This window comes from Acanthopagrus latus, chromosome 19 (genome assembly GCF_904848185.1).
Source record: "Acanthopagrus latus isolate v.2019 chromosome 19, fAcaLat1.1, whole genome shotgun sequence".
Taxonomy (NCBI): Eukaryota; Metazoa; Chordata; class Actinopteri; order Spariformes; family Sparidae; genus Acanthopagrus; species Acanthopagrus latus.
In genome coordinates, this window is record NC_051057.1 from 16,184,758 (window position 1) to 16,327,571 (window position 142,814).

Sequence of the window (142,814 nt, forward strand, 5' to 3'; positions counted from 1 at the left end):
TTCAGCTCGTGCTAGTCAGCACATGTTAAATGAATTTATCATGGAGGGAGAGTCGACTTGTCAAGACTGGACAAGTTCCTAAGGAGGGAAAAATGGTGCAGAAGCATTTTAGTTATGCCACAGGGAAAATAAAGACAGAATGATGCATCACTTATTTCAGTTGTCATTTATGGAAACAGTCAGCAAAGTACAACTTGATAGAGGGCTTTATTTAAAAAGTTTATATTATAAAATGTAAAAATTCAGCTAAACCCGATCACATGGATTGTAAAGACTTATCCCTTAGAGCTTCCAAGGTGCTGCCACTACACATCCTTACATGACAGAAAAAAACATGACAACCTAAGAAGAGATTTTTCTTCTCATTAGAGATGTGTACATTTGGCAATACTGGAAGTTCACACCAAAAAAGTGGATAGTTATTGCTTTGGTTTGTTTAAAATTGGGTTTATAATGGAGAGTTGAGACATGCAGCACGGGGATCTAGCTGACGGAGGAGGGGAAGAGGGTGGAGAGGAGTATGCTGGCATGGCTCTTTAATCGTCCTTATCCTTGGCACCGTGCTTTAGGATGCGTGTGAACTCCACATAGTTGAAGTTGCTTTTCTTGTCGATGGGGGCCTCCCTGAAGAGCTCGTCCACCTCCTCATCTGTAAACCTGTCACCCATTGTTGTGAGCAGCTCTCTGAGGTAATCTTCCTGGATGAAACCTGAGGGGGGGGAATGGTCAAATCAGATAAGAGGGCTAAAACAGGCTGAATCCACATTAGAGGCATCTCGAGAAGAATGTGAGTGACACAATTACCATTTTAGGCAAGGAAACCGTTGTCAAATAGCTTTCAAAACACAGCTGCAATTTACACTGCTTTATATAAAAAGGTGAGGAAGAAAATGTGACTAAAACAAGATTAAAATGGGTTTTTATTCCATTTTATATCATCTTCACGTATGAGAGGAGAGCTACACTTTTTATGCATCAGAAGGTACAACAGTCAGAATTTACCTGTCCCCTCTTCATCAAAGCAAGCAAATGCATTTCTGATCACATCCTCTGGGTCTGTGCCATTGAGCTTCTCTCCAAACATGGTGAGGAACATGGTGAAGTTAATGGGTCCGGGAGCTTCCATCATCATGGCCTCCAGATACTCATCAGTTGGATTTTTCCCTAAATAAAATGACACAATTATGGTTTAATGAAATGGATCTGGATGGTTTCAATTTCAGGTGACATTTACAACTGCTGAACGTTTAAACATTTGCTTTTTGGGACTAGTTTTCTGATAACAAACAATGCAGGCACACAGCAAAATGAGCAAAGTGCAGACTGTCACTGCACTACGTGACATGTTGGTTCAGCTCATCTTGAAGCAAAAACTCTACTAACCCAGGGAGGCGAGCATGTCGTGGAGATCCTCCTTGTCCACAAACCCATCACGGTTCTGGTCGATCATGTTGAAGGCCTCTTTGAACTCCTGGATCTGAGACTGGTCAAACATGGCGAAGACATTGGAAGTGGCGCGCTGAGGGCGCTTCTTTGTGGTCTTTCCCTTGGCTCTTTTGCTCGACATTTTGACTGTTTTATACCTGTGGAAACAAATCAATATAGATCATGTTGAATACTGCAGCCAGGAAGAGCAAGATAAACAATGTGAAACAACAGTGTGAATTTTCAATGTCTTAAACAGTTCAGTAGTGGGGGGAAATGTACATCCTTCCTGTTGTTACTTAATGTTAAGACAGACCTATTTAACAAGAAGAACAGTAAGCTCAAAGCAGAAGAAAAAAAGAAAAGATATGGGCTTGATAAGAAAGACAAAGGAGGACTGACCCCTGACAAGCACAGAGTCAATCTGATCAAAAGGTAAAGTGGATCATCGTTACTCAAAATACAGTTTCGTAATCTGTGCCCGCAGTATTTGGCAGAGTATTTTTAATTCGCTGGCAGTGAATCCCCGGTGTGGTGTCCCTCGCTGAGCTATAAATGGAGATGTTCCTCATCTTTCTAGGTTGATCAGCTCACTGCCTGCTCTGCACTAAGGGCAGGAAAATTACTGATGTGAGCACAGATGCCCTTATGAGGCAATGTCTCGAATGTGGAGTCAAACCGGCCCTGCGTGCACAACTTTATGTTGACAGAAAGCTTATGTTTTCACCAGTGGGTGTTAAGAGAAAATGGACTCATATTTTGGGCAGCAAGTATAAAGACATTGTTAGGCATACATATTACCTAAGACAATGAAAATTAAAAAGACTATCGGGTTTTAGTGATAGAATTGTCAGTGACCTCTATTAAGGCTGAAACTAAGTGTCTTCATTTGATTATTCATTATTTTAGTACTCCATAATTCCTTGTATAAACTGTACAACACAAGTTCCCAAAAGCTCAAGGCAATTCAGAAGGAAAGAAAAGCAGCAAATAATAGATTACCTATAAAACTTAAGAAATAGTCCTCAGTTAAACCAAAATACTCCAAATTAACATGTCTTGAAAGTATGAAATCAGTCATGTTAAGGTTTCAAACGGGATATAGTCAAAACATTGATGGCTAACGTTATCTTGACATTTGCATTAGCTCCTGTGGCCAACTATCGAGACAGTCCAGGCAAGAGTTGCTTTATCTTGCCACAAAACCATCACTGTTTAACGCTACGTATTCATTTTTTTAAAGCTTACCACAAGTCCGAGTGCACTAAGAAGTGCGTACAGTCTTAATGGTTTGCGGCCTAGCTTGAACCATAACATATTATTAGAGCGGTTCAGACAGCTGTAAATGTTAGCGAGCTTCAAAACATCATGCAGCCGCGGAAGTTTCCCAGTTTCTTGGGTGAACTTTGAGTTTTTAAAGCTCGTATTTTCCTTAACACGTCTACGTGAAACATCCGCTTGTTAGCGACATAAAGTTAGCTATCGAATCATTAGCCGCGCAGCTAACGGATAGTCGTGTTTTCAAAGCAATCAAACGTACTCAAAATAGCACTATAGTCGGTTTTCATTGATACACGACTTAAATGTTGACAACATAACTGCGTTATCTTGTTAGCGAAACATCTGCAACGTAGCTAACTGTGGCAGACTGAGTAAAAACGTTAAAACAAGTCTTACCTGACAACTCAAGATACTTGTCAGCTAGCCCGGTGCTGCTCTTTTTCTCAACCACCGCCCTTCACTTCCTGATACTCATGTTGGGTTACGTTCATAACATTCAGAACAAACCATCTGAAGAAAATAGGGGGGGTCCGTCAAATGGGAAACCAGTTATACACGCTCTAAACACAATTCATACGTTGTTTCGGTATAAATACTTAAATAGAAACTGTATTTTATGAAAATTAATTACAAAACAGATTCTAAAACTTTATAAGTAGAAATAATAAAATACGAACTGTACCGTGCACCACCAATGGAGTAAATGTGACTTTCACAAACACTCCCTTGCCAGCGTTAACATTCCTGGATATGCCCTTTTAAGGGAAGAAAGCATACAATGTCCAATGTCCTTTGCATTGTGTACAGGGAAGATCATGCTGGTGGGAAAACGCGGGCGTTACCATCAACAGAGCAAACATATATGGAAAACTGATCTTAAAGAGTCACATGAAATGTTTGCCTTATTTTATAAATTATGCCATTCAGATTATATCAAATTATATCAAATTTTGATGATAGTGTTTGTCAGTGATGATAAGTCATCACTTTTACCTTATTAGGTCGTTTTGATGACTAATTCCCTCACATACACCTCATCTTGTTGTTATTCATACTCTTTTGTATCATGTAAGTGTGTTTGTGTAGTTTTGTATTTTATTTATTGGTAAAGACATTTTATTCTACCTTCTTTGCTATGTTTTCCTCTTGAAAAAAGAAAGATTCTAACCTCAATGAGACTTTCTCCTGGATAACTTAAGTGAAGGAAAAGACAAATAAATTGAAGTTCATACTAAGACCAAAACAATAGGGGGGAAAATGTTGATAGGATGGATAATTATAGATACTGACTGTCAAGCATGGGCAGACAACAGTTGGTATCCCCCGGTCATCGCTGTAAGGAGAGGCTTACCGCTGCAGGGCCCCAAAAGCAAAATGTGGAACTGTTGACTCACAGGTTAAAACAAGCCACATCTGTCTATTATGTCCAGTTGTCATATCACTTTCAAAGTTGATAGCAAGATGGCTGAACATGTGCTATGAGAGTCCCTTATGGTATGCTATGGCTTATCAAAACAGGGCACTGGTAGAGCGTTCATAACAACACAACTAGAGTTAATGAGCATTATAATAAGAGATGAATGCATGAAAATATTTATGGGCACAAACCAAAAACTGTCAATTACAATTTCATGTTAGTAAAAGACAAAAACTGATGTCACAGACAGCAATGAAAAACAAGTTTAATCTCAATAGTCTGTTGGGTTATAAGCTTAAATGGGCACTGCATGGTTTTGGAGAAAAAAAATTCAAACTCAGAATTTGAATATTTACAACGATAATCAGTTTTCAATCAATCAATTTTTACACAAGAGAAAAAGGAAAATAAGAGGAAAATAAGGTCCCAGAACACTGTAGAAGCTTGAAAGGTGGCAGGGTCCGCCAAATATAAACATAGAAAAACAGTATGAAACTGTGTTGTCCTTTAAGGTCAGTTTATTTATCAGGTTTATTCAGGCATAAACACAAAGCGAGTTCGTTTCTTTTTAGTTTGTTTAGGCATTTGAAAGAAACAGACATCGAACCAGTCATTCCTTTCTGATTCAAATGTCTTCCCCAAAACTACATACTGCACCTTTAAATCATATCTAGGTCTGAATAATTCAACTTTTGAAGTGGATCCTTTTTTCTTCTGCTAATTTAAACTTCAGTAGATCTGTCAGTATCTATTCACAAAATATCCTACTTAGGGAATTTTACACTAAATGAGTTAGTTTCATGATACATTGTTGTGCCACTTTGAACCACTAGAGAGTGCTAGCTTCTTTAACTTGCACAGTGGAAGTTATACACCACTTACTGAGGTCATTAACAGTTTGTCTGAGCATGTTACCCAATCCTGTGTGTGGGCCCATTTAATCTGTTCACGTCTGGAACTGTTAAGTTAAACATTCCCATAGGTCTTGAGTGTACAGGAGCCACACAGAACAGAATGTAAAAATAGTCCTGATACGTCCCATGAGATGTCCATATAGTTGGAATTTCCTGGACAGCTGAACATGGACACATGCTGCCGACATGAATATGATTCATTAGAACCGTTTTCCTCTTGAACATTCAAGCCACTCATGTTTGTAACTGGAGAGTCAATACAACAGTTGAAACAGTGATCTATATGATGCACGGCTAACCGAAGCAGCCGTTGAGTCAACAGCTGTCTGACAGTGTCAACAAACCTGAACATTACAGGCTTTACAGTTGCAGGGTGACTGTATTGAATTGCATTAGATGATATGGATGTACTCACTGCGATAAACCAATTATTGGGTATACGATTCACTATATCAGTTACGAGGTGATAAAATTCACTGTTGACAATGGTTATGTGGCGTGTGATGCTTAAATATCAGGGCACAAAGGGGTGAAGTCATTAGGTGACTGAGTTCCGAGAAGCACTTGAGTTTTACGTTGAACCGGAGAGTTTCAAGGAAGACACTTCTGTATGAGCTGTGACAGACAGCTGTTTGGTAATTGGGGCTTAAAGTCAAATTAGAGTAAAGCCCAAGAAGTTTATAACAAAAGCTATACAGAGACACTGTATGCTATTCTTTGACGTACAGTCATTCACCCACTAATCCTGAAGGCTACTTTACCTTGAGCCATCTAACAGGGTACTAATACATGGACTTTATGGTATAAATATTGGCCCCTATATATAATTTACTGTCATGTGAATATGATTGTTACACAATATAATGTGCAGGGGACAGTGTGTGACCATAAATAAACATTAGAACTGTATTTTGGAGGATTACATGAAAAGATTGATACCATTTTTTTGTCGCTATAATAAATAGGCCAGCAGCCTTTAGCTTAGCTTAGCATTACAATAAAAAACAGAGAAACAGCTAGTATGGCTCCGACTAAAATCCCCAAAAAACAGACATTAACTAAATACATGCTAACCCGTAATCCACTGATTCTTGGGTGAGCGATCCAATCAGAATGAATCTCTTCATCTGGCTGAGACGCACCACCAAGAAAACCATTGTTGTCCTGTGGCATACACTGTTTATGTGTTGTGTTCTTCTAGCAGTTTTTGCTAGCGTTTGCTTGTAATTATTGCTGATGATGATGATGATGATGATGACAACCTAGCTTTAGAGGTGCTTGTAAGTGAGTTTTGACCCTTGGACTGAGTCAGGGTAGCAGTTTCCCCTTGTTTCCACTCTTTATGCTAAGCTAAGCTAACCAGCTGGTACCTGCATATTCATAGCTACCTCTTTGAGTTGCAAAGTCATGACCTGCCCCTTTCTCCTTTTCCTTGTTGGTCTGGTTGGTTAAGTTAGGGGTGAGATTGGTTAGGGTTAGGGTATCATGACTTTGGCATGCTGGGGAAAGCGATCTCGCTAACCACATAGCCATGGGAACAGTATCAATGTTCTTATCTAACTTCCAGTAAGAAAGTGAATGAGCATAAATCTGCATCTACATGCACTTGAGTTACAGCACTTAAAGTCAACTGAGCACTTGAGCAACTGCACCAGGCTCCTCATGTCACTGCTGCTATTCCGATAATTAGAGAAGCGTCTTGCCTTTCAGTTAATCATTCAAAGCAGACATGTCTGTGAATATACTTGTAAAATTCTCCCATTTTCATTAGACAGCATGTAGTGCAGTGACCCTGCTTAACGTCTTGTATTGTTCTCCTCAGTGTTAATCTCTTTTAATAGGTTTACACCTCACATAACATTTTAGGTATGCTGGCGTGCTGATTGTTGTGTCATGAGGGATGGAGGTGGGCCAAAAAGGACAAAGGTTTGACACGAAGAGGTGCTCAGAGGTGGTCACTGACATGATATTTCTGCCATGGAAACTCACCAGGTGTTTGAGTTGCATGCAGTCAATTTCCAGAACGTGGTCCAAACATCTGTGGCAGCCCCATTAAATCTGTCTGCCAAGTGGCCCCTAACAAACGCTTCTCAAACAGGCAAGATTATTTTCAAGCTTTTCAAGTAAACTCAGGTTCATGAGTCATGCTGGCGTCAGGAGTGTGTTTTCATCAAGAGCATCTCTGCAAGGACTAAAGAAGGAATCAAAAACCTGGCACTGGATCCTGAGTCTTTGATTTATTTAACCATTTTTTTTAAATTTAGTAGCTGTTAATGACCCAAGAGGACAAAAGGGGACCTTTGTCTCCTTCCACAAATGAGAGCGAGAGTGACAAGGAGACAGTAAGTGGCATTTGCTGTATGTGAATCAAGTAACAATAGAATAGCTAAAGTTAGCAACAGCCACAGCTGAGACTGCTGTGGTAAAGAGTCAAGACAAAAGCTGCGGGAGATTAACCAGAAATGACATAATGTCGGCTCAGAGCCGGCAAGACCTTCACATCAATGTAATAGACTTTAAAAAGTTACATATAGAGATGCACCTATGTGCATTTTCACTCAGCTTCAATCCAGCTCCAGTTCTTGATTTTGGATGTTTGCCGATACAGACACTGATAGCAAAGCTCTTTTTTTCAAGTATTGTTGGTGTCGTGTGTGAGGCTACATGTAGCTTAAGCAAACCACACAGTGCTACTTGGTGAAGGAGCAAAAACTCGACAAAAAACATGAAATATACAGAGTGTGAAACCTGCTGCCAACGTCTCGCAATCAAATCAAAACAAAAGATATTGGTATACCGTGGAATCATGGGAGTTGTTGCCTTTACTGTTGAGCTACCATTGCCAGTGAATGTCCTGCTTGATCTTGGATGAGGAAATGTATAGATTTTTTCATGCTATTTTCTGGGTTTGAACATTTGGGACAAAGTAAGCAAACATACTTGACAAAATAAATAACAAAGATCTAGTCGTTTCTAGACAATTTAATGCAGAAATGTTACAAATTATATGTTTGATGTTTAACATATTCACAAGTGTACAGAGATTAATTATCAAGAAGTTAAAAGACCTTTATATATGAGTTCATATTAGGAGAATTTTAAAGAGTGCAATGGCAAAATGACAATCAGACTATGGAGTCTGGATCGATGATGTCAGTTTAATACATTATATCTCAGTAGCAGCAGTATCTGCACCTAATGTCCATATTGAATTAGATCGATTTTGAATTTTAGCTATAAATTTGTACAGTTAAGCGGTTACTTTTTTTTGTTTTTACTTCTAAAGAGTAACACAATAATGACCAAACAAGGAACAAAAACACATCCAAAAAATGTACATTCATTAACATAAATGGGACATACATTTCATACATGTGTAAGCTGGATAAAAGGAGGCAAAAAAAATCCTAAACAGTGCACATACAATTTGGACAAAAGCCCGTGTTTACCTGCATATCAGGCAGTAATGCTCATCGTCAGAGACCCGCACCCATAAATGTGTTGCACTACAGGAGCTGCCTGGCCCCCCGGCACTCTCCTCTCGGCTATATTTATCTCCACCCTCACCATAAAAGGCTGTGACTGCTGCTTGGACACTCTGGCGAGGGCCAACATTATTTTTGTTGTGTAGACCACAGCCCTGTATGCACCTACCTGTAGGTTTGCCGGGATACAAGCTTTAAGTTTGGAGTTTTGGACCATCTTTTCTTTTGAAGCTTGGAGTTTGGGGCTTTGTGTCCAGGGTAAGGTAACGGCAACCGTCGTGCAGCGATAGGATGTGATAACGCAGGTTGTAGCCGGTGCATATGTCTGTCTTAGCATGCCGAGAAAGTGCCTGATTGCCTGAATCTTTTATCATGTCTTGCTAGTTGATGTTGCAGGTTTGAATTTTGCAGATTTCATGATGGTTAAAAGAAGACCTTAACATGCTGTCTTTTCTTTTTGATCAAATAATTTATTTGCAGTTTTTGGTTAAATAAAAATATAAATTCTCTGTAATATAATTAATGTTTTATTACAGCTGATTTTTTTATTTTCTATTCTGATTTTCTAAATTAACAATCCATGTTCAAACTATAAAAGAACATGTTGGAGTAAATGGAAGCATGGCTAGCTTGTTAATGACACCTGTGATGTTTAAAATTCAGTGGAAGTCATGACGAATGTACAGTTAATCAACTTGCTCTTGGGACACTAACCAAACACACAGACAAACAAATAGGCAGCAAGAAACTCAGACACTCAGGGCTCGTACCGGCAGCGGCCTGCACCATGTCTGGATCTATACCCTTCTACCAGAAGCACCACCTGCACTATGACCGCGGCTACCGCAGCAAGGAGACGGAGTCTAAACTGAGCCAGTACCAGTCCAGCAGCAGATACACTGCTGGCAGCAGCACCTCCACCACCAGCAGGAGCAGGGGGTAAGGAGGAGGAAGAGGATCGTATCTTCATGATCAGCCTTTCACACAGGAAAAAACCCTCCAGCTCTCCCCTTAATGCCATCTCCCTGCCCGACTGATCAGTTCACCTCCTGCCGCAGCTTTGGGATCATCTTTCCTGCTAACCATCTTCCCCCCTCTGCTCTCCTTCACTTTGATAAACCCTCACACACACCTGAAGCTCATCACTCTTTCTGTTTTTAACAGCTTGAATCTCGTTGCATGTTGGCTCAGTTTGCTTTTATGCATGCTGATGAACTTTTACCTTTAACACACATTCCTGTCTAACTCAAATGATGGGAAACCATTCAGAGCAAAATCCCTTTGTTAGCTAAGCTGTGCGGAGATGCTCTCTCATGGAATGGTTGCGTTATTGTATATGGGGTAGACTGAAATAGACTCTTGACCTGTGCATACCATGTTGAAGAGAAAGTGCCAAGTGACAGAGTATGTGTTTATTTCCAATAGACATGAGGCGAGTTGCTGTTCATTGGTGGTCATTTCTGTTGCTCTACTTTGTGATCTTGCTGTTTGAGTAGAGAATATCCATAGGACAAATGAGTTGTTGTTGGTGTAGGTGTCTGTAGTTAAATGCACTGAATAGAAAAAAAAACTGATGATGCATCACTAGAAAGAGTGGGATAACAAAACACCCAGTAACAGCCGACCCTGTCTTTCTCAGTGCTTGGCAAAACTTTAAATACCCTGGCCTGGAGAGTGTGAACAGGTCAGAGGGGCTTAGGCTTTACTAACAACATCTGATCTTGGCCTTTACACTTGCTGCTGGGCAGCCCACCAGCTACCAAGTCTGTGCTGTGGTGAGGATGGGAGAATTATAATGTGGCGATGATTTAACAGTCAAGGTGGTTACGATATTGTTGAGACAAATACATTAATGAAGTCACAAACACTGGATTTGTTCTATGAGGTCATCTTTAATGGTTTTAAGTAATGGAACCAAAGCTCCCCATATTGTAATCAGTTTGAATGCGAGTTGTAGCCGTCCTGGGAGCCTCATTACAGAAACTTTTAAAGTCTGAATTTTAGATAAATGTGTTTCCTAACTACATTAAGAAATAAGCATATTTTAGTATAGAAATTTAGCTGTTACAGAACCGTCCTGCTGGAGAATTTCCCAAGTTAGGAATCTTAAGTTAGAACAGCTCATCACAAATTGAAAATCACTGCTACTAACTTTTAGCCTACTAGGTCTGTATGGCAATGACAATGAATATATGGAACAACATGAACACTCAAATATTAGGACTGAATGGCTGCTAAAACAGTTGGCATAACAGTTAGAGAAGCTAACACTAATGTTAGCCTGTAAAAGAATTGAACAGTGATGTTAGCCTGTTTGAGAGGCTATGACTGACATTAGTCTGTTGTGGAGGCTAACGAGGCTTCTTGTAAGCCTGTTGGAGATGCTAACATTGAAGTTTGCCTGTAAAAGAAATTAGCAGTGACATTAGCCTGTAAAAGAAGCTAATGATTATGTTAGGCTGTTTGAGATGCTATGGCTGATGTCAGCCTGTTGTAAGTGCAAACAGTGAGGTAACCCTGTAAACAAAGTTAACAATGATGTTAGCCCATCTGAGAGGCTATCGCTGAGATTAGGCTGTTGTAGCGGCTAACATTGATGTTAACCTGTTATAGATGCTAACACTGAGGTTAGACTCTTGGCTTAAATTTCCTGGAACATGTATTAATGAATATCTATCTTCTCCTCCACTGATAGGATTAGCTAGTGCTCAGACTTATCAAAGCTAAAATTAAACGCCCATCTTTTTCTTGACAATTAGCTGTAGCAAGCTAGTAATGATCCAGGAGAGTCAAGAGAATGTAAATGGTCAGAGCTAAAAGGGCACTGACCCAGATTGATATGGGAGAAATGAGGGCTGTTGCTCTGTCACCCTTCTTGCCCCGGCCTCCTTATCAGGTTCTTGTTATCTCATACCCCGAGCTCCCACCCCCATCTCTCAGAGTGCTGTGGATAGTGTTGCCGCAGACAAAGTGTATGGCGTCTGGACAAAAATCTAAAATTAAACGAAAGCAGATAGAGAGAGATAATTGTTGTGTGTAGTGTGTGAAGCATTGTTTTGGTTATAATAACAGGTGTATTCTCAGATGGTATGTGTTGCTGTAGTATCATGCTAGATAACAACATGAGTTGTGTGTTCGTTGAACCTCAGCAGCGTTCATATGGTCTTTTGTGTTGGATCTTCATGTTTTGGAGGTGTAAAAATGCAAAATATTCCAAACTAAATCATCTTCACTACTCTCCCTACTCAACATTCATCTATCATCCCTCACCTTGGCTTTATACCCACATGTTGATGTTATGTTGTTAGCTGCACTGTCTGGCTGGGTGCCAGGCTGATGGTATTCTATATGTCCCAGACTTAAAGTGTCTTCACATTCTGGGCTGGAGGCAAGCAGACTGAGCCCCGTACCAAAGAGAGCCAAGCCAACTTACTTGGCTGTGGATAAAGACAACCAAATCATCGGCTATGTAGTGCCTATCTTCAGGGGCAGGTAACAAACTCTTCTGGAACTCAAAGAATGTTTTTTCCAAAACGTGATTTCAGTTTTAACGATATGCCTTACTCCCCACGTCCACCCTTGCCTCTGCTCAACGAACTCCTAGTCAAGAGTATGCGGCAGGATTATCGGATACAGAGGAGGCGAGGGTGAGGGACACTGCTGCATACATGGCTCGGAGGGATTTGTTCACCAGTGGTCTGGAGATGGAGAGGTCAGAGCTGATCTCCAGGAGGGAGGCCATGCGTGGGTCGGCTGAACGTATCTCCCTGAACAAAAGGGTCAGTGGGGGAGTTATACATGCAGCTGTTTTAAGGTCATGCAGATTATTATTTTAACGTTGCAGGACATCAGTGACGTGATGTCAAACTGTGTCCAGTTTATTTTCATGACATCACAGGCTTAATCGCTACAACACAGCAGAGAATCTCAGTCATGACATCGCAGATTGGCTTATCCTGCTTGTGACGTCGCAGTCGACCATTCTGGTTCACGATAGCACAGATTAGATTTTGTTGCTTGTGACATCACAGTAGGTGACGTGAAGTCATGATGTCACAGATCACTTTTGTTTCTACATCACAGCAGGCAATCTCAGTCATGACATCACTAACTGTGACGTAATTATAGTATATTCTGTTCCATTATCTCACAGAGTAGCTTTAATCACTCATGACAGATTGGTTTTTATACATATATATATATATTGTTTTAACATTTTCGACCTCACGGGAGACCATTTTGTTTCATCACATCACAGAGTACCCATTGTTACTTGTGACATCATCATTGACCATCCTGCTTCAAGGCGTCTCAGATTGGATTTTGTTCAACGACATCACAGACTGCCTACTGCTACATGTTGCGTCAGAATAGACCATTCTAATAGCTGAACCACTACTTTGGATAAAACCACAGCAGACCACCCTTTGTACACCAGAATATAACAGAATTATATCATCTGCATATTTGCGTATGTAATTGCAGTACAGCTCATGAACACGAAGTGCCTGTGGCTAAGTGCTTACTACGACTCCTCACACAAGGGAGTTATTTATGTCCCTGGGTGATTATGTGAAGTAGTATCAGATCATTCATTAGGCATCATAAAAGCCACAGTGACCCCCCCCCCCCAAAAGTGTATTTATCTGTCTCCACTCTGCCAGACAGCCTTACTACTGAGTGACAAATTCCTTAGGAGATCATGTTTCTTGAGACACAGGGAAGCAATGTCCCACTGGTGTTGTCATATTATGGGCTGACTCACTGGATGCACAACTACACGGGGCCTCGAAACCCCTGGCTACTCATAGGACATAATGAACGACACACAGTCACATTTAAAGCTCATGTTGAAATGTGCATATATGTTGCATGTGCGATACAAAGATTTGGTTGGATGTTGCTGAATTTTTGTATGTCTTTGCTTCAACTGTGCATTTTGAATTCCGTAAACGTTTGGTTGGGTTTGGCACAGGTACAGTTGTCCTGAGTGATTCAAAGCTAAAGAACTGCTCTGTTTATAGATCCATGAACACGAGGAACATTTTAAGCGCATGAACGAAGACAGCCTGATGCATACCCCCGAGTTTGTGATTAAACCACGCTCCCACACCGTGTGGGAGAAGCAGTGTGTCCGTCTGCACTGCACTGTCAGCGGCTGGCCCGATCCACGGGTCGTCTGGTAGGTCACAGACAAACACCACCCATATCATATCCATACATCTGTCATTTCTGTCCCCTTCACATCCAGCTATTCCTTTGAGCTATATCTAAGTTTCCATTGGCTTTATTTTTTTTCCTCTTGATTCTGTTTCATCCTCCAAGTTTGTTTCTGTTTCCTCTGGTCTGTCTTCTTCATTCTTTCTGCCTCCCACTACAAGGTACAAAAACAATGTGGCAATTGACCCTCTTGCCAGCCCTGGCAAGTATAAACTTGAGAGCAGATACAACGTGCACTCACTGGAGATCAACAGGTAGGTCTAGCTTCTCCCGTCCAAATAAATTCTTCTCAAAGAGCCACTGAAATAACTTGTGCCAAAGTTTAATGACCGTAACATGTCACCACTCTGATGGGTTGAGGAAGTCCTGGAATTTGCCAACAGCTTCACTTGTGGATACTTTTTTTGTATCTATCCAAAGGATCAAAAATGTGCAACACTATACATGTTTATATACAACAAACCAACGGTAAACAGTATATACAATGCACGACTGTTGACTTCTGTTACGTGCTGCACACCGCAGATACTTTCATGTACAGGGACCCACACCACCTGGTGCAGATGACATCATCCGTGGTGTCTATTTATTGCCGGAGTATTCCTGGTCCAGAGTTATGGAGCGCTTTACAGTCGCGGGCTCACATAGTTGGTATTATTTACATGGTTGAGAGGGCGGAGGTTGATGTAGGGGAAGGGAACTGTACACAGAGATCCTTCAGGGAAAGAATGTGCGTATCATGGACATTGATCACCTGATGCTCTCTTCTTTCAGATGTGATTTTGATGACACAGCGCAGTATCGGGTCTCTGCTATGAACTCCAAGGGAGAGCTGTCTGCTTTTGCCTCCGTCGTTGTTAAGAGTAGGTCTCACAAAGTCTTAAAACCATCACCTTTCAGTGCTCTTGACAAGAGCAAAGTCACAAAGAAAACTTTCATGATCACATGATTATGTAAAATCACAAGACAATCACCATAAATCAGTACCATCACTGAGTAAAGTTTCCAGGTTTTCTGGGAAACGCCTTCTTGTTTTTTTGTAATTGGTCTCAAACGTAGAGCCAAGCTTAGTTTGAATTGTGTCTTAACAATTAGATGCCTGCTGTAGTTCATCACTATGTATGTAATAATAGCAACTGCTGCTTTTTCCAAAGGGTTCAAGGGTGAAATCGAGGAGGGCCTACCAGAACCCAGACGTAAGTGTGAATTTACACCATATTTGTTTTTTGCTATATTGAGAATTTAAAGCTGTGTTGATTAATTTATCTCCATTATTAACATATTTTCATCCAGTGGAGTTGTAAGATGCCAGCAAACAGTGATAATTTACTCATCCCGCAGAAGTCAGTTTTTTCTCGCCATATATTCATTCGCCGTATAACTCTTAGGGAAAATATCTACCTTTGATTCTCTTCATGAGCTAGTTGCTAACGTTGCCTGTCTGCTCTTTGGCACTGTGCATGTACTGTACAGCTGCTTTATCAGAGAGACTCTGCTCGCTGTGGTGGCCCTTAGAAATAAAACACAAAAACAGTTTTCTGAATCATGTTGTGTTTCGACCCTCAGGGCCGACATCGCCCTGCTTTTAACGAACACAATAAGAGGGGCCAGCATATTTTCTGGCTGTAAATCCAAAATAATGAGCTAAAAGAGAATTAAAAGCTCCGCAAAGCTACAAGTGACTAATTTCAAATTACACAAAGCCATTAATTTTGTGTTAATATGATGCAGCTTTTATGTTGCCATTATGCTTTTATTAGTCAAAAATATGATTTCATACATTAACATTACTCATGTTGGGTTGTCTGCTCATACATAACTGACCTGCAGTGATGAGTGGGATGGGGTTGGGTGCTGGAAAAGACTCTGTGCTTGCTACTGCACTAACAACTTCTTTATTTTCTTAATGCTGCTGCGACAATACAGGGGACAGTACTGAAGGTAAAAGGGTCACAGAAATCTGGTTTGAAAACATTTGGGTGAATTTGATGTTTCCACTGACCACATCGACTGTGTCCAAGCATGACCACGCTTCTCTGTCTAGAAACTAAAAGTTCACAGTATTTTCCTCTTAGTTTCACTTTGTATGCATCGACCATGTTTCGAGTATGCCGTCTGTCAGCTTACGTTCTCACGATGAAGAACGTGTGCAAGATGTTCAGCGGCTGTGCTGCCATAACATTTTTCCTCGGGTGCATCTGCATTAAACGACAGAACATTTTGTTGACATTTGATAGTGTCTATGCTGTCTAGTGTTTGTATTTTATTCAGTCTTTCTGTGCGTTTAAGTGTGTTTTTTTAATGAATTCAACAGGTGAAACACTGAACATCAAATATTTTCACGTGTCCATTGCGCTTCACTTTTGAATGCATGACACTGATCTGTCGTATTTCCTCTAGTTCTTGCTGTGAGCACTGTGCTGCAGTTTCAGAGTCACTGTTTCAGTCTGTATTTGTTTGCTGTCCTTTACTCTTCCACATGTCCTCTTCCACACCTTCCTCTGCCTGGATGAAACATGTCGCACTAGCTTACTGTCATTGTTTTTTGCTCTGTGGATATGATTATTGACGTGATCATATTCTGTATCTTTCACAGTGTCATTTGTCATTCCTCCACTTGAGTTGAATTAAGTCATTAAACTATTTTGCAGAATAATGCCGAGTTCTGAAGTTCTGCTGTGTCCTGCTTTGACTGTAGATGGCCCGGTGTCGGAGTACGGCATCACCTTCAAGACTCACATTGTTGATAAATTCGGTGTCTCATTCGGAAGAGAAGGTGAGACGATGAGTCTGGGATGTACAGTCATCATTTACCCTGCCCTGCACCGCTACCAGCCAGAGGTCCAGTGGTACAGAGACGGTAAGTAGACGGCTCCAAGATGTAGACTGCTGTACTAATTTGCATGTCCTTTTCTTGAGCATATCAGTCGTTCATGTTACTGAGCCATCCTCCATCTTTTCCCTAGATGTTCTGCTGTCTGCTTCTAAATGGTACCACATGCACTGGAGTGGAGATCGAGCCACACTGACGCTCACACACCTCAACAAAGAGGACGAGGGGCTTTACACCCTGCGTGTTACCACCAAGTCTGGATATGAAACCTACTCAGCCTATGTTTTTGTCCGAGGTGGGTGAACCTATACTGTGTTAAAAAGTTAGATGACACTATACCTTGTGTAAAGATGGCTGCTATAGGGGGTAAATATCTAATTTCAGAAATGTGCCACCTTTTGAATTAAGCTTCAACTTTGTAACTGGCAGAAGGGCCCAACCTGAGAATATAAACCTGTGAACTGGCTCGTATGCTGTTAACACGTTGGGCCAGATGTGATCAGTTAAATGTGCTTTTTTGAAAATTTTCCGAAACAACAAGAACAGGTCGATTGCTTGTGACTCCCAAAATGACATATATTATGACCAGCAACAGGTGTACAAGTACATAGTTTGTCACAGTTTGGTTAAGTTTTTCTTGGTTAAGGCAAGAAAACTACTTGGTGAGATTAAGGAAAAAAATTGTGGTTCAGCTTAAAACAACTATTTGATTATGTGACATACATGACGCAACTTAACTACATTTCCTGGGTGAAAGTCCTGTGCCTGTTTGACCCAACCATCCCTCCCAACCTCATCCTTTTTCGGACAGTTAATTTGGTTGTTGCTGTTTTTTTTTTTTTGTTTTTTTTTTTGATGGCCTGTCTAAATCGTGTTCCAATGCTGACTCCAAGATTGAGACTCTTTCAAAGGACTCTAATCTCTGGCTCTGACTGGTCCGTTCGTGAGGTCCCGAAGCCTTTAATTCTGTAAAATGTTACGTATCTAAAATATCCCCCCACAAACATTCCCGCTGCCGTTCTAGTCAACACATCTTTATTGCAACCTGATTCCCTCGGCTTTGTTTTTATCAAGTATGTCAGCAGATCAAGGTCGAAGTCACAGAGGCACGTCCCATGGCACCCGACGACAATACCACATTTAATAGTCAAAGTGTTTGACTATGAGTGAGCGGTTTTAAATAGGATATATCTAATAGAGACACCACTGAGTGTCAGCTCCCTGGCATCTGTTTGAATGCCATGGAAAAAAATGGTCGGTGAAGCTTATCTTTGCTGCCTTCAGAGACAATTCTGACCTTTGAATCTTCTGCGTCTCTTCATGTCAAGTATGAACATGACAGAAAATAGGCACTGTTGCTCCCAGTGTTACTGCTCAGGGTCGCCCAAGTAAAGAAAGCAGCCAGGTACAGTCTCCATAACAAAATGCTATATGATCCTGGCTGCACTCAGGCTATTCTCAGAGAGCTCTGCAATGGAATGAGTCTGGCTGTGAGCGCAGATAGATACTGTAAATATCTGCTTCAAGGAAAAACAATAGGCTGCCCAGTTTCCTTTCTGCCAAACACACTCTGGTTATAATTATTTCCACTTGTTTATATCCTTATCTTGCATGTGGTCATTCGACAAATAATCAGTGTCAAGAAAATCCCTCATTTGACACTTTCCTGAGCCGCAACTTTAAAAACTTTCATTGTGTTAGGATAACTTAAAAACAAAGTAAAATACGTAATTCAGAGATGGTAAAATACAGGCTACATAGGAACACATGCACTGGGGAATAATGATGCAACTGCTGTCTGTGGTGTGGTCATCACTACAGTAGGTGCCCTGGCTTTACCCTTATGTTTCTTTAAGAGTCACCTCTCTTATCCCCTTTCACTCTGGGGCGGGCTGCTGCTAATTCTGTCCTCCTGCGTCCTGAGTGCTCTCGGCTTGTGTTTGACTTGAGGACCTGAAACATTCCTGGCATGGAGCACAGTTCAGCACAGGGCACAGTAGAGTTAGCTGTGTAGAATCAGTTCATTACAGGCACGTTAAAAGGTGAATAAATATGAAAAACACAACAACCGATGGGACTTGTTCAAAAGTGTGCATCCATGTTGATAATGCTGACGGTGTGTCTGCTTGTGTTAGATGCTGACGCCGAGATTGAAGGAGCTCCCGGTGCCCCTCTGGACGTCCGCTGTCTGGATGCCAACAAGGATTACATCATCGTCACCTGGAAGCAGCCAGCTGTCGATGGTGGCAACTCCATCCTGGGCTACTTTGTGGACAGGTCGGTCATGTTGCTGCTATGTATTACACTTTGACTGGCAAGTGAGAAAATATCAGATCAATACTAATAGCACTGCTTATCATTAAAAGGTCCTCCTACACTTGAATAAAAACCTCAGCGTGTAAGATTTGTTTTGTAATATGTGTCCAGATGTGAGGTTGGAACCAACCACTGGATCCAGTGCAATGACACTCCGGTTAAGTTTGCCCGTTTCCCCGTCACTGGCCTGGTGGAAGGCCGATCCTACATCTTCCGTGTCCGTGCTGTCAACAAGAGCGGCATGAGCCACCCGTCCAGAGTCTCTGAGCCGGTGGCTGCCATGGACCCGGCTGACCGTGCCCGCATGAGAGGTACTGTACAGCAACCAGTGCGTCAAATTTAAGAGCTTTCATGGACACATTTTTCCCTTTTTGGTGGTTTAAACTAGTTAGAAACACTGTTAGGACTTGGAAATGGACCAAAATATGGAAATGTTAAAACCTACATAAACAATTCCCAGGCACCTCTGCTCCCTGGACCGGACAAATCATTGTGACAGAGGAGGAGCCAGCAGGTAGGAAATCTCATATTGAAACACCACCAGCAGCATCAAGGTCACGTTCGGCTGATGCGTTTGGGGACCTAATTGTTTATCTTTGACCATCAGAGGGCGTTGTTCCTGGCAGGCCTCTTGAGCTGCAGGTGACAGAAGCAACCAAGAACTATGTGGTGCTGAGCTGGAAGCCACCTGCAGGAAAAGGCCTTGAAGGTGTCATGTACTACGTGGAAAAGGTAAATTACAGACCAAGAGCAAAGAGCCCCTAACATAAGAACATAGTTGCAGTGAGCAGGGTGTCTGTATCTACAGACACCACCACAGTTTTACTGGGTCAGAATTGATGATTGAGTGGGATTAGCTTTGTATGAGTATATACTTTGTATTTCCTTGCAGAGTATACCTTTAACTGCAACTGCTGCATGTGTTTCTGTGAGAGATGACCTTGCGTCCTTGTTTGTCAGTGCGTCTCAGACACAGACAGCTGGCAGAGGGTGAACACAGAGATCCCAGTCAAGTCTCCTCGCTTTGCGCTGTTTGATCTCGCCGAGGGGAAATCCTACAGCTTCCGCGTCCGCTGCTGCAACTCTGCCGGTGTGGGCGAGCCGTCCGACCCAACCGAGGCCACCACTGTTGGCGACAAGCTTGGTTAGAAAAACACAAACATGCACACGTGCATCGTAACAGCAGTAACATTAGATTCTTGGATAATGACCCAAAAATGTTATGGTCCACAGATATCCCATCAGCCCCAAGCAAAGTCATCCCAACCAATAACACAGACACGTCAGTCGTTGTGTCCTGGGAAGCGTCCCGTGATGCCAAAGAGTTGGTGGGTTACTACATCGAGGCGAGTATGGTGGGAAGCAATGTGTGGGAGCCATGCAACAACAAGCCTGTGAATGGCACCAGGTAAAATGACTCCTCTTTCTTATTAACCAATGTCTTTAAAGGCCGGTGGTTGAATAGAAATGTATTGCTGGTAAATTTGCAGGTTCTTCTGCCACGGTCTGATAACTGGAGAGAAATACGTGTTCAGGGTGAGGGCTGTGAACGCAGCAGGACTCAGCCAGTTCTCCCCAGACTCTGAGCCTGTGGAGGTGAAGGCTGCTATTGGTGAGTAAAACTGAAGCTTCATAGCTCAATATGAGAAGCTAACGCAGACTGAGGATGATGAGAATGACTGTATTAACAAAGGAGTCAAATGTAGCTGTTAGTGATTATTGTTTTCATTGTCATTATTATTAGCAGTTACAGTGACCCTTAGAGGAATGAAAACAGAGGGGTTTCTAGGTTGAGCGAGCATTTTATCATTTCGCAAAATATTGTATGTAGAACAGTACTCTAATAGAGTTCAGTTTTTTAAAATAAAACTCATGTGCTAGGATTCATTTTCGTTAAAATGAAACTAATTTAGTTTAATTCAATGCTATATATGAGCAGTCTATGGTGCTAACTAAATTTAGCATTCCCACAGACTGAAATAAACAAAAAGCTACTTTTCTGACTATTTTACATGAAATTTTGAAAGTCATATAGAAAGAAATCATCTAGAAATCTGAATCAAATCATGTTGATGTTCCTTTCCTTGTGATGATGTTGTAGATTACTACAGTTTTTTTACCCCCACACTTTCTCCACCATGGTTCCACTCTATCACCCTATTCTGCACCGTTACGTGTCATACTTCCCTGTCCAGTCACATCCACCCTCCCTCCACCCTCCTCATCCCTGCACAGCCTGAGGCAGGGTCAGGACTTGTAGACTTCCTCTAATTTGGGTCAGTGCGACCCAATTCAGTGGGCGTTACAAACCAGTCCAATGACACACACCACCACTGTCACACCCCTTTTCCCTCTCCTATCCTGGACACAAGACGTGTCGGCAACCCCCCACACGGTGCTAAAGGTACCAACACACACGCCTCTCCCACCCCCACCGGTCCACCTAAACTGCTTGACTTTCTCTCTTTTTACAACTAACCTGGCTTTGGTATTGCTCTGTTCGATAATAACTTACACAAGTTATTTATGACATTTGAGTTTAGTTAAAAATGCACACAGAACATCATAGTCATACAGTTGTCAGATTGACCTACTTTTCATGCCATTGGGTGGATATAAATTGTGTTTGGCCAGCATGAGATAATTATTAATAATTAGGTCTATTTTTGTTCAATTTGGGTGGTTTTCTCCAACAAGACATGAAGATTTATTCCTAAGCCATGTAGTATGATTGAGAACGACAGGGCATGAGCTCACTCAGTTCAGACTCATGATATCATCTTTAATGCCTCATCAGTTATCACTGATGAATGAGCAAATCCAATCCAATTCCAACTCCTCGCAGTTGAGAATGTTTTCTTATTTGAAAATCTCCTCTGTGATGAAACATCTTTTCCACTGTTATCCTTTAGAAAAAAAACCTTTACACATATATATTTTTAAAAAGTGTATTATGTAAAGCAGTAACTGCATTTTCACATTACTGAGACATGATTCCACTGAAAGTTGATAGATTATTACATCAGTTCCCAATGTCCCAAACAGAGCAATCCAGCGGCTGTGATAATTAACAGATGCTCTTTTTGACCTCCTGCATGAGCTCCCTGAAGTCTCTCTGCATTTTAACTAATGTAACATAGCATAACATAACATAACATAACATAACATAACATAACATAACATAACATAGCCTCTAGATGTCACTCATTCACTGGCTGGCTTTGTGATGTTTTCCCTTATGAAAAACACTTGCCAATGGATTTTTTTGTCATGTAAGCAGTAATTCGGAAGGCTGATAAGGCGATTGTAAGCTTCTCTAACAGGCTAATATCACTGTTAGCATCTCCAATAGTCTTATATCAGTGTTACCTTATACAGCAGACTGTTAGCTTCACTAATAGGCCAACATAATCTGAACAATAAACACACAACAACAAAATAAATTATTAATCTTTTGAGTAGAAGTCTTGGAGGAGAATGAAATCCATTGGCATTGCTACGAAAGTGATTTTTTTCATTAAGGGTTGGTGCAAAGCCTGCACACCAACACTCACTGGCTGTTCTACTTCACTCACCTGCAAATTTAATAATCCCAAATGAAGCGCACTCACCCCCTCACACGGATGTCACTCGTTGGTCATCTTGTCTTCATTTCCTCTGCAGTCAGATGAGGACATTTTACTCTATATGCTGATGTACTGAATATTACTGTCTGTCTCTGTGTTTCTGCTCGACTTGTTTTTGCTCTCTAAATGATCTTGTGGATGTATGTTTTAAAAAAACAAAACAAAAAACAAACTCTTATGCTTTTCTCTGCTAACTCCTGTAGGGGGCGGCATTCCTCATGGTGTGTTGCCGGAGATGGGGCCGGGGGGTAACGTGGGCCAACTAACCGAGCACAGGCCACGCTGGACGGGCACGCATGAATCTGTCCAGTCCCCCCCTGACACTAAGCAAAAGCGCAGTAAAGCTCAGACTGACACTGAAGCCAGGGAGGGGGCCGGGGCTGCTAGCTCAGGCCTCGCTGAACCCACAGAGGGTAAAAGCAAGGGGGGCAAGAGAGGCAGCGTGTCCTGGGCCCCTGACCTGGCAAAAGACCTGATCTCAGAGTCTGTGTCAGACTCAGTTTCTGACTCACTTACTGACATAGCCGCACACTTAGATCCAGTCCCCGCTGAGGTTCAGGATCAGGCTGTTGAGACAGTCAAAAAGCCTGAGACCAAACAGGAACGTAAGTTCTCAGTAGGTGCGTCTGGTAATCGGGAGACAGCGAGGCCCAGGAGAGACTCGTCAGGTGAGCACCGGTCAGAGATGGAAAATCTAAAACAAACCACAAAATACTCCATCAGTTCCCTCCCACTTGTATTTTACCCTGACTTTACATGTAATTATCAGTTGTTGAAGTGCTCTACTGGTATTCTTCTCTTTAAGGTAAGTCACTGTACAACAACACCAAACGTTAACTCAACAAAGTCACGCTTGTCAGTAGTTATGCTGGTCACTACTTTCCCATAACCCTTCTCCTCTCTTGATGGCTTGGGCATCAGTCACCTGGCACCTCGGGACCTGCCATCACATCGAGTACCCAGCGCACTTTAACACACGAACACACAAAAGTATGTCATGGCAGGAGCCAGCTAATCACACCCTGTACTTGAAAAGTGGGTCATCCAACCAACACAAGAGCAGAACACTTGTGACCCGAGACCTTTCTGGTAGTGCACTACATGTGTACCTCTTCAGATGCCCAGCTCTCGGGCACTTTGACCAGCTTCTTCACCCCTAAATAGGGGCGGGTGTCATGTTCACCTGACTATTTGTGTACGACAGGTCAATTTATTATCACCATGTCACCTGATCCTGCTTTTCGAGAGACCTTCTGCTCACAGGCACACCTTCACCCAAGTCCCAGGAATCACTGTGGCCTTTGTTGACATTTTCTTACCATAAATCTTATGTAATATTAAACCATTTTACACATTTTAATCAATAGTATAAAGGAATGGTTTTATTTTTTGGGAAAACAAGCGTATCTGCTTTGTTGGCAAGAAATAGACAAGAAGATTGATACCACTCTTGTATAAGTGTGTTAGATACAAAGCTGCAGCTAGCAGTCCAGTCGGATAGCTTACCTTTGCTTAGCATAAAGACTGGAAACAGGGGGAAACAGTTAGCCTGGCTCAGTCTAAATGCAATAGAAAAAAAAATCACCTACCAGCACCTAACATCAGTGTTAGCCTCTACAACAGGCTAGCATTAGTGCTAGCTTCACCAACAGGCTACTATTGATATCAACCTCTCTAGCAGGCTAACATCAGTGTTAGCTTTTTTTTAACAGGCCTGGAGGCTTTGCTGGGTATCTGGTTTCTACTTGTTGGTCTCTTTCAAACGAGAAGCAACATGCCAATGATAGTGCTTTGGTAAGTTGCCTTTTGGACAGGGTCAGAATAAGCCAAACATTTGCCTGTTTCCAGTAATGTTAGCTAACCGTCTCATTAGCATACAAACATGAGAGTGGTATCGGTCTTGTCTTATTTCCCAAAATCTCAAACTATTCTTTAAGCAACAATACAAATGCTGATATAACAGGTTGAAGGTGCAGTTGTGTTGTTGGTCACAGCAGGTTTTCACTCACTATTGTCTTTAATTTACTTGTAATCCAGTATTGATGTAATCTTTGGCTGTAGAAGAAAGTAAACTGTTATACCTGCTGTAAAAAGAACAGCTCTCAGTAATGTGGCGCTGAAGCTCAACAGCATCTACAAACTCATAAATCCAACTTTATGAGTATTTCAAAGAACAAGGATTGATAAATTAAAGCAGCTGGCTTGAGATGCCAAAAAAAGTTTGGAAATTAAAAGTATCACCTCATTGTAGTGCTTCAGTTTCCCATTACTTCACCCTGTTCCTCCGCCGAGCCATCATGTTGTTAATTTGAGTTCTCTGTCATCGCAGCCTCTCCTGCTCCACCCTATGGCATCACTGTCCTGGAGTGTGTGCGCGACTCCATGGTGCTGGGCTGGAAACAGCCGAACTTCATCGGCGGTGCTGACATCACCGGCTACTTTGTGGATTACCGTGAGGTCATCGATGGCGTGCCTGGGAGGTGGCATGAGGCCAACATCAGGGCTGTCAGTGAGAGGGCCTACAGGGTGAGTTGATTTTGATTTCAACCCAAATATGGTTGTGTTCAGTTAATATTAAAGACCTACAGGCAAGTCTAAGCAAGGCTTTTTCTTCCTGTCTCTTTGTCTTTAGGTGTCTGACCTGAAGGAGAATAAGAAGTACCAGTTCCAGGTGAGGGCAGCCAACATGGCAGGTGTTGGCATCCCATCACTGCCCAGTGACACCTTCCTGTGTGAGGAGTGGACCATCGCTGTGCCAGGTTGGTTAGACCACCCATTTCATCTCCTCAGAGAATCAATGCCCTCAGACATGTTGTTTTTCACTTGTTTCAATGAAATCCCAAGTGAGATCAAATACACTATGTTTTATTTTTCCCAACATGGAAATCCATTTTCGAATAGGAACTTCACTTCCTCAATAAATTAACAAAACAAGGCAGCATAACGAATATCCAGTTATAATTCCCACTGTGACAAACACTATACAAAACAATGAATAAAATAATCAAGTCATGAACATACGTATGTTATGGTGACATTTGGAGGATGAATTCAAGAGTCTCACGGTCTGAAGAAAGAGAGCTGACTTTTTTAGCTTCTTAAGTGAAGAAGTCTAGTTGTATTTTGTTTCTTTTTTATCTTTGTGTCTAATAATGACCTCTAATTGACATTTATATCCCAACAGTTCATTGTTAATTGTCGATAAGACGTGTGTTCACAGCAGAGCCCTGCCCACACTGTTTTTTTTTTTTTTGGACCAATTCTACTACGATTTAAGGGAGCTCAGCCAATATTTTTTTTATATAAAAATACTGTAGACATACTTTTTTTTTTTTTTTACAATGATCTCTCTCTCAAATGTAAGATACTGTATATACTGGAGAATAAACTTTGTTGCCTAAAATAAGATCAGTGCACTCAAACAGTAAACTTAGTTGCACTTATCAGACAATGTATCTTCAATATATCTGTGAAGGGCCAATATGTGAACTGGGCTTAATATCACATCCTTCAACTTTACTTGAGGAAGACAGTATGTCATTAACATGTCAGGCATCCTCCGCTTTTCTGTGCACACAATTGGACCTGTGAGGTGTTTATGGACTGTAGTAAAACATCATCAGACTTACTGATCTACAGTGTTTTAGCCTTGTGTACTTCTGTTTGGGACCACAGGACCCCCTTACGACCTGCAGCTCAGAGAGGTGCGTAGCGACTCTCTGGTGCTACTGTGGAAACCACCGGTGTACCAGGGCCGCGATCCAGTCAACGGGTTCTACATCGACATCAAGGAGGCGGAGGCGCCAGAGGAGGCGTGGAGAGGAGTCAACACCAAGGCTACAGAGAAGACGTACATCAAGGTCGCCATCATCAGGCTGAGAGTCGTTTACACACATGTGACAGCAGCTGTAATCTGGTTTCCTTTTATTTTCCAGATTAAGAATCTGAAGGAGGCAGAGACGTATGTGTTCCGTGTGCGCGCTCAGAACAAGGCCGGTGTCGGAAAGACTTCAGATGTGACGGAGCCGGTCCCAGCTCTGACCAAACCAGGTGAGAAAAACAGTCATCTCCTGGTGAATTGGGAGGGAATTATTTCAAGCTCTAACAGTTCCTCGTCCGGGTTTCAGGCACTAAGGAGATAGTCGTGGACGTCGACGATGACGGTATCGTCTCCCTGAACTTTGAATGCTGTGACGTAACCCAAGACTCCAAATTTGTGTGGTCCAAGAACTACGAAGAGATGACAGACTCATCCCGCCTGACTGTAGAGACCAAGGGAAACAAGTGAGGCGACACTGAGACTCTCTGATCAACAACCCATCACTCGTATTAATTAGTTATGAACTGCTACACTGTGTTTCCCTGCAGGTCCAAAGCTGTTTTCAGTACACTCGGGGAGGAAGACATTGGCATTTACTCATGTCTTGTGACCCACACTGACGGTGCTTCATCCAGCTACACCCTCTCTGAGGAGGGTAGGTGTCGAAGTCCATAAGAGAATCACACGTTTTAAGAGCTGTTCTGTTTCTGAACCTCTTTCCCTCGTCTCTTTCAGAGTTGAAGAGGCTGCTGGTGATCAGTCACGACCACAAATTTCCCAGTGAGTGTTTTAAGCGTCACATGTCAACACCACTGCTGTTTTTAAATATGTCATGGACCAAACTGTTTTCTGTGAGCTGACTCTCTTTCTTCATTCTTCCTCTTCCAAACTAGTTATCCCCCTGAAGTCAGAGCTGGCTGTGGAGCTGCTGGAGAAGGGCAGAGTTCGCTTCTGGCTGCAGGCGGAGAAGATCTCCGCCAACGGCAAAGTCGATTACGTCTTCAATGATAATGTCCTCTCTCAGGGAGAGGTCAGTGAGCAAACAGGAAATGAACCCTCAGTATTTTGCAGTCATACTGTATCTATGAATTCTGTTTGAAATTCCTCTCTGATTTGCAGAAATACAAGATGAACTTTGACAAGAACACCGGCGTGATTGAGATGATCATGGAGTGTCTGACCCCGGCTGATGAGGGCACCTTCACCTTCCAGCTGACGGATGGGAAGGCCACCAACCAGTCCAGCTTGGTACTGATAGGAGACGGTGAGTTCGGTCAAACCCAAAGAATCCTAAAGTGGAGATAATAAGATTACTGATAGTTTCACATTTCTTTCCTTAAAAAAAGCTCCTAACCCGTAGTTCATGCACACCAATTAAAGTGGTGCAAAAAAAAAAAAAGTTAAGGTTAATGCAGAACTCTGCAGCTCTACTTTCTGGCCACTGGGGGGCAGTAAAAACATCTAAGAAAGCTCAGACAGCCAGCTTGAGCAGTTCCTGCCAACTAGCAGTCAGGCTTTATTGCAGTAGTGTCATAACAATCAGATGATAATGTGATAACATAATGACATGATACTGTAATAATATGCCTCATCTTTACATTTGCAGTGTTCAAGGAGCTGCAGAAGGAATCAGAGTTCCAGAAGAAAGAATGGCACAGAAAGCAAGGTACGACACACTCACTGTCCTGAAAAATGGACATCAGAGTTTCCCAGAGCCCGAGGTGATGTCTCTCAAATGTCTGTCGGGCTGTAAGATATAAAAAGCTGAAATTTCTCTTACTGGGGAAGTTGGAACCAGAAAATATAGCTAAAAAATGGTTCAAATGATAAACCAATGATCAGTATAGTTGCAGATTGATGTTCAGTTGACTGAGTGAATGTTTCACCTCTACTGGAACTGATCCACATTTTCATTGCTTGTTCTGATTTTCATTATTCTAACTCTCCTAGGTCCTCACTTTATCGAGTATTTGGGTTACGAGGTGACACCAGAGTGCTGCGTTGTGCTGAAATGCAAGGTGAGCCAGAACTTCAGAGACTTTAAAGAAAGACATCCTGCATTCTTTCAAAGAAACGCCGTCTCACAGAGTGTCGTCAATTTGTTGCGTCGCACTTCAGGTCGGCAACATGAAGAAGGATACGACAGCGCTGTGGTACAAAGACGGACGCGAGATCAAAGCTGACAACAACCTTGGCTTCACCGAGGGAGTCCTGAAACTGGAAATAGCGCAGGTGAAATATGAGGAAAAGAGCCCTGTGTGTCGTGTGGATTCATGTATATATGTATATTTCTGTACTGTAAAACTGTCCCTGAATTCATTTGCATATATGAATGTAAACACACAGCTCTGTTCAAGTCCAAAAATATATGGAGCCCTTCATATTTTCTAGAGTGTTTTTCCCCTCAGTGTCGGTCCAAAAGACGAGGTCTTTGAGTAAGTTGGAGTAATAAAACATTTTTTTAAAAAAGTGGAGTTGATAAAACATTAATTTTTTTACTAATTACAGCTGGAAACTCCTAAAAATGTCTGTTAAAAAATAACCTTCATGAAAATAAACTTAACTGAATATCATATTTTAAGACCTAACGATGCCATTCATTCACACAGATATCAATTTCTCCTCTAACTCTTCTGTCTCCATCTCTGTTTCCTCTCTAATTTCATCTAACCTTTTCTCCATTCTGCGTCCTCTAACTCATTACCATCTCACCGTGTCGTCTCTTCGCGTCTGTCCGAGTGGCGTTCACTGTCATGACCTCCTTCCAGGTAGCCTAACACGTATAAACATGATGTCACATGTGTCCTATTTCAGCGCGACTCCCCTGCAGACACAGCGGAGTATGCCGACACCCTAATCTGGAGAAGACTAAAAGTTGGGAACAGTTATCTGTTGTCGTCACGGCTCAGCGGCCGCTTCTGGTTTTGCCGTTCTGCCTGAGAATGCTTTTTCAGTTGACTGTCGTTAATTGATGTCTGTTCGTTTGTCCGTTGGCTTTTTTGCTTTTGTGTCATATCTATGTTTTCTGCAGCACCCTTAGCAGAAGAGAAAAAAAGCTTGCCTTTTCAGATGAATACAAATCATATTGGTGTTCAGCGCTGCTTTTTACGTCTGAATCTGACGCTCCTGTTCTCTCCGACAGATTTCCAAGAAGGATTCCGGGGTGTACGAGGTCGTCCTGAAGGATGACAGAGGAAAGGACACTTCCACGTTGAATTTGACAGATCAAGGTAACCCTGCAGTCACAGTCACACATTAAAGGGTAACTGTAAAGTTATTTATCAGACTACATAAAGGCTTTACGCTACTTCTTCCACATATGCAGTAGTTACCCTTCAAAATAACCAGTTACCTCCAGACTGTAGGAAGTATGTCACTGTATCTTTTCTTCTAGGTTTCAAAGACTTGATGAATGAAGTTTTCAGTTTTATCGGTAAGAATATAATCACGCTGTCACTTTACAATATGGTACCTGATTCTTTTTTTAAATTTGCATTTTACCCTGAATTCATTTCATTTAACTTGCAGCTAATTCCTCCACACCACTGAAGATCACAAGCACAGATCAGGGCATCCGACTCTACACCTTTGTCAGCTACTATAACGATTTGCTCCAAGTGACATGGCACTACAAGTAGGTTCTGCGTCTACATCTCTGTTTGTGCACATTTGGCATTTAAACAAATTAATTACAGACAATGTGATTACTAGTTACAGCTACAGTACAGTATTCTTGGCATTTGTGTGCCTTTTGTGATTCTGAGAATGTAGTGTGATTTCAATATATCATCATCTCTCCAACAGGGACTCAGCCATCGCCTTCTCTGACCGTATAAAGAGCGGTGTGGTGGGAGAGCAGCTGTGGCTGCAGATCTCGGAGCCCACGGAGAAAGACATGGGCAAGTACGCCATTGAGTTCAGTGACGGGAAAGGTGGCCTGAGGAGGACCGTGGAGCTGTCTGGTCAAGGTGAGACCACCAGTGTATCACAAACTTCTGTTGCAGCCATAATGATTGTTGTACTTCAGCTCCAAGTTGCTTGTGTCTTGTGGCTTTTAGATGTGGTTTTTTTTTGGCATTTGATGACCTCTGACAGAATTCTTATACTCTTTTCTTTATTGGGTTGTGAGCCGAATTTGAAACTCAACCTTTTTCTTCTTTTTTTTGCAGCATTTGATGACGCTTTTGCAGAATTCCAGAGACTCAAGTAAGCTACTAACTACAAGATAGCTAAAACATTATTAGCTTCATTTAGGCAGCATCACATCAGGCGTAAAAACACACACGCATCCTTGCTTGTAATTTTAACCTGTTGTTTTTCTGTTTCGAGGAAACACATGAGGAACTACGCATGCAGACAAAGCTTCAACTTTCACTTCTGTTTCTCAGCACCTCTGACCTAATTTTTGCTGTTCCTTCTTTTTCTTGTTTTAATTTCACCAGAGCTGCTGCTATTGCGGAGAGAAGTAAGTGATATTGTGTTCAAAGTGGCTTTTGGTTCTGGATGTGGTGGCTGTTAACCACCAAGAAGGCCCTTATATATTTTCAAGAGATACGATATCATGGAGTTTCAAATTATGAACTTGAATTTTAAATAGAACTACTCTTGTTCTTTCTCCTAATACATGTCCTATAAAGTCATCTTTACTTTCACTAATTATGTTCAAAGCAATACATGATGCAGACTTTATATCATATGAGGTATTAGTTCATGTCCTTGAATTTAAGTGTCATCTTCAGCTTGTAACTTTTGTTATCTGGAATAGGGTGATTCTCCTATTTTTAAACCTGTAACCTATTTTCCCATATTTTAGCGTCTAAATGACAAATAGGTATGAAAGGTCATGGATAGGCAATTATCCTTTAACTGCCAACATAATAGTTGCAATTTTGATTACTTACTTTCAAGATATTTCCTTTTCCTTCTCCCGTATTTGTTTTAATGCTGAACATTGTTCCTTTCAGATCGTGCCCGAGTAGCAGGCGGCCTGCCTGATGTGGTCACTATACAGGAGGGCAAGGTAAACTGTCTCAGTTTAGTCTGATATCACCTGAGACAGCACAATAACAGTGTCAAAGAGACATTATGTCATGTGTCGTGTTTAGTTGTCCTCAAGAGACACTGAAGTGACTCTAAATGTTATTGTTATTATTTAATAATATCATGTCTGTCCTCTTACCAGGCCCTCAATCTCACCTGCAACATCTCGGGCGACCCCGTGCCAGAGGTCACCTGGCTGAAGAACGACAGAGAGATCACGTCCGACGACCACTGCATCCTCAAGTTCGAGTCGGGCAAGTTCGCCAGCTTCACCATCACCGGCGTAAACACGTCGGACTCTGGCAAGTACAGCATCCTGGTGAAGAACAAGTACGGCACAGAGAGCGCGGACTTCACCGTAAGTGTGTTCATCCCTGACGAGGCGGGCAGCAAGAAAAAATAAACACGGTCCAAATCTTGTCGTAAATATGTATAAATGAAAAAAGCACTGGAAACAGTCACAGGAAGAAAACAAGGCCTGAGGGTGTGTGAGGTGTTTTGTGTAGAATATAAACTCTATAGGTGCTGAATCTGAAACAAAATGTCCAACAGTTCAGAGAGAAATCCAAGAGTGTGGTTATGATTTGTACCTTAAAATAATCATAAATAATGTACTCATTTGGTCCAATGCTAACAAATCTAACTGAACTTTTGTGACATCACGTCCACTCAAAAATGTTACTGTTGCAATTTTAGTGTTTGTTTGTGCAAAGCTGCAGAGAGGTTAACTCATATTACGTGACTTAACTTTAATGTTACTTGACAAAAGAAAGCCAAAGACGATAGTTTCAGACATGTTGTGTTGTTAAGTCATTGAAAGAAATTATGAAGTTAGTGTGGAATGTCTTCAAAATAAAGCTAAATGAATGTTCTTACGTTTCAACCCATTTGCTACAAATTATGTGTACTTTACCGCCAGCATTTTTCGATAATAAGACTTAGCATGTATTAAGTGTGTTCAAGTTGGTGCATTCGAGTGCTGTTGGGAATCTGCAACATCAGGGCTTTTTAGATTCTGATGCCCTCCATCATATATGCTGTTTAGATACCAGGTAACCTAACCTTCATGAAAATCAAGACATGGTGGTGTCGTTGAACAACTTACACATCTCTGCCAACTGTCCGCTAAGCCCCAAACCATTAGCTCCTGTGGCTACAATGGTCAAGCTGGTCAACAATAGTTTTAATATCTCAGATGTAGAAGACAAAAGGAAATTTATAATTTCAAGATTATTTTTGCTGGAGATCGTTAGCCAAGTAGGCTAACATTACCTCTGTGAGTCAGCTGAAATGAGACATCTCCGGTTGACTATTTATTAAAATGTTTGCTTCCTGTTTATATTTATGTTTTCACTTTTAACTTTTTGAGAGAAAAAAACTTTTAGGATGAGGTCTAGTGGATGTATTTGGCAACATAACGCTATCCCTTCTCCAAATCTACCAAAGAGCAGGACTGAGCTGCTGACATTAGCAAAATAAAGACTGGATAGCATCTAGGAGCTGTTTTAAGTGGTGAAATACTACAAAGTGGATATGCTAGTTGTAAACTGAGCTTTTAAAATATCAAAACCTCAACAACTAGACTGCCCTATACTCCTCAGCCTTCAGAGTAATGCTGGGCTAGCTAGTTAGCGGAACATGCTAACGTTAGAGAAGACCAGCACACGGTTTGTTTCATTCCTCACGTTAATGTTCTGGTTTTTGTTCTGGAAAAGCACCAAAAATTGACCTCCAGTCTTTGAATGTCAGAAAAATGTAGAGCGTAGAGGTACAAGCAGAAGTAGTACGCATAATTTGTTGCAAATGGGCTAAACCGTGATGATTTACTGTAATATGCCATTTCATCAGATTTCAACTTCAGTCCTGTTTTATTGTAATTCATGATCATTTGAATGTTGTCATCATGACATCACTTCCTTGTCTCCCTGTCAGTAGTGAACACTGTTTGTTTGCCCACTGTCATTATTGATATCCACCATTGTTACCCCCCCTTCACTGTCCTTCAATAATGATTATGATGCCTCCTTTATTGTGATTATGATGATAATGACACCGCTGTAATGAAGATTGTTACATCACCTAGTGATTATTGAATCACTTCCTACTCCCCTGTTTCTTGATGACACTAATAAAAGCGAGCATGTACTTCCCCACTTCCTCCTCCTCCTCTTCCTCTTTGTGGTGTCTCACTTTCCTCCACCCTCCACTCCGTTCACACTGTGCTTTCAGCTGACTCTCCCCTTCTTCACTCCCAGTCACGATTTCTTCTGTAGACCCTCGACTGCAAGAAGATCAACCACCAGCATGGAGACAAACCCCTCTCTCTACTGCAATAACCACGGTGTGCTTGATTTATGACGCTCTGGAAAATATAAACTAAAAAACTCACTGCTAGACGAGCACAAACAGAGAGAACAAAATCAAGCTCACCACAGTGTAAGTGAGAGAAAACTAATGCCGTTTCCCCTTTGTTGTTGTCTGGTCACCAGCATCCAATGGTACAGTCATACAGTAGAGGTACATCCAAAGATTATAAATAGTCTTTGTCCTCATTGGTTTTGTCAAGGTCTACCACTTTAGTAGATTTGAAGTCACTACACACAACCAAGTTGTAAGCAAATCCACCCCTAAATTAAAGTTTTACAGGGATCAAACCAACACCGCCCAAAGTGTTAAAAATAAAACAACATTTTTGTGAGGTTAAATACTCTTTTAACCAGTAGGATCCCTCTTTATTAAGAGGCCATTTTCCTCTGAAATCACAGTCAAGGTGGGAAAGTCAAATTGTCGTAGTCGTTTCAGGTTTCAAGTCTCATAAACGCAGATAATCCGCCATGTTGTTTTCATTTCACTGCATCCTGATTGATCAGCAGCTGAAATGGTGATGGATAGTCAGGGCTAACATTAGCACTCAGTTACTTCTTAGCTACATTATTGGAGCCGATCAACTGGGAAGTGGACGCTTTGTCAGTACTGTCGATTAGGGAACTTGGGATCCTCGTGCCATTTTGAATCTTAACAATACGATGCTGTAAACTTCTACTTTTGGCCAGTGGCTCACCAATGTGGGCATCCTGGGTTAAACAAACAAGACGTGTTATTCAGTGAACTTTAGAAGTGCTGATAGGCAGTTTTCTTTATCTTATATAATATATTAGATATCGATATCTCTTATATTAACAAGTAAAGTAGACTGTGAAATTTAAGTTGTACAAGATAAAAGTGTTTACTTCATTTTGAGGTCATTGGTCTCAGCAATTTTTTAAAAGTTAAGTCACTTTGTCCGATTTCACAGTGCAGTTTGACAAATATTAGAAAATGATTAAAATGACCCACTCAGTTACATATATTATATATGAACTGGCTGAATCTGACTGTGATGAGACAATAACACTTAATGAGAAGCAAGATGTTGTATTTCAGATAGAAATTAGATAAAAATATTGGATAAAATGCGACACAACAAATGGGTCATAAAATGTGTAATATCAGGAGAACACAGATTAGGGTAGATTGATTATATCGTAAAACTTTTCAGTGATTGTTGTCGAGTGTATCTGGAATATTTCATATCATATGGAATATATCATAGGTATTTTTTTGACCTCATTGAACTTCCTGGGTAAGTAGTGGACATCATTCTTTGGATGGTGTGGTAGATTATTACAGGCTTTTTATTACACGGTGACTTCTAACTCCAGTTCTCTCATCTCAGGTGGAGGTCATAGAGGGAACACCTGACTTGGGTATTACTTCATACTGGACTGATGCAGAGGGAAATGTGGTGTACAGCCCAAATACCCCAGAGGAGAAGATGAAAAGCCCAGTCACAGGGACGAAAACGCAGAAGAGAAAGGGTGAGAGGGCTGGAGAGAGACACTGCAGTATGACGTAATATTGTCACGAGTGTGCTGACGTGTTTACTAGTGATTGTTCTCTTGCAGACTCTGTAGCTAAGACACTTGCCATGGACAAGGTTGGAGACAAAAAGGAGACTCAAGTGCAGAAAGATGAGGAGAAAGTTGCAGTTGAAGAATCAAAATCTGAACAAAACAAAGACACAAAAGAGGAGATTGCTGAGCAGCTGGTGACATCTGACCAATCAGAAGGCCCAGAGCAGCCTGCCAACACAGCGAAGGAGACTGAACCACCGAGTGAATAAAAGTATTGAGTATACTCAGATAAACATACATATTATACAAGTTTGATGTGGACTTTTGTGCTTAATATGATTGACGTGTTTCCATGATCTTATATGTTGCATTTTCTCTTATCAAATGTTAATGATAATAATATTTCACATTTATGTAATAGAGTAAGTATCTAATGGCGCATTATATTTTGTTTTATATGATAATAAAACCTCACAGACCACCATTTTTACAGTTTACCTGCATTTGGTTCTGATATTTTGCATAATGTGTGCATGTTTTTCATCATATTTGCTTTAATAAAGGATATATTGACACATTTGCTGATTCAAATGGTCACCTGTAATTATATTGTGTCAGAAGATTTAGGGGTATACAGAGTGACAGAACAAGAACAAGGCAAACATGAGAAATTCTTGGAGTGAAACAGTTTTCACACTTACAACATTTAGTCAAAATAATCAATAATCTTTAAGGGTGTTTATATTTTAGGGACATAGCAAGCAAAAACATATAGATTCAACTTCACAGACGCTTCAACTAAATACAAAAGATGATTTTATGCCATGTGCCTTAAACAAGCCAGTCATAGTCTGACTCAGCTTGTGTTTAATGGGGAATTGAAACTTTCTGCTTCCCCTACAGATTAAGTTTGGTGACACACTTTCCTTTCACCATGCTGTTAAATATCTGCCCTGCTGAACCTTCCTGGAGCAAATCCTTGACAATCCCATACCACCCGCAGGGCTGCAGTGCGCAAACTCCTTTACTGAATGTGACCTCTCTGACCTCCACATGGAGAGTGGCAAATGAATGTTCTCGTTGTGACATTGACTTGCCACACTTCTTTTTAGTCATTCTAGTTGGGAAAAATGGGTTGCATCCATTTTGGGTCAAATCTTAACAGTAACAACCGGTTACATATTTTCTTGTTGAATGGCAATTTGATAATGATATCTTTGCATCAGTCAGAGCGTCTGTTTTTGCAAATCATTCCAGTGATTAATCATTTGAATACAATCAAACATGTGTTCTTGTTTCTTTTCAAGCGCTCTTATCCATTTGTAGCGAGGAAGTGAATCTTGAATTGAACATCCTAAATTGAAATATGTGATTTATGGGTAGTTTCATCACATGAAATCAATAAAGTCACTCTCTGTAATGCAGGAAGGAACTAAAGAATAACAAATGAATGATCTGTGATTGGGAGTCCACAAGTACGTACAGTAAAATACATAAACAAAATTAGATCTTGGGGAAAATTTGATCTTGTGACTTGCCTACCAACAGTATTTAATTACTCTGTTCCAAGTAAAAGTCCTGTGTCCAAAGTATTACATCAGAATACACTTAAAGTAGCTGACCGAATGTGAAATAACGGGAGCTTGAAGCATTGGTGGATTGTTGACAGGGATTATCCATGTAAACATATATGCAACATTATAGCTATATTCTTAAATTCTGTAGATGATTTCCTTTAATTCTCACATACTGCACCTTTAAGTGATAATAATATATCATGATTATATCTTTTTTTTATGTGTTTTATTCAATTATTCATCTGGACTTACCAAGGAGACTATGTAGTGACACAAAGTATTAAATAAATATTGTAAACATCTCATGAGACTTTTTATTGTCGTTCATGTCTGTCTGTCTTTAAGAGAGTGATGCTGGTGGAAAAACCCTGGCTCCCCTAATAAATCTGTAATAATTAACCTCAATAATTAACCTCATCATGTGTCCTCCCGCGTTCATCACGTGCAGCCTGGGCGCTGCGGGGTCACGTGGTGCTGTCGGCTTCAGAGTCGACGAGCTGCCGGCGGAGGAAGCCGACAGAAGGTGGGACTGCCCGCGGGTCAGCCTCTACTCCGGCAGGTAGGATGGTTTCCTCAGCTATTCTCCTCCGTATCCTCATTAAACCCCTGTAGGTAAATAATTTATTTATTTATTTTTTTTAAATAGACGGGGATGTGTGTCACTTGCTGGTTAATGTCGCTCTTCTGTGCCGTGAACACACCGGCAGGGGAGTCGTTAAAAACCTTCCGGAGGAGACGTTGAAGTTAGCGGCTTGTTTTGTAACTCGTGTTTATCGCCTCTGACGTGTTGAAATATAAATATATGTTGTTGTATATAAGCCTCGCATTAACTGCTGGAGCCTAGTACAGGTTGTTGCTTCATAAAATTAAAGTTTCGCCCATAAATGTCTTGTCACTATGTCACGTTAAACCCCCCTCCATGGGTCCCTAAACGCCTCATAGGTTTAATAGCGAAACCGCTTTGCTGTACCTGAAGACTTCACATCGCTTACAGGTGCATTTGAACAGATTTGAATTCATTTTTTGGCCATATCACGAACTGTGTGAGGTGGATGGATTTGTTTTCATCATATTTTTGACAATCGATGATCGACAACTGTTTGCAGGATTTGTCATTTAATTGTGTTAAACCACATCCTGTCAAACAGATAAGGAAACCTATTGTGAGACAGACCGGTGTACTGTGTTGTATATCAATGTTTCTGAGATTTAAGCTATTGTAACTCTGTATTTCTTGCTCTTTTTTCCTTCTTAAAGTCTGCTATATAGCTGATTGACTTGTAAATCTGGAGAATTTGATGTCATAATATATTTGTTTCCTCAGAGATAACAACACCCACACATACTAGGTTTATTTAAAGAACCAAAATATTGTTCTATTAATGCTAAAAGGCTTGATTAATTGAATTGTGAATGAATTGTAATTTTTCAAGATAAAATGTCAAACACACCTGATTTGAGCTCCTCAAATAGGAATAATGTTGTGTTTTATAACAGTAACAGTAAATAACTGTGAAGTACACCATGCAGTTTGCAGAGTCATAAACATTATCGTATTGTATTTGTCAGAAATACAATCTGTGGCTGTTGAAGTAAAAACCTGCAGACTCAGTGACGTAACGGTGGTCCAAACAACAACTAGCTGATGCAGGATCACGTTGGACAGTTGGACGTAATGAGCAGGACAAACGTGCCGAGACAGGGAAAGCTAGATTTGTACTAAGCTTGTAAACAGGATTAACACCTCTTAAGGTCCCCTCAGTGTGTCGCGGATGAGACCTGGCTGTGCTGGAGTTGTGTCATCAAGTATTGGGGCATTTTGTAATGTAGGACAAACGGGACCTAGAAAATAAAGCTTTAGGAGGTTGGACAGCTTGACCGCAGTTGCACTGTGAGATGCATAGATTGTTTTCTTAATATGAGGCTGTGAAGCCTCTAAGTTACAGTCTTTTGGAATGAAGTAGAAGCAAAACTACATATCCATTTTGAAGTATACTTTCAGTTTTCAAATATCTTTCTTTCTTTCGCTTTGTCTTGACCTTGGAGACAATAGTTGACTGGTCTACATCAGCTGGAGTTTGCTTTAGCTGCCTTTTAAACTAGAGCTGAAACAATGAATCAGTTAGTCAGTTGTGGGACTATTGTGATAATTACATTATTGACTTATTGTACATATCTAATCGACTTATCAATATATGTATATAAGCTTGATCTTTTTGCTGACCTCAATATTGCCCATTGTTTTACATGCAGTTTTTGTTGACAAGGCTTGAAAGTCCATTTTATTTATTGTTTTGGTTGTGTGGTTTTATTTTGTTGTGTGTTTTATTATTGTTATTATTATTATATCATATCATATTATTAAATATTTTTATACTGTATTACATAGTGAGGGCATATTGAACGACATTGGGAATCCAGATTGGCAGCATAGCTTTTACTCTGAAGTTGGAGGTATGTCCCTTTTAAAAAAAAAAAAAAAAAAATGTGTACTTAAGTACAGAACTTAAGTAAATGTACCTTGTTAGTTTCCACCTCTGTTGTATACATGAACACTAGTCTTGATCAGGGAGAAAAACTAACTTTAGTTTCAGTTTATTTCAAGCCCACACACAGAGACAAACTGTGCAGAACATCGGACCACTACATCTTTATTCAAGTGCTCTGATCTATATGAAGTGCTGTGGGAGTCGAGGCTCTTGCTAAATTTGGTGTGGTGTGTAGTTCATGTAGACAGAGTGTAGTCAGCTCACTGGAGAGTTCTGGTTATGCAGCGTTGCCATCGGGCCCGATGACTCTCATCTAGACACTTCTGCTTTGTCCATTAAATGAGCAGCGCAGTTTCACTCTACAATGTGGTTCAGTTGGGGGGGGGCACAGTGCATTGTAGGAACACAGTGTGATACTATTATCAACTGGTGCTCAGCAGACTGGAATAATGTTTGTTACTTGGTTAGTTTAACTAGTTATCAGTCAGTTACAGCTAAGACTCAATCACTTAATAGCAATGTGGCTGTAGGGATGTCAGCGTTGGTCTCAGTCCACTACTTCGGTCCAGATTGAAATATCTGGACAGCTATTGAATGGATTGTCATTACGTTAAGACATTTGTGGACTCCAGCAGATGAAGCCAGAAGGATGAAGTGATCCCATATCTCTTTCTCTCGCACTACCAGCAAGCCAAACATTTCACTGACTGTATCTAGTAAAATATCCCAACCATGTTAGCAGCTCTGCTAACTGTTAACATGGCTGCAGCCTCTCAGAGTTTGGTAGATGCATTCATGATTTCCAGAGGATGAATCCTAATGACTGACTTTTTATGTCGCTCCACCAACTGTGGACATTTATTTGAATTCCTGACTGATTCCTGTTAGCTTCAGATGCACCTCAGCTGAGATTAATGTTAACGCACTATAGCATTCTCAAATATAATAGCATGTCAGAATGATGGGTTGTACCCTTAACATACTAAAATGCAGCTTTTGTGTGCCTTTGTCATTGTTTTTCAAGTTTGAGAGTAAATTATTTATGTGGCCTAGTCAAACAAATAATTGATAGATTAAAATTTCCCCTCAAGCTGTTTCTCAAAAGACTTTTTGAGCGCAGGTTGGCGGTGACAGGGGGCCGGTGCTCAGGGAGCTTATGTAAGCGTTTTATGGTTCAGGCTTGGGGTAATTTTCCTCCAGTCGTGTTAGACGGGTCTCAGAAGCTGTGGTGCATGGCACAGAGCAGGAGCAGGTTGGCTGAGCAGGCCTTCGCTCAGCTCAGTCCTGTTGGGGTGACATGGAGGAGCTCTTACAGAGGTTTCCTGGAGAGCAGCGGCAGGACCGGCAGCTGCACCAGAAGTCCCCCTGGACTCTGGTGAGTTGGAGTCCTGGTTAGACTTTAATTTGGATATGCAGAATAAATTAGTTTTCTTTATTGTGGCTGTCATTAATCTCTAATGACCTGTAATGATGGACTTTATTTGGATAGTCTTACTGACCTCGACTCTGGTAATCATGACTTCATCCAAACCACAGTTTTAACTGTTATCTTAACCCAGTTTTTTAACCCAGTCTTCTTCTAACCACCTTCTTATTAGAGATATTCGACAATAGATACAGTGATCGAGTGGATAATCAGAAGAATAAATCACAGTATATATAATTTTATTTTGTGACAGAATTATGCTTTTCACAATACTTAGGTTATTGACCAACAGATACAAGTCACTGACTTGATACCGCCTGTTTACATGTAACTTTTGTTATTAGAGCCCAAAAGTCCAATGAATTAATTATATTTTTCTTTGTAAAGCAAATAAGTTCAGTCGAATATTACCAAAAAGCAGTCAACTGGGCCACCAATGCATCCAACCAAAATACACGGAAGGCAATGAAACTTGACATAAACAGAATGACAAAATGTCTGTTTAAGTTAATGTGTAAACAAATCTAAATCATCTCGTGATTTTTATCATCATATTGCTCAATGTATTTTATATTGTCAGTAGAGTGTTAGTGCCACACTGTTCGTCACCTTTTTTATCAGCGATATACTGTATGTGTGTCAGGTCATGTTGTTGTTTTGTTCCTGGTATGCTGAATGTATCAATCACAGCGATATTATTGAAGTGATTCCCATCAGATAGTTATATTTAGACTGTGTTTCCTTTTGCCATCAGTTAAGTGTATTAAGAGGTCAGTTGGTGCAGAGGCTGCCAGTCTGAGAGCCTGAATGGTTTCAAAGTCCATCCAGCTTTTATTCAGCTCTGATTCAGTCAGTGTAAAACTTTGTCCTGAATACTGAAACAAGCAGTTGATTGTTTTTATCAGTGATCGCAGTAGCAGTATGTATAAAACGTTATTGCCGTTTTCTATATGACACAAGGGTGAAAAGATGTTGTTTAATCACGCTGCACCTTTGTACTTCCAACAGATAGGGGCTGCATATCAGCAGAATCACTGCTAATTGTTTTGTTTTTATACATCAAGCCTGTAGCTGCTGTTGGCTTGTTAGCTCAGTTAGCCGTGCAGTTAGCCAGACAACTGGGGGGGGTGTTGGTGTTTGCACTCACAGCACAGGAGCTTTGGACCTCTGGGAGAAAGAGGTTTTCACAGCTTGGGCTAGCTGTGTAGCATGCTAACACCAGTAGATATCTCATCAAAGCAGTATCAAGATGTCTGCCATACATCAAAATGGTTATTTCCTTACATTCACCTTATTACTGCCACAAATGCATTATAAGTTGTACAGAACGATGTATATATGACACTCAGAGATCCAAAAGACATACTTGTTTTCAACGATCACTAAGAAAGAAGTGACCTAAACTTAAAAGCGTTTTGAGTAGCTGGTGCTGTATTGAACAGAACTGGGTCAGTTTGAGAGTGTGTTCCTTGTGGGGACAGAAACACACTCTGTCCGCTCTGCTCAACATGGTTGCTGCCTTCGAGGGCCTGATTAAGTCTCCGTCAGCTCAGGACTCTTTTGAGGAAAATGGGACAGAGCCGCTGCGTTTAGGGACCAGCATGCATTTCCTTTGCATACTATTCTGAACAACAGGAGCCGTGCTATTGGGACACTGGCCTAGTAAAAGAAAGTAGATGCTGGTTTTCATTCTGCTGGTATTACAGGTGTTGAACTTGTTCAAAGTGCAGAATATTGTTCTCACATTTACGCTTATTAATGAAGAGAGTTTTTGCCGACAGGTGGACACCATGAACTACGTGGGGCAGCTGGCGGGCCAGGTGCTGGTGACAGTGAAGGAGTTATACAAAGGGATCAATCAGGCCACTCTGTCAGGCTGCATCGATGTGATCGTGGTCCGACAGCCTGATGGGACGTTCCAGTGCTCCCCTTTCCACGTCCGCTTCGGAAAACTGGGAGTTCTGCGCTCCAGGGAAAAAGTGGTGAGATTGCACATTACTAAAAGGAGAAAGATTATCACATTTTTGAAAAAGAATGTGAGAAATTGCTGACATTTTTCATACAAATTTAACATGTAAAACTGACCAGTGATGAGAGATGAAGCCAGATTATCTGTGCAACTAAAATGATTTGTATCTCAAAATCTAAAGCAAAAGTCAGTGGCAGCATATCAAGTTTCACTCCTCCTGCTTTCAAAGCTCTGGCGTTGATGCTTTAACAACATGCAGTAAAATGTGGGATGAGCAGGCAGATTGAAGCAGCTCATTTCAGTGTGTTGTGATGGAGTGACAGATTTCTCTGCTCTCCCTCTGAAGCTCTCTCAACACTTCCATCCGCTCTCTGCTTCTCAGCAGAGCAGATCGCCCTTCCTGTCTATTTTTAGACACTGTAGTTGTCAGCTGACTGCTAAGGTGGGCTACACAGACTAAAGCTCAATTTAGCTTCTTATTCCCAGCTCGGTAAGATTCATCCCTTAAAAAAAAAAAAAAAAAGTGTCTCATAGAAAAGCCTTTCTCTTTACAGACTTACACGAGAGCCTGGCAGTACAGGAAACAGTCTGTACTTTCACTTTCAGTCAAGATGTGAATCATCAAAATCAGGAAAAAACAGAATAAAACCAGGTTGTGACCTCTCAACCTCTCATTAGACATCAGCCTCTTGCAGACAATTTGGTTCACTGCTGATAACTCTTACATCCTGTGAGGTTACTTGTGTTGTTGACCTTTTGAACAACCTAATTCCACTCAAGCAGCACAGTTCTGAAAATACCCTGACTGTTTAATACAAGGATAGAAACTTCTGCTGTATTGCAAAAACTGCAAGCTTTCGAACAATCTGTTCTCTATTTTTCTCCGACTTAAGCCTAATTCTTCAGGTAAATCTGCGGCACAGTTTTCTTTTCATCAATGAGCTGCGTTGTAGAAAATGCAAATGCAGCTTTTTTTGGTGTAAACAAACCTCATTAATGCCCACTAAAACCGGCAGCCATCTGAGGAGAACGCAGTGAACTCTGCAGTAATTCTAACAGAAATGTGTTTGTTTGTTTGACTCTGCAGATTGACATAGAAATCAATGGGGAGCCTGTGGAGCTGCACATGAAGCTCGGAGACAATGGAGAGGCCTTTTTTGTCCAGGAGACAGAGAAGCACAATGTGAGCTTGATGTTGAAAATGCAGAATATTTTAGTGTTTATTTCGGCTGAATTTATTTACTAATAGCACTCAGTTACCAAATATAACAACATCCAACATTTCTTGGACGTGTCCTTCTTGGTCGTGCTGGCAGGAGTGCCGCTGTCGGTCTGTTAGTGTCTCAGAAATTATTGGATGGATTGAAATAAAAATGTGTGTAGTTGGTTAAAAGTCTGTTATGTGTCCTCGATGAAATAAGCAAACCAAACCAAATATGAATAAATATATATATGTATTTTTTTTGTTATCTCAACACAGGAGATAGTCCCAGCCCACCTGGTGACCTCGCCCATCCCCACAGAAGAGGCTTTGTTCAGGAGCAGAGAGCCCAGATGTGTGGGACCAGCGGCGGACAACAGTCAGCCTCTGAGTCAAGACGACCCGTCCTCTGGAAACCTGCAGACCTGCTCCAACACTGCCGGCAAGAAGAGGAAGAGACGCAGGAGGAAGCACAAAGCCGAGCCACGCAAGGAGGAGCAAACCACATCTGCAGGCGGGGAGGTGGAGCTGTGTGAGCTCAGTTCAGACGAGGAGCAGAACACGCAACATGGACGGTCAGTTAATATGTTCAGATTAAAAGCTGCGTTTTTATGCATTGATTGTTGTAAAAGTTGTTGATTTAATTGTTTGCTGTCTTCAGAACATCTTCATTCTCCTTGATGAAGGACAACATGGACCACAAGCAGCACTCCCCCCTCACCACCCTCGAATGGGACAGCTACCCTTTCTCCGATGGAGACTGGTCCCCTTGCACTACGTACGGCCGCCCCACTCTGTCCTCTCAAATATTTACACAAACGCAGAGAAACGATGAGACACAATTTCCATCCAATTCATCAAAACAGAGTAAAAGAGTAAAACAAATCACTCCCACAAGTTTTTACAGCTGACTCAGTGGAAACGTGTTTGTTTACAGCAGGGAGATGTCCGAGCCCATGTCGCCCAAGAGTGACTCCGAGCTGATGGTGAAGCCTGCAGAGAGCATGCTCAGGGCCGAGTCCCACATGCAGTGGACCTGGGGAGAGTTTCCAGAGTCCACCAGGGTGAGGCTGCTAGAATCTGATCTAAACTTCGGTCTTTGCAACAATGGAGATATGTGGGAATATTTTCCAAGCCTGTCTTGTTCTGTTCTTTCTTGTATCCAGGTCAACAAAAAGGACAAATCAGAGCCAAAGACGTTGACCATCACTCCCTCTGAGAACACACATTTCAGGGTTATCTTGAGCACAGAAGCCATGGAGGAAGAGTCGAGGGAAGGACAGAAAACCACAGATCCTGTTTGCAGTATTATTAAACCAGAACCTCGGACCATCAAAGTTGATCAGCACAGTCACAAACCACAGGCCCCGGAAGTGTCTTCAAACAATACAGACATTATCAAGCTTGAGCCAGAACTTTCAAATTTAATATCCAGGAGCTTTACCTCTGAACCACATCCCTCGAATTCTGAGCCGGTTGCAAAAATGGTGCACAAGGCTAGGTGGACGTCTTCGCCTCCCAGTCGCAGGGACAGCAGCTCCGCTACCAGTGGAGGAGGTAACGAGACTGGAGACTCTGCGGGAGTTAAAGGCAGCGACTCCCCCATCAAGAGGAGAAGTAACATGACTTTCTTTATAACTCTGAAAATGTGTTTTTATAGTTTCTGTATATTGTGTTCATCACTGAAGGAAATTACAGTATTTGTTATGCCTCTGCCCCAGTGATAGCCATAGCAAACGTCTAAGAGGATAAAATGACAAAATGAGGACATTTTCTATCCAAAATGTCCAAAACTTAACTGTGACATCATGATGTTCTGAAAAAGTTGTTCTGGCGACGATCGAGCGCCATAGCTGATGACAGTGAACTTTAAAACTTTTGGTTGTGGACAAAACAAGACATTTGAGGAACGCCAATATCTCATGTTAACATATTTATGACAAGTGTCAGAAGGTGGAACAGAACCACTTCCAGAGCTGCTATATAAGCATACAGTCACTGAATGAGTACACTGAATCTCACAAGGAAACATTTTAGACTACCGTCCCTTAAAGAAAATAGAAAAATAGATTCAAGTGACTTTCAAATAGACATAAAACTTGAATCTGCTTATTTGACATGAAAACTGTACAGAAACCTGTAATGATTTTTTTTTAGCTCCATCAGTCTGAGCTTGGGAAAGAAAACTCCAGATTCTTTGATAGTAAACTCAGCTCGACGTAAGTGATGTGAACAGGAAGGATGTGGTTCCTATTCGGGCCTGAGTTCAGTGTCTGCTTTCACATGCATCGGTTTAAAGGAAGTGAGAAGATTTCGGAGTAAACTCTTACAGTCATCTCCTCTGCTGCTTTCACAAAGGTGTGAGGAAGAGGAGCCAACATCAGGGCCCTGAAGATATTTACCTGGACGACCTGAATGCACTTGAACCAGACGTTGTTGCTCGGTACTTCCCAAAAAGGTACAAAGCCCAGCAGATGGAGTCATGTCACCTCATTTAAGATTATTTAACTATGTATGAGTACATGTTCAGGGGGTGACAAAACATTCATTGACAACTTTTGAATGGGGCCACAATATTGAGTTTTGATTCCCCCGGAAACATGTGCAAATGAAGTGAAAATGGCTGCAGCTGTTGTCACGACTCTGTGAAACTGGACTGTCTGTCTGTGTGTCTCCAGTGAGTCTGAGCAGGTTCCTAAACACTGGGTGGAGATGGGGAGGCGCTCTGGATCTCAGTCTCCTCAGTCTGTGGGCAGCGCAGCAGCAGACAGCGGCACTGAGTGTCTGTCCGACTCTGCTGGCGACCTCCCTGACGTCACCCTGTCGCTGTGTGGAGGTGTTGGAGAGAACTCAGAGATCTCTAAAGGTACTCAGAAATCTCTGTTAGCTACTGCAACACTGACAAAACAGATTTCCCCATAGGATTGTGACACATTTTTACCTCTATTTACAAATTTCTGTCTTTTTCATCCCAGATAAATTCATGGAGCACATCATCACCTACAATGAATTTGCAGAGAATCCAGCAATCATCGACAATCCCAATTTGGTGGTTAGAATTTCGAACAGGTGAGTCGTCTTACCTTCTAATCTAGTCAGTAAATGGGTGGACGCTCATCACACATCACATCTTAAAACAAAGCTTTTTTCCACCAGGTATTACAACTGGACGCTGGCAGCTCCGTTGATACTGTGCATGCAGGCTTTCCAGAAGAACTTACCGAAGGTATGCTCTCAGTCTAATGTGTCTCACAGCTTACTGTCTGATTTCACATCCTATCTGTTCACATCTGAATAATTTATGGAAATGACAGGCTACAGAGGAGGCCTGGGTGAAGGAGAAGATGCCTAAAAAGTCTGGACGCTGGTGGTTCTGGAGAAAGAGCAGCGTAAAGCAGGTAAGCCAAAGGTTTTTAGGGAAAGTCACAGCTTCATCTGTGTGTTTACAGTGGGAATCCTAAGCTGTTTGAGGAGCTTTGCATTGTAAATGCGTTTAAACAAATGAGGAACAGGTTGCTCAAATGCATCAGAAAGCATTAGGACCATGTTTTGCATTATTATGTAAAGAATTTTAAGCTTGTGAAAGAGACTTTTATCACAAATTTAACTCTTTATTGGTTTTAAACTCTGGTTGTTTGTCTCTTACAAGGTTGATAATGTCTCTTCCTCTCCTCAGTTATCATCAGAGACCAAGTTAGAGAGGCAGGAGTCTCTGACCAGAGACAGCCCTGCCCTTCACCCGGCCCCAGAAACACAGTGAGTCAGCAACAAAGCTCCGGCGTCCTCACAACTGTACAGTCACAGTGTTGGGTAAACATGTCCCACAGAGGCTGGATTAGCATGTTAGTCAGCGAGCAGTGCGGATGATTTATGACTCAGAGACTCATCATCAAAAAACGAGGAGGAAGATGCTGTAAACCACGCTGATTCCAGTTCTAGTTGGAAATTATTAAAGATGCATCCAGTTTTTGTATGAAGTAAGAAACAAAGACATGCTGCATATCTGAACAGTTACTGTACAGACAGATGAGGTCTGCTGCCCTCTGGTGGCTCTATATGATTCTGCAGTTGTGCCTTAATCACATTATCTACTATAAATCTGTATTTACGTCAGTGCCTTGTCTTATTATTGTACATATTTAAACACAACGCACTTCTCTGTCTTCATCACAGGCCAAGTTTGCTCTCGTCTACTCATCTAGACAATTGTTTTCCCCTCCAACAGGCAGAAAACAGCCGAGTGGTCCAGCGACGATGAGACTAAAGAGCTGAACACTGTGGCACCTGCTCTGACCCCTACTGAGCACGTGCAGACAGAAGGCCCGGCCCCGGCGCCGTGTCACTCCTACAAGAAGTCCCTCCGCCTGTCGTCTGACCAGATAGTAAGATCACTGACACTGCCAGTGAGACTAAATTTAGGCAAAGACAGAAGCTGTTTTTCTGATTATGTGTGCTGAAGCCCAGTGAAGAAGGTTGGCCTAAGATACTAGAGGAAAGCTTTTGTTCATTTTGATTAAATATTTGTGTACTAAGATTGCATCTCTTACTCCCTGTGGCTCTTAAAAGTAACCGTATATGTCTCTTTTATGCCAGTAGTAGTCGATGCTATCTAGACGAATTACATGAAGATGAGACACAAACACATTAACATACACAAGTGACAAAAAAAGTTATACGCACTTGTCGGTATCAACAATTATAGGTTCTTGTTGGATAGCTATACATGTAGACATGTATTCTCAACTATACTTAATTGTCAAACAATCAGAAAGTATTTATTTTCACATGGTCACGTTAGACCTTAAAACAAACTGACACATTGTACGACTGCACATGTGAAAACATCGATTAAATTTGCCGCAAAAGAGAAAGCAAAGCAAGTTTTGTGACGCCCCTTGACGTTGAGAAATGAAAACATCTGAGGATATGACGTTAGAAAGAAGTGGCGATTCTTTTAACCTGCTCTCATTTCCTCTCCTTCAGGCCAGCCTGAAGCTGAGAGAGGGGCCTAATGATGTCACCTTCAGCATAACCACCCAGTATCAGGGGACGTGTCGCTGCGAGGGCACCATCTACCTGTGGAACTGGGACGACAAGGTCATCATCTCTGACATCGACGGCACCATCACCAAGTATGAAAACCTCTCAAATATCCACCTGCTTATGATTATGTTGTCTTTATTCTCAGACAGCAACAAAAGTCAAATCTTTCAATCTCAGCCACAATATTTGAAATGAGAAGTCTGATAATGAATTTTTCCTCCCACAGGTCTGACGTGTTTGGTCAGATTCTGCCTCAGCTCGGGAAAGACTGGACTCACCAGGGAATCGCTAAACTTTACCACTCAGTGCACGAGTAAGACACAGACGACGTGTTTCCTACTGTCAGAGTACAAATGTCAGACAGTGAGGTGGAAGATTTTAATCTATGAATAAATATCTGCTTACTTCAGGAATGGTTACAAGTTCCTGTACTGTTCGGCCCGAGCCATCGGCATGGCCGACATGACCCGAGGATATCTGCACTGGGTGAACGACAGAGGGACTCTGCTGCCTCAGGGACCCCTCATGCTGTCTCCCAGCAGCCTCTTCTCTGCCTTCCACAGGTGAGAAATCATCTGTATAGTTGATCTCTGGCATCAATGTTACTGCTTTTGGGTCCTCATTTATAAAGAGACTAATGATTAGCTTTGATCTTAAGTAAGAGTGAAGCAGTAAACCATGTGTAAAAAGTCATTTATAGAGGTTACTGGCTGGGAATGACTGGGAAATTACCTGTTTCTTAGCAAAGAATAGACTTGACTGAAGTGATTTTCCTATCGATCATGTAGCTGCCTGACTTTGATCCTCAGCTGCAATCACTGTGATTTATTCCAATAAATCCTGATTTGTGCCTCATTATATGAGAGGAAACTGCAGCAGGTGCCATCAGTTTAAATTGATTTGAGATTCATTGATCACAGATGTGTAAGTCACAAATAATATTCTGAGAAGCCGCTCAAGCTACGTTTTTTTATACTCAGCGTCTTTTAATCATTGAATGTGAGCACAATGTTGGAAAAGATCTTAGGTCTGAATTGAAGCATGAATCTAAGAATATTTTTGATGGATGAGAGCCCTGCTCACCAGATCAGCGGCGACACGTCTATTATCAGATTCTGCTTTGATGTTTGTTTTTGCAGGAACTGAAATATATAAATAATGGCTGACTCATTTTCCTTTGGGTGACTTGTTTCAGTTCTGTACATTTTCATATGATTTGTGTGTAAAAATCTTAAATGGCACAATATTTTCCTCTATATTTGGAGTGGAAGTAGAAAGTGGCATATGAAGCAAATCCTCAAATAAAGTACCTTAAATTTGTACCTAACTGCAGTACTTCAGAAAATGTACTTAGCTACTCTTGGCCACTAAGTATTTGTCACATAATCCTGCACTGTCGAGCGACTAAAGACTGATTTTGTCTTTTCTCTTTGTATATTTACTGATTGGTGAATTTAGTAATTCACTGACTCTCTAAATAGTTATAAATGATACATTTTCTGTGACCTGTACTGTACATCATATACAAACTGCTAACTACAGACATGGTGTGTCAGGTAAATGCGACAGCTTGTTGAGAGGCCGAAGCCGGGCAGTAACAACCACATCTACATTTCAGAGTACTGTCCAGAGTGGAAACACAAGCCAGATCTGGCGTTTAGATGCAGTCACCTCGGGTAACGTAGTGTTTGAAGGGTACTATGCTGAAAGTACTGTGGTGGAAACACATCTTAATTTCATTAGAGTAGGAAAGCAGCTCCAGCAGCAGCAGAAGAAGGTCAGAGATTGAGTCTGTAATCTTTTCTTTCTCTTGTCAGAGAGATCATTGAGAAGAAGCCTGAGAAGTTCAAGATCGAATGTCTCACAGACATCAAGAACCTGTTTTTCCCCAACACAAATCCTTTCTACGCAGCGTTTGGAAACAGAGCAAGCGTAAGTGTTTAGTAAATCGTTTTTGTTTATGTATCACTTTAAGTTTACACAACAGATCATGTTTTTATGAAAATCTGGGATTTACTTACAACAGTTGTATAATGTTCAGTCACACTGTTGTTGAGCCTCCATTACACTGATATGATCCTCCCTGTCTTCTGTTTCAGGACGTGTTTGCCTACAAGCAAGTGGGAGTGCCTGTGTGCCGGATATTTACAGTGAATCCCAAAGGAGAGCTAATCCTCGAGCAGGCCAAAGGCAATAAAACATCGTGAGTACCGAACCATCACTGGAGTCATTGTTTTGGTCGCTCTGACAAACGTTTATTGTTTCCCGTCATGGCTGGTTTTTATTTGACAGATACAGCCGGCTGAGCGAGCTGGTGGAGCATGTTTTCCCGTTGCGGAGTTCACAACACAACGCCACCTTCAGCTGCCCCGAGTTCAGCTCCTTCTGTTACTGGAGACAGCCCATCGCTGAGGTGTGCTTTGAGGAGCTGCTTTAACTCGTATTAATGGTTCATTACTTGAAATCAGCAGAACTAACTGTATGCACTGACTTCATTCTGAGAAGTCTTTGTAAAATCTGTGTGAGCCACTGGAGTAGTTTGATATCGTCTTAGACACATTCCTCTTTAGTGGAAAAGTCTGTATTCCATGTCTTTCACAGTTCAGACTCATTCCCTTCATGCAGTTGCAGACTAGTTTTGGTGTTATTAAGAGGCGTGTTCGAAGGCTCTGTCAGCTTTTGGCACGAAGGAAAGCCAAACGTGTGACATATCAGTTGTTCTTCTTGCCGTCTGTTAAGAGAAGATTTTGCCTGAGCACTTATTCAGGGAGTGGATTCGCTATAACTGAGCTTAAACTGGCCACCGACAGCAGCTGTGTGCAGAATCACACACTAACAAACTGACACTAACATAATCATCAGTATGCAACTTTATTCCCACTGCAAAATAGTACTTGAGTAAAAGTATCCGATATGTGTCTGATCTGACATTCAGCATTTTTCCCGTCATCAGAATCAGTGTTTTTTTTTGTTTTTTTTAATCTGATTGCTGATAAATTAAATAAATATATTTAAATAAATGTATTTATACACATTGACTCCAATAATATTTGCCTCAAAAATGTAGTGGAGAGGAAAAGTGTGTGACACAATGGACACAGCTGCCATTTGACCTCAAAGAAAAGATGCAATGCATTTTGGGACGTTGTGTGTGTCCGGTAAGCTGACGTGCACAGATGTTGTTGCTAATCTTGTCCACATCTTCTTCTTGTGTCGTACGTTAGGATGCGATTCTGAACACAGCCTTCTCTCCCTGCCTTGAGAGCCATTGTGAAAATTACAAGTTAATATTTATAGCAGCTTTGTTTTCATCCTTTTAAGGCCTTATTCATACTTAAACGGTCTTATTTCAGCTGTAGAAATCTGACATCTTTATGTCTTTGCTCTGAAGCTTCAGGAATTTGCACTATTGCAGTATGCTTGAAAAAAGAAAACTGATTTGGCTTATAGTTGATTAAAAAAAGGACTTTTAGAGCTGCAGATGATGCTCATACTTGGTAATAAGTATTTTTCCAAAAGAAAAATGTAGTTGGACAAACAGTTGAAACTATTTTTGATGACTTTTGAATCATCATTGCTGATGTTTCCGCCAGACTTCTGTCATCGTGACAACTGCAGTATATTAACGTTAAGTCTGTTTTTGTTTTTATTCTGCTCAGTGACGACTGACAGAGAAATGTAATTCTTTCTATGAAAGTGATAAACTCTGTGTGAAGTAAACACACAACACTTCTGTAGTTCTGCTGCTTCAGGTTCTTCCTGTAGACTGTTGTTACATCGTGATGTAACAACGTTTGCACAAAGTACGTTCTGGATGATGTGTTTGATAAATACATTCAGCTGTTTGATCGGCTTTCTGTCTGTTAATGTGAGAGTTGAGCTCTGAAGACATGAATTATTTAAAGTCATTTTCTAGTGTGTTAAAGCTGTAGAAACCTACTGTACATAAACTGTGTGTTTACTGAATGTATTGTAGTGATGAACTGTTAAATCAAATGTTGGATGATGCTTTAATAATAATAATAAAAAACATTTCAGAGAACAGTCAAAGCTCATTTTCAGTATTATTGACAATTTTAGCACCAACAAGAGGAGTGTGAGTGTATGAAAACTGCTATGAACTGTAGGATGTGAGAAAAACAAACACTAACTGATTTCGGCTATCGGCCGATCCAATCAGATCAACTTGAAATCAGATTTTGGCACAAACGGTTCATTAACATAAGTACAAAAAGAAATACTGGGTGGTGTCCGTACAGGGTAGTATGTGCATTTAAATACTCGGATGCTCAGATAAACAATAAACAATTAAATGTCAGAGCAACATACTGTTTGTAAGATCTAGGTCAAAGACAAAACTCCACATGAGGAAATATGAAAACGTTGCAATAAAAACACACTATATATATTAGTACTTATAGTAGAATCTCACATAGAATTTGGAGACTGTATTGTGTATTCTCAATACTGAACACTGTGCTCCACTTCTAGAAAAGTGTCTTTTAAAAATGACATCCACTTCTGCCTTATATATGCTGTCGAGTGTCTTTAAAAGTGTCGGGGCTACCGTTTGGATGGGCTGGGGTAGAGCAGCACGGCGCTGAAAGACGACAGGACCTCAGAGGAGGCAGAGGCGGCGAGCTTCCCGGCCGTCTGGACGAGTCCGACTCGATCTCCTCTGCTCAGAGGCAGAACCAGACTCAGCGACGTCGAGCTGCTGCAGTTACACTGACCATGTGACGGCGGTGCTGCTGCTCCCGACAGGAAACCTGCGGAGTCCAACTTCTGGACGCTGCGATCGGACACGGAGAGGACCGCCTCGACCTTCTCGCCACGCTGGGCCGTGAGCACAGCCGTCAGCAGGTAGCGTCCGTCGGTGGGAGCTGTGAAGATACCTGAAGACACAGAGATCTCTTAATACACACAAGGACCACCACTTTAATCGAGAATAAATATCTCAATTCCCATCAATGATCCACAGACTAACTCTATCTGATCTTCTCAGTTAAATATCTTGTTCTATGGCTGGATCACTTGGCCAGGTTTCCAGTCAATCATGTTGCAAATTTTCCTACATTTTACAGCCTAAACAACTTCAGTCACCTGTGTGAGCGTCATAGTGTCCTCCATCATTGACCAGCACCTTGTTGAACCGAATGATTCCCATCTCTCCCAGGGACGGCGGCAGAGTCAGACCAGCTGAGAACGACATCTTCTCACCTGAACACAGGACTGAAAAAATCACGCACCAACAAAGATTAGGTTAACAGAGGCAGGAAACTGTACGATGAATAAACTCTTAACCTGAGGCCTGGTCGAGTTTGTGTGGTGATGGTCTGTGAGGCAGGTTCACATCTGTTGGCCAGAAGGACAGTTAGTTTGATCCTCCGTTGACAGACTCGGCTGGGATGCAGCAGAATGATTCTATAGGAGTATTTACCTGAGGTGAGGGGCGTGCTGGACTTTGGTGTGTCAGTAAACTTGGCGTTGGGGGACGCTGTGAGGTAAAACAAGAGGATGAGACACGAGAAACAATAGTGGGGAAGAGGAGAGTGCAGGTACGTGTCGGTCTCACCTGGAGCTCCAGCGAAACCCTGAACGGGCTTCATGCTGCCGTCCGTCCCCTTGGGCAGCTTGGACGCGATCATCCTGCCGGGGGGTCCCGCCTCTCCGGTCTCTAACACAGGCGGCTGCGGGAGGGGGGAATCAACCGGGCCCATCGGCACTGGAAGGGTCTTGGTTGAACCCTGAGGAAGTCCTGCGTCCTCCACAGGAACCTGAACACCTGCAGACGACAAGATAAGGCGGTGAGTGATGGGGCTGAGGCAGCAGGTCAGCGAGACACCAGATGTCCTGAGGTCAGATGTGTTAACAGAGCAGCTGGTTTACACCGTGACTCTGAAATCTCCTGGCGCCAGCTGAGTGTAGCACTGTGATTCTCAAACCGGGGTCAAGGCCGTTACAGGGGGTCGAACAAGGACCAGCAGGGGAGAAAGAGTGGAGGGCAAGTCAAGTGAAAAGAATCATGTTAATGAAGGAACAACGGGTTGATCTGATGATTTCAGGGAAGTAAAGATTCAGGTTTACGGGATTTATTCTGACCGTCTGACTCATTGAGCGACTATGTCAGTGTTACGAGAGGTACGATGAAGCAGTTTGACCTCACTGTCAGCATCACAGGAGAGATGTGTGTCCCGCTAATTTGAAGCAGCTTATGTTGTATTTTTGATTTGCACATTAAAAGGCAGAATATGTAACATTTCTGTATTTAAAAAGTCTAAACAGAACTAGACCGTCTTTTCATATTTTGTCAAGTTGTGGACTTATGAACAACTAAGACGACTCTGACTGTATTCAAGGTGTTGTGTGCGTTTCATTTGGTCGCCCGAGGCTCCAGCTCCTGGGTAAACATCCGATGATTCATCAGAGAACAAGGAAGGAAGCTGGCAAATGTGACATTCACTTCATCTGTGAACTGAGTCGCATCAGTTCTCATCCTCATGGTGGTTTTTCAGACAACAACTCCCATGATTCCACACTGCCTGACGTCATGCTCAGGGTGGGAAGCGCAGATGTGGCACTGAGTAAATATAAATGTCAGAACTGTGACACATTTATATATTTCCTTCTCAACTGATCAGCAACTAAAAAGACGACGATAAGTGAACATCCAGAAGGCTGTATTTAAAGGTATAACAACATATTTGGTAACAGATATGTTGTTCTACCTTGACATATAGATTGATGTCCCTCTGGATTTTCACTATTCCATTGTATTCTCAACTGCTGATCAATCTGGAAGTGGTGAAAAGATAAGAATCTGGAACTTAAAAGTGAGACATCAGCAGTGACGGTAAGTAATTCGATTACATCCCACAGAGTCTCAACCCAACATTTCAGCACGCTTCACTTTTGAAATGGCTGACAACAAAAACAAACCTCGGATGAATAACATCCAGTCTGCATCCTGTGTTGTATTTCCACTTCTTCACTTTGATTTCCACCAACAGAAACACAATGTCGTGTTTGTGTTTATATTGTGCTACTGCTGACTCTCATCAGCAGCTAACGTGCGATCACCTGAACCCGTCATTAAGCACATAAACAGAGACAATGACGCATCTGCCATCACAAGGACGATCGGCTCTGACTCCATGTACAGCTGCTGCATTCCTGAGAACCGCCGCTGACTTTATCAACAGATCAGTCCCCCTGGCCGAGGGGCGCGTAGTCGCTGTTACCCTCTGCTGTCCTGAAAAGGAGCACCAGCACATAAAAGGCATACCAGCAGCATACCGAGGCACGGCCACATGCTCAATCACCAGACAGCTTGTCACCTCACCCTGGGGAAAAAGGGTAATTTACTATAGAGGGCCGGAGAGAGAAAAAGTCTGCCTGTTAAAAGTCAACATGTGGAGGGGAGACGGTGTGTGACCGTTAAACAGCACAGGGGGTGAAACAAAAAAGTCTGCGTATGTGCACATGTGCTCGACTGGTCGCTGCTCATATAAAGTCAGGTATGTGCTCCGGTGGGTCGACTTTGATTTGGGAGGCAAACGCAGGATGTGTGCACGTGTACGCCAGAGTGTTTGTCGCGATGAACGAGGTGAGCCGCCGACAAATGGATCCGCTGTCGACCACCAGATTTGCAGCATGGGAAAACCCTCGCTTTTTGTTGTTAGTCACAGGATGCAACAGCTCCGCTTGGGTCACAAGAAAAGGCCACTTCCAGCATTACGTACCACATCATAACGACTGCATCTCAGTGTGGTGCACGTTGACTTAATGAGTCACCATCAGCCCAAAACACTCGGGCCTCTGAATGCATCTGGGAGTCAACACGGCCAGCCTCTTGCCTCAGATAATCTAGCACCTACTCTGTCAGGAGCCGCCGGACGCTGCAGGCTTCATTGTTCTCGAGGGCGTTCTGTCGGGTTCCGTCTTGTTTTCGGTTCACGAGGGTTATCACCGAGTTCGACCACTGAGCAGACCGCGTCACCTTACAAATTGCCTTATCTCTCGCAGAAGCAGGAAAGTATGTTTCTTATCTCGGAGCATCCTCATCACAGAGCTCTTTAAAGCTGTTTTAAGTTGGAGAAGGCCACTTTGTCAAACACAAGGAGGAGGATGTGCTTTAAAACACGTAGAGAGGGATTAGGAAACACATACAAGTTATATATACACACCGAGGAGAGCATTTTGGCCTTTGGGATGTTGTATCTCAATTGGAATATTCCTGGTTAAAATAATCTTTCTGTCCTTCTAATCCTTGTCTTCCTCATTTTCTCAAGTTTGAGCAGCTGTAACGTTGGAAAAATGTGTCCCGCTGTTGATTGAAGAAATTGGTTTTTAAAGCAAATTCTTGGCGGTTTAGGTATTTCTTTCACTTTTGTGTCAACAAGCTGTAACCCGTCAAAGCGAGAACGTCATGATCAGTGTGCGGCGAAAGCAACAAAAAATCACTCAAAGACTGACAAATTGCATCTTTCTCCGTCTCTTCCCTGACCCTCTTATTTAAGGTTCACAACCGGCGTGACATCATGGTAAACACGCTGACAAATGGCCCCGCAGGACTGAGTGCAGCTCTGTTTATTTCAACAGGAGAGGAGCTCAGCCGTGAACATTTAAAAAAAAAAAAAAAAAAGTGAGAAAAAACTGCAGATGGGACTGAACAGGGTGTGAGGAAACAAAGATACGAACGTCGATCCAGTAGCACCTAATCTAAACGCACCGAGGAGCTGGGCTCTGAAATAAAGACGCCCTCGAGCGGGTCACTGATAAGCTTTGTGCAGAAATCTCTCCGTGATGAACTGCTTTTTCCAGTCTCTTCAGATAAGCGTGCAGGGAGAGAATAAGACGAGGCAGCTGCCAGGGCAAAGACAAACAGAGAGCCACAGAGCGACTTGTCATTACGGTCCCTGGTAACATCACTGAGCGCGAGTGGAAATCATGAATAATCACGCTCCCTCTCGCAAAGCCTCCGAGTGACAGCATGATGAATTAACCTCCACGTTATGACAACAGTCGGGGGTGGAGTGGCAACATTTCCCAGCCATCTCTGATTCAGACTTTGGCAAAAAAAAAAAAAAAAAAAAGAGAGAAAACTGGCATCTCAGAACTACCGATGAATCAGAAAACAAACCTCTGGTCCTGACTTGGACTGGAACCAGGACTATTTTATTCCAGCTCACCTCCCATGAGATTCAGGACTGGATCATGTGCTGCCGAATCACCTGCCCCATAAACCCGCGACTGAAAAACTAGCCGGTCCCAGAGGAAGAGACTCGGCTCGTAAACGTTATGGGCGTACTTCTAGTTCTGACTGTGGGAGCCGGACAAGTCCAGCTCGGTCTCATAGGCACCATTAAGGAGCAGACTCATACAAGAGGCATGCAACATATGCACCGATATGAAAATCTATGCTCCCAAATATGCTTACAGCAACACAAAATTATCCAGCCCTGAGGCTGAACAAACAGCAAAAAATCCACGCAATATTAAAGTACAGTAGGTGAACACAATCCCCTTGATGTTCTCGTGTTTTACACCGCGAGAAACAGAAACACGTGTGGAGTTCATGGACAAACACACTCTTGGAAGCAAACTTGGATGCACAAAAAAGCTGCGTGAGCAATATTTCTTGATGCCAAGGCATTGCTCAACACAAGTGGGGTCTATTAAGTGAAGCATGTGTCTTCAATCAGCCCTGCCTGCTTTAACTGGGAACATGGTTAAATGAAACTTCCTCTCTCTCTCACACACACACACTCACACTCACACTGCAATATTGCGCCCTGTCCAACAACACAGCCAACCTGTGATACACTAACAGACTCCGGTCCAAGCAGTGATCTAAAAAGTTGGGAAATGTTTCAGCGATTTGATCACTATCTCAGCTTCAACTGTTGAAATTTCTCTGGGTAATGTGTCAGATTTAGTCTGACGGGAGCCTGGAAACGATTGGTAGAGAAAACCTGAGGTCTGAGGTGACATATAAAGTATGGCTTGCAGGACGCATTGTCTCATCACTTTGGGGTCACCAATTGGAGGGTCGGTGGTCAGATTCCTGCCCCCTGTATCTCAAAGTAAGATGCTGAACCCCAGATGGCTTCTGAAAAAAGAGCAGAAAGAGGGGGCCTTTCCCTTTCTTTTTCCGTTTCTCTTTTCACAGCTTATCTGACAATCAGAATGGTTGATCTCACCATGAGCTGCCGCCGATTCTACGTGCTCAGTTGGCCGAAAAGCCTCCGACAAGGGTCGTCTGGGGCCAACAGTGCCGGACACACAGCAAATACCCAGAGCCACAGATGCTCACTGAGGGCCCCGACAGCCAACCTGGTGTCTCAGGACCCTTATTGTGATGTGGCCTAAGTGTTTTGGGATACGTGATTTTGTTGCCCTGTCCCAGCATTTATGAAGTGCTCTTAAGGAGATTTCAGAATATCAAAATATATATTGTGATCTAGCCTTGAACTATCATATTACTGCCAAGTCCTACCTACAGCTTACCCGTCTTCCCAGGATTGTTGTTCACCTGCACCTGCAGGTCTCCATTAGAGATGAGGTTCTGGAGGTTCTGACAGGTTCCCCTCAGCTCTCCAATGTTTCTTGCATGAGCTCCAACTGTGCCGTTCAGATGGTTGACACAGGTCCACAGTGCGGTAACGTGTTTGTTCAGACCCTCTTTGATCCTCTGAAGGCTGCTGGCGACCGGGTCCAGCTTGCGGCATAAACTCTCCATGCTGACGATGCGGCTGTCTATGTTGCTGATCTCCTTCCCGACATCTTCCGTTCGCTCCCTGCAGTGGTCGGCCTCGGCTTTTACCTCCCCGCGCAGCTCTTCGAGTCGGTCTCTCAGCTCCTGATGCTGAGTCCTGTGGAGCTCCAGAAGGTCTTTGGCCTCTTGCTCAGCTCCTGTTTTAACTTGACCCGAGGAAGCGTTGGGACTCTCAGACTGCTGGCGGACAATATTTGAAAGCGAGTTCATGCGGTCTTTCAGATTGCTCAACTCACTATTTATATTCTCAATGCCTGTGCTGTCGTTGAGGAATTGCCCCTGGGTTTCTAGATGAGTCTCCATGGCATCTACAGCTGTTCTGCAGCTCTGGAAGTCCTGTTGAAGGTTTTCTAGAACAGTTGCATTAGCCTTCGAGCAGAGTCGATCCAAGACATCAAATCGAACCTCTAGAGCTCGAACGGAGTCCTTCAAAGAGTTAAAGTCTCTCTGAGTGCCCGGCCGACCACCAGACGGAGAGTTGGTGCTTGTATCTACAAACTGGGTGTTCAGTCTGTCTTCCATGGAGGCCAGCTTGTCCTCCAGAGTCTCCCTCAGGTCTTTGATGGCCTCTGCTTGCTCAATCTTCAGCTTCTCCACTACAGAAGTCTTCTCAGACGAGTTCCAATGGATCTCAGGGTTCTCCACACAGGCAAGAACAGAGTCACATATCTGTTCCTTCCCTGGATCAACAAGCTTGTTCTTAAGGTCCTGGATCTCGTTGCGAAGGTCCGTTTCCTTTGATTCCATGAGCTCGACCAAGCTGAGGTAGTTGGCTTCCTGTACCTCACAATTTTCCTGAACTGACATGATTTTATAATCGCATGAGTTCTTCAGGTCTCCCAGTTTGATGTCCATGCCCTCCATTAACTCCTCTCTCAAGGCGCTGATCTTCTCGTCCAGGTAACTTCGCAGGTCATAGGCTGGAGGGGGAGGGGGAGGAGGGGGTGTGGACAGATGGTTCTGGGTGGCCTCTATTAGCAGATGGATTTGTCCATCGTGACGTTCCACGCGACCCAGCAGGTCATTCAGAGTGTTGCCCTTGGACTCTAAATCATCTGAGACCTGGCTGATCTTGTTCATGACCTCATCAATCGGCATCGCCGGGAGCTCAAACGAGAAGTCCTGCACCTGAACGGTTTCGGCCTCCGCGCCCCTCGCACTGACGGGCTGTCCGACGTTGTTCAGCAGAGTAACCAGCATTTTACTGGCATCCTCCTGGAACTCCAGTCTCAGGTTAGAGGACATGTCTGTCATTCTCGCCTGCATGTCGAGGACCATCGTGGACAGTCGCTGCACCTCCTCCTCCAGGTGTTGGGAATTTTGATATCCGTCACGACCATGTGGTGACCTGTGACCTGTCGCACCTCCGAAATGCCGCTCCCCGTCCCATGGATGGTTCCTCTGGCCTGCTGTCTGCTCTTCAGGAGCTAAGAACAGAGGGAGGGTTGGAACACAGAAATACGAAGTTTTTTACTCGTACTTGTTTAATTTTTGTTTCACATATTTTTGTGCTACATTTCTTTGGCTTTTCACCTTGTTGGACTGGAATGTGTCCAGAGGCAGCAGGAACGCGAGGCAAACGTTCCACTTGGATTTGCTTCATGTCTTTCACCTCCATGCAATCGTAGCCCTGGTACCCCGGGCAGCACCTCCACGCCAGCTCCGTCACAGTCTTGTAAGCAATCTTATACATCGGCCTGAAGTGTGTCTGATATCTGTGAGCATTAAACACAAAAACATGACTTAATGTAAGATGCTGTGCAACTCTTCCTCTCTGCACAATAGAGTCTGTTTGTTGACTGACACATTCACAATTAATTAATCACACAGTTGGCAGGAAGCGGTTTTCAGATCACTTCTACTCCTATGAGGACACTGTTGGCCCACACGGCCCGTCCACTCGATGATTAATTGCATTTCTCGTGTTTTTGGTGCTCAATGAACACTGAAGCAAAACAAACACAAAGTCAGCCCATGTTTACCATTCATCCTGGATAATCTTTTTTTTTTTGCTTTTTGAGTCATGTTTTTAAGATGCTTTAAGAACAAAAAAAAAAGCATATCAAGAGCATATCTAACTGGCAATTAACAACTTTTATAGCTTCTACTTATCAGACTTAAGTGAATACTGATTGCACGGTGTAATCGGAAATTGTCTTTCTCCACACATAAATTGGTTTCCTATATGCCTCACTTTCCCTCTGCTAATCAGTCGGTATTTTTCCCGGGAAGATGAAGGCAGAGTTACGGCACGAAGGAAGCTCATCTGCCATTGCACAACCAAAACAGGAAGAGTCATTGTTTTCCTTCTACTACTGCACCCTGAGGATGGACGGGCATTCACTCAACGGGCAGCGCCGGTGTTGTGTCAAAATCTGTTCCCTCTGTGATATGAGCTTCTTTTTACCAGCAGGACTTCAGACCGCTCAAGTCTTGTTTTCGTTCTACTAAACCAGTAAGTTACAAAACCGGCCTACTTGTTAACACAAGCAGGTGTTTTACTGCCTTTTCATAGCCCTGAGATCAGGGTTTCAAGGTCAAATTGGGATTCTTACAGTTTTTTGCTTTGGACAGTAGCTGCTAGCTTTAGTGTAATGGAAACACTACAGGGAAACGCTAGGAGAGGGGAAGAGTTTCCACTTTAAGGTCCTTTATAACCGTTGGTTAATGGGTGACGAGACCCTTGTAAGTCCCTATAAGACTATGTACATCATGAAGATGTATTTGTTAGATCAGGAGATGTTTCTAAGCACTTATAAGAAACTTGTTGACAGTTCATACAAGGCTTAATAACGTTTAATGTGTGTGTGTGTGTGTGTGTTTGTTTGTGTGTGTGTGTGAGTGTATATATACACATATATATGTGTGTGTTTCTTAAATCTCATATCCAACAAAATTTTATAATCCAAAAATAATTGTGTTTATAGTCCTTTTATCAACACTTCTGTAGTCTTGCTAATCTTAATATGCATTTTACGGTGCTGATACAGTCTTACTGTTACCTAATGACTAACTTGTGGAACAACACTCATCCAGCCAGACCGTTGCTAGGTTGACCCTTAGCACACAGTATATACATACATGTAAATGTATGTGTTATTTTCACTTAGGTGTGACTTTTGGGTACTTTTTTTTTTTTTACACCACTTCAAAGGACAAATCAATGCAACTTCATTGTGAAATAATGATGCAGATTCTTTAAAAGACAATGTGTTAAGAGGTTTTCACCCTGAAAACTTTGTTGGGTTGTTGCCTTAAAGATGCACTCTGTATTTTTGGGGCAGAAAATTAAACCAGAAGAGAAAGATCTTCTATGACTATTTTTTTTTTCAATGCCTAAACAAACTAAATAAACAAACTCTTTCCGTTTTCATGACTGAATAAACAAATCGACCTTAAAGAACAACACAATCATATTAGTCTACTTTGTTTACATGTGGCGGACCCTGCCAGCTTTCTAGCTTCAGACAGTGGTCTGGATTTTATTGTCCTCTGAGAGCAGCTTGTTTATTCAGTTATGGAAAAGACGAATACTTCTGACCTCTTTAACATTGTAAACATTAGTCTGAATATTCTCCAAAACTGCATAACGCCCCTTTAAATATATATACATATAAACAAGTAAGAAGAAACAGTTTAATCTCATGTTGTTAAAAATACTAACAGAGGTAAAAAACCACCGCCCCGCACTTCAGGGAACTTACATCACTTGTGGCGCACAGTTTGGCAGCTCCGGGGGACACGGCAACACCTCCGGCTGCATGAAGCTCTCCGTGCCTCCCACCACGGCACAGCTCACGTTCTTGTGCACAACGTAGGCGCACCAGTTCCTGCACAAAATCAAAAATGACCTCCCCTGAAAGTGACCGCAATCTCAAGTTTACGCACAGAAGAGGGGCAAATCAAACCAAGGAGTTTTTCTTTTTTTAAATTAACATGCACACACGATATAAACTCTGGACATCCACTACTCACTTGTTCCTCTGGCGTGTGTCGGAGCCAGAGTACGCGCTGCCCTGGAACATGTTATACTGGAAAGGTGTTCCACCGATGAGCGCAAGAGTTGCTAAAAAGTGAAGAAGTCCACAGAGCGTCATGGTGAAACTGTTTCACTCCTGCAGGATCCAGTCAGGCAGTGTTGAAGGTCTGTGGTCCAGTGATCAGTGAAGGCACCGCAGCCCTGAACAAGCTCCTTCCCACACTAGAAGAGTGGATGTGACGTTTCGGGAGCCACTCCAACCCTGACAGATGACTTTTTTCCGTTCCTCAGATCGTACACACACCAAAGCTCACATCCAGCAACACAATGTCAGAGGACTACATAATTTCCGGAGGTCTAAATTTGGATAATGATTGTCTTTGTCTGGAAAAGACACTGTTATTATCCCGTGCGTAAAATGCGCGCGCCTGTCAGTGTCTGTCTGGATTACTAGAACTAAGATTTATTTTTTAAAGGAGGAGCCTTAGCAGCAATGAACAGCGAGTCATCATCTCCGCACCCCCATGCTGATCAAAAGTCAGGTGAAATTTCTTAGTCAAAAAACTTCTGGACGACTGAACAACTGAATTAGACGGGAACTTGTCCAGTAAGATTCAATTTCCCAGAAAACCTCAAGATCCCAAATTGATCTTTAGAGTTGTTATTTATACCCTCTAGCAAAGTCAAACATGTGCACCAACTGATTCATTATTTGGGATCTTGGGGCTTCTAGACTCAGATGTGGCGCCGATGAGCTGAACGGACACATTTCTTCTTCTTCTTTAAAAAAAAAAAAAAAGAATTAGTCCCCGTCTACTTCAGTTGTTTAAGAGAATTCTGTGATTATGTTTTAGCTGTGAGGCTCTATAACTGTTTCATGGGCCGTGATAAAGCCCCTGACTTTTCCATCGATGTAGTGCAGAACAGATAATGACTGAATTTTCCTTTAATTATTTTCAAATCGAATGAAGTCACAAAGAGGTCTTAGTTTTCATATATATATATATATATATTTGTATTTTTCAAGACATGTTTTGAGGAATATGATACACAATTTTGTCATTGGCTGATTTGATTCTTATAAAAATGTTTATAAATATAAAAAGAAAACAAATCTGTACGAATAAAAACAATAAAAACACATAATTAGCCCAGAAATAAAGCAAAACGACAAGAAAAGTTGGACTCGTTGGTCTCTTATTTGGGTGTCTGCCTTGTTCTCTTTGCAGTGATGCCCGACGGCTCTCCAACGCTGTCAGAAGCTCGTTTCAGTTGTCTCACTGGGGTCGACTCTGAGAGAAGAAAACAAACCAATAACAATTAAATAATAACAATTACGGAATAAAAACAAAAAGGGTTGAAATGTATTCTGTGGCCTTACCACACTGCCTCTTAATCTCCTCCAGCTGTTTCACCTTCTCCTTCATATCTTGTTGTTTTTTCGACATTTCTGGAGAATTCAGCTCTTCTGAGTGATCGTTGTACTCCTTTTCTGCCTTGTTCTTCTTCTCCAGAATTGAGCGGTACTCGCAGAGAACCCCTGTCATACATTATGAAAGACATTAAGCACAATCTGGCCGACCAGGGCCACTACAGTCAACTTTAAATCGAGACTATAGAGAGGTCACCTATTTGCTCCCGAAGAGTGAGGTACTGCTGTGGGTACGGGGCTCCAAACATGAATCTCACTGTTGGTGGGGCTTTGTTGTTCGCCCCTCCAAACTTCCCCCTGGAACTGATCCTGTCCCCCTGCCGGGTCAGGATGGTGGGACACGGTATGTTGTTCTGCACCACCTGTAAGCAACCGCACACTTAGAAGAAAAGTAATGTGCTCATATGCGGTGCGCAACTTTGAGCAGCGGGTGTCACTCACCGCCTTTCTGTAGCTGTTTCCAGAGTCCAGGTCATCAATCAGGATCGTTTCTCCCAGGAGGTTTTTAAACACTGTGAAGGAAGCACGAGGCCACAAACCATCAGACAGTTTGTGACAGATCCAAACATTCATAACTAGTTTTTACCGCTTACTGAAAAACACCCATAATTAAGATATTAAAAGTAGGATGAAAACCAAGTCTAATATATCTTAAACCTCATAAACTAAAAGTCATCTTAGTCCCCATCTACGTCAGTTGTTTAGGAGAATGTTGCAACGCTGTTTTAGCTGTGAAGCTCCAGGAATGTTCTGTGGACTACAAAACTTCACCTAACTTTCCATCAGCACGGGGGTGACTAGATAATGAGAGCAATTCCGTTTTTGGCTGAACTGTTCCTTTAACGTGGTCAAAAGGGGCCCCCAGAGAGGAGAGAGGAGACCCTCCACGTCAGTGAGTTTATTCCCAGGTGGAACCATTTACCCCGGGCTCGACAGGAGGAGCAGGACGGAAAAAAAACCCAAACAACAGTGAACACAAAGGGATCTGGGAAACCTCGAGTAAAGCACAGGAACCCAAATCTGCAATGAAAAAAACAACAACTCTGCCATATTACGCTGAGCAGGAGAAATCCCTCCAAGGAAGCTCACCAGTGTTACAGCTCTCAGGATCTTGGGTGAACATCAGGAGCTGCCTGGCGTGGACCGGGTTCCCTGGGGGCTCGAAGAGCTTTCTGCAGTTTCTTATGTGTGGCAGCGGTCTGTATGAAATTGAAATTTTAGCAGAGAGAAACTGCAGAGATGAAACGAATATATAATATACAGTTACTTTTTAAAAACATGTTTTTTATTCATGCCATGAAGTTGGTTGATTTTAAGGGTTTTTCATGCTGTTTCAAGCAATCACTGATAACCAGAGACTAGAGATTTATTACAGCAAGCATCTCATTCATTGATAATAGATTGTTTACATAATCTTTCAAGAAAAAATGCCAGACATTCACAGGCGAGAATTAGCTGGGATTGGGACATTTTATAGGCTGAAGTTCACTGATTTAAAAACAGAATCTAAAAACTGTGCTACAGGTTTGCTTAATTGTTATCTGTGGTGTAAAGTCTAAATCAAATCCTGCTTCAACATTCAACACGCGCAAGTGCTATTGTGCTTTAAGTAACTGCCATCAACACTCAATCAACCAAGACAATGAACGGCGGGAAGGAAGTGGCTGTCCTCGGTAAATATGATAATAATTAGTCGCCATTACTTCAACTCCTTTGAAATAAACCAGGAGTGCCTCAGCTGTTTCTGTCTGGGGGCAAAACCGGAAAATGGGGGTGACAAAAAATCTCAAGCTCCCTTTATTGACTGACTTCCTGGTTTTAGAGCCACTCTATCCTCTGAACTCACATTATTAAAAACAAATGAATAATTAAATATCTTACATAATTAAAGAGCATTTTTATCTTACAGAAATAAAGTGGCATGAACTTTGATTCATTTCAGAATTCCTTCTTGCTCACATTGAGCAGCCCTGTGTTAAACAGTCAGTGCAAGAAGGAGTTGCCACAAAATCTTTAAATTACTGTTGTTGGACGGCCTCAAGGCTTACAAATTAAAGACTATAATCAAAGACACACAAGAATCACTCCAGGGAGACTACTCAGGTACACCAGCAGCAATACTGGGATGAATAATGGTGCATGAAGATACAATATAAACATGGTGAACACACATAAATATAGTTTTAAACTGCTGGAACCCAAATACTAAACACCTTGAGCTTTATTTTTGAAGTTTTTCATGACAAGGGAGACGTACCTGTCGGCAGACACCTTAAACATGGTGTCGAGGGGCATGACCTGCTGACTGCCATTGGTGCGGTCATAGATCCCCTTTGCTGCTTCTGTCGTTCTGGTAATGACACAATCCATGTCGCCTTGGATATGCCAGGAGATCACTCTTGCAGCGGTGTCGTCCTGCACAAAGGCCAGGTGGCCAACCTGCATCAGGAGTTAAAGCACAGCGCTCGAAACATTCCTAAACCCAGCCACATACACACTCAGTGTAACCTATGAGAATACTTTTTTTTTTTTAAGTCCTCTCAACTTAAACATACAACAAACTTTAATTGAAACATCAGTGTGCTTTGCCTGCAATTACACACCAACAGAAACAGCCCTCCTTCCCACGACATTACCATTCCCAAAACATCCTGCTGCCCTCTGTGGGGATCATTCATGGAGAAGACTCTTCTGGGCATTTTCAGGATCCTGTCCATTTCAGCACTCTTCCCTTGTAGAAGTCTGTCAACATCTGGGATCTACACAGAACACGAATATTCAAAATGTAATGCCCTAATAAATACATGAGGAAAAAACAAAAAATCACAATTTCTACATTAACAAAAGTACAGTGAGGATAAAATGAACATCTTACAGAAACAGTTGTTGCAACGTTCACTTTCTTCTTGCTCAGCTCAGTTCTGTGGATCCTCTCTTTCTCACAAGCATCCTGGTGTTTGGCTGCCACAGAAGAAACGCATGCAATTTAAGATCATTTCAAGCATATGTTGAACTAGAAAATGGTCTATTGATGCACAAATTATTAACTCGCTGTCTCTTAAAGGAAAGCTAGTGTTGTGCTCCGATAACAAGGGGAAAGCTTTAAGCACAGGTGGGAACAGCCCCAAGAGGCACTGGGGACACATATGAGAATATTTTACACAGTGAAATAATACATGCAAAAATAATCTTACACATCAGCATTTGACGAAGTTGGTTATGTGCAGAAAACATATTTTGATATGCGGTGACAGCAGCAGTGAGCTCATCTTTCTTCTTGGTTAGCTCCGACATCTTCCGTTGGTTCTCCACATCTGCAACAGAAAAAAGTGCGCAGCAGACTCAGTTTAAAAGATTGGTTCAAAATATAAAACATACCTTTGCAAACATTATAAAAATTCCTGTACATCCAAATGCCAAAATCACAGGAGCAGCAATTTTCCCAACATACCATTAAAAATGAAGCAACACGTATTGAGAAGACTTTGTGGTTGATGGCAAGTAGTGTGGAGGCATAGCAGTGTAGTTTGCATTGACATGACTTCTCACTGCAGGAACTTTAGGGGTGGGGCTTGCTGCGCGGCTCATTTCTGATTTGTTCTCACCGCATTTTATTTAGGCCACAATTTTTAAAAATCTGCTGCCACAAACCAATTTGTTTCTTGTGCGTTGTGCTTTGACACATAACCATGGCGTTACAGTAGAGAGCGTTCAACAGATGCACTGACGGTGACCGTTCTTGTATGGTCACGTGCAAAAAATGATGTCTAAAAAGAGCCGTCACTTTTTCATATGTCAGTAGACTCATTTGTATCATTGTCACAGGTCTTTTGACTACAAACAACAGACCTTTTAAGTCCCATGAATAGTAGTTTATGGGACTAAATGTTCGAGGTTGTTTAAGCAAAAATGCAGTAAATGAGGTATTAGTCACTTTTAGCTGTTTTCAAATATTGCTGTTAGCTTTAAGTATATCTTAGAACCTGAGCAGAAAAACTTCTCTGAAACGGCTCATTGAGAAGTTTTATTTAGTCAAACTGCAGATGTTAACTTTCAACCCCTCATCATCTCATCACATATGAAGTGTGAGTCACTGGTTAGAACTCATATTCATGCAGCAGTTTCAGTCCAGCCCAGACTGTGTTGAATGAAGATTTTCCAGTCATACCATTATAAAAATGGAAGAGGAGCTCAAAAGGCGCCAGTGGTGTGGAGAGCGTGAACCCTTCAGGTTTGAAGACGAGGGTGTATGAACTTCCGTCCTCACCGGGGCTCTTCTCCATGACAGCCAGCCTCTGTGAAGAACAAAAATACAGTCGTCAAACGTGTCATCTGCATTATGGGATCCAATAAAGGCTGTGGTGTGTCCCGTTACTCACGGTGATGAGGAGCTTTCCTCCTTTCAAGCTAAACTGACAGCTGTTGGTTTTGCCTTCGAACAGAGGGAGGGGTTTGTTTTCTCCACTCAAGTTCTTTATAGAAACATTCACCTTCCCGTCCAGGTTCTGCCCTGTTGGGTTTCCATATGAATCCTGAAATCATTCAGAGCAGAACATCAGCTGATAGACACCCTTAAAATTCAAGCTGTTTCTTATCGTTGACAGCAAGAACACATATGAGCTCACCATGATCCTCAGAGTCATGTTCTCCACCAGTGTTTGGCCGGCAATGGACTCACTGTAGGAAACAACTGGGGTTGGTGGCTGAGAGTCGGGTCCCAGTTTGACAGGTTGATTGGCCTCTACATTTACAGTAATCTAAGAGACAGGAAACAGTGCTGAGGTTGATTAACTTCTCTCCGTGAGTCAGGATAATGACAGACACCCCTGCAACGACTCAATGAACAACCACTTTCCTGTTAAACAGAAGTGGAAGACAACAATGTGAAGAGATTAAGGCGTTGTGATGAACCAACCTGATCACTAGACAGGACTTTTATTTTGTCTACTTGTAGCGAGAACTTGATGGTATACTTTCCAACTTCCTGTGGGATCTCTTTATCTCTGTAGGGAAAGAATAAAAAAATACATTTCAGTTACCAATAATGGTCAGAGGATTAGTATCACTTAAATGTCACTTAGGTATATTCCTATTAACCACAAACAGGAAGCGAAACAGCTACGGGAACAGGAACAACATCCACCAATCAACACCTCTCAAGCTCAGTAATATAGTTAAAACTAGAACCCGACCGATATATATGTTCACAGATATATATGAACTTCCTGAACACTCAGGAGTTATACAGAGGGTCTTTACAGAGGGGTTGGTTCATCATTCACAGACTGATTTCTGCAACATTTCATTCCTGAAAATAGAGTTGTTGACAGTGTTTTTGGTTTTGGGATGTGATGAAAAGAGATACTAAAAATTCTCTCTGTATAAACCTTACACTCTAATATGTAAACAAAATGAAACAAGAATTTGGAACCTGGTTCTATCCAATGTTGTTGAGATGTCTGTTCTGTGAATCTATGTGTAACAGCCCATTTTGAAACATAGAATTTCAGAAAACATGTACACAAAAACAATGGTCTTAATGTAATATTTATTTGTTAAAAGTTTTCTCTGTTAACTGTCTCTCCTTTATCAACAAGTGTGTGAACAACAATTCACCATTTTACAGTCAACCTTTAAACATTCCTGCAATAAATCAGACTGAACCAGACAGGATGAGGAGGAGTATTTTACCTGAAGTGAAAACAGTCATTCTTTTCATTCTCCAAGGGTCTACTACACCTCAACACGGTGGCCTACACAAGAGAAGAGGAATATACATCAACAAATTAGATATTAGTTTTAAACAAAAGCAAATAAAGATCAATACCTAGGTTTCCACCCAAATGTATTGCACATTTTAACTGAATCCTGGGAAAACCAGCAAAAGAAATGCAAATGAAACCTCATTTCCATCCACTACAATTATTAGGAGCTCGTTGGGAGATGAGCAGTAGGTGGCGCCAAATCTCCACTTGGAAGTGGAGAACTAGAAGTCGACTGATTTCAACTCTTTAAACATAAAGATTTTCTGCTTTTCTTCATCATTTATAAGAGTAAATGAAGAGTCTTTGGGTTTTGAACTGGTTGAACGAAAGAAGCAATTTGAGGATGTCACATTAATCATAACGCCTTATCAGTGAAATCATCGCACAATCATCTTGGACTGCTGGGACCAATGTCCCGTGTCACGTCTTAGAGTGCGAGACCCCCTGTCGCTGATCAGGCGGGTAGTGTGGCCGAGGTATAAGTCAGTCACTCACCTTGTCTCCCCCTGCTGGCCCTCCTTTCCACAGCAACATGGTTGCAGCAGCAGGGTTACAAGTCATCGGGCGTCCTTCTTCAGACACCACGGTCACCGAAAACACTGGACGAATACAAACAGCTGGTTTTAGTTTGGCAGTAAAGGAGCCACACAAACAAAAAGAAAATAAAACTACGGCTGTCGACTGATTGAAATATTTAATCCTGATTAACTGCTTATTAAATATTTTAAAAGAACCTTAAATGGATATTTTACATTTTTTTAAATACTGGAGGGGACAAATATGTCTGCTTCATGCAAATGTATGTTTAGTATTTTAACAATCCAAAACAATGACAGATACGGTCCAGAATATTCTCCAGAATAACCTAAAAGGTCCTGCATGCTCAAAATATATGCTGAAAGCCTAACATGTCAAACTCAAACCCAAAAAGCAACAACAGATGGGCATAGTGAGCTGAATGTAACATTCATTAGTTAACACTTGTAAAGGTTAACTAACCAATGTTAAGAGGCCTGCAAGCTGTGGCCACCCAGTTAGCTGTCGCTGTTAACAGTTGTCAACAGAGCTGTCCAGGTGTTTGAAGGAGAAGGACGGGGGAGGAGGTCTCTCTGCATCAGCTGTGTGCCAGCAAGTGGTATCACAGCCCTAAATAGAAACATTAATAAAATGCAAACCTGGGAATTTTCCTCCAGCAGGAAACTTGGCATCGGTGTCGTACTCCACTGACAGGCTGACGGCTTTGTTGGGATCAGGGATGACAGTGAGATTCACTGATGGACTGGAGATGCATTTGTTGTTGAAGAGCCCTTGGAAAATGAGCTGATAGCACCCCCTAGTGGAACAACAGGGAAGTAACAATCATACTAGTAACTGCTAAGACATGTATATGATATTCAAATGTTGATGTGCAAACCCTGATGTGGGACTATTATTACAATGTGATGATAAAACAGCAAAACAAGCTCTCTCTCTTTTTTATACTGTACTTACTTTGGTCCGTTCACACCAGTGACAGTGAAAGAGGCTTTCCCCTCTGTGTTCACCGGTTTTGAGATAACGGAGGTCTTCACCTAAAACATAAAGGACTTCTCCTGTTAGTTTCTGCAGCTTTTACAAGTTAAATTTAAGAATTAAATTAAATTAAATTAAAAGACCTTAATGGCGCCACCTTTGTTTGGAAACTAAATAGGCTAAATAAATAACACCAACACAAGCAGACAAAATGGTTCCAGGCTGCCAACCTGACTAGATTGCCAGTTGACCTTCCTTTCCCAGGAGATTTCATGCTCGCTGAACAGACAGAACTGCATCGCGAGAGGGAGGTTTCTAAGAAACCATTATAAATGCTGATGGTTTCACTATTCTTTTCATTCATTAACTAAAAAATTACATATATCAGGAATAAATGTGTCAAATTAAGACTAATTTCATGGCCATACTGTCAAAAACAGCATGAATGATATGATGACATCATGAATAATCGTGATCAATTTTTATTTTTTGTTCCGATTTCATTTCTACAAGTTTAAAGATTCAAGTTAATGCCTGATCTCCTCAGATGTTAAAAGGTTCCAAACATAAACATAATGGACAGCGAACAGCGATAACCCCAAACTGAAGTGCAAAGTGCGAAGAAAGTTCTCTGCTTCTGTCTGACGCTGAGTGAACTGCACAGAGTAGATTTTATCGACCACACAGACACATCCTGTCTGGCTACAACAGCACTGGCACTCTTTCTTTAACCCACTTTTTATATTCAGATATGAGTTTACAGAGAAAATGGAAACTATCTAATAATCACTGACCAACTAATATGAGGCAACCTTAGACACATAATTATGGTTACGAACAAGAAGAAATCAGTCGACAATATTCTTTGGTACAAGTCATTACTTCTACTGCTGTTGATTGTGCTCTGATGACTGCATGAATAAGCATCATGGAGCGGTATAAACATCTTCCTGTGCCTGTGTGTCCCAGGAAAGATAATAATACATCTGCACAGCAAAGCAGCCTAGTGTTGGTGACTTAATGACCGGGTCATGTGACCGGATGCTGTAAAATATATAGGATGAAGTTTAGGAACAATTTGTTTGTTCAGATGATTTGTCAAATATTGCATCTCAATAAATATACATTTCATTCTGTTCCCTTAGATCTTAAGATTATAAATGTAATGGAAAATGTATTTCAATCTGCCTGGCCTTGTCCTACACTCTGCTGCTATATGTAAAGAGCACGGGACAGTGTAAAACACTGTGTCTGAGCCAGTTCCTCTGCAACTTGCAGAAACTGGGGTCGTGGTCCTTTGCTGAACAGGAAACCGTGGTTAAGATGAGGCAGCTAATGATCGCTGATTCTAGCAACAAACTAGAGGGATCCTGTATCCGTTTGTGTCTTATTTCTTAGATTGCCACCACATAAATAAACAAACTTGCTAGACAGGTCAGTTGGCACTCAACATCCATTATTCCTCTTTATTCATTAAAGAATTATTCTTTCCAGGCATTAAGTCAATATCGTCATTGGTGTTGATCACACTACTATGTATACCTGCACCATTTCAGGATTTTTGAGTGCACCAAGTTTTGAAAACTGCAGATGAAACAGGGTAAATGTTCAGCGTCAGAAGTCAAACCTTAAGTGTTGGAGATGAACACCTCAACTGTACGACAACCCTCTGGTCTGGAGACGGATTTCCCCACTCGTCACACAGTTGGACGAGGAACGGCGTAGAGATGCCGTGATCATTCAGCACCTGCAAAGGCTTATAGATAAAACAAACAAGTGCAGTTAGTTTGCTCTGCTGTCAAGTAAGAAAATCGAAACCTCTTTTTTTCTCCAAGTACTATTTGACTTTATTTTGACATAGTAATGCAGAGACTGGAAATAAGCAGTAAACCAGTAAAAATCCCTTCCTACCTTCTCTGGCTCATCCAGTAGTTTAAGCTGTGCAGGGACTCCAGGGGACACTTTAACTATGACTCGTGCCATGTAGCTCTTGTAGGTGAAACACAACTCTTTGGAGCCGGGAGTCCCCGACTGAAACCGAACCCCTGTTACCACAACAGAACCGCTGCTCTCCTGATGTCAAAACACACATCACTTCATCAGTGAATCTACACAGTTACTGAAGTATTCAGATCATTGAAGTAAAAGCTGCAGCAGCAGTTTATCAGTTATAGCAATTCTTACTACTTTAAATACTGTTGGGTAGTTTCATTTATTGTACAACAAAGGGCTGGGAAATTGGACCAGCAATCATATCTCAGTATTTTTAGGCTGAATAGCAATACAGAGGTAATAAAAAATATCTCTGTATTTGGGCTAAATGTTCAGTTGTTAGTCAGAACCACACGTTTGATGTCACAAGCTCTTCCATCAATACAGACTGTGATCAAAACAAAATTTAAAGACATGGTTTCCTTCCACATTCCAACACAACAGCTGCAAAATACGTGAATGAGAAATCTTAGAACATATACAGCCTATATTAATAAGCCAATCTCTGAGTATTCTCCTTCAGTTGTTTTCTGCTTATCTGTACAATTACAGGATTTTACCCTCCTGCTTAACAAATAATGGTTTAAACAGCTTTTCAAAGGTTTGTTGTTCCACTGATGCAACAGGGATCATATCTGTATTGATGTGGCCACTGCCACTTCTGTCGTGTGGCTCTGCCCTTCTCTTTACATGATGCAAACCACAAGCAAATTAAGCTTGCATTGTGTTTTGCCTCGGGGCAAACAGCTGCTAAGCCTGTGGGTGGGGCTGCAGCAGAAGCAGCAGCAGGAAGTTTAGGAAGTCTTCAGCTCTTCATACTGCACTGCACTCTATGGACAATGATGAAACCGGTGATTTGCAGTGCTTCCACTTTTGGATGCAACCTGTTTATGGTCAGCTGCAACCCTATGATTTTGCATTTATCATATACATATTTTTTATTTCATCGGCAAAGTAACTTTGGTTGTAAAAAGTATGTAATGAGGAAAGGTACAATACTTGTCCTATGACATACAGCAGTTTCTTTACTTTTTTTTGAGGGGGGGGGATAAAGACAACTGCATACAGTTTAGAGAAAGCTGAGCTAGAATAAAGATAGCATAAGTGACCAACTGCATTTTAAATCTGGGCTTTACAAAAAACTGTAATTTCTCTTTTCTCACCTGCCACATAAAGGTGATGGCTGATTTGTCCAAATCCTCGGCTTCCACACTCATGTGTTTCACACAGGTGGAGGTAAGCGTCTTGGTTACGTTGTCATACTGATCCACAAGGTCCAAGACTGTACAAAAGAAAAAAAGAGGCATCTAGTGTGCAAGCACATCCACAAAATAAATCTGCGGGGACTAGGTTTACACTCACTGATGTTTCCATCTAGTGTTTCACCGAGCTTCACTGAGTTTTGTGCCAGAGTTGCTTTAAGCTGAGCTGGTTCGTCTGGATGAGGCCTAGAGAGAAAACAAGCAAGGTTGTAGGAACAGGAGAAAGCTGTGAGAAATTACATAGTTTTCCATTCAGAGGTCAATACAATACAATACTTACACTATGGTAAAGGAGATAGACACACTTTGGTCTTGGTAGGACACCTGGTAGAAGCGCTCTTCCTGCACCTGCGTGGGCACCTGTATGTCAGGCAGCTTCCCTTGGATCAAATCTTCCGTGTATACTTCTGCCGTCCAGTTCACCTTAAAGTCAAAGTGAACAATAAAAAGTCAGTGATAAGTTCAAATACACTAGTTGTGGGGTGAATGTTTCACCACACACAGGCATGAATAAATGTACTCTGTAGACATCCTGCCTTCTTATAGAATCAAAAAGGGAACCCAAAATCTTTGTTAATATGTCCATCAACCTTTTCTGATGCAGTACAAGTTGATGGAAAAACAGCTGACTGATTTATTGCAGTAAAGCAAAGTGGTTTTATTTATCATCACATATCCAAAACACAGGAATCTTTCCACATGAAAGTAACAGGACAGGATACAGTGAACACAGTAAGACACTGTGTTATATACTCCACACACCTTGATTCTGGAGGCTATTTCAGCAGTGATGGGAACCCCTCTACCGGCCTCATCATACAGCTTGTAGAACAGGTTCTCCAGCATGCCTCCAGCTGGCCATTCTATCTTTTCCTTGTTCCTCAGCACCAGATTCCCATCATCCCGACTGCAGAGCTCCATCGAGGCGACTCTTGTGCTGGGCAGCACCTCCAGCTCCCTGATGACTGACGCAACGTTCTTATGATTCTACAACAAAGACGAGACGGAGACATCATGATGAAAGTTTTATCAGAATGTTATACCAGCGTTATTATTATTTTTTGTCTACTTACAGGCATGTCAAACTGAACATTTAGCTTTTGTGGTTCCCCCTTCTTTAATTTTACGTTTATGGGGTTTATCGCAAGGTGTCCAGCTCCTGTACTGCTGCACATTGTCGTCACTGGTGGATGTCCCTGAACCTGAATATGACCCATAAAAGAGAGGGATGCAAATAAGTCAACAAACGAAAACTAGTTATTCACGATCATTCCGATTCAATTATTGAATTAAAAGAAAGAGAAAATAAGGATATTTTCTGACATTTTTTATGAGATTGAGAGAAAAAGGGCAAAAAGAAATTGATCAAAAGCAGAGAAGAGTAGAGGCCAACTGATACACAGAGCACAGAGCACATCATTTTCACGAGACAGACAACTTCTTACTCAACTAGATTAAATACTGCTGTAAAAACAAGAACCGCATCAGCAAGTCAGATATACCAGCATCCGTCCAACATGGTCTGAATAGGGTTCGTACCTCGCAGCGAACTATCTGTTTGGGGTTAGCAGTAATGTTTCCCGCCTCATCGTGAACTTCCACATCAAACCTGACGGGGTCTCCATTCATTGCTGTGATTGGATTGTCTTTTCTCGGCACATGGAGGGAATGAGGCTTGCCTGAATCACATAATATCAACTTCAGCTCAGCTGTGAGGAGGCTTGTTTGAGATGAATATGCAAACATAGAAAGAACATTGGGAAACACTGTACTTCCAATTCAAGCTCACTGATTGTTGTAAATTAATAAGTTAATGCAGTCTCACCGGGGACAAGAACGATGTCAATACTCTGTGTACTCTCTTTCTTTAAGCCTGGCAGGGTCACTTTCAGCTTGTATAGCTGCAAAATAAAACACAGGATGGAAATGGACACTCTATTATTGCCATTATTACATCACTGTAGCTTTTCCATCAACCTTTTAAGTAAGAGTCAGGGCATTTCTATTGATATTGCCCGATATCAAAAATAAAACTTTTCAGATAAAAACCCCCTTTAAAAGGAAAAATGGAAAAAACTTCAGAAGGAGAAACAGGATTCTCTCTCAGGATGGACAGACAAACGATGTACGGACCAAAACAAAACAAAACCCAAACCATACAAACAAAATACGATAACATCTACAGATTCAGGGAAACTAATGTCCTCTGAGAGTACAGCTGAGGGTTCTAACCTTTGCTTGTTTTCCTCTTGCTTTGGCACCTTTGATGGTTAACGTGGTCCCACTGATGTCCACTTTCTCGTGACTCAGGTCCAGGCCACTTCATAATAATAAGAATAGTGTAATAGTCTTTTTTAGATTCATGATACTTTGGTATAACATACCAGCAATTAAATTCAAATAGGTACAAAAGTCATTCATTAATCATTGATTTCAGCTCACCAAATGGAAACAAATTACATTGTGTACACGCTACAGTAGATTTTTGAAGAATAGAGTGGACGGACCAACCTGCATTGGAGTACAGGTTTGAGATCAGGAGGAGGCACCGTTGGGTGATCATAACCGTCTTTTATGAGCAGAGGAATGTTGAACGGCACTCCTACAACCAGAGGGGAGCTGACCGGGCCAATGACGAATCTCTCAGCATCCCCCTCTGACAGAAATAAAAACAGTACGTGTGTGATGTGACTAAGGCATGCAGAAAGGATGATTACTATGACAGATATCATATGATAAATAATCCTTACCTTTGATGGTGAATTTGAGTTTGTAGCTTGGGAGTGGTCTACCTCCGAAGACGGTAACATTACTTTCACTTATCATTGTGTTCAGAGTCATGGTATACTTCCCCAGATCCATTAGACATTCTGTCAAGAGGTTTGCGAAAATTATGTTTTTGTTATTTTTCAGCCGACAAACTCAGGGCATCCAAAAAGTTAATGAATGAAAAAGGAAAGTACCGATTTTTTTGAACCAAAATCCCCACTGACCACAACGTTGGGCAACGAAAGACGAGATCTCTTGATCTCGTTTAACACCTAAAAATGAAAAGCAAATATAGTTAACAACACTAGAAGGCCTGTTCAGACCTGTTTGATACTAGGCGAGTTGAAACGTGATCACCAAACCGGTGTCTCATCAATTTAGTAATAACTCTATGTACTTCTGCTCCAACTGCTGGCTTTTCAGGCTTTATATTGCTTGATATAATCTGTAGCGCCTCAAAATATGAAGGAGCACTGTGCTTCAGGGGCATTTTTAGTATTGATGGCAAATGGCAAAAACAAAAGGTGTGTGCGTGGATGTGTAAATAAGATAAAATACTGTGGTATCAAAGAGAAATGGTACGTGGAACATATGGTGCAAGAGGATAAGGTGTAGTATTTCCAGTAATAATCATTTAAAGAGCATTATTTGTGTGTTATGGAGTGAAGTTCTAAAAGTCTGATGGCACCAGGTAGAAATGATTTCATGTGCCATTCCTTTTGGTAGCAGGGTTGAATGAGTCTGAGTCTGCTGATGAAGCTGCTCTTATGACTACAGACAGTACACTGCCTTGCAAAATAATTCACCCCACTTGGCAACCTGGAATTTAAATGCATTTTGATTTTGATTTTATGCGATGGACCTACACAAAATACTCAAAATCGTTGATGTGAAATTAAAAAAAAAACAAAAAACTTATTTTCCATAATTCTAAAAAATAAAAAACTGAAAAGTGATCCGTGCATATGTATTCACCCCCTTTGCATTGAAGCTCAATCCAATACCTTCAGAAGTTGCATAATTAGTTTAATCTAAATAGTTCATAAATAATAAATTAGTTTAAATACAAAGAAATTCCTGAGACTAGGACAGAGGTTCACCTTTGTAGTGGATATTCTCCTTTGTGAGGTAGAGAGTTGCTAATTCTCTGAAGAAATTTAGACTCAGTGTGATAAATCAGATCTCTTTAATACATGCTACATGGAGGAAAGGTCCAGAACGTTCTCAGCAGTCCTCCGAATGTTATTGTCTTAAATACAACAGAGTGGGTTACACATGCTTTTACTTGGTAATTACTCCTTCCAAAAACAATGACCCCCTGATATATGGGTTGATCACGCCTTTCCCAGGACAGTGACATTGATTACTGAATGGAAAACTTTTATTTCTTACACTTTTCAGCAGGAAAATGACCCTAAGCACAATGCTAACACTCCAGTGGTTTAAGGAGAAACAGTGAAATGTCCTGGAGTGGCCTAGTCAAAGCCCAGACCTCAATCCAATTAAGAATCTGTGGTATGATTTAAAGATTGCTGTACACAAGAGGAACCCGTCCAACTTGAACGAGCTGGAGCAGTTTTACCACTAAGAATGGGCAAAAACTTCCATTTGCTATATGTGTCAAACTCATAGAGACATACCCCAAGAGACTTGGAGCTGTAATTGCTGCAAAATAAGGCTCTATGAAGTATTGAGGGGGGTGAATATTGTTGCAAGGCACTGTAAATGACCTGAGCCGACCTGTGGGGGTTGGTGTGGGGCTGTGGGGGCTGTGTGGGTTGTGTCCTTGAGTGATTGTCGAGAGGAGCAGCTGCTGCTGGGGTTGGGGAAGCTGGAGTCAAACCTGGTTGAACTCATTTGCTCATTGTCAATTTCCCTCAGCTGCTCCTCCCCATGTCCTCTGGAAGCTGTTTATCACTCTCACCACTGTACACCACCGTTTCTTTTCTCTTACCGTGCCGGACGAGTTTTTGCTCAATACTCAGCTTTCTCCCTGGTCCATGGCCCCCTGATGGCATCACAGTTATTGACCCTTCTTTCTTGTTTAGAATTTCAATTTTGATTGGGCCTGTGAATTTGTGAAAGCAAAAGCACATTAACAATTAACATTGTCATGTTTTAACCCACACTGATGATAGTGTGAGGCAAATTCTCTAATGTCCCTCATTATTATGATATATTACACTTGCATATGAAGCCTAACAACTGTAGATGCAACATTATTATCTATGTAAAGCGAAAGGACTTCTAGAAAAGAAATACTGTCTCAAACTTTGTGTTTTGACCAACTCCCACCTGCACTAGACAAGTGGCTTATTTTCAGTTGCCACAATAATAGTATGTAAATCAGTGGTGTGCAAACAATACAATATTTTACCAAACGGAGTCCCAGCTGGACGGGCAGCATTCTGTGGCCAGGGGTTACCTTCAGGCCAGTCCACTTTCAGTTTATCTGGAAGTCTGGAACGAACAAATAATGTGCAAATTTGTCCTCCATGAAACGGAGAGTAACAACCATGGGAAGAATAAATTACACACGTTGAAGCTCTTTTACCTTCCAATGTTAGCTGCTGAGGTTTGCGAAAACGCCGTCTTTTTTCACTTATCCAATCACTGAACTAGTAATGTTTATTGTGCGAGTAATTCCCACAAAAAATGTAATTTTAAAACTGATGTTTGTGTCATGGCTGCTTGTGTCAAGTAAAACTTCCAACTGACAACACATTCTTGACCACTGAACCACATATAAAAAACTGTGATATTGGAGAAGATAGTGCTGTGTATTTGACACTGCTGCTTTGTGTCATTAATGCATTGAAAGACCAGATTAGATGCTAGCAGCATGACAGCATTTCCCCTTAGTCCTTGCTCACCTAACGGCGTCGCTGTCGATGTGTTTTTTGATGGCTTCAACAGTGGCAATCTGGTCAATCTTGGAAATGAGGATGGTCTTGGTCTTTTCATATAATGCTTGGGGTTCCTACGAAACACATTTGTTTATAGATTTAGGATTGAGAGAAAGAAAGTATTGACATGTGAGTAATATCCTAAGTCAGACATACCAGAGCCACTTCCACCTCTCCTCCTGTTGCAAAGACATCTCCACTGTGACTTCCATACAGCAAAAACTGAACCACCTTACCATACACAATAGGCTGGGTTTTCACAGACTTCACCTGTATGAAGATGCATGTCGACATCAGTAAAGAATATGGAAATTTTACAAATATACTGGTCTGCATACAGAAAAAATATTTAAAAGATGCTCACAAATTGGCCTGCTTTGTATGTTTTCCCGTCCCATTCGATGGAGGAGAAAGTCCCCCATGGATGCTGCATTTTCTTTTTAGCAACATCTGTCCGTGTTATGGTCCCCTTGAAGCCCAAGAACTGGATCTGCTTGTCCCACTTCTCGTGGCAGCTTTGTAGCCACTGCTTAAACTCCTTCTCCACACCTCTTTGTTTCTGTGGACATAGACAAAGAAGTTTAGCAGTGTTTTTAGGTTCTTCCTCATTCTTACACTAAAACCGCTGGACTGAATCTGCATACAGAAAAAAAACATAAATACTCCAGAACAGGTGTTCTTAGGTGGCTTAGGGCTGCAATATGGAACTTGTTTAGGTCGCTTCTGATACCAAACTGTTTATTGCTGTTGCTGCCTTGTAGAACCCAATAAACTCCCTTGTGCCAGACTCTACTACATGTCCAGTGATCTTCTCTGAGCCTATTTCTTGACTCCAGCCTATACTGAAGAGACTACTATTTGATGAAATGTTGGACTAAGTGCCACGACTCATTCCTGGTCCCTTCGGACTCAACAGACACAATCCCTAAAATTCACATTTAAGAAGTTATGATTTTCCAATGTGAATGTCAAAATTGTTGCTTAATACAGCTATAATCATCCATAGTCCAACAACACGTGCTGATGAAGTGTTTCTCTTATCCTGTTTAAGCACCTTGTTTGGGGAAGGAGATAGTGGCAGACCTGCTCTCTTTGGCTGATCTTTTCTCCCAGTTACACTGGTGCTCACTGAGGAAATTCAACACACAAAGAACATCACTGATAGGCTTATTTATGGACTCTACAGTTTTCCACAAACAGTTATGAACCTTTCCTGTTGTCTGGCTTTTGCTATTGTTAGGCACCTTTATCAGGGTCGGAGATAACTGCAGATCTGTTCTCTTCCTGTGGACAATTCCAATAATAAAAATCCACAACAATTAAATCAGCAACTTTTTTATGTATTGTCAATCTTTGACATGTATGTATATCCACATCTAATTCAGGGGCCACGAAGTAAAACCCTTTAAATGTGGGTCTGTGATTTGTACTACTGATCAAAAAAAGTGAGTAAATGTCCACCTGTCCATTGACAATGCGTGTGAACATAGTATCCTTCTGCTTCAGTCTCTGCTCCAGGTCCATGAAGGTGAGCTTGTTGTTGCTGACCTGGAATCTGTCATCAGTGAAAAGCACTCCTGAAAGCCGACTGTAACACTCCTCAGGCAACTTTGAGTCTTTATTCCAAGTGCACCAGTGAAACCTGTAACAAATGGACAGCGCAAATACATAGTTACAAAATGTCAGAAGACATGCAGAAGGTACGGTGCTGTCCACTGCCCAGCCTGTGACCTCTCATTGGCCACATTAAAATACATTTTTTTTAAAAACCTACTCTGACACTTTGGTGTTCGGTATGAGCCGTCCATTCCAGAAACACTCAAATATTGGCCTTCTCTCTCTTGCCCGACACTCGTTATCATCTTCATCATCATCACCTGAGGCAGAAATAAAATAAAATCCATTCTTTTCATCCAAAGATGTGATATGTCGAGAAGTAAACTATTTAGCATTTCAGTGTTTAAATACCTTGAACAGCACTGGGGTCCTCAGGATAAGTCTCCTTGTAATAGAGGAAAGGATGATACCGAATGATTCCCTCTACTCTTCCGCCATCTTGTTCAGCCATAAACTCAAATGTGTCTGCAGCTGTGTTTATATACAGAGACTGCATATCGTCTTCCACTTCCCTAATATTGATCACACGGGGACATCTGGGCGACTTCTCTCGCAAAGTGATCTAATTAAAAGAGAAAGGTCAAAGGAAGAAAAATAGCTGAAGTAGACTGTATTAAGTAGAAGTCACTCCTTTGAACAATTAAACATTTAAAGACCAGCAGCCTCACCTGAATTTCAATTTTAGTGCGATCATCTGAGTTTGTAGAGCTGCTACTCAGGTCATTTCCATTGACTCCATGAATGTAATAATGATAAATGTGACTGAAATATAGACAAGATATAGTTCTGTCCATGAAATTAATGATGAGAACATACTGAGTGGACTGGGTGAATGAACTCACGCAAGCTGTCTGGTCCACACTTCAAAATCATTTTTCAGAAAGGCAACATGATCTGGCCATATGTCTGTGATGACCACGGCTGTAAAGCTCGCCTTCCCTGATTCCTCAGCGATGAGGGCATGGAGGAAGCGCTCATCATCATTTTTCACATGAGAGGAGTTACCGGGCTGCAGTAGGAGTATCAAAGATCACACAGATGATAGTGGAAAAAGCTATGGGAAAATTGATATATCAAATTAAACTCTTTTTAAACATTTACCATTCTGTTTGTGATTATCCCGTTGTAAACCTCCTCTTTGTTCCTCTCTTTTCTCTTAAACTCCTCTTCTGACAGAATCAGCTCGTGGACGTTTGGGGAGCCAGCTGGTTTACTGATCATCTAATCAAGAAAGGAAACGCATCTATAGGCGGATAGTCTATAATCATATGGAGGCTCTCAATCATCCCTTATGACCCACAAGAAGTATTTGGCTGTATCTGGAATTGCAGAGACCATCTGTATATTCTTATATATATACATATACATTATAAGAATGGTTGTGTAGCCCCAAGCAAGTAACAGTCTGCAGGTTGCGCGGTAATGATTCAATGAACAGGTGCAACCAGGTGCCAGATCTTTCTGACGCATCAAAGAAGTTAGGAAACCTGACTGGAAGGGCCAGCTTTGAATGTAGCAAACCACAACTGACAAATCCTGCTCCTGTCCACACTGAAGACTTACCCTGACTGAGTGTCCAACATAGAAAACAGCCTGTTTTCCGCCAACTCCAAAGTAGGATATATCACTGTTGAGACTACGAGGGACCGGATCAGGTCGAACATACTCCTCTTGTTCACTGCAGTGAAGAAAAAAACAAAATTTTGTGCAATTAAACTACAAGATAAAACATCAAAAACATTACTTGGGCGATCACTAGTAATGTAAAGCTTTGAAGAAATGAAAGTAAAGTACACCAACCTTGCGAATTTGACATTTTTTCTGTTAAATTTAGACAGTCTGAACACTGCCCAGTTCTTGAGCTGCTCTGAGGTCATCCCGCAGCCATTATCTAAAACAATCACTGCAGGTTTCCCAATAGTTTCATCGAATAGCTGGAAAACAGAACAAGGAATATCACTATGAGAGACTTCGATAAATAAAAGCCCAAACTGCTGAAGCTCTTTCTGGACATAAAAAATAAGTAAAACCAATATGCAAAACTTAAATATTTGCTTATTAATGATATGCAGCTGCAGAACCAACCATCCTCAACTCTATTGTCCTCATTCCAGTGTTTTTGGCTGTAGCCGAAAGAGCGTTGTCAATCAGCTCAGCAAATGTATAGGCTGTAAAAAATAGGAAAAAAAGTTAGTTATGTGTAATCATGTGCAGCTTAGTGCCTTTTCCCAGCATAGTATACTACTATAATCAAGAAAGCACTTACGCAGTGGGTTCTGGCCCTGACTGGCGTAGTACTCATACATGCCGCTCTTGACAACAGTATCGTAATGAGGTGTAAACTTAATGCACTCCTTCGTTGCCACCGACGGAGCTTGGTCCTCATTTTGCAACAAGTGCAGAGTGCTGTTATCCGGAAGGTCCTCTGCAGTAAATGGAGAAAAAAAACAAAAAAAACATGAATTTTATCCATCTTGTGTAACCTGATATAAATATAAATTTGACAGTCAAGTATCAACATTTAAAAATTGACAATACCACAGCAAATTCCAAACAATGTATGAAAAAAGTGTTATTTACAGCGCAAATTAACCACAGTTGAACATGTATTTGTGCAGTCTTTTAACTTCTGGTTTATGGCAGCATATTGGTTAATTCTGCACCAACAAGGATGGATTTACTCACTAAATTTGTCAAAATCGAGGACTGTTCTGTCCGTCGTGACCAACACAAAAGGTTCCTGTTGATCGACTCCAAATTCCTGTAACAAAAATGGTTGAATGTCAATTATTATCAGAAAACTGCTGAAACAAGCAGCCTATTAATTGATGAGTTGGTCATTAGAAAAGTAATTGGCACCAGTTTTGATTCTCTGAAATGGTTTCAGTTATTTGCCAGCCCTTCTCAGATCCTCCAAAGTGAGGATTTGCATCATTTTATTTCTGACAATTTATGGACAAAACAACTAATCTGTTCATTGGGTGGCTGTAGCTCAGGAAGTAGAGCAGGTTGTCCAGGCTCAGAAGATCACTATTCAGTTGGCTGCATGTCTAAGTATCTTTGAATAAGATACTGAAACTGTAGTGGAAATTCTCTTTTGCGAGTTGCTAATTCTCTGAGAAATGTTAGACTCAGTATGATGAATCAGATATCTTAAATACATGCTGCATGGAAGAAAGGTCAGAACATTCTCTGCAGTCCTCAAAATGTTACTGACTGAAGTACAAAACAGAGAGGGGGTTACCTGCATTTACAACAGGCATCAATCATCTCTTCCCAAAACAATGACCCCCTGAGGTTTGGGCTGATCATGCCTTTCCCAGGCAAGTTACTTTGGATGTTTTATAGGACAGCAGGGCTCCAGACTAACTTTTTTTTTTTTACCAGGAGCACAGTGGCCCCTAACTGAAAATTTTAGGAGTTCAATCACAAAATTTAGGGGTGCACACCGTAAATCAATTATATTGACAATAGGTACAGTAAATGTCATTTACCATTCTGTAACCACCCACGTAGAGAGATTTTCCCCACCTGTGACTTTCTGACACCTCAACCAAAAGGGAATTCTCACCTCCTCCTCTCACATCCTGATCCTGGTCTTTACAGCACACTGATCACTGAATTGCTGAAGAGGTGGGCATCAGTGTGAATGTGACAAGTGTTTTGACATGTTCATTTACCATTGATAAATTGATTGCAGAATTAAATCACAGATACAACCTGGGCTACTTTTTTAAATTGCTTACAGATATTGCAAAAGAGGAAACAACTGAGCAGCGATTAAAAGCGGGAAGATAAAGTAAAGTGCCTTCGTACAGACACTCAGATGTCTTCCAGATAGAGGGAAAACGTTGTATCTGCAAGCAATGCACTGAGGAATGTGTGTGAGGAATAAATGTGCAGGAGAGCCAGCATCCATCTATGTCAAACTGGAATGACCACCACTAAACCGAGGAGATAGTTTTATTTAAATTAAGTCCTGGGATCACTCGCCAGCAGTATTGCCGGAACTTGCATGAGAAACAAGCAGCCAGGTCTGTGGAAAGCAGCCGAGAATATGCAAACCCGCTCTCACATAAGTCACGGACTGACTTGTTTATATGTGGCAGGCCCTGCCACCTTTCTAGCTTCAAACTGTGTTTCAGACCTTATTTTCCTCTGAGAAAAGCTTGTTTATCCAGTTATGGAAAAATACATATCTCTGAGTTCATATTATAACTGCATTACTATTGGAAATATCAAAATTCTGAGTTTGAATTTCCTCTCCAAAACTACATAATGCCCCTTTAAGAGGCCTTTCTGAGAAGAGGTGAGACATCTTCAAGAACCTTGATCAAGTCCAGCTGCCTTCATTTTGCACTTGAACAGGTCTGCTTTAAAGAAAAGTCACATGTCAAAACGCACTTGTTGACTTTTCCCCATGACACAACACAAGCTCAAAAACAAGACAGGAATTGAACTGCTGCTCAACAACATTTTACTATTTTAAAGTGTTTCCTTACAGACACCATTCTGTTACAGCCATAAATCTCAAACTTGGATTCATCAAGTCAAGGACTTTTTTCAAGTCATCGACTGTAATATTCTGGCATTTCTTGGCCTCCCAAGCAAGCACCTTGTTGCCTTCCCTGAGACGTGGTTTAGCAACTGCTACTCATCCATCACATCACGTTGTTTTCACAGGTCAGCCGCATGATTCAAATCTGAATTTAGTGACCCGTGACACAACCAAAGCTAGTCCCTCCATCTTGCTAGTTTCATTTCCTTGATACTCATAAAATAATCATAACATACCTGCACCTAGTAACCTGTTATGTAGTTAGTCATAGCAAAAACTAGTGCTGAACAGCCAAGAAGTAAATCCTAACTTCATGGGGGTTATAAAGTTCATCTTACAATCTCTTTCAAGTTGTTTTTTATTGACAGTGTTATAAAAGGATAAAAAATCTGATCATCACTACAATGTCTGTCAGAGAAAGAATCACTGCGAGGTCATGCAACAGTCCTGCAACTATGATTTGTTGTAGTGAGGTGTACCTAAAAACCTGAGTATATGTCATTAATATACCTGCACGCTTCTGAGAGCAAAGTAACTACCAAAGTAACTAGTAACTAAAGTTACCAAATAAATATAGTGTAGCAAAGCAACTTGTTGTAGCAAACTTAAGGTCTCACATATTTAAAGTTACTTTGCAGATTACATGCTGTATCAGGCCAAAGTAGCACATTAGTTTATTTTGCTAAGTGGAAATAGGGTTGTAGAAAATTATTCAGATAATCAGAAAAAGGATAAATATCACATCCCAAATTTGGCCAGACTGATATATCAGTCAACCCCTAGCAAATACATTTACGGGCTGAAGCACATTTAATACCAGAAACTTCTGGAAAACAGTTTCCTTTTTAGTTCATAACTTCACATTTAAGACGAGCAGAATGTTTGAAAAGTTGAACTTAAACTATGCTTTAAAAAACAAAACACTTCACGCAACACTTTACACTGAAGTGACCTGAGCTGAGTAACAGCACCTACCTGCTGCAGAGCATCAACGAAGTCGTTGAAGTCGAAGCCACTTATATCCAGCCATTTGTACTCAGCGTCCTCCTGCTCGAAGCGGCAGTCATACACACAGACACGCTTTCTTAAATTGTCCTCCCACTTCAGAGGATCAGACAAACGCTTAGCGCCCGATGTAGACATCTTCAAAACGCTTCTGTTTCATTTCATCAACGTTAGCAAACTTATCTGGTGTCGCCGCTGTGAGCCGTCCTCCGGGGTGTGTCTGCCATCCTGCCCACTCACTGTGTTGTTGCTACGGTGGCTGTGCTCTATCACTAGGGGCGCACGAGCACCGTTTCTACGGGGTGTCGCTAGGGACCAAAGTCCAACGTCACCTGCTTCCGCGAAAAGAAAGATAACAACAACACGCCGCCGAGTTCAGCTTTCGATATCGTTTTCCACTGAAATCCAGTGGCTAAGATTCGTTCTTGCAATCGGGCGGAACATGGGACAAACAACACCCAGCGGTGGATTCGACGTTTGCTCGCTCTGATCGCAGCTCAAACACCGTTTTTATAATGTCCGTGCTGGTCCAGAGCAGTCATGGCTGGGTTTTGGATGCACGCCCGCTTATTGATCAGGGGTACACGCGTTGCATCCGATGTAAGGACAGTCAAAAGTCACGTGTCAAGTGTTGTTTCAAAAGGCAGTACTTTCATATTGTAAAAAGCCACAACAGCGTGAATAAGAGCGCTGCGGTGGATGATGGAGCAAACACGGATCCGTTGCAGAAAACAGACAAACCACCAAAGGTAATAAAAGCTGCTCCACATGATCTAGCCAGGGGCTCACAAAGGTGACTTTAGAGGGACACCTGCTGGTCCCAGAGCTGTACTAAAGCATCTGAAAATCACTGCTGGCTGTGTAATGTCATAGTATACTCATTGACTGCAAGTGAGCTATTGTTGGTAAATACGTAGTCATCTTAAATTAAATATATATATATATATATATATATATATATATATATATATATATATATATTCAGATTGCAGAGCACCCCGTTCCTCACTCATTTTAAAGACACACATTTCAAAACACTAGTAAAACAGACATTTTAGATTTAATATAATGTTATTTAGGCATAAAAGAGACAGATGGGTTGTAACTATCATGTTTTTCATTATTGTTTAATTACACTATTATGAGTTATTATCACCATTTATCATTTTGTCTCTAAGAAGTGAGAAAATAGTGGTAAATGACACTTTTAAGTGTCCTAAGGCCAGACATGTGTCTCTGGTCACTTAGTCCAAGTCTCAAGCAAGTCCCAAGTCATTTATCCTTGGGCAAGTCAAGTTAAGGGAAGTCTAGTTCCAAGTTAAGTCTGGCAAACTAAAATAAACTAAAGTGAAAACATGACAATTAGTTTAAACCCTCAAATTATTTAGTTTACTTTCATATCTGATGAAGAAATTCAGAAAATGTTCATATATATGATGCTGAAATTGTAAGCACGACACCATGGTGGAAGGCAAAACACATTTTGTTTGTGTGTGATCACTGAATTTATTGCTAATTTGTTGTGCATCACTCGATATCAACCTGACTTTCAGAAAAGGAAACGAAGACACAGTGAACTGAACCAGGGCGAGGTTGATTCACAGGCCTTCCATGAGAAGGTAAGCTCATTCTCCACTGTTACGTTTTTGCCGCATGTGCCATTTGTGTTGAAAGAGATTTGTGTTGGTTGATTTGTATTCTGGGTAATGTAGGCACCAGGGCTGAACAAGGATGAGGTGTGCATGAAACATGAAATACTCTGATTCTGATACACCCATTTTGATACTAGAATGCAGTGAGGAATTGTTGAAGCACAGCGTAGGGGCGGAATTATTTAATCAATAGTTAATCATTACATCTCAGATCTTGCCGGGACACGTTTTCTGAGAAAAGCCAGAGTGACCTGTCTGCTGCTAACTGACAGGATACAGCAGACACAAGGCAGGCTGCAGGGAGGTCAGTGTGCAGAGTCTGATCACGTTAAATCAGCTTTGTTACAGCACCAGCACTTCAGATGGTTTCATCCGAATGTAGCCTTTAATGAAGCATTGCCATCTGCAGATGCTGTCTTAGTTGATAATGACTCACATATGAATGTGTATTTGACATGCAGATGACATGTAATACATCCAGAATTAAGAGAGCAGAGAGCAATGAGTAGACACAACAGACACGTGTTCTGGAGGAAAAGTGAAGATGTCTTGTGTTGTCGTAAGACTTTGGCATGTTGGTTCGTCACAGCATTTGGTGGTTAACTCCTCTGGAGCTTTGTGGCCTGGATATGTTCAGAAAAACAGGATAAGATTAGCTAAGTGACAGTTTAAAGGGGGGGGGGGGGCTGACAGCATTAAGTCAGTTGGGCTCGAGACAAACCTCGCCTGGACTGAAGAACCTCATCACCTCTCTTCAGTCTATCAAGCTTGATGACTGATTCTGACTTTAGATTTAAAATTCTGACTTTTGTCTCAGAATTCTAAGATTAAAATCAGAAAAAAGTCAGAATTTAGAGTTTAGAGATTAGAGTCAAAACTGTGAAAAAGTAAAAATGCAGAACTGTTTGTTTTATTTATTTCTTTTTTTACAGTGGCCCCAATCCTCTTCTGGAATTGTACCTCCTCCTTTAAAGAGATCTTCATGAACAATGACAATATTAGTGATACATAATAATGTATGTGTTGGTTGGTTGTGGTGTGAATCTGCAAAATAACCTGTAATTCATAGCTGTCAAATTGATCGTAGAGTAAAAAGTACAGCATTTGCCTCTGAACTGCAGTGGAAGTATACAGGAGAAGAAAGTACTCGAGTAATTGTACTTACTTACTTTTCACCACTGATTATACATTTTATTTTTTACTCATTTCAGTTCCAGTCTCCTATATCCTCATACTTTGTATTTAGCACATCACCTGCACCATATCATCTCTGTATTCTTTACTGATGTAGATCAGGTCTGTGATCCAGGAGGGAACCAAGTCCTTGGTGGACTCCGCTCGATCTCTCGGACACCTGAGCGGAGTGTCGGATGAGGTGACAGGGCCTCTTCCCTCCCTGGAGTGCAGCCTTGCCGCTCTGTGTGAAATGGCTAAAGAGCTCCCTCTCGTGGAGGACGAGGAGCAGGAGGAGTGCGCTCAGCTACTGGCTGCTGAAGATGGCTGTACATCACACGTTGACTTGTTCTCTCGGGTTACAGAGAACAGGACGGCCTGGGCCACGGTGGTTATACTGATGGGGGACGAATATGTTATACCACCAGACGCGGGCTTCCTGCTCTCTGATTACACGAGAATACAACCTCTAGTTCAGTGTAAGTACGATGTTTGAACACAAAAGAAATTAGATCTAACTGATGAACAGGAGTAAATATTGTATTCAGGTCATATGGAACAGATTTGAGAAAATGCTTGCAGTTATTGTCACCACTGCATTATTGTGGTAACTTCTACTGCACGAAGACAAAACTGTCAATCTGTTGGTCATTGTGGCATAATTACGATCACCCCTCCCTTCATTTATCGCTGTCATAAATGCTTCTGGTATGAGTCAGTGTGTTTCTCAAGTGAGGGAGCCTGGTAGCCGTCTGACAGATTGACACTGTTTTACTAAAGCTGTCTGTTTTCTCACACAGATGGAAGGAGGTTCGACTTAATAGTTATGGATCCACCGTGGGAAAACAAGTCCGTGAAGAGAAGTCGCAGGTAACTTGGCATGCAGGCACATCGGAAGGTGTGGAGCAGAAGGGAAGACGTCCCCGGGTTCTCAGTCAGATACAATCAGCTGCGTTAATGCCAAACCTGAGGCTTCAAAACGCTAGTCCACAAACCTACTCGTGACAATTTGGCAAGTCTTTTGATTAGTTGCAGTGGTGCATCATCTGGGGAACCATGAATGTCTGCAAATTATCGTACTACTACTATTTCCCTAAACTAACTTACAGGAGGCGCTAGAGGAAAAGTCCAGAAATCGCCAAAGAAATTAGGATGTATCTAGTTGGGTCCATTAATATTTGCCCCAAATGTAATAGAAATTCATCCAGCAGTCGTCAAGATTATTCCAACCGAACCAAAGATGTCAACCTCATGGTGGAGCTAGAAAAAAATCATCAGAGTATCTTGGGAATCACTGAATTGATTCCCCAGATTGGGATCCACTCCCACTGAACATATTTGCAAATGTGAACAAATTTGTAGAAATAATCATACTAGTAGTTCAATAATGCAATTATAAGTTATAGTATTGTGACTTTTTAGTAATTGTACTGTAATGGAGAGTGATAATAGTGGTTGTATTTACAATTCACATCTTTTTTCATCTGTTTTCCCCATGAAGATACAGTTCTTTGCCCTCGACACAGCTGAAACGGCTCCCCGTCCCTCTGCTGGCGTCTCCAGACTGTTTAGTGGTCACCTGGGTGACAAACCGGCCGAGCCACCTGCGCTTCGTCCGCGATGAGCTCTACCCACACTGGGGAGTAGAAGTGGTGGCTGAATGGTTCTGGGTCAAGGTAGGTGAACTTTGAATCACAACATCTTTCACTCATGAGTATCTGACCCATTTGGTGTGAATCAAGATGTTTTACGTCTTCGCTCTTCTCTCTCAGGTCACCTCGTCTGGACAGTTTGTGTTCCCGCTGGACTCAGATCATAAGAAGCCGTATGAAGTTCTGGTGCTGGGCCGGTATCGTTCTTCTGCGGCGGAAAACTCCACAAGGTGTAAAATGATTGTTCCTGTTTTCAGTCTCTTTATTCTTCAATCCTAAACAGAAATAAATACAAATAATTAAGTCTGTTTTTTTCACCACATTCAGCTCTTCAGAGGTCCCTGTGGAGGATCAGCGTCTGATTGTCAGCGTCCCATCAGCTCTCCACTCCCAGAAGCCTTCACTCTCAGGTAGTTATGAAGTTCTGTGCTGTCATGTGTGTCACCGCGCCACCAGAGGGCAATGCTGCAACACCAGTGATTGTTATCTCGCCACACAACTTTGATGATGAGCTCTAAATCTTACCACAGCCTGCAAATGTGTGAGTCAGTTATCTGTGTTTGCATGGCTGAAATATAAAATGTGCCATTTACATTTAATTCCATGTTGCGTTTCAAGCAAATTTATGACCAGAATTTGTTTTGTAGGTCAATTTAACACTTGAAAGTATAAACTTACTGATTTTGTTGATTATATAAGTAGAAATTAATTTTTTTGACACTTTTGCAGCATCTAACTTGCTTTTCCACTGCAAAAAGTTGACATTTTTATTTAGAGAATTCTGCCAGTGTTTGCAGATGTCCATGTTGGAAGTGAAAAAATAAAGTGAAAAAATGAAATGCTTAATCACAACATGCAGCATCTTTACTGCATATATGATAACTGGAGGACAGCTTTGATTTGTTGGATTGAGAACTTTTGCTGCTCGGATTTGATCAAATTCGTCCTCTGTGCACAGATCGCGGTGTGGCCAGCCTTGACTCCTAACACCGACTCTCGCTACTTAGAATCAACGTTAAAAAAAAAAAAAAAAAAACCTTGACAATGAATATGCAGGGACTATAAAGAAGAGAGGCTTGACGTCATCGCCCTCCCTCTCAGGGGAATGCGATTTATTGTGCAGTATGGAGAGCAAAGCGCAGCCAGTGTTTGTCGGTGCCCTTTCAGAGGCACGGAAAAGCCTCTGCCACAATGAAAGTGGCTGGATATTGTTAAACAAAAATACATTGATTAAAATCATAAGGATGCTACTGTGGAGCTGTGACACCGTGAAGATTAAGTGGATCAGGACACAGATTGTGAACAATCTGCTTGTGTGTTTTCGAAGCCCCTCAGCAGGTTTGAGCAAAACTGGGCTGTGTATTCTGTGAAAATATGTTTATTTAGATGCACGAGGCTGCACAAGATGTACAGACTAAGTTGCACTAACATTAAAGAGTAAGGTGGCTTCATCTGTGGTACTTTTTCTTTGTAATTTAAATAAACATGTCTACTACAAAATGTGCAGAATGAGCAGCGTCTATAATCGTGTTGCACAGGCACGACGCCCCTTCTCGCTTTTTTCTACGCGAGGTGAGAAAGCTCCGTTGGCAGTGGGTGTGGCTCAAATCTACGAGTGTAATAATAATAAATTGCAGCTTGTCATGAAATATCAGAAGGGCTCGACCCAACTCTTGCACAGGAGCCACTGAAGGCAGAACAGTTCATTTATTTCACTACTTGGGGGGATAATTTAACACCTCAGGGCTCGAAGGATGAATGTCTTTTGTTCCCTCCTGCAAGAGATTACGCAACTGGCAGAAATTTCAAGTATTTCCAGAGACTTTTCTTATCATCTTCCCCCCCCTAAACTCCGCCACGCTTCATGCCGAGCACGTCAGGTCTGCCGGTGCCAGTGGGCAGCCTCAGTGGTGTAAAAGCCACAACCCCTCGAGCCTGCAGTGCTGAGAAACCCTGACCCACTTCTGTTCCCCTCTCACATGGGGCTCCTTTCGCTGACATTCGTGGTTGCCATGGAGAGATAAGGGACACTTCTTTACAGATCATACAGCACACCCCTACCAGATGGTCAAGCTGCAGAAAAAAAAAGAAAAAAAAAAATGTTTGCGCTTCTCTGAATGACAAGACGTGTGGTTTTTATTAATTAGGGCCCCCTACAACTACGAAGTCCCCTCCCAACTCGGTATTATAATTAGTGGTTAAATGTTTCTAATATTCATCTCAGGAAGAGGCACGCTGCCAAGTGTGTGGGTTGCATTACTGTTGATTGGGGAATGGATCTGTGACAGTGAACTGTGAGCCAGTATGTTTAATTGGCAGCAACAATATTTAGCTTGTTGATTTATACTTCAAACTTTATTCAGGTTTATACCAAGCTGTTGGTAATGGTTTTTCCTCAGCCTTAAATCTCTGATGCAGGTAGTCTCATTGCTTTTTCTAAGTTGAAATCACTTTGGCCCAGTTAGGTTTAAGCAGAAGCATGACCTCTAGGGGCGCTTGCAGAGTGTTTGAATCAGACTTGCGTTAGTCCAGCATTTTCTCATCTTTTTGCCCTGTTTTGTTCTCCACCATCTTTAATTCTGCTAGCAATGGAGTTTGGTATGCAAAAAAAATGTGAGCATAGTATATCTGTCATGCAGCTTTTTACAGGGATCTAGAAACATAGAGAAGGATTCTTAATGTTAGTGCGTGTTAAAGTCATCATTGTTTTAGTACGTACATGTACTTTAAGATAGGGCCAAAAACAAGACCCCGTGGAACTCCACATGCATGCTGAAGGTTAAATTTGATTGACAACACTCTATTGGAAAAATAGCACTGAGAGGTTAGTTGCTGTACTGTAATTGAGCTAAGAGTGCAGTGCTGTGCAAAATAATTAGTTTGTGATCAACCCTTGAGAGAATATGAGGAGCCTTTGAGGCAGAATATTTTAAGACTGAATATGTTCCTTGTCTAGAGAGCAAAGTAATACCTTCCTTTGCCTCGGGCCTCTCTCAGTAGAAGTTTCATACCTTGTCCCATTCCGGAGTTAAGAGGATAATTAGCTCCTTTATTCTCTGTTCAACTTTGAGAGGCTGAGTCACCGGTTGGGGTTGAATTAGTCGGAGAGCTGCATGTTTGGCCTTTCCACTCTGTGACTCTCTGACGTGCAAAGAAAGAGAAAAACGGAAAGGCAGGGACACCACATAGTGCAGGTTGGATCGGTTCGGAGGATCAAGCTTTTGTGCTCATTAACTGCCTCAGTGTTGGCTGAGGCGGGTGTCAGGGTGGTTTGAGCATGCACCAGAGCAGACAGAGTAGCACAGGGGCAGAGGAAGTGAAACGTATCTGTCAGGTGCGCTGCTCCTGGAATATCATCACTTATAGAGTCAAGGTCACTTCCAGCCTCCACACACAGAGAAATCTGCGCTGTGGTGTGAAGGAGCTGGGCAGTTGCCAGTGCTGTCCTCAGCCTATTAAAGAGTAACAAGCAAAGTGCCCCCGTAAGGAATGGATGCAGTGCAGTCATCTTACAACCTGACTTTCAGTGGAATAACACATCCATTTTTTTTTTTTTTTGTCCAACTTTGTATTGGTTTTTCACACACATAAAAAACTGATTGACAATACAGTATCAAAGCAGATAAGAAAAACATGTAATATAATGACAAAAATCAAATTGAAACTGTGATTTAGATTCTTACCATGCTGTGATGTCGGAGTGTACTGTCAGCGCACCGTGACCGCTTCACTGTATTACATGAGAGGGTGTGTATTAAATGAAAATGAATTTCAAACGTGGTAATTCATTCTCAAAATGCAAACAAATAAACAAAAAAATGCTATTGCTGTCACTCGAGAGACTATCCCCCCCGTGAGATACGATCTCTAGTTCCTGCTGATTCAGCTAGCCAACTTGAATAAACAAGCTGAATAAATACCACAGATATAAACACAAAAGTGCCTCGCTGTCTCAGTCTTGTTAAAAGATACCATTTTCACCATTGTTAAAAAAACAAAAACAAATAACTGATGAATCAGAAAAATAATCAGCATGTTAATCCGTATTGGAACCACAGATTGGGATAAACGACCCACAATCATTCCTCTGCCTTGTTTCTGTCCGTCTCTAGACGTGTTGAAGCCCTACGTCGGAGCTGACCCCAAGTGCTTGGAGCTGTTTGCCCGCAGTCTTCAACCGGGATGGACGAGCTGGGGCAACGAAGTCCTCAAATTTCAGCACACGAGCTACTTCACATTGACACCTTTTGACGATCGAGGAGACGTTCCCGAAGGCAAGGCCGCTGAAAAACCCACAGCCTCACCTGTGTGCCGCTCGCCTGGAGAATCTGTTTACCGTCCCACCACCGGGGACTGATGAGTGACCGTCCGTGACTTATCAGATTAGTGTTTTTAGCGTGTTTTTTAATAAAGATTCCACACCAAACTATTTCTATAGCAGTTCTTTTTGATCTGTGCTTCTCATGCATGTGGGACCTTTGATTTTCTTTTTTTGGGTCGGGGGTGCATTTTTAAGGTGGAGAATCACGGGGCCGATGATGCAGTTCAAGAAGATGAAAGTGCATTTCTGTGCGGCTATCACATAAACAACTCTCCAGGTTTTATTTCTTCATCTTTTTGAGTAATCTCTGGCACAATATGTGTCTAAAGGATGATCAAAGTGTTTCTATATTTACCCGCTGTTCTGAGCTGAATTTAAGAATGTTTCCAAATCCTTATAAGAAAGAAAGTCTCGTTTTCAATGCATTTGGTTTCTCTGTAGCTTTCCTTTAACAGATGCTCTTGTTTTTAAGTTTCACTTGAACAGCCGCCGCTGTATCCTGCAAGCTGCCTTTATACCGTCAAGGACACCCACTTCTGTCTTTACACGATTTGTCCGTGAATTTTCCCCATTTCCCATGTCACGCTTCTAACCGTCAGCACGGACCATTATTAACCTACCTTTTCCTGTTAGGTGGCGCCTCTCTAATGAGTCTGTGGTCTCCAGGGAGAGGACAGGTGCTGTGGCAGGGATGAGCAGGGCTGTCTTTAAGACGGGATAGCGAGTGAGTTATGGCCACCGCAGCTCGGTACACATCCCAGCTAATGAAGCCAGCGTGCGACTCCAGCAGGATCATTTACGCGTTACCTTGTCATGCTCGCTGTCTCTCTCCCCAACACACCAGTCTCTGTGTCCATTTGTCCTCATCTGCCCGGACTAAAATTAGGATGAGAGTTCGAGTTATATGCTGTATAGGGATGTTACAGTGCGATACTCGAAGATAAATCAAAATCACGACAGATTTCCTGAAAACAACTGTGACTTCACACGACTCAAAATGTGATGGGTATGTAGCCCCTGACACTTCCACCTACCCCTCTGTCCAAACAAGAACTGGGACCCCCTGCCCCTGGGCTAAAATGCAAGGGATGTACCCCCCTGTAGTAACATCCAGCAGTCTTAACACCAATAATCCTCCAGGCAGAATCAGCTAGATGCACGGCTAACTGAACTAACCAGCTAATGCAAGCTACTGCAGTATTTAGTGGTTACTTTAGCAACAAGTGGAGGAGATGGTACCGATGAGTACGGGTAGAATGTATAATAGGAGCCTTCAGAAGACAAATCTTGAATATCAGTTGCTGTTAAACGAACATGTGTTGGATGACGCAAGTAACTATCCACTGCTGTGAGTTTGTTGTGTATTATAGAGGCTGCGGTATATTATCCAAGCAATTCATCACAATCGTTGCGCTTTCACTCCATTCAATTTAAAGTAATGAAGGACATATCCCTCTGTAAGCCTTTCAAAGTTTGAACAGAAGAAGGTGCTTGTTAATCGATTGCTATGGTAAGCAACTTACTACCGGCAATTGAGAAACAAATGTCGTGATGAAACGTCTTCTGTGCGCTGGAGGTGGAGAGGTACTCATCAGTGCCAATCAGGTCGCCAAGGATTTCTCGTTATTGTGTGCGTTCCCAAGGAAATGAAAAGCGAATGAGAGAAGGGCTTACTTCCAATCCTCGAGGACATTATCATACGAGACGTATAGGGTATATATTTAATACCAGCCATTACAAGTTGCCTGCATGATGCATTTAGTTTTCAGTGGATTTTCACTGACGTTCTCTCTTCTGCTTTTATAAAACCCTGTCAGACTGTCCAAGAATGACAAATGTCTTACTGCTTTATGTAATATAATTATCTAACTCTCCAACTTAATACGTTGTGGAGAAATCTCTACAGCTGCCAATACCTGAGCTGTACCTTACCACCCTGTCGCTGTCTGTCCGGGTTTTCATGCTCAACAGTCATCATCCCTGACCACACAATCACTCCCTAAAAGCCCACAATGCTCTGCACAGTGATGTCACCATCTCTCTTCCAGGCGCCACGAGATGGAGAGTGTCCTGTCAAGCTCAAGATGAAGTACCGCAGTGAAGACCTAGTCATCCCTCTACCTCCAGCTCCCCCTCCTGCTCTGCTACAGTGAGGACGTGTCAGTTCTCTTTTTGCCTCAAAGGTGCAGAAGACTTTGGATTTACCCAGAGATTTGGTATTTTGCAACCTTTCAGCTTCCCTCAGATTGTGAGCCGCTGTAAATCACCTCTGTAATGTTTCCCCTGTCTTCAAACTTACTGCACAACTAGACAATTTTTTTCTGAAAGGAAATCGTATGTACATTAAAACATATCATGTGCATATCAACACTCGAGCTGACATGGAAACAAAAAACATAAGAAGTAAAGTTATCAATGTTTTGGAACCAAAACATTATTTTTCTTTCCCAAAGTGTCTATAGATATACCCTTTTGACACTGTTTATTGTGTAGTGAAAAACATCACTACAACACTTGAGTTTAAATGTAACTCCACCAAGTTTACACATCAAAGTGTGTTTACAGAGGAAGCCAGTTGAATCTGATAAATTGCCTCCAATGATGTCACTCAGTGGATAAGTTGCATTGTGGGTAATGTAGGCAGCAGGCTTTGAAAAGGAAGAAGAATATGTGGGAATAGAAAAGTGGCATGTTTGGTTCTGCAGTATCGATGTTGATCATTTGTTTATAAGTGCAATGCTAGACCAGTGGATCGCATTTCCAAACCTGGTGCCCACATTACCCACAATGCCACTGAGTGACATCACTGCAGGAGATTAATCAGATAACATGCAACTTCCCCTGCAACCACAAAAGGTTTATACCACTTTTTTCATATATCCAGTAGTACTCCCTGAGACCTGTAAACACACTTTAGTGTGTAAAATTTTGGAGTAACCCTTTAAGCACAGTTCTAGAGAAAATCTGTTTGGCTATTTTTCACCACTACATCTGACTGCTTTCACAGACAGAGTAGTGGGATGTTAAATAGACTTTGACACGTAAAATTGATTCTCATTTAATGGGAGTGTAGTAAGAAATAGAGGTAAATCAGTGTTTGAAGATGTTTCTTATCTTCATAAGTTGTTTTAACACCCTTTGATCAGAGCAGACTCTTGTCTTGTTGCTCTTAAGTGTTGTAATGAATGAGTGGGTGCGTTCCCTGCACTGTGTAAGTTACCACAAGAGACTATACTGCCAGTGGTAAACTGCCAGACATATTTCCCATGTAATTCTGGGTATGAGAGTTGGAGAAAATGTTGCTGTAAATAGTCCGAAGCTTTGTCAACAACTCCTCTCACAGAGGGGAAAACAAAGCCTTTGGTTTAGACACAGCCGTGCAGCAAACTGGCAGCCATCACGGCTAGATCTCCCACAGGAGGCCGCGGGGGGATGAGAGAGATAATTATTTCCAAAGAGGTGCTGCTTCTCCTCGTCTGCCTCGATCCCTCGGCCCCGTCCTCCTCGCTGCCTTCGCCAGGCGCGCTCGCAGCTCCGCAGCAACTACAATGAACGAGCTGCAGCACTTAGTAGTTTCATCAGTCAGCATCATCAGAGAGAATGTGAAATCTGAAGTCGAGTGTGCAGACGTGGGAACAAATCCCAAGGTATAAATTTCTTACCACCAACTCTGATGTTTGTGGTAGTGCATCTAGTATGTTCTAACATTTCTAATGAGGAGTTTTGTGGTAAAAAAAAAACCAAAAAACAGTGGATATCTTTTTAGCTCTTATCTTTTCTCGTCTACAAAATAGACCGTACGGCTAAATAAGCACCAATTAAAGAAAAGGCCCTTTTTGCGCACTGACTTCATTACTATTCAGCAGAAAACCTAATATGATTTAATATAGTGGATTTTCAGGCGATGTGCTGAGCTTTGATTTCCTTTCTGATAAGCATTCAAATGATAATTTCGTCTCCTCGAAAGAATCATTTACCTCCACATTTCAGATGAGAGGGAATCAAAGGAAAAACGCTTTGCCAAATATCTTAAATGTATTTCAGAGGGTGACGACGCTGGTAACATAATCTGATTTAGCGTAGTGCCATGTGCTTTATTAAATGTCCACCCAAGGGACATGATAAATCTGGCTGTTATTAAATATACATATAAAGAGGGGAGAAAGAGAGATGAGCGTGGTTCAGAGCTAAATGGAGAGACTGTCGGGCTCATAATTTTACAGGAACGCAGTGGATCTCACAGATCTCACGCACACTGTGTGTTTAGCAGGAATAGGTGCTGAAAAGCCACATTATCTAGGATTAGAGGGACGAGTCGTGTGAGGTACCTATCCAAAATCAGTTGAGGAGTATGTTATATTTAGAACATTTTCACAGCTTGTCCCTCAGATAGCCGTCAGCTGAAGTCATGATATTGATTTGATCAAAGCCACCAGACTCCTTTAAGAAAAATGTTAATTCTACCTTGCTGAACACAGGAGTTGCTGGTCTATTGCAACCAATTCACCAAAAGTTGTCTAGTTGTCCACTTTGAAGACAGGGGAAACATTACAGAGGTGATTTACAGCAGCTCGAAATCTGCGGGAAGCTGAAACGTTGCCAATTACTGAATCTATGGGTAAATCGAAAATCAACGATCGTGTTGAAATACTGGCAAAACATGTTTCTGCAGAACCACAGGCAAATTAATGCTTTGCAACTATTTATGTTGAAATTTGTAGTAATTTTAAGGTTAAATTAAAAAAAAATCTCTTGTCACAACACTGCGCTTATGCTCTGGTTAGGTTTAGACACTAAAGGGACATGCCGGTTGAATTGTGGTAATTGTATCTTATCTGTCGGTCTCTGGGAATGCCATGAGGTCCAAATATTGGGTTGCCTTCATTTCAAAACACAGACACCACTCCGTACATAAATAAACCAGACTGTGATCATTTTTTAACCTTCAACCTTTCAAACATCAATGTTTGATCACACATCTGGTCCCATTTCACAACACCTGTTCTCCCTCCGTGCCAAGATTTCAAACTAAGGTTGGGCTTTTATTCTAAAACCCAGTCTTATGTTTGGAGGATGTTTTACCAACTGATCAAAGGCGACCGCAGACGACAGCCAGAACAACAGTGCTGCTGACAAATAGGAAGTCTTGCTGCAAACTCCTGACAGCCAAATGCTAACAAGCTAACAAATCAACAAGCTGGGGAAAAAGTTACCGCACAAACACTGTGTCAGGCAGATCTGTGGAGACGCACACAAATTGTTCAGTGGTTTGATTTTCTGTCATTTCATCCCGCCGAATAACAGATGCCGTATTGTAATTCTTTTATTTACATCTTACACTTTTAATTTGATTTACGCTAATTAGTCCGCCCTGTCACTGTGTGGGTTTCGTGCCGCTCCCCCTCCCGCCACACATCCAGAGACGTGTACGTCAGGTGGAGTGGAGAATGCTAACTGCCGGCTGGTCTGAGCGTACTTTTGTCTTCTGTGTGGCAAACCTGCCGTCCAGGGAATCTTCCTGCCCCTCTGCCCGGTTTCGTGCCGGCGTGGGCTCCAGCTCAGTTGAAATATATGAATATGAACCTGTCTTTCTGTCTCGTCTCACCTAAACCTCTCTCTCTCTTTTCATGTGTAAATTTTGACAGCCGCTCTCCGCATATTGACAGATAGTTCAAAGCTAATATTTCAAATGTCACGCCTCCCGATTCCGCTTTTACGAGGAGTATAAACGCGACTGAATCTACTCCTTGAAGGCTTTTCTCCGGGGGAAAACATTAGAGCCTCGTTCGCATCAGGCTCATTTTCAGATTCTTTTCAGCCTCTCGCCGAGCGCTGTCAGCATTCAGCGTCAGCGAGGCCTAATGGCAGATGGACAGATGGACGGCTCCATCCATATTCATTCACACAATACCTCTTGTCTCTCGTGCGGAGATCCGTCTGTCAGCGAGTCAGTGAAAAGGTGTCAGGGAGAAGGAACAGGACTGTTTGAACATCCAAACAAGAGTAGCTGGTCCAAAAATCGTCACTGAAGGAGATGAACTGAGGGATATTAGCGGCGGAGGTGTCAAAATGGCTGACAGGTGCATGGCAGCAGGCAGGAAATCAGTCTGTGCCAGCCTTACAAATCTTTTTGGCTTTGTTAAACAGAAAGATTCATGACAGCACGCTTTTCCGTCTGTCTCAACAGTTAACCACTCGCTGTTTATTGCATTCAAATGTACAGTCGGCGCTGTATATTGATAAAGCAGCAGCAGGTAGAAGTAGTTGCAGAAAGGTGAATTTGTGAATGGGCAGCATTCAAAAAGGAAAATGCCTTTGCAAATAAAGACTTTGCATAGAAGACGCCTCATTAATCTTTCTTCAGGAAGCTTTTCTTCAATATTTGTTTCGGTGTCAGCGGCGGGTCATGTTGCATCACCGTTGCTGCAGGGTGAGGGGAGTAAACAAAACCGTGCAAGTTTTTTGATTCAGTGGGAGGAAAATGAAACTATGCGAATAAAAAAAAAAAAAAAAAAAATGCCAAAGGCTGCTGTTTACGACAGCTTGCATCCCAGAATCCCTCTGTGCAATGGAACTGAGCGGTAAAACTATAAAGTTGTGTTTGTGTTTGATCGCGTCCTTGTTGTTCCACAGAGCCTGACAGCACTAATGTAATCCTTTTGCTAAACGGTGAGATGGTACTGCGTATGTACAGAGGTGTGTGTGTAAGATTTCTGCAATATAAATGTCTAAAAAACGTTGTCATATACAGCCTTTTATGTAGCCTTTGTGTACTACATTATCTCAAACAAACATTGTCAAATCCCCCCAAAAATCCACCGTTCACCTCAGGTAACTTTACGTTTCATTTGGTCACCCTCGCAAACATAAGAGAAAATCAACTGAGGGACACTGTGGTGTTGCTGATGTACTGAAACCTGGACCAGTCAAACATATGCTGTTATATTAATATAAGATGTGTCCTTACACAGTATTTCCTCACAGTATGCCTTTTCTTTTTCTTAGTCCCATGTCCCGTAGTGGCACTGAGCTCCCTTCATTCATCTCATGCTCACCTCATTAGCTTCATTATTGTATCCACCAGACTTCAGCTGTGCCATTACACAGGATATATAGTGGCGGTGAATCGTCCATCCTTCCCTCAGTAACGGGCTGCAGCGAGGGCTCCATGCCTGCTCGGTTTGTGAATCCTCATTGGTTTCTCACGTCATCAGACTGAGCTGGAGAATACCAATCCCTCTTTCTTCTACCGAGCAAAGGTCAGTGGTGTCCCGAACAAAGCTCAGTATGACAGTGGTAATGATATGACATCGGGTCCTTCGTCTCTCAAATTGACACTTTTGTTTGTAGGATTGTTTTCAGTCGGCGGGCCAATTGATGATCCAGAATGATTCAGAGGGGGCATTAAAAAAAGCAAGGTTTGTAGCACAATTTCACTTGATAATTGGACTGAACTGAATTCGTAATGAGTGTGTAGCTAAACAGAGCGCGAGTTGAAGTTCTGGTGGCGACCCCAAAAGTTTCTTTAAAAATACCAAACATGTCAGGCTTAATTTGAGAAGAATGTGTTTAGCATGATGTGGTCGACATCTAGAATATTTTAATGCAGTCGTGCAGCCACAAAAACACAAAGTCCTGAGTTTGAATATTTAAAGACATTATTTATAGTCTTCTTTTTTTATAAAAACAGGAAAACAGAGGAAGTTGCTTTACATTAGAAAACAACAACACAGATTAAATCAAATAAAAATCGCCTACCACCTCATGTTTGTGAATAGTTTTGAATTATTTTTCAATATGATGCACTCTAGTTCAACTCCAATGTAAACTACACCCCCGAATAACCCTGTCAATCAAAATGGACATTATTATCTTTGTAAAGGAGAGGTTTATGGCTGACTTATTGTATACTAACATTTGATAAGTCACAACCTGGCAACAATCAGGTTTGCACCATGTGGAGGATGTGAGGTCTGAACATATATGTCTTGAAGAAGTGGCTCTCTGGAAGATATGGCACAAGATTTAAGGAGTAGTTCTCCATGAAATCTGAAACCTCAAATACATCATATTTGGTTAAATGATTAAAACATTACCCAACGAAGACGTATCATTTCATAATAAGTACCGGTGGGGAGAGTCGAGGCAGAGCCAGACCCTCCGGAGGAATAAACACCCAGAGTCACATCAGAGTCTGTTCTGATCCGGAGTGATTACTTTTTAATTTTAGGAATAAGACAGGATTTCAGATTAAGAGGTGGGTCCATCTTCACTCTCGTTTATCAATCTGACTGCTGCAGCGATCTGTGGAGGTGACCTCCCATGTGCACTGTAACGTTGACCACCTAAATGTGGATAAAATGAATAATATCTCAAAATTGAACTTCTAATAACAGTAATGGACAGAAAATCAAATTTTCTCTGGCATATCTTTTAAATGTTTGGTTATACGTTTCTCCAGATTTTGAGGAAAACTTGTACCGGGAGCTCTGACCACATTAGGATGATCTGTTGACCCTCCTCGTGTCCTGACATGTATGTAACAATGTATGCAGCTGAGCAAAGGACATATGAACCCACACCTGGATTCTCACTGAGTGTTAAAAACAGTGCTGAAGTAGTACAGTTGATCTCAGCTGTGCCAAGTGTGTCGGAGCGACAACCGTGTGTCGCCGTGGCACTGTGAGTGTGTTGTGAAAGAGAGTAAATCCGTGAGTGTGGGATGTGGGTTTGTGTTGATGAGACCGCGGCGCTGGCAGATTGCTGCCGGTAAGAGCCAGCTACCCAGTTATTCAGAGGGGTTTCCATCAATCACAGTCCCAGTTGTGTGTCTACGCCTCCCGAAACTCCCGCCTCTGCAGAACAGCAACAACAACCTTTTTCTTACTTTGACCTTTAAAGACTACACGGGGAAGTGGAGGCGAAATAAATGATATGTAAGTTTCATCACATCGTAGTTTGTGGTCAAAATATGACACAAATATAAAAAGAAAGTCCAATTGTTTGTCATTTATAACCTCCAAACACGTGGGGAGCTATAACTTCGAGCCTTTGTCTCGTCAGCAGAGGGAATGTATATTTAAGACTAATAAAAATAGCCTGGATTCAATAAGTCACGGTATAAACAAAGCCAGCAGTGGGGCGGCTGTTTGAACAGGCTGCTCATACAGCGGTATGGATCGGAGCTTTATGGAAAGAATCCGATGGATAACCTTTGTTGGGTATCGACTCACACCCTCTGGGTCTGTTCTCCTGATATTGAGCTGACTGCAGGAGAAGTGATGAAGTGGAAGTAAAGTAGCGCCCTGTGAATTTTATCTTTTCGAAGAGGGTTTTGATGCAAATTGTACAAAAATCTATTTTTTTTAATAAGAAACAAACCATTGAAGGCTTGTCTGCAAGGGATTTGCACAGTGATGACAGTGAACATGAAAGCATGTAAATATATTCCAGTGGTAACTTAAATAAACCTAAGAACCTGAAAATGAGCATAATATGTCTCCTTTAAATTATGTTACAACTTTTTGCCTTTACTTGTTTAAAATGTTCTGTCTCCTTTAAATAACAAGACGATTTGTGTCACTTTTGTCTTCAGTTTTTAAGTTTGTGATATTCTGTCAAACCACAGCAAACACTCTGCTTATAGCTGAATCATCATATGCTCCGAGGTTTATATAATTGCATCAACAGTCATTCGGTACCCTGCAATTTCTCTTCTTCTTCTTTTTGTGAGGGCAGTGCTGCATAAACTCATTCTGAAGTTTCCTTCACTTGCGAAATATCACTTTAAGCTGTGTTAAATATAACACCAATAAGGACGTCTCCGCCCAGGAGAGTAGTCTGAAGACAAACTCGCATCTTCAAAAAGACAGGAAGATGAAGACCGTCTCTGTTGCCATTCACTGTATAACGCCAAGGGATGGTGAATCATCCACACAGAGTTGAGCGAGATCCACTGTTGTCTGTAATTTGAATACCAATGAATAACGAGGAACATTCGCCACACTGTCAGGATGCCTGTTTAGACATATTGTGTCAGTTTCAGCACAGAAAAAACAGCTGACAAAGCCAATTTCCACAAATAAATACATTAAAAAATGAAATGAATAAACCCAAGAGTGAATGTGTAAGGCCTGCAGTACACATTGGATGTGTTGCGTTCTCAAATGATCTGGTTTCTTACAACGTCTCCCTGGTAAGAAGGAATCTGAGCTGGTCTTTGTGCCCAAAGTTCCCTTCCTGCCCTAAATCCACTCCCCTTCAAGGTGAGAATATAAAGTGTTACACGACTTTCACTCAAGGCCGATGAAGCAGGGGGGTATGGTGCCAGCTTGTTTGATGTTTTAATGGCGCAGATCAATAATTGAGTGCTCCTACAGTCCACACCTGCGAAATGACATGTCTGTCACCTGTCTTACCCAATCATTAACCAGGTGATTATTTTGCAAAACAAGTGTTAGCCTAATTAGCTCACTAGCTATGTACATTCAGCCAGAACAAACAGCCACCATTGGGAAATTAGGAGTTTGGCTTCGTCGACCTCTGTCTGAAATAACGGAGACAAAAGCTCAACACTTTCAACATCCAACTCTGCTCAACTCAAAGTTTTCTGTTTCCTTTCCAACAAGTCTAGGCCTTGCGTGATGTGATCGGTCCAGGCCAAGACCCTTCTCCAACGAGGTGGGATGGGTTCTCACCAAAGATTAATGAGTTCCACCTTTAACGCTGAGTGATAGTGATGGAACCTGACCCGTCTCTAATGAATTTCAGGATACATAAAAAGGTATCCTGTGGAGGCAGGTTGAGGTGTTCAAACGTGTGTCTTCTCTAAATGTTAATCTGTAACAGGGGTTTAATTGCTCGCGACAAGTCAACCTCTCGCTAATTTCTCTGCTGAAATATGTATTTGTCATTTAGCCTCTTGTGATTGTGTTTAGCTTTGATACTGAAAAGGCCTCTCAAGCACCAGAAAGCAACCGAGTAACCCCTCTAAAAGTACTATTTCTTTGAAATTGAACTCAGAGAAGCAAATACAGGTCTCAAAGTGTGGCCAATTCAACAAACAAAGGACTTAATTCCACATCTTGTTTTTTCCAACATGCCCCGAGGATGGCTCTGTAAACCATCATCCCCCCGTGTTTTGAAAATCCCATCATTATAGATCAGCAGCAAAGAAATACAGCTACACACACGTGGTTTTTTTATTAACCCACAAATTACAATTTCAAATATTTTTGCTCGCGTGGGGGGGCCGGATGCCCCGCAGCTCCTGCCATGGCTCATAAAGCTTTTTCCCTGTTTGGTTTAAGTTACATTTCCAAGTCTGCACTATATTACTTCCCTCCCTGACAGCTCGCAAATTTGGCCCTAAGTACATCTCCTTTAACAACATAACATAGTGTTTTCTAGCTGTTTAGGGAATCCATTTCACTGACATTTGTAATTACTCCACCCTCCGGCACGGGGGAAGACTGCCGCTGTAAACCAAATTAACCAGCAGTAGAACGAGTACGTGATTCAGGCCTGCCACCTAGGCCAGCACGAATACATTTCCCTATGTTATGCTTTCTTTTTGTTCCGCACTGAAGTTGAAGGTTTATGCTGAAGGGCTGCTGCAGGCTAACATATAGGGAGAGACGAGTGCTTTAGAGGTGCTTCCTCTTGTGAAACTTTCCATCAGGTGAGGGTTTTTTTTTTCTGAGCTGGTGTTAACAACACCGAGGTGGTGAGGCGTCGTGCTGCCAACTGGCCCAGCAAGGGAGAGCGACAGGGCGGTGACAGGCCGGGGCACACAGGCCTCAGTGAGTCACTGATATGGGACAGCGATGACATGCCGTCACTTCAGCATCCGCTCTCCAGGGCTCTGGAGCTCTATTTTAGAGAGGAGGGACTTAACATTGGTAAGCAAAGCTAAGTGCGAGAGAGACCAGGGAGAGAGAAAGGATATAAAACAAAATAACACCCCCCTTTTTTCATCTTCAGAACAGTGAGCCTCAGAAATAAAGATGATGCAAAGTGAAAATGACGCGGGTGAAATCGCGTCATCGCAGTAAAACAGTGACGCTGTCCCCCCAAAGAAAAATGACTCCGTCCGTCGTTTCAGCAAGGGCCCAAAAAAATGTCATGTGTTTACATCGAAGTGACAAAGCCCTGTAGCCACGATTGCAATTATGAGTTCGGCCCAGTGGGAGCACGGGGAGGAAGTAGTGTGGAGCCACAAAGTCCACAGAGGATGGAGGTCAGAGCCATTCAATGGTTTTCCGACAGACCGTTATTCCAAAACCCCAGTAATCAGAAAAGTGTCCCTCTGGTCCAACAGCACATTTCTCAGAAAGACGGTTATCCAAAAACTTGCACCAAAAGTCCTCTAAGCCTGCTGTTATTAACAAGTGTTTTTTCCTTCATAGACCAACAATATACCCAAACTCTAACCCAGCATTAAGATAATAGGGGCAACAAACATGCAGGAAGAGTGTTTTCTGTCGCGCTGTCGGACGAATGGACTTCTGGTCTAAAGGGACACTTACAGAATAACTGGATAACACATACACTTATTTACATAAAATCATCAGGGATTCTGAACAATCAAAGCCGGTGGCGATCACTTTAATGAATGACTTTGTTTGAGCTAACTAGTTTACAGAAATAATTAGGTGAGCCAGACAGGAGCTGGCTCGGAGCCACGCTTGTGAGGAAAAACATGAACTGAATCTGCTCGGTGGCAGGACTGCTCATTACCCCCGAACATGTTCGAGATCACCGAGCTCGTCAAGTTCATTTTCATTTTTATGAGGCGTACAAATTCTGCCTGTGTCAAGTGTCGAGACCACATGGTGCACAGTGATAATTCCTGGCAACATATCAAGCAGTTAAAGGAGCATTCTGGTGTTTTCAAGCCTGGGCTCTACTTATTTATGTTTTGTTGTGTAAATGATTCATACTGACCAAATGTTTCTGTGCTTACAGGTCGTCAGGCAAAATAGGGAAATAGGGAAATGGCTCAATTCACAGTACATAGGCATGCCGTTCATTGTTAATAAGCTTAGATTTTGTGATTCTATCTATGCCAACCACTTCAAGCTAAAACCGCATCAGCAAGGTACAATCAACAAACAAACAAGCTAACAAACTAGCATGACCATAAGTAAGTTTTGCCAGCTCACTAAAAAAGTCTCTGTGTGTTTCAGTATTGCATCTGACTCCATGCATCAGATTTAATGCTGTTACAATGACAGCAACCATTTGAGTGAATGCTCATTTGAACAGATATGAGTTATATGCCCATCCTAGGTCCTACAACAGCCAGTGAACGGTAGACAAGTGTAAAACAATTTTTAAAGCCATAAGCTCAAAAATTATGCAAACATACGTACTTCTATTTGTTTTGCTCTTAGGCTGTTTTTATTAAGACTGTTTTGTATGCATGAAGTTAGTGTAAATAAAGAAAATAAAGACCTATAATGATTTTCTTGCCAGGCACCTGAATATTTCCTTAGAAAAACACATGTTCATTTCCAGTGACATTGTTATCCAGTTTGAACTTGTGAGACCATGTGAGACTATGTGAAGCGGACCTGTTGGATTGTTTTTTTTCCAGCTCATAGGGGCAGTTACACGTCATCTGCAGGCCAGTTTTTACATTAAACATTTAGCAGAGAAAAATAAACAGTTAAGTGTGCTCGTAATCCTACAGATTAATGCCAGAAGCAGAACTTCTACCTGCACTTTATAATATTTCAAAAGAGCCCAAAACCATGCCTGTACTCTTGGCTAGACGGGGATAGACGTTTCCAGGAATGGCACAATTGCATGCATAGGAACTACGCAGACACAAGCATTCATAAAACAAACACACACACCCACTATGGCGAGCTTGACATTCGATATCGCCTCCGCTCTGTGAGTCCTTGACTGATTTTGAAAACAGGTAACAAGTTCAGGTTCTCATTTTGAACCGTTTGCATTTAGTATTCAACTCCTTTTTTTTCTGATCTGACTTTTCCGCTGAGGATTAATTGCTTGCCATCATGTTTGGAGGGCTTATTATATGTCCTTTGATGTGGTGATTCACATCGCCGGGAGTTACTCTAAAGGTGCGAGTGAAGGTTGGGGGGCCAGAACCTGTGGTATGAAACCACATTGTAAGGAAATATATGAGGATTTCATCAGTTGGTTTTTAAATCCAGGGCTAAAAACTTCAATTCTGACACCCTGGGAGCGCAGTGCCAGAGGAAATATTTAATTTAAGAAACACCCTCATGTGCAACGTTCATGTGCGAAAAAGTGATGTTGATAGATAGATTTTGCAATTTCATGTCTTTTAAAGCAGAGGCAAAAATGCAGGCAGATGCTATATTTACCTCTTTTTGTCTTCAAAACCCTACGGAGTGACAAATGAATTTGTCCAGTTGTATTTTTTTGAGTGTCAGAGTTTGTAAAGGCGGAGAACCGCAGAAATAAATGTGACTCAACTGTCTCAACGCTAATGAGCTGCACATCGACATCCCTGAGAGCTAGAGGGAGACAGATGAGCACAAGAACCTCTGACATCTGTCATTCAGCTAGGCTGAGATTCCAGATGTTGCACTAAAGGTACGTCTGCTTTAACAAATAATGTCAGTTTCCAGTCCCTGCTGTGAGCCTCTGCTTATGTCATTGGTTCAGTTCGATACAGAGAGGACAGTGACAGGTACAGACTCAAACAGAAAGCCTTTAAATCACGCAGACACTTCGGACAGCTTGTTAGAAAGTGAGGACACGGGCAGCCAGTTTGGACCAAAAGTTTCTTATATTGGGCTCACATGCTGTAGCTTCCCTTCACTGGACAAACTCAAGTCAATACATGACGGATTGTCACGCAAAACACAGCAGAGGTTCTCCTCAAGGACTCATCCATAACATTTCGTTAATGATTACAGGCCTTCTCCCTCGCCGAGGAGGAGATGAAGTGAAAGGCGAAGATATAATGATTTGACCACTAAGCTCTCTTCCCAGTCAGTGAACGGCTTAATTAGGCACCTTTTGGGCCACTTTGGCATTTACTCTCACCTTAAATAAAGTCATGTCCAGCAGGAACAGCTGCCCCTAAACCCCAACACACACACACACACACACACACACACACACACACACCTCCAACGACTCCAACAACTGTCTTTTTCTCATCCAGTCCAAACTTGCTCAGCCTCTGGAGCTCTTCTTCCCCCCTCAGACCGGTCGGGGGTCTGGGTGCCGTGTTCAGTCAGTGACTTTGTGTGCATTCCCTGTGACCCTGAGCTAGTTATTATCACCAGCATACCTCTGGTAGGGAGTTCACTAACGACCTGTCGACTAGTTTGGAATCAGTCTTGGGAAATAATGTGTTCATTTGCAAATATATAACAAAAAAGATTTCTGGTCTGAGCTCCCGCCGCACCTCTAGGACGATTTTATTTTTCTCAGCCGGAATCTTGTTAGCGCTAATACATGAATTTAATTTCTGCCTAGCAGGGGTGGAAATGTGCGTTTGTTTCAAGGTTAGAATTATGTAGCTACTATCCTTTTCACTTGAAAACTCATGAGATAGTTACGTGAATACTGCATGTGAATATCGCAGCATAAGTAATCTCAGCATAAGTAATCTGTTTCATAACTTGGAGATTTTCTTTCATCACTCACTCTTAAACACAGAACGTATTGATAATGAATGCAGAAGTGCCTTAAACCCAAGTCAACAATTATGAGAGGTTATGAGAAAAACAACCTCTATCAGTACAGAGCTCCACGGTGCCATCTCTTCCCAAATGGTCATATCTGGCTCTGAAAAACCAAGATGACGATGGCCATAATGCAGAACTCTACTTTACACTTCAGGCCTATAATAGGGAGAAATTTGACTGACCATAAACTGGCTTAATGTCCAACTTTGATCGAAGCCCATGCCCAAGCCCAAGCATGTTGTTTTACTTCTGCTGATTCGGGTACATTTGGGAGTTACACATCTGTACTTTTACTTGTGAATGAATATTTTTAAATTGCGCTGCATTAGGAGTTCCTCCAGCATTGGCAGCAGGATCAAAGTGTGGTCGGCTCTGTGTAGTGAACTGTGTACTACATCTAATATTCTCATTCATGGGAAATGATGTCATTTCTTCTGAGCTTCTTACTTTAATCCAACAAAATGGTAGTGGAGATCTGAATTGTTAACCAGTTGTTGAATATCACCTCTTTATTATACAAAATGAGTGGTGCTGATAAAAGTGTTTGTGCTTCTAGTCATAGAAAGCCTTGAAAATATCCCATTCTTCAACTACTTAACACAGGCAGACATTATAGTTTATTATTCAACACATGTCCGACCAAGACAAGAGCCTCCTGTATGAAATGATTAGAGGATTAGCCCAGAGGAATGTGCGTGGGATATCGTCATGAATTACATCAGCATGAATCTGAAAATGTGGCAGTCACTATGCAAACAAGCCAGAAGTCATTTGGAAACGGAAGAATATGCTGAAAACTAATTTCCAGACGCCTAAGCCTTAACCGGAAGTCCTCGCTATTTTGCGCACAAAATTAGACTCCACCAGGAGAAAGCGTCCGTGACAGCTTGACTTATCACCTTTTAAAGAAAAGTCCTCAAACAGATGTATCAGGTAATGTGAGCTAGCAGCGGTGCCGAGACCTGCAGAGAGCTGCGTCTCGTGCCCTACTTAACCTGTCAAGACCGGTCTGAGATCTACTCGATCAAGTCTCTATGGGCGAGAAAAAAAGACGGAGTGCAAAGGTGAATGAAACATTGAGGAGATCAGGGGCCTTGCTCGTATTTTTATCCCGAGGCATTCCGAACACGTAGCTCTTCATCCGCCTGGCTGTAAAAGCTCTTCGTGTTGACCATTTTCCCACAGAGCTTCGCAGGAATCAGGTACCTGGACAGCAGCAGAAATGATGGTTGTGGCGGATGAGGAGACATAAAGGAAGAAAGGCTTTCTCAGAATAGCTGCACGCCCCCCCCCCCCGGGAAAGTTCGTGGGTGATGTTTGCGCCTGACTGCTAAGTGGTTATTTATGGAAAGCTTGTTGTATGTTTCGAGGGGTCTCCCTTTGATAAGAATCCCTGGGAATCAGATACACCGACCTGCAACTTGTGATGCTGAATGCATTCTTATGGAGTTCTAACGCTGTAGATGGAAAAGTGTGAGATCTGGAATTACTGGCGGATAACATTTTCATTCTGTTTCATCTTAAAGAGTCACAAGCATTTTGGAGGATTTTGACTTGACGATAGCTCTGTGAAAAACAAGTTGTCTTCTTCTGTCTGACTAGTCCAGAGATGTAGTGAGGCAGCAGCAAAGACATCCTGACTTTTAACCTCAAGAATCCTGTCTTACATTTCCCACAATGCAATGAGACATCCTCTCTTTGTCAGAGCCTCCTGTCTGGTGAATGCTTGCATCTTTCAAAACTCAGTGCCACTAGTTCATAAAGTAGACATTCCATCATCAATTGTTAGTCTCCGAGTCGGACCTGCGATAACACTCCATTGAGTGTTATCACAGATCCGACATCAAGGATCTTCTCTCATATTTGACAAAGCTCCTCCAGAGCTATACAAGATAGCACATACCTGCTGAGGATGTTAGTGCTGACTGAATAGAAAAGCAATCTTAGCAGGCTGTGAAAGCGTAAAACACAAAAACCTGAGTAGTTACTGACGAGCGAATAAGGAATGAATCAGGAATGACTCGATAGTTGATTAATCTTTAATGAGTAGTTTCTGAATAACTTAACAAACATTGGACCGCTAACCAGGAACCAATAATAGTGGTTTCAGTGATTTCTATCTATTCCAACCCCTAGTGCTGCTTATACTACATTGTGAGACTGTTTGTTACTGTTTAAATCTCAAAACTGATTCTTACTCACGAAAAAAAAGCGTGTAATCACTACATGAAACCTGTTTAACGGTTATATAACAATTCTTAAAAAAGGACGATGGGGGAAAATGTCCGCAGGCCTCACAGTGGGCAGCGACACAATAATGACACTCAAATGCTTCAATATCTGGTGGCGTAACCCGAAACAGGGCTGGCATCACTCTGTGGGGGACTCCTGGTGACATTTGGTTCCAGCTCCAGGAGGGCCAGATGTGCCGCTTTGATGGAAAAGAGACGTGTCAGCTCAGAAAACCAGCGTGACAGGGACGGCACATCCGAGGGAAGACCAGCCCCAGCGCAGGGATGCCACTGTCCTTTGCTGAAACCTGGGAGGGGAGTCCAAGTAGCAGCGCTCGCGAGTAAAACTCTGGATACAATTTCAGGAGGGTTTGAAGGACTTGTCCTTAATTCAGTGATCAAATTGCACTGGAGAATCCTCGATTGTAAGATATAAAACAAAAGGGGGGAAATAAATAAACCCAGCTTTATCGCCTGCTCGCTGTCAATTAAAGCGACGTCTTATCAAAGCTCTCCAGCTTTATTAAAATGCAGCACACTGACAGGCGAATAACCTCCGACAAATTAATTGAATTTTGACAGACGGCTCATAGAGAGAAGCGCGGTGGAGATCATTAAACAGACCTCAGTGGAGATCATCAGACAGACGTCGATAAGCTCGGCTGTGTGATGGCAGTAAAACACATTATATGACTTTATTATACAGCAAGTATGTTTGCTCACATGTGGTGTTCATTATCAATTCACCCAACAACGGACTTTTATGGCTCAGGTGTGGTTATGGAGTAATATTTAAAAGATTTCTTTCTCTGGGGAGAAGACAAAGCTCATCACAGTTATTGAGTGTTTCTTCAAGAGAGTCTCAGTTCACTTGAGGCTCAAAGCAAATTTTTCTTGCATGCTTAATCAGAAAACAAGTTATAATAGTCGGTCTTTTCAAAGAAACAGAGTGGAATCAGTACAGACAGCAGAGCACCACATGCTCATGCAAAAATCATTTGCACAATTTTAGATATTTGAGGTGTCTCATCTTCTCTGTCTCCTATGGATCCGATGCCCATCTCTATCGTGAGAAGAGAAGAGGCTCTGTGAATTAAATCTCTCATACCGTTTCCTTGGGGAGAGCCACGGGTGACAATAGCCTCGACCCTGCTGGCCGTAGACCGTCTTAGCACATCAGTCTCAGTGAAAGATGCCTTCACACTCCGCTCTGAGAGCTCAGGGATGACATGATTGTTCTTCTGTCATTAAAAGAAAATAAGGGAAAAAAGTGTCTTGTTGCATGCTTTTTCTGTAATTTAGGTTTTAAATTAAGACTTTGTTCTTTTCCATTTAGGCACCTCTCACCTTTCAGAAGCAGAGGTATTCTCTTCTTACCTGAGGCCAGTTTAGTATTAGTGCCTTGTCATTAAACAAAGATGTGCAGGTTATATTTAGGTAATGTGGCCTTAAATTAAAAAGAGCCACGTCTCTTGAAATGAAGCTTTCACAATAGCAAATATTAGCATGCTAGCATGAACCCATTTCCGTGAACATAGTGAACATACCTTCTAGCGTTAGCATCTTAGCATCAAATCTACCCTCCAGCTCGGTAAAACTGTTTAATTTAGTTATGATTATGATTACTTGCTAATGATTATTTTGGAGTATTGTTGCCTCAAAGCAAACCTTTGTCCAGGAGTCAATGCAGAACCAGGAAACACAGATGAACTGATGAAGAGTGCAGGAGAAACACAGGGGCTGATTAACAAATTGAACACAAGTGAGCACAGAAACGTGGGAAAAAGACAAAGACCGTGAATGTAAAGTAAAACATGACACTATGAGCAGCTTTCAACATAAAACAGGAAAAAGTCGCGTCCTGCATTGTTTTCAATGTAACCACGTGGCAGTTGTGTCATATTTTTGATTATTTCCTCAATTTCTTCTCTTTTAACTTGCTCTATTTGGCTGCGTGATGAGATTAGAGTAGGTGGATAGCAGCAGCCTGTGGTTCACAGGTTGGAAGGATCTGAGGTGGGTTTTGGTAACCCTGCTGCTGCTCCCGATTCTAAACACAGAACCTCTTGAAAAGATTTCTCAATGGCAAAATTGTTGAGAAAGTGTCATTTTAAACCCCTTTCAATCAAATACAAAGAAAAAACGCTACTGGAGCAAAGAAACCTTTTAATATCGTTGGTGTCAGAAGATTTCTTTTGTCATAAAAGGGCAAAAGGAGGAAAATGGGCAATTTATTTGATTTGTTAAACAATAAGACCTTCATTAAAAGTGGATTCAAAAACATGAGCACCTACTTCATCAGTGCAACAATTGTGCTATTAATTCCAATTGTGAGGACGCAATGACAGCGGAGTAGAATAGCAAATAATCATAGTCTATCAGAGAGAAAGTTAACAACAGTGTGAGTTGATTTTTATCTGAGGAGAAGTGGATATGGGATTATACAGTGTGTGGAGTGATCATACTATGTTGAGAAGCACAAATTTGGATTACAGACAGATGGAATTCATACACGTGTTCTGCAACAGAGCTTCATTCTCTATGTATATCTTCAGGGCAGAAAAGGAGCATGTGAGGATTGTGGCCATTGTCTAAATGTCATCTTTCCCTAACTTACTTAAACTAAAAAGATATGTAAGTGAACCTTTTGCAAACAGACTCCGTCAATTCTTGCGAGCACCCAAAATATAGTTTCGTTGAGCCAAAATAATAATAAATAAATAAATTCCCTGTCAATTTAAACCCTTTAAATTAATACCTCCTGTCTTTGTCTTTTTTCATTAGCCTGTGTTTTCCTCGTGTATTCCGAATGTGTTCCTCAGTTGTTCCCCATGGCTTTATGGTCCTCTGTTTTTATATCACTTTGTTTCCTTTTTGTTGTCAGCTTTTTGGATTTCCACTTATTAAAGCCCACTTTTGTTTTTCAACTTGCCTGCCCTTATTTCTGCATTTGGGTCCGGTTGCTGGGCTAAATATGAGCTTCCTAAGCCATTATGAGAAGCTGTATCCGAAGGCACTTGTGCACCGGCTTCAGAGCTCAGCGTCTTGGCTTCAAGCCTGCAGCATCCAGCCTCGTGTGAAGGCGTGGACTTTGGAGCTCGCACTGTGATGAAAGTGGGCGGAGTGTCGCCGCAGCCATGTTTGTTTGGGAACGATACAGATAATCGTGAGTAACTGCCTTCGCGAGCCACGATGTTACCTGGATTGACCTTTCCCCCCGCAGGTGACAGGATGCAGATTGGCGGGAGAGCGCCGCGGTGGGTCCATGATTAGACCAGATCAGAACGGCGGGGTGTGGTGTTCTCTGTGCCGCTGTCACACACATCAAACAGTCAGGTGTCCCCATCAGGTATGAAGGAGCAGCAGGAAGGCAGAGAGACTGGAGGTGGAGAGTGACTCAAAGCTTCACTCCTCCATTTTCTCCTGCGTCTCCGCCGCCCCTCTGACCTCTGCACTTGTTTACATCCTATACTGTGTGTGCGTGGAGGTGAGTAGGCGCGTAGGCAGATGCAGGTGTGTGAGACAACCAGCTGGTGGTGGGAAAATGAATCAGTGTAAACGAATTAACATTAGCAGCTCTCACACTCGCAGAAAAAACAAATTTACACCTCTTTCACACTGACCCGGTTGCATAATTCATGATCTTGTCACGTAAAAAAGAAAAAAAAAAAGTGGGGATAGTGAACATGGAGAAATTTCAACAGCACTTCTAATGCTGCAATTTACATAACTCCAAACACTCTCCGCAGAACGTACTATTAATATTATAGGCGAGATTCATGAAGCATAATTGGAATCCGAGCAGGAGGCTTTTATGTGTCTTATCAAATACTGTAAAAGACAGACTCCGCTTATGAACAATGAAGAGAAACACATTTGAAAGCAGCAGCACACCACTTAATAGTAAGAGTTCTCAGCCAATCACAGTCATTAGAGTCACATTACTGTATGTAGATCTGTACAAAAGACCGTGGACATAGATTGGTATATACAGTATTTGACAAAGGGTAAATGAATTAACATGACACAATACATAAAAAGTGCAATATATACTTAGATATTATAATCATGTAGATGTGATGTTGTTTGACCACTTCTAAAAGTAAGCAAACCAAATAAAAATGGTCACATTGTTATTGTCTGTTTATTGAAAAATATTATGCTGTGAAGCCCAGAGATGAAACATTGAGGACAATAATATCATAACTAACAATCCAACTAACTTGAGACAAAGTGAAGAAATCAGGTTAAACATTGTTTTGGTAAAAATGGAAGCCAACAATAACAACAGCCCTTCAGTCTTAAAGTGTGTTCAAGTGAATATACTTCAGTATCAAGTAAGTAATTTTCTCACACTGAATATAATCAAAAGTACCAGTAAATTTCTTTGATTGCTGATAAAATAAAATAATTCAAAATGCTCTGATGCAGCATTTAATCAGAAAAGGTAACTATTAACTAAAGCTATCTAAGACATTTGATGAAGTAAAAAGTATTTGCTTCTAAAAATGTGTAAAAGTGAAGGTATAAAGTACTTGAGTGAATGTACTTTGTTACATTCCATCACTGCTAACAAATTAAAAGTCTTCTTCAATCCTGGCCCTGCTGGCTCGTTATCAGTTCTTCAGCAGAGCTTTATGACGAGCCAGTCATTTGAATCAAGTGTGTTGGAGCAGAGAAACATCTAAAAAGGAAGAGGACTGAACAACACTGCTTTAAACAGTTTTAAAATCTTCATGTGAACAAAAACAAAACAATACATGAGAGAGAAAGAGTCACAGTTCTGGGTTTCCTTTTAGCATATGAACTCAAAAGCAGACCAATCAGACTTTAGGTAAAAAAAAAAAAACACTATAATCCAGTTCCAATTGCAGGAGGCAACAACGAAAAAATCCCCTCCAGAAAAACAATAAAAACAGGCAGAAACTATTAGCAGGCATGCAGATCACAGACTGGAACTTACATAAGATGATTTGGCAAAGAAACTGAGCTGCTGGACTGTGTATATATATATATATATATATATATAATGAGTAATTAATTAGCAGTAAGGAGGGGCAGGTGTGTAGGCAGGGGATGGTCATGTGACCGGGGAACATCAGGAAGGTCTGAGGACTGCTGCTGGTCTGGCAAGGAACCCAAAAAATGAAGGATGTGATGTGAATTACATCACCGAATCTCACTTTGGTGCCAGACTGTGGTGTCAGCTGTACTCAAGTCATGAGGAGATGCATGGACAAACACATTTAAACCAAACATAGCTACCGTGTTTGACTTCTGATGATGAAAGGCCTCCAGAGGAAGGTTAATGACTCTGATTTTGTAATTGACACGTTTTTCAAGTCCGAATTTCATTTGGGATATGTTGAGTTTTAGGGCGTTTCTCTCCTGTAAACTTCAATACAGTTGAAACCAAAATCTGGCACCAAAGCAAGATTTGGTGATATAATGACCCCTCCATCATTTTTTTGAGGTTCCTCGATGAAGATGGAGGAAGAAGATGAATACAGAACAGGACGTCCACCTTTCTATTGGGAGTTTTGAATTGGAATAAAAAAAACTTTTAAAAAAAAAACCTAAAACTCTCACGAGTGAAATAATATCCTGCAAAGAGTCTCGGTGCCAGGCCAGTCCATTTTCTGTCTGAATCAATACTCTAATAATAGTCTGGACCCGGGTCCCAAAAGGACCATGTTCACCCTCTGACACACTCTAATTTCAGTCTGCCCCTCAAGGAACGAGCTCGGGTGTTTTCTGGCTATTTCTGCCATTTGTTTAACGTGATTGCGGGATGGGAAGTAATCTTCCGAACACCAAAAAAACATGAATGTGGAGCAGAGCAGTGTCAGATATTGAAAAATTAGACAAATATTCTGTGCGACACTAATCTTGCAGGGGGTGAAAAGAGGGATCACACAATAATGTGAAGTATTCAGACAGCATAAGAAGGGGGAACACACTTTCATTCACACATGCAAATGTCTGCACATTGTGTTCTGCGGGCGGAGAGAAGCGGAATTTCATTTTCAGGCAGCGAGAGTCCATCAGGAGTTTTTCCTCTTCCTCGTGTGCATGTGTGGGTGTGTCCCCGAGGGCGTCTCAGCGTCTCCTGGCAAAGCAGAGAGCGCAACGCCCGAGCTCATCTGTTACAAACGTGAGACGGTCACTGGAACATCTGGTCAAACTGTTAAAGTCATGAAGTTTTTCGAAGCCTCCGGCCTCTCGCTGCATCGCCGTGGGCTGCAGGCCGCGCCAGACAACGAGAGCGAGGCTGCAAAAATAAATGACTCGATGCCTCATCTAAATCTGAATAAGACCCAGGCATTTTGTCAGAGGTGCAGGGAGGTAATGAAAGACGTCATCTGGGAGGGGCGACGCACGGTGGCCTCTTTGTCACAACTCAGACGGTGTTTACAGAAGAGCTCGCCCAAGCTGCTGTCAGGGGAGAGACAATTGATTGATTCCCCATTACAGAGAAAAATGATAACACTTACACACAAGTGAGTTTGACACCTTGTTCTGAGTCACCTGCTCGCAGGAAGTGGATATAAATAACAATAAAACTCATTTCAGGAGCTGCATCCTCTGCCAGTTTCCCCTTTTAATAACATATTTTAAATGAATGATTCAAGCTGTGTTTTGACCCGCATGTATTTTAACCACTGACTGTTAAACAGATAAAGGAGGAAGTGAACCAAAATACATTCACTACTGTAAGTGAGCTGCGAGGAATAAAGACTCTCAAACTAAAATATAAATTTGAGACTAAAGGTTGTGAATGAAGAAAAAATAAAGTTACAGCAGTGTGGATTATACCATGTATTCTTTGACTGGAGGATTAAAGGGTCAGTCCATTCAAATTCCTAACAGGCATATTTTCTCATTAACTTCTACATTGTATTTAGCTAATAAAGATAAATGTTAAATATCTAGGCTGTGTTTTCAGTCTTTAAAAAAAAGTCTTTGGGGATAGTCTCTCAAAAAATGTCCCTTCCTCGAAACATTGTCCTTGTTACTCTGAATAATCTACAGAAAAATGATCTAAGGAACATGCAACAGTTTTCATTGGGACAATTTCTTATATAAAAAAGCACATCGCCCGCCAAAAAAATCACATTAATTTCCATTGTACTGGAGTAAAGCCAGAACGTAACAGCATCTCTTAAACTTAAATTTAAACAAAATTTGAGCAGACGCACAAAAAAAAATTACAGTATGGTTTTTTGTAATTTATGTGGACTGACCCTTTAAATGCTACGCCGTGTGATCAAAGAGCACCACCGTCAGCAACAGTCACTGGGACACATGTCAAACAGCTCATCTGCATTTGAAGAATACCTCTCGGTGACATGCAGCCAGCTGAGGCCGTGAGTCCATATGACGGAGCCGAGGGGACGAGACGTGACGAGGCGGGAGCCCAGACATGCATGCTGCCCGGAGATGTGCGGTGCACCCTCTCCCTGTTCTCATTATCCTCTCTCTGGGTGTTAAGGAGGACTGGAGGTGGGAGAGGGGAGGGTGGTGGTGGTGGAGACTGGCTGGCTAACCCAACATCCCCTGTGGACAGGGAACAGATGGGACCCGACTCCCTCCACACAATTCACTGCCAAAGACGCTTTGGCCTGCTCCCGTGACCGCTTCGAAATGACAACTACTGTTTACTGAAACAAGAGGAGAGCCCGGGGATGAGGGAGTGAAGGGAATAATGGGAGATCGCTGTCCAGTAGTGGAGAAACAGGCTTCAGCCAAAGTTTACAGAAGCAAACAAATATTAGCCGAACGAAAGGTGTTTCAGGGGCCATCTGACATTTATTCCTTCTTTATTTTAGTAGCAGCAAACAGCAAATGGCAGTGTGTAAGCTTCGGGCGTTTTCCATGGCAACAGTCGATGAACATTTGGGAGCGTTTGCTTCAGTGTTGCGCCACTAATTGAAGCATGTCCCTGAACAGCTAACTTAACATGTTGCTACCAGATGTGTTTCCCTTATGCTCATCATGAATTGTTAGCAATTTGAGCATTTGTCCAGTTACAAGACTGTATTGTACTAAGCTTGCTAATGTTAGCACTGATTATCAGTCAGCATTACTCCTATCCACCTTAATCCTAGCCCCCATTGCACGAATTAGAGACTTTCATTGTGTCGAGTCACTTTTCCATTGTAACAGGTCCCAAATTGTGCTTCTTAGAAAGAATCATAGGTTCATGAAGATTTAAGTTAATGTGCATTAATGTTACTAACACTATTAATATTGCTTAGCCCGCTTAGCTAACGGCCGAGCTCACCTGTTACAAACGTGAGACGGTCACTGGAACATCTGGTCACACTGTTAAACTCGTGAAGTTTTTTAAAGCCTCCGTCATCGCCCTGAATAGCTTATGTAGCCGTTGTTACAAGACGTTTCTCATTGTGCTGGTTATGTACTGTTAGCAATTTAAACGTTTGTCCCTTTACAACATGCTAGGGTGAGCTTAGCAGTGACTCTCACTAGATGTCATTGCCTGTAGCCTTTAGCCTATCAACACTGGTATTGTCTGTGTGTTAGGTATCGAATGCAATTTAAACTGGCACTTTACAACGTTAAAAAGTTGGAATAAATGTTTTGCTTGACAGTTTTCCTTCCACTCGAAGAAGTGGAAGGTAGCAAGGCAGGCGTATAAGCCTTAACAGAAAGTTTAAGCTAGTTAGCCTAGCTTGCTAACAAAAGCAGTGACTCCCTTGAGATATCAAGTTTTGTTAAGGCTGCTGCTGACACCTGCTATGTCATCAGCATACACTGTGCTGTGTTTGTGCCACATTAGGGGATACATGGGGTTTAGCTGGCATTAGCACAAAGTATTCAGTATTTTGTTCTGTGATGTAGGGAGTGCTAAAATCACAGTTGAGACCAAGCTAACAGCTAACACCATCCATCCCCAGCTGCTTATTTAAACTGACATATTGTTAACCATTATCAGTGGCTGCCCACACAGATACAGGACCAATCAATACCAAGATATAACCAAAAATTTACAGCTAATGTAGAGGCTGTTATCAAGACAGACAAACAAAAAAATAACCTTTAAAAAAAAGAGAGAAATCGTCGCCTCTAGTGATTTCAATTCTGCTGTGCTGAGACAACAAAAGTGCATCATTCTGATGTCAATTCGACACTAATTAACAATGGAACAAACACTGGCTAACACCCTCCCCTGATGGAATAAGTGCGGAAATGATTAATTAAGATTGTCATTCATCCCAGTGATGGTCCATCTCAAATCTGCCCACCCACCTGTCAGAGGCCTGGGGTACCTGGGTAATGTAGTCATCCACTGGGGACATAATTAGAGAGCTGCCACCTGTACTTCCTCTCGTCTTTCCTCCTCCAGACCTAGACAGGCCTCATTAGAGAGACCAGAGGCTGTCTGTGTGTGGGAAAAAAAAGAGGAGTAAATTAATCTACAGTGGAAATCTGACACTAATTAGTATTTTTGGCCAAAACGCTTTAAAGGTCCACAGAGACAATAGCATTGAATCACAGAATACGTTTTAATTGTGCTCGTTAAATGCAGGAAACAAAAACACATCAAAACATAGCAATTGGATTTTAATGAACATCTATTAACAGGACAAAACTGCCAGAACAGTGAAACACCCCCGGGTCTCACGAGGATTCAGTGGGAGACAAAGAGGTGAGCGAAAGTGTATCTGCTTTGTCCATAGATAACACCTCACCGACACGTGTGTGTCTGTGTGTGTTTGTGTGCATTGTGTGGCGGCTGGAGGGGGGATGAATGTTTACGTGACCTGCTGATGGCAAAACTCCTCTGAGACCTTTGTTTCAAAACATGTGAACTCAACCTTCTACACGCTGTGCTTGGACACTATAGATGATATAATTACCCTGTGCCATGTTACATCAACTAAGGCGCAACCTTAAAGGTCCAGTGTGCAGGATTTGGGTGGATGTATTGGCAGAAATAAAACATAATGCTCGAAATATTGTTTTTCCATTGTGCATAATCATTTGACAATAAGAATTGCTGCATTTTCATTAACATTAACTATGACTGAAAACATGTCAACAGCGTTCATATGGTTACGCTGTCTCTCTCAGGACAAACATCAGCTTTTCGAAGTATGTCGTCTTCGCAAACCTTCTTTATCGCTCAGTCTCATCATCTCTCAAATGTCTTTAGCTCGTTTAGCTTTGTAGCAGCTTGGCCGCCCCGTTGCGTGTCTCTTTCCTCTCCGTCCCCTCCTAATCCACCAGATGCCACAACAAGGCAGAGACAGCTGTTCTCGTTCCCACACATGATGGAAAATAAAGAAGCCGAACGTGCCGCGAATCAACGCTCGTGGCCATTTTGTCTGGGCGGCGCTATTTTTGGTGGCCATGCACTTTTTATTTCCTCTCACTTCTTCCTTGAGCTTACAGTTCATTCACATCATTCGAGCATCCATAATGTTGCTGACAATTGCATTGTGTGAGCTGGAGCTAAATTTGGAGTGTTAATTAACCGCGCTCTCACTCCCGCTCTGCTTGTTCTTGCAGTTTGATTTGTTTGTGTCACCCGGCGTAGTCGCCTCCCTCCTGCTCCGCCGACAATGGTGTGCAATTAAATGTCTGAATGTTTAATGTAATTCAGATATATCAAGTCATAATTGATTAAATTCATTCCTACTATTTATAACTGGTTTATTTAGAAAACAGAGGTGTAATGGTACGCCGGTACGTACCTCGTTGTAGGGGTCACAGTTCGGTATGAGTTCAGTGGGGAAAAAGAAAAGTGACCAAATGCATAAAGCTAGGGTCCTTTTTCATTTTTTTTTTCCAACTGACAGAGGTGAGAGTTAGAGTTCCTTCCACCTTGTGTCCACCTAGTTTCATCTGAGATAGTTGTTATAGCCTGTAGGCAAGACCAGACAGTTATATACAGCACCATTCAGACACAAGATTCAAAGTACCTGCCAGGGCCACGGAGAAGCCTTTAAATAAAAGACATGAGAAAATTTGCATCAAAAAACAAACAAGTTCTCACAGATCAGCTCACAGAGGTAATGTTTCTGAGTTACTTTTAAGTTTTAAGCAATCAATCAATCAGGGAAATTGTTCCGCAGGTGGGGGAGCAAAACTAAAAGGTGCTTCACCTTGTCCCTTAAGCTGTAAATAGTGAATGTATATCTGGCAGAGGTCGTATTTTAATGCATGGCAGAAATATATATACATATATAAATGTATATGTATAAGAGGAGGAACAACGTAACACCAATCCTTGCTCATTTTCACTGGTTATCAGTGAGTTTAAGAATTGATTTTAAGATTTTGCTGCTTGTTTTTACAGCCTCGAATGATCTGTAATCTGCTAACTGATGTCTGATCGCCGCCTGAGATCTTCCAGTGTGTGTCTGTGTCTTCATATATGTCTTTGGCCTGATCTTCTTTTATCTCTAGAGGCTTCTTAAAAACAACACAGGGAGAAGTTGTTGATTGATTGACACGTTTTGGGTGATGCTGTCGAATATGTGTTAGCATGCTCGATGTGTTTCCACACATAAAACTGTTTAAAAACACAGACACGCCGTCCTTCGTATGGTTCCCACACAGCAGGCGCTCTAACTCCGTTGTCTTATTTTAACTTGCCAAAGGGCATCACTTTGTCTTCATCCTCATCTCTTTGTAGTGCGTCTTCTTCCTCGGTTGGACAACAGCATAGAGGTGCATTAGTGCCGCTGAAATGTGGATCAGAATGATTATATAACCGTCCGTACCGTGACAGATCAAAACAAATACAGGTATCATTACTTCTCTATTAAAAAGTGTGTTTTGTATAGCTGGGGTAGATGTTTTGTATTGTAGCGCTGCTACACAACTCATTTCGCTTCAGGAAGGAACGAAATGGACACACTAGAGCTCCGGGTTTATCTCAGCTGACGTAATGTAATTAAGTAAGTTGCAAACCAATGGAGGTAACAAGCCCTTTGCTGTGGGAGGTTAAAATTACTGTTTTAGCAAAGAGGTTTGAAGAGGGCACAGTTGGATATAACAGCTTCAGTTCCCCGTCAGTAAATCCAACGTATATAGCCGTCTGTCTGTGTAGGGAGTGATTGACGGCACTCATCAAAGTCACCTTTGTCATATTATCTTGCATACAATTTTGTGTCCTTTGTCATATAATACAGGGTGATGACAGACATAAACAAGCAACAGGTCCACCACTGTCAAGAGTTGAGACGTGAAATCCATTTCAGTGCAAACGCTCAGAAAAAAAAAAATCGCACCTCGTTCCCAAAACATGAGGTCACATATTCTTGCTGTGTAATATTTGCTCTTGTTTTTTGCGAGTGCTGGTGACAGAAGGAACAGTTGGGAAATAAAAAATGAATGTTCAAATTATTCGCACAGTGGGTAAAGGCCATCGCTGTGGACAGATGCAATTAGGATGCGCCGTATGGTGGCCATGGTATCCACTGCTATTAACTGAATACGCTCACACCTCCGCCCTGTACTGCTGCACGTTTCTTCAGTTAAACTTTCTCACCGTGCCTCTCTCGTCTTTTCCTCCCAATTTCTTGCTTTATAACTGCGCGAAGTTGCAAATTGTGCTTCGTCACAACTTGGTCTCTCTTTCCTCCCAGGAGAAGCCGAGCAAATGTCTGTCTCCATCTCTGTGTGCATGTTCGCAGCATCTGTTCCATCTCTGCTGCTTTATTGCTTGATGAATAAACAAACAGTCACCAGATTTGTCTTGGCTGCGGAATATCCATGACAGATCTGCCAACCCCCGAGATGCTTGTTATCGTCTGTCACCAATGAATTGTCATAGTTGTTCATTGTTCATCCAACTGTCTATCGTTACTGTAACCGTGCATCTACTTTAAATTAACCGTGGTATTCATAAAAGGAGACGCTGCTTTCTTTTTAAAGACAATGTTTTTGACAGTGTAGAAAGGCTCGAGAGAAGTGTTATGGAGCTACAGAAAGACGTGGCCTGTCGGGTCTCACAACTTAAATCAAAGTGTGAAAAAACTGTATTTGTCACGTGTAAATATTTTACATGCCAAAGTTAGCGTGGAAGCCGATTGCTCCTGTGACAGAAATAAAAGAAGTGTTTTTTAAATTTGTGGAACAGCTAATGAAGCAGTGACAGCTGTGATATACTGTGATAACCTTGGCACCGGGGATCAACTATCTACCGTACATGGATGAGAATAATAGAGATGAGGTGAAGATTGATTTACACATACACATCACAGTATCACAGCTTTTCACTCAACTGAAAATAAACCAAGACTGATTTATGTCACATTTGTTATTACTTCATTTTCAGCTCTCAGTGTGGTAATTCATCCAGTTTTGGTTTCCTTCACAATAAAGACTTTAGGGAGGTTTTGTGAAAATTATAGGTGAAGCTGATTTCACTGTCATCTTAGGGAATGCATGAGTATGAATCTCCAAAAGTACCTGAAATGAAGAAAATTGATACAAACGTCAAGCAAAGTTTCCTTATTTTCTGCTCCTGCAGCCCTGCGTTCACACCCACGATTGGTGGACCTTCCTTTCTCATTTCACATGTTCCGAAACTCTCACTTTGAGGTCAACGCCGAGCTAGAAGCCTTATTAATCCCATCTCCTCGCCGCTTCCCCAGGTGCATCCCTGCCCCTATGTGTGTTTACAGCCCCAGACCTGAAAACCAGAAAAGAAATTGGCAGGTGAGAGGTGCTATAAAGGTGTGTGGAGCGGCACAGAAATACATCACCCTTTTTTTTTGTTCAATCACACACAGAGCGCCATGTTAAGAACGTGTGGCCAGAGTTGAATGGTATTTTTTTCATGGTAGACGTAAAGGGACAGTACATGTTTTCTTGCCACACTTGTTTACCCTTCAGTGGGTGTAATATCACAACATATGCACACGCCTCTGTGTTTGTGTGCGTGTGGTGCGATCTGAGATGTTGCTCGCGACATTTGCGTTTTCCACCTACTCACCGCCACATGGAGGGAGAGCAAAACAAATATATGCAGGAGTGTGAATGTGATATGAGCAATTAAACACATGTTTAGCTAACGAGGCAGAGGAGCGTAGCGTCGAGCAGCTTCTGTGCATCAAACACAGGACGATCGGGAAACGAAGTGTGAATGAGGCCGGTGCTGTGAAGATAAAAACAGTTATGTGAACATGATTAGGAAGCAAAGCTGCGTGTTTGAGGAAATGAATGTATTTAAACACACCTTTTCAAGCATAGTGAAATAAGTTTTAAAAAAATAATTTCAAGCGTGATTCACACCCAAATAATTTCCTTTTAAATTCTAATTTAACACCCTCAGGATACCAATCCTATCACCCTCATGTCACATAAATATGTATGTTATGATTCCCAAGACATATACACCTATTCCTATTAAGCGTTGTACAAATGGCGTCTTTGGTGTGAGTGTGATATAACATCACTGAAGCTTGACTGTACTCGTCACTGCACTCTTTTCCTTGATTGAGTGATTGATTATCATTTCAACCACCATTTCAAGTGTGAAGTGAAAATGAGGTGTAAGGTGAGCCTCATGTCGCGCTCGTGCTTTGAACTGTGCGTGGACACCAGGCTGATGTTACTCCTGTTAGGATATACGTTGGAGGCAGGCAAAGGTCAGCAGCTAGTGATTAAAACAAAAAAAAAAACCTGCCCCTTATTTTGAAAGCAGGCATCTTGGGGCACATTTTGGATTTCATGGACTTACTGTGATGCATAAACTGAGTGTAACATCTGCCTCACAATAATTACCAACCAAGTTAGTTGTTTTCACCAGAGGCTGATGACTGCAGCCAAAAAGAACACAGTTAGTCCAGCTGATCAGCAGCAGAGTCAAGCTTATGATGTTTACATTCAGTGAGTGTCCTGTACAGTTATGTAGATCACAGCACACTGTACATAAAAGGGAATTCAGATTTAATACTGCTTGTGTTAAATTATGAAGAAAGCCATTAGAATTCAAAGGAATTGATGATTATGAAGTACCAACTACGTTTTCCAACATATTTATCCTACTTTACATGTTTTCTCTGAAATCTAGCGTAATCTATACAAAGGCCCACATAAGGCGAAAAATGACATTTATTATGTGGATACTGAAACACAATTCAAACCATGTTTTGCATCACCTTTCAAGCTTAAATGAGTGCACAATATAGGCGGACTGATAGAGCAGATTGATATATTTTCTTCTGGCCACACCTGCAGTGTGTGCACACTATAGGGTGTGAATCACAGGCACAACAGGCCGGTGAGCTTTTGTTTTTGTGATTGTGTCTCAGCTCTTCACTGAATTTGTGTAATATGTGAACATCCAGACTAATCTAGATGAAGTTCCTAAGCGCCACCTGTTAGCCATTCCCGCACACAGTTGGTTAATTTAACCTGCATACAGGAGATGCGCACGCCTCGCCGAGGAAATACAAATAGAAACACTGGCATATTTTTACGCTTGTGCAGCGGATTTCGCACCACTTATCACACCGTTCTCACTTGTGTGTAGAGAGTTTCATTCAGTGAAAGTGTGTAGCGATGCAGCAGTTGCGCCCTGAATCGTCGGCATATGTTACGTGTTAAACATAGCCTGTCTGTAGTCTGTCACTGTTTGCTTGTGGTTTCATTCATTCGGTTCTTGTTTGGTCTCGTGTGTCTTTCTATCCTGGGTTAGGGATTTCAGCTGGCTAGCAAATAAATGTATGCAGTGGTTTTGTATGAAGACATGCTGTTAAAATAAAAAGAAAGTTACCACAGAAGTACATGATGCACAGAAACTGTAGTCTAGTAGAATGTGTTGCAAAAGGTTCAAAATGAAAAACTCACTGAACAACAATTATCTACAATGTTTTTTAATGCTCGCCGACTGCTTTTCATGAATCATAATCATCCCACCTCTCTTAATCAAAAACCTCATATTTCCTTATTTCTCAACACACTTCATTAATCACATTCAAGAGCATTGAAAAACTGAATTGCTTTTTTTCTTCGAGAGACTCATCTGGACAATCAACGAGATCCGGCGAGCACCGGCTCCCTCGTGCTTGACCGGGGGGGGGACATGCTCACACATGCAAACAGTGGGATTATGAAATTTGAGACGGTCCGTCTTTGGAGAGGATGCTAAGAGGGATACAAATGCCTCATGCGAGAACGACCACGTACGTCACTGTGTGTGAATGTATGTGAGTCAGAGTCAGAGATCAGTTTCGAGACAACTCTCTCCCTGGGCGTCACCATTACACGAACTAGGCCATTTAATGTGTGTTTTTATTTATGAGGCTGAGAAAAGAGGCCCGGGTTTTACTTTAAACTCAGCCAAAGCATTAGCATGTCTTTGAATCCAACAACCTGTTAAAAGATGAAGCAGCAGGCCAGCACAATGAGCTTCAGAGGAGTAATTAAAGCTTAACCAAGGTGGTGGCGAGTGCAATTAAAAACAACCGGGCTCAATCGCATCCCTGGGTGGTTTTCTGTCATGAAAAACAAACAACAGCAACAAAAAAATAAAAAAAACCCTCCCTCCAGCCTCCCAGCTACTATCAAGTTCCTGAACAAAGCGCTGCAGAGGCTGCTTCACTTTCTCTGCAGGTCTCCTCGCTAGAAGGTCAGCTGTGTTCGCTGACAGCCTGTGCTCAGACTATGGCTCAGCTTCTTATCCTTTGGCCTGACTCTGTCCTCTGCTTCCACATCATGCCACCGATCAATGACAGGTCTGATACTCTGCACACACTCACACACTCATTATGGCTGCAGCGTGCTGGCAGAATAGCAAATGTTTCTCCCTTGTTGCAAAACACCACCAGCAACATTTGAAATATCCGTGAAAGGATTACAAGTGAGAAGTGATGTTGCAGCAGTGTTACTGATCTAATGGAAACGTGTCAGCTCTTGCATGCAGCAGAAGAGATCGAAAGTGACTGATTAAAAAACCTTACTGAACATAAAAACCCCACCGTGAACTGTGGATCGCTGATGCAGTCAGACATACAAACAGGAATGAGGATAAATCCACTTTGTAAATGTATCTCCAAGCTCTCCTCTCCTCTCCACTCTGTCTCAGAACAGAATCTAGCAGGTGATTATTCCTCCAGAAGATCTGGCTCTGCAACTGATTCTATCCTCCAGACAAAGCTAGCCGGCTTTGAACAGCGGCTATATGCTCCACGACTCCAGCTGGCCCCTTACAAGATGACACAACAATGAGCATGTCATCAATTATCACCCGACTCCGCAAATTCCCCTGGGCTCTCAAACATTTTAGCATCTTTTAGCTCATTGTTTTGGTTGTCAGTCTTGCAACATTTGTAGTTTGAGTCACTCAAATGACAAGCAAAACATGTCATAGAACTTAAAAAAATAAAACAGGAAATAACAAAAAGGCCAAACTATGACAAAAAACACTATCTGTCATGTGACTTTAACCAACCAGTTTCATCCAGTAATCTAACATCCAATGATCAGTCAAACTTTCAAGTGGCAAAAAGTCACAGTGCGCTGGTGTGTATTCAGTTGTCAAGTCTAAAGAACTCAAGAATTACCTTGCAAGATGTCTTGATTCAAATGATCCAATGATTGTAAATCTGCCAGTTTTGAATGTATTTTTTTTTACTATGTGAAAGGGGAATGTTCAAGCTAAAACATGGTGTCGTGATTCTTTTGAAACCAATGGTTCAGTTTCTTGTGTTTTCTGGATTAGATTTTCAAGTCATACAAATGTAGTTCAGGATTTCAACGGTAGTGAAACATGAGGACCAAAAAGAGCAAAGCTTAAAACAGAAAAGAGTGAGCAGAATTTATTAAAGGAGCGAAGAGCACAAACACTGAGAGAGAAAAAGAAAATAACTATATAGGAACAGCAGTGGCTAAGACTTAAGTATCTGACTTCACTGAAACACACCTAATAAAGATGGGTTGGGTTTTTATCAATAACTCTGTATCATATATTTGATATTTAAACTATTCCAAATAAATCTGAGAGGAAATCCAATACAGGCTTTGCAGAGATAATTGCTTAGGTTTAGTCGGAGACAGTGTGTAAGTTAGTATCCACTCTCAGCGACACATTTGAAACTTATTATACACTAATATGATTCAATACTTAATTGAATTCCCAGTTACTTTTCTCCAAGAGGTGTCAGATAAAACGATTACTGTCTTGACAGCGTCTGAACATCAGTCAGCCAACAAGACCAGCAGCGATCGATACTGTGAAGCTAATGTCTCATGACCCACGGTAAATAAGACGCTGACCACACTTATTAAGCTTTCATAAAGCTCTCACTATGTGACCACAAGCCATTATATTGAGCTGCGCTCAGTTGCTAACCATTTCGAGCGACACATATTAAATTCTCCATTGAACGGGCACCCAGAGTGTTTGGTTTTTTTATGTTGTCATGAGGCAACAATTAGAATCTGTTGGACAGCTCAGTGAGGATCAGAATCAACAGTGGACGATCCAAGCTGACTCAGTGTGGGGATACAAACGTGTGGATAAAAGGAAGAGTTCGCCCAAAAATGAAAAATAGTTAAATTCAGTCATCACCCCAAGGACAATGGGGTGATGGGGGTCAATGGACAATCCAACACGTCCTCATACTAAAATGACTGAATAGTGTCTCCTAAAACAAATATCACCCTTCCACCAACACTTCCCCAGTGACTGCTAGCTGCACTGCTATCCGAGCTAACTGGCCAACTGCAGATGGCAGCGGTTAGCAGTTACTCTGATGATATTCTGCCATCTATTTCTCTCCTGAGTACGCATTTGACACAAGGCCTTCTATGTTTCTCCATATTACACCTTTAAAGTGTCCAGGAGCCCTGAGATGCCTAATTGATTTGAAAAGATGTTATTTACAGCCTCATCACACGGTCAAGCTTATGCACCCGCTTCACCTCTTTTCAAATCAATATCAATGGAGTCACTTTTATTTTCATTTTTATGGATAGTTTTTGACATTTTAAAATCAGTCCACATCTACGTCAGCTATTTAGGAGAACGCTGCAATGTTTTGTGGACTACAAAGCTTCACCTGACTTTCCAAGCTCAACATCCTGACAAATAGGGAATTAGATGTGTGTTGATGTCGAGTGAAAGACAGGTGTGATGATCCCTAATGCATGATAGGTTTAATATAAAACCTGTTTGATTGCTGCGCAGCACACTTTTACAGCACGCCACATGTTGGAGTTGAAGCGATGACGACAGGGTTTTAAACTCACGTCATCACAGGATAATCACGCTGCATATCATATCGCACAGAAAAAAGAGAAAAAGACTCGCAGCATCCCTGTTCGCCGGTGTTGTTTTCTACAGTTTCCAGCCCCACCCAGGTCCAGAGCAGTGAAAACCACAACAGCTTTTGATATGGAAATCGAACTGCTAATTTGGTCGTTCATTTAACTCCTGAGAGATTATACCAGCCGCATGACTATTCAGTGGTCACGTCAGACAGATGAAATATTTAGTAAACATTGACATTTCTGTCAAGAAACTCTTTCATCTCCTTCGAAACGCCAGAGGCAACGCCGACAGTATACTCTTTTCTTATCACTGAGTGTTTCTGTAAACTATATTTGGACGTGGATGACGCATGATGAGTTTGGACTTGTCTTGCACTTGTGCATGAGAGAATCCGAAAAAAAAAAAAAAAAGACGCGAGTATGTCCGATCAGATGGAGGCTTGCTGTAAAGATAATATAACTCACCTGTGACCCCGTGGCTTCAGTGATTACTCGTGTGGAAACACTTAACATGCTCTTTAGTTGTATTTCATTGTGACACTAACAGCAGCAATTACATTCATATTACAGCTGTTGGCCTCACAGTGTTTGCCTAATTTAGGTCAAGAGAAAATTAAACAAACATGAGAATATTTTCAAATTTCCTGCTTTGTAATAAAAGAACAATATGCAGCATGTGCGGCTCTTTTTCTTTGAGGATGTGTTGTTTGCCTGTTTCATCACTTGGACGAGCACACAGCGTTATCAGTGGTGGTAAGTAAGTACATTTGAGTGCCCTTAAACTGCTCCGATCAATATTGTCGTGTTAACGACAAACAAGGCTGTAAATGTTTGTGAAGTCCTCTTTAAAACATCCAGTGGTTTCACACTGACAAATGTTCAAACGCAGACTCCCTTCTTCCGCCTGATATCAAAGTCCAGTAATAAACACGTACTGTTAATGTCACATTCTACTTGGTTTTTGTTTGTTTTTGTTTGCTTTTACAAATGTCTTTGGTATGTTGCCTATGACTTTTTACTTCTGTGACTGTGCTGAAATGAGCCGTATTTCTGTCATCAAGTAACATACATGAGGTTTAAGTTTCTAAAGTTATGTACATTCACCCCAGTTACTCATGAGGGTTTGGCACCCAGCGGGGCTAGCTAATCCTGCTAAAGCTAGCTAGAGTTTGCCACAGCTAGCTTTGCCTGATGCAACCTAACTGCTAAATAAAATGACAAGTATATCAGATCTGGTGAGCTGACATCTCGGCAAATGAGTTTGTTAGCCCACATGAATCAGGCGGAAGCTAAATCCAGCCTGGAGATTAAAAACAAGCTAAAACAGTCCTGCTAAAAAAGCTAACTAGCTTGACGTTAGCTTAGCAGAGTAGCAGTACTGTCAAAACAGCTTTTGACTTATAATTTGGTGTGTTCAGTATCCTTTCAAATAACTTATTTAAACATGTTAAGGTGTAAATGTATGTGTTGTATTAGCTTTGATTGTATTACCTTTGTATTACGTAAACGAAAACATAGATGGAAAGCCGGAGTACATTTTGTTTGGTACTAAAGTTTTTCCAAAGGCAATTATTTGTTTGTGTTAAACGGAATTACATCCTATTCAGCTGTTATGTCATCTTTTCATAGATTTAACCATGTACATACATATAGAAATTAGCTAATCACCCAATCATATCAAATATGACCAGTTTAAGAGCATATGTTTCACTCACATGGCTGATTGAGTCTGAAATGAATCGATGCCTGCTCCTCTGTAGAGTTCCTCCCTCTAACCGCCGTGGTCTGACGGTGACCACAGCACCGAGCCGCTGATGGACTGCTGAGCGTCATTAGCTGTGTGAGCGCTCCCTCGCTGCACAGAGAGTGCCTCACTAGTGAGCCCATCCTTAACCTTTTGGGGGTCATTATAGGCAAATAGAGACTCATTTTGATCTTATAACTAATGTCTGGTATGAAATATTCAAGGACCCGAAGCCTTTGCCAATTAGCCGAGCTGTAGGCGGTCGATGATGCTGCTCTGACTGCATTCACCGTGACTGGATGTGTGACCAGCTTCCTGTCATGGCCAACTGCGGGGATGTTGTCAGTTTCCCCCGTCAAAGGCGGGAAGGAGCAGACAAAAAGTGCATTTCTCGGAGGTGAGTCTGTGATTCACCTCCCGTCATTCGACACAACAAAATGGGTCCATTTTGTTGTGCGGTGCTGCAGAGTTTTTAACAAGATTTTGGGTCACAAAAGAACTTTTTTTTTATTTTCTTCTAGATACGGTCTGATATGAGGCAGTGCTAAGAAAGGACTCCAACCTTGAGTAGGACGAAGGCTTGGGTTTTTTCAAATGAAAACCAAAACATATTTCAGATTATATTAAATAGTATAAATATTTCCAACACAGAAAAAGTGCACGAAGCCACAGGTTTCTACACCTACCCTTGCCTTTACAAGAAGGACGCAGAGGCTCAGACGTCACAGTAAGAAGAAGTAACAACGTCCTTCTCAAATTAATTCCACAGTTGCTCAAGTAGCTCGGGGGCCCTCAAACTCTCACTCGTCTAATCTTCCCACCGTGCCCCTGACCTCACCTCAGCTGGCGGAGGGGTGGAGCAGGTAATTCTGCGCGACAGCAGAGACCGAGGGAGTGGTGGCGGTGACTTTGACGTGGGAAAGTATCGTGCCTCCGCTGAGATTAAACAGCAGCGGAATCAATGGGGAGCTGGCCTCATGAATAATGCATGGAGGGGCGTTCTCCCAACAACTCCCTTCGAAGCCCTCCGAGAGGAGGCACAAACAAGTATAAAATATGCAGGCGGAGGTCAGATTATTGGCCCTTTGATCACGTGTATGAACGGGGCACCAGAGGAGGGATTGGTACAAGGACATCACACGCCGTAGCTGAACGTGATGTGGGCACTCATCACCACGTCGCAGGGAGGAGCTGGAAATAATAGCACGGGTCAACGTTTTATTCTCATGTTCATTTCGGGGGCAGAGTTAAGTGATTTTAGAGAGCTGGTATGTCCAACATGCAAAATCTCAAGCCGTTTCAGGATGAGAGGTGTGAAATGAGCAAGAACACGGAGAACAACAACAGGAACAGTAAGACAGCGTACTTAGAGACGACACGCAATTAAGCTGCTGCGTAAAGGTGGAGGGGTGGAGAACAACTTGTACAATGGCGTCTCTGAGGCTCTGCAGTGGCCGACATCATTTCATCAGCACCTGCTTTATCCCTGAATGTCTGCAGCACTAGCTCCATCAAGTAAAACACGCACTAAAGTTCTGTGAAGAGAGTGCGATTATGTATTTATTGTTGTTTTAAAATCCATAATATGGTATGACTGCGGCTGAAAATATGGCAGTATACCCTCCAAAAAGACTGAGTGATGTGCACAAATGTTGTAGGAGATCCTTAACAACATTCCCATCCGCCTGTTCTTACATCAAACTGTAATTTTTATTTCCAGTCGTTTTAAATTTTAGACCAAAAGACAATTTCTCTGGAGGCCCAAAGTTGTCAATATTAATGAAAATGTAAATGTAAAACAAATACTAAAAAAAAACAATAAATTGTGAAATGATTAATAAAAACTATATAAATTTAATCAATGATTATAATATATATATATATATATATATATATATATATATATATATATATATAATATATATATATATATATATTCCTATTTTCAAAACAAAAGTTTTAGAGTTTGTTTTTTAAATTTCAAAGAACTTCACTTTTAAACATCATGTTCATGCCAGTTATGTTTCTTTCACCTTTTATCCAAATACATGTCTGATTAGTACGACTGCTAACTGATGTAGCCTGTTAGCTCCGGTTAGCTAGAGCACCAACTATGTCAAATGAAGTCAAAATGAATATGCAAAATGTATGAACATTTCATAAAGTAATGAGTTGTGGTCATTTTACTTTCAGCATACAGAATATACTAATCATTTTTTTTAAATGTCATTTCCATTTGTTCTGTGTCAGATGACTTCATAGTCTGAAGTTCGGCCATTTTTTACAGCCACCTCCTCTTACCTGGCAAGACAGAAAATGCAAATCTGCTTAAGTGTGTTAATTTTTAACCACCAAGTGATCAAGTGTGGAGACAGTTTTTATATGTGGGAGAAACTCTAGTCCCTGTCTCGATGATGATGATGATGATGACTGTGATGATGCACATCTAAATTTATCACCACAGTCAGGCACAAGGGGAAGAGTCCCTGAACCTCAGTGGGTGTTATGAATCCTCTTCTCTGTTATATCTTTCAGGATTTGTTAATGTCGTGTGTCTGTTCCCTGAAACATTTTTCATTTCAGTGGAAATGGGCTCAGAGTTTCTATGGAAACACGTCAATACTTCCAGATGATGCTGAGGGAGGTTGTGTGCTTCTTGGAGACATTCCTCTCGGAAAAACACAACAGGTTGATTGTGACAAGAACTAACAAGCAGCCTGTTCATTATCACCTAATTCCAGTTAAAGAGCTTGAATATGAAAAAGAACACAATTATTTTTTGAGGGAGAAATGATCAAGTTGTCAAAGTATGGAGTGAAAAATATCAGTATTCTCGCTCCTGAAACAAGGAAACAGACCTTTTGAAGGAACCCCATCATTAATCTCCAGACTATAGACTCGACTTACTATTAAATTACTGGCACATTATTCCTACATTAAGACACATTTTTTTTGCTTTCTTTATTGTATCTGCATTGACAGGCAGAAGTCCCATTTGAAGGAAGAATCAAATTCACACAAGCATTTTTGCAATTTGGATGAACTGCCCCTTTAATTGTCTCGATCGACACAAAAACTCAGTCTCTAAATATAATGACAACAGTGAGGAGACTGAAAAGCTTCTTATTCTGACCCTTGACCATCAAACTTAACATCCGATGTCCAATCCTACAGGTAAAAACTTGAAAACACACAACCAATAAGACATTTATACACCACAGCCGAGGCAGCACAGCGATCCCTTAAAGTTCTCTGGTAGTTCATTGAGGATAAATATTCATTTACATGAGCAGCTCCACACTTACATGGAAGCTTCCACATACTGTAGAACAACTGTACATCAACAAAGGATTCACGCCCTCTTGCATCTAGTTGACGAAGCAATCTCACCTCATGGTCCATTAAGGACTCAAAATTCTTACTAAGGCTGGGTTCAAACTGCTGCCCTAACTTCTGTTACAGGTGTGCCGTCGTTGAGACTGACGTTACCTGCCATCACTTCACTGCATTAGTGAATTAAAAGAACTTTGACGTTGACTTCTGGTTTGACACTCGACACAAACAGCGGACTCTTGAATCAGAAAGTCCTGCGCTCATCCATCCATCCGCGACCTCCTCCCTGTGCAGACATTTCCCTCCTCCTCACCTCCTCCTCCTCTCCAGCTGTAATGATCACCTCACTAGAGGTCACCGACTCACTACAAACGTGAACAGGGTTCATAATAAGCTGCTTTCCTTTTTCCACTTATATGGCCGTTTTTCTGATGAGGACAGGGTCCATCCCTGGTACCTGCTGTGCTGGTTATCACTCAGGATGGTTGTGAGTTGCTCAGTTTTTATACTGCGGCCATATTTTTTTCTCCCCAGGTTGGAGGAAAAATATATATTTATGACTTTTTGGTAACCTTTACATCCATGTTGGCTTAAAGTTATGATTGAAAGTTTCATACTTGCTTCGAAATGAATTGTTTAATTATTGTTTTTCTTTTATTTGATTTAATTTGTAGCTTTTTCCAAGCTTTGATTCGGATTTTGTGATTAGTGAAACGATGAAAAATTACAGAAACCATAATTAAATCTCTACAGTTTCACTAATGTTAAAATTTTAATTTCAACAAGAACATCCAAGAATTATGTAGTTTTGGTGATTAAGTATTTTTGAAGGTTAACCTGCTTGATAAATGATCTGGATAATAGCGACAGCTTAAGTGAGTTAAAATAGCTCCTGAAGTCTCCCAAAATAGCACAGTCCTAAAATGTGAACTCTTATAAACAAAAGTTTAGAGTTTACATTGTACATTTAAAGTTATTATGTTTTGTCATCCATGCAAATTCTTCCAGAACTCATCTTTAGGTTCATGTTTACCTTGTTACTTCCAGAGGACAGAAGTTGCACAGACTGCATCCTGTCGGTGCTGCGTTACATCTCAGCCTTTTCATCTGCGGCACTGATTCTGTCACTAAAATGCCGTGATGTCAGCAGCAGCATCAAAGGCCCTGCTTCGGGGGAGAACAGCACTCCAGAGTCACATCTGTCCACATCTGAGGTTTGCATCCTGCCCGCCCGTCTCGGTGCAGTCACACCTGGAGCATGCTCGGTTCGACCTGCAGGTCTGCTGTCGCTGTGTGATGTACTTCAGTGATCCATTCAGATCTGCTAGGAGCCCTGTTTTTTTTTTTCTGAATACCACAGAATACACGCATTGACTTTTTTCTTTTCTTTTTTTTTTTTTTTTTGCTGTTTCACAACAACACCCAACAAAAAGCTGACCTTGAACTTGTATCGATTTGGGCTGAGTCCTGTTTAGTCACCTTTTGTATGATTTCCACTCAGTTCTGCCCGGTGCATTCTGTCGCCGCCGACTGTTGGTATTCAGACCCATCGTTTAACAATCAATGTTTTTATTCCCAGGAGGATGAATGGAAGTCGCCATAGAAACCAGAAGTTCAGACTTCTCTAAATATGTCGGGGCTGAGATATTGGCAGCCAAGGTTGTACTTTTTTCCCCCCATAACATTTAATCATGAATGCCCTCCTGTGGAAATATCAGGTGTTATTAATCTGGCAGGTAGATGTTGATGATCAGATTGGGAGCAGACCGACGTGGGAATTCGCCGCAGCTCCATCAGAGAGCTCAGCTGTTGCTTTTTAATCATCGCCAAACAAACCGGCGCTCCGTCTCACTGATCGGCCAACTTAATTTAAAGGCTCAGGATGCCACCGGTTTGTTTATAATCAGTCCCTCCTGCTCACATTAATTACATCTTCTCTCTCCACAGTGTTTTCTGCCGCCTTCATTTTCCCCTGCATGGTTTGGCGAGTGTAAAGTTGACTCAAGCTGTCACATTTTTTTTTTTTTTTTTTCATATTTTATTCAGTCTGGTTCTGTTAATTCATGAAACCACATCTCTATTATGCTGCCCAGAGTTAACACCTCGTGGGAAACATTTCCGACGGAAGAAACTGAGACGTCTGCACATGCAGCTGAAGTCGGGTTCTAGTTAGGAGGCTGAAATGGAAACAGAGGATAGAGAAAAGGATACTCTGAAAACTATATACAAGCTCCTCAGTGATACATTTACATAATAGTTAGTCACAAACACAACGTTTTGCCAAATTTATGCAAACTGGCCTATTACTTTTCTGTTGGAACTTGGTGCAAATATCTTCTTTCTCTGAATCATTTACCAGTACCGAAACTGAAATGTTACGAAAGTCTTGAACTCGAACAGAATCAAGTGGAAAAGAGTTCATTGTGTACTCTCCGAAAGCAACACCCTCAAACTAGAGTCGATCCCGGGATCAGACCGAATCACTGCTCTCAATACCCCTGTTTAGTTTTGTTTTTCTCACGGCTGGGGGAATCTCTCTCTTCTAAACCAATTCTCTGAGGCCCATTTCTAAGCGTCACGACTCCGCCACTGCAAGGCTAGCTAAGCTAACAGGAGCTCACCTGGGATTTCATTCTGCGTTATAATTGGATTTATTTACTTTCTCATTATGTCGAGATATAAACAGACTTCACAGAATGTCAAAATGGAAATCATTTAATTACGCATGACAGCTACAGGAGAAATAAAAAACATCTACAGAATGCACAACACCAGCTAGCTTTTACTGGAACTTTTATACGCAGTTCTCACACAGCTGTGGTTTTGCTGTGTAGCCAAAGGTAAACGTAAGTTTCTTTATACCATTTCCTGATTGGATTCTGACCCTCAGCATCGCCTCCCACACACTCCCTTTCACTTTATTTCCCTACAGGGCTTTTCTTCTGTAGTTTGTTGCTGCAATACATCCATTCAGCCGGGATGAATAACAGTGAAAGCACAGCCCTATAATGCACAACATTCTTCAGCAGTCAGATCAATAGAGAGCGGTCGGCCTTGACTGAATGGATGAGTGTGTGTGGGTTCGGCGGGATGATGCTGTCATTACATCAGTAAATGAACGTTAATTGACCGCACAGTGTCTTCTTTTCTTCTACAGATGAGTCTTGATGGAAATCATTGCTATCTCAGTCTTTTACTAATTGGTTGTTG

The 142,814-nt window shown here is 41.7% G+C and overlaps 6 protein-coding genes and 1 long non-coding RNA gene across 17 annotated transcripts; 3 read left to right on the plus strand and 4 right to left on the minus strand.

Moving 5' to 3' along the window:
• Positions 1–150: 150 nt before the first annotated feature.
• myl12.1 (myosin, light chain 12, genome duplicate 1) lies at positions 151–3,234 on the minus strand. 2 transcript variants are annotated; one of them, XM_037079595.1, is made up of 4 exons: positions 3,103–3,234; positions 1,384–1,583; positions 1,003–1,164; positions 537–709 (listed from the first exon to the last, which is right to left on the minus strand). In XM_037079595.1, exons 2-4 carry the CDS (start codon positions 1,565–1,567, stop codon positions 537–539), a joined length of 519 nt encoding a protein of 172 aa, XP_036935490.1. In that variant the 5' UTR covers positions 1,568–1,583; positions 3,103–3,234. The 2 variants fall into 2 exon arrangements, with proteins under 2 accessions (XP_036935491.1, XP_036935490.1); XM_037079596.1 differs by lacking the exon at positions 3,103–3,234 and having other exon boundaries at positions 151–709; positions 1,384–1,567.
• A 5,391-nt stretch (positions 3,235–8,625) lies between these two features.
• Positions 8,626–35,845, plus strand: myom1b (myomesin 1b). 6 transcript variants are annotated; one of them, XM_037078860.1, is made up of 41 exons: positions 8,626–8,780; positions 9,248–9,461; positions 11,880–12,014; positions 12,127–12,301; positions 13,547–13,704; positions 13,904–13,996; positions 14,517–14,605; positions 14,897–14,938; positions 15,669–15,683; positions 16,441–16,602; positions 16,709–16,870; positions 18,711–18,852; positions 19,003–19,202; positions 19,352–19,405; positions 19,499–19,623; positions 19,852–20,035; positions 20,125–20,299; positions 20,382–20,503; positions 22,721–22,738; positions 24,847–25,043; positions 25,150–25,276; positions 26,193–26,377; positions 26,453–26,567; positions 26,645–26,801; positions 26,886–26,992; positions 27,073–27,117; positions 27,231–27,367; positions 27,457–27,601; positions 27,944–28,003; positions 28,288–28,355; positions 28,456–28,569; positions 29,480–29,567; positions 29,732–29,770; positions 29,866–29,971; positions 30,142–30,305; positions 30,507–30,543; positions 30,780–30,802; positions 31,302–31,357; positions 31,520–31,735; positions 35,093–35,234; positions 35,322–35,845. In XM_037078860.1, exons 2-41 carry the CDS (start codon positions 9,310–9,312, stop codon positions 35,537–35,539), a joined length of 4,749 nt encoding a protein of 1,582 aa, XP_036934755.1. In that variant the 5' UTR covers positions 8,626–8,780; positions 9,248–9,309; the 3' UTR covers positions 35,540–35,845. The 6 variants fall into 6 exon arrangements, with proteins under 6 accessions (XP_036934755.1, XP_036934757.1, XP_036934756.1 ...); XM_037078862.1 differs by lacking the exon at positions 22,721–22,738; XM_037078861.1 differs by lacking the exon at positions 15,669–15,683.
• A 1,427-nt stretch (positions 35,846–37,272) lies between these two features.
• LOC119008499 (phosphatidate phosphatase LPIN2-like) lies at positions 37,273–53,019 on the plus strand. 2 transcript variants are annotated; one of them, XM_037078867.1, is made up of 20 exons: positions 37,273–37,406; positions 42,544–42,744; positions 43,819–43,914; positions 44,212–44,507; positions 44,594–44,710; positions 44,870–44,996; positions 45,099–45,549; positions 46,291–46,390; positions 46,611–46,798; positions 46,908–47,001; positions 47,089–47,158; positions 47,247–47,330; positions 47,609–47,688; positions 48,158–48,314; positions 48,916–49,064; positions 49,202–49,288; positions 49,386–49,538; positions 50,793–50,907; positions 51,075–51,178; positions 51,268–51,412. In XM_037078867.1, the coding sequence occupies exons 2-20, from the start codon at positions 42,553–42,555 to the stop codon at positions 51,410–51,412; spliced, it is 2,805 nt and encodes a 934-aa protein (XP_036934762.1). In that variant the 5' UTR covers positions 37,273–37,406; positions 42,544–42,552. The 2 variants fall into 2 exon arrangements, with proteins under 2 accessions (XP_036934762.1, XP_036934761.1); XM_037078866.1 differs by lacking the exon at positions 37,273–37,406 and adding an exon at positions 40,638–40,711 and having other exon boundaries at positions 51,268–53,019.
• Positions 52,419–64,220, minus strand: emilin2b (elastin microfibril interfacer 2b). 2 transcript variants are annotated; one of them, XM_037078868.1, is made up of 9 exons: positions 63,728–64,219; positions 63,457–63,582; positions 61,286–61,467; positions 59,485–61,179; positions 54,551–54,760; positions 54,416–54,472; positions 54,280–54,330; positions 54,079–54,195; positions 52,419–53,870 (listed from the first exon to the last, which is right to left on the minus strand). In XM_037078868.1, exons 1-9 carry the CDS (start codon positions 63,847–63,849, stop codon positions 53,539–53,541), a joined length of 2,892 nt encoding a protein of 963 aa, XP_036934763.1. In that variant the 5' UTR covers positions 63,850–64,219; the 3' UTR covers positions 52,419–53,538. The 2 variants fall into 2 exon arrangements, with proteins under 2 accessions (XP_036934763.1, XP_036934764.1); XM_037078869.1 differs by lacking the exon at positions 54,280–54,330 and having other exon boundaries at positions 54,079–54,207; positions 63,728–64,220.
• A 495-nt stretch (positions 64,221–64,715) lies between these two features.
• Positions 64,716–88,817, minus strand: smchd1 (structural maintenance of chromosomes flexible hinge domain containing 1). Of its 3 annotated transcripts, XM_037079027.1 has the most exons (49): positions 88,520–88,817; positions 85,672–85,747; positions 85,253–85,411; positions 85,072–85,154; positions 84,787–84,920; positions 84,550–84,664; positions 84,088–84,207; positions 83,829–83,995; positions 83,655–83,748; positions 83,338–83,548; positions 83,144–83,246; positions 82,831–83,011; positions 82,614–82,653; positions 82,424–82,497; positions 81,734–81,928; positions 81,526–81,639; positions 81,337–81,443; positions 80,841–80,923; positions 80,418–80,531; positions 78,658–78,735; positions 78,445–78,564; positions 78,206–78,350; positions 77,927–78,014; positions 77,520–77,595; positions 77,234–77,373; positions 76,768–76,896; positions 76,457–76,681; positions 75,975–76,117; positions 75,795–75,880; positions 75,596–75,714; positions 74,352–74,513; positions 74,068–74,196; positions 72,420–72,499; positions 72,104–72,261; positions 71,424–71,527; positions 70,855–70,916; positions 70,079–70,166; positions 69,789–69,920; positions 69,543–69,695; positions 69,332–69,458; positions 68,358–68,477; positions 68,039–68,124; positions 67,800–67,922; positions 67,421–67,602; positions 66,253–66,362; positions 65,605–65,675; positions 65,360–65,525; positions 65,113–65,271; positions 64,716–65,023 (listed from the first exon to the last, which is right to left on the minus strand). In XM_037079027.1, exons 1-49 carry the CDS (start codon positions 88,685–88,687, stop codon positions 64,929–64,931), a joined length of 5,994 nt encoding a protein of 1,997 aa, XP_036934922.1. In that variant the 5' UTR covers positions 88,688–88,817; the 3' UTR covers positions 64,716–64,928. The 3 variants fall into 3 exon arrangements, with proteins under 3 accessions (XP_036934922.1, XP_036934923.1, XP_036934924.1); XM_037079028.1 differs by lacking the exons at positions 82,424–82,497; positions 82,614–82,653; XM_037079029.1 differs by lacking the exons at positions 83,655–83,748; positions 83,829–83,995; positions 84,088–84,207.
• A 58-nt stretch (positions 88,818–88,875) lies between these two features.
• Positions 88,876–97,455, plus strand: mettl4 (methyltransferase like 4). Its single transcript, XM_037079030.1, has 8 exons — positions 88,876–89,298; positions 90,103–90,168; positions 91,493–91,853; positions 92,175–92,244; positions 92,876–93,050; positions 93,147–93,256; positions 93,354–93,436; positions 97,139–97,455. Exons 1-8 carry the CDS (start codon positions 89,065–89,067, stop codon positions 97,381–97,383), a joined length of 1,344 nt encoding a protein of 447 aa, XP_036934925.1. The 5' UTR covers positions 88,876–89,064; the 3' UTR covers positions 97,384–97,455.
• Positions 97,456–120,301: 22,846 nt separating this feature from the next.
• Positions 120,302–123,804, minus strand: LOC119008725. Its single transcript, XR_005071497.1, has 3 exons — positions 123,561–123,804; positions 122,615–122,937; positions 120,302–121,711 (listed from the first exon to the last, which is right to left on the minus strand). It is a non-coding gene; the product is annotated as an uncharacterized LOC119008725 (long non-coding RNA).
• Between the last annotated feature and the right edge of the window lie 19,010 nt (positions 123,805–142,814).

Excerpts from the sequence above, each read along its gene's own strand:
- myl12.1 (XM_037079596.1), bottom strand. The coding sequence starts at position 1,567 with ATGTCGAGCAAAAGAGCCAAGGGAAAGACCACAAAGAAGCGCCCTCAG. Across the intron at positions 1,165-1,383 it reads CGACATGCTCGCCTCCCTGG|GGAAAAATCCAACTGATGAG; the intron begins GTTAGTAGAGTT and ends CATTTTATTTAG. Across the intron at positions 710-1,002 it reads CTTTGATGAAGAGGGGACAG|GTTTCATCCAGGAAGATTAC; the intron begins GTAAATTCTGAC and ends CCCCCCCCTCAG.
- myom1b (XM_037078860.1), top strand. The coding sequence starts at position 9,310 with ATGTCTGGATCTATACCCTTCTACCAGAAGCACCACCTGCACTATGAC. Across the intron at positions 30,306-30,506 it reads CGTGGAGCTGTCTGGTCAAG|CATTTGATGACGCTTTTGCA; the intron begins GTGAGACCACCA and ends TTTTTTTTGCAG. Across the intron at positions 30,803-31,301 it reads TGCTGCTATTGCGGAGAGAA|ATCGTGCCCGAGTAGCAGGC; the intron begins GTAAGTGATATT and ends TGTTCCTTTCAG.
- LOC119008499 (XM_037078867.1), top strand. The coding sequence starts at position 42,553 with ATGAACTACGTGGGGCAGCTGGCGGGCCAGGTGCTGGTGACAGTGAAG. Across the intron at positions 44,997-45,098 it reads AGTTTCCAGAGTCCACCAGG|GTCAACAAAAAGGACAAATC; the intron begins GTGAGGCTGCTA and ends TCTTGTATCCAG. Across the intron at positions 48,315-48,915 it reads GCCTGTCGTCTGACCAGATA|GCCAGCCTGAAGCTGAGAGA; the intron begins GTAAGATCACTG and ends CCTCTCCTTCAG.
- emilin2b (XM_037078868.1), bottom strand. The coding sequence starts at position 63,849 with ATGACGCTCTGTGGACTTCTTCACTTTTTAGCAACTCTTGCGCTCATC. Across the intron at positions 54,473-54,550 it reads GGGTTTCGCTGGAGCTCCAG|CGTCCCCCAACGCCAAGTTT; the intron begins GTGAGACCGACA and ends TTTACCTCACAG. Across the intron at positions 54,196-54,279 it reads CAAACTCGACCAGGCCTCAG|GTGAGAAGATGTCGTTCTCA; the intron begins GTTAAGAGTTTA and ends TCCTGTGTTCAG.
- smchd1 (XM_037079027.1), bottom strand. The coding sequence starts at position 88,687 with ATGTCTACATCGGGCGCTAAGCGTTTGTCTGATCCTCTGAAGTGGGAG. Across the intron at positions 75,715-75,794 it reads AACACTAGATGGAAACATCA|TCTTGGACCTTGTGGATCAG; the intron begins GTGAGTGTAAAC and ends TCTTTTGTACAG. Across the intron at positions 65,024-65,112 it reads GGAGATTAAGAGGCAGTGTG|AGTCGACCCCAGTGAGACAA; the intron begins GTAAGGCCACAG and ends TTCTTCTCTCAG.
- mettl4 (XM_037079030.1), top strand. The coding sequence starts at position 89,065 with ATGTCCGTGCTGGTCCAGAGCAGTCATGGCTGGGTTTTGGATGCACGC. Across the intron at positions 90,169-91,492 it reads CACAGGCCTTCCATGAGAAG|ATCAGGTCTGTGATCCAGGA; the intron begins GTAAGCTCATTC and ends TTACTGATGTAG. Across the intron at positions 92,245-92,875 it reads TCCGTGAAGAGAAGTCGCAG|ATACAGTTCTTTGCCCTCGA; the intron begins GTAACTTGGCAT and ends TTCCCCATGAAG.